This window comes from Lathamus discolor, chromosome Z (genome assembly GCF_037157495.1).
Source record: "Lathamus discolor isolate bLatDis1 chromosome Z, bLatDis1.hap1, whole genome shotgun sequence".
Classification (NCBI taxonomy): Eukaryota; Metazoa; Chordata; class Aves; order Psittaciformes; family Psittacidae; genus Lathamus; species Lathamus discolor.
Genome location: NC_088909.1, coordinates 31,891,126 through 32,035,304, shown reverse-complemented (window position 1 = coordinate 32,035,304; position 144,179 = coordinate 31,891,126). Strand labels below are relative to the sequence as shown.

At 41.0% G+C, this 144,179-nt stretch overlaps 3 protein-coding genes and 1 long non-coding RNA gene across 7 annotated transcripts; 2 read left to right on the top strand and 2 right to left on the bottom strand.

Annotated features, from left to right (window-relative positions):
- Window positions 1-35,132: 35,132 nt before the first annotated feature.
- Window positions 35,133-89,455, top strand: RASA1 (RAS p21 protein activator 1). Of its 2 annotated transcripts, XM_065661907.1 has the most exons (25): window positions 35,133-35,873; window positions 50,447-50,596; window positions 53,304-53,439; window positions 54,295-54,365; window positions 56,215-56,332; window positions 57,024-57,055; window positions 58,639-58,691; window positions 59,205-59,355; window positions 65,835-65,913; window positions 68,503-68,623; window positions 70,209-70,365; window positions 72,669-72,756; window positions 75,395-75,472; window positions 76,769-76,926; window positions 77,209-77,285; window positions 77,975-78,147; window positions 78,359-78,518; window positions 78,710-78,852; window positions 79,551-79,666; window positions 79,787-79,873; window positions 82,515-82,582; window positions 84,545-84,633; window positions 86,217-86,294; window positions 87,620-87,754; window positions 88,577-89,455. In XM_065661907.1, the coding sequence occupies exons 1-25, from the start codon at window positions 35,404-35,406 to the stop codon at window positions 88,658-88,660; spliced, it is 3,072 nt and encodes a 1,023-aa protein (XP_065517979.1). In that variant the 5' UTR covers window positions 35,133-35,403; the 3' UTR covers window positions 88,661-89,455. The 2 variants fall into 2 exon arrangements, with proteins under 2 accessions (XP_065517979.1, XP_065517981.1); XM_065661909.1 differs by lacking the exons at window positions 84,545-84,633; window positions 86,217-86,294; window positions 87,620-87,754; window positions 88,577-89,455 and adding an exon at window positions 84,224-84,273.
- Window positions 89,456-94,547: 5,092 nt separating this feature from the next.
- On the bottom strand, window positions 94,548-105,681 carry CCNH (cyclin H). 3 transcript variants are annotated; one of them, XM_065664085.1, is made up of 9 exons: window positions 105,015-105,176; window positions 104,742-104,864; window positions 102,393-102,466; window positions 101,916-102,126; window positions 101,450-101,613; window positions 100,601-100,671; window positions 98,632-98,743; window positions 97,993-98,053; window positions 94,548-94,726 (listed from the first exon to the last, which is right to left on the bottom strand). In XM_065664085.1, exons 1-9 carry the CDS (start codon window positions 105,129-105,131, stop codon window positions 94,688-94,690), a joined length of 972 nt encoding a protein of 323 aa, XP_065520157.1. In that variant the 5' UTR covers window positions 105,132-105,176; the 3' UTR covers window positions 94,548-94,687. The 3 variants fall into 3 exon arrangements, with proteins under 3 accessions (XP_065520157.1, XP_065520158.1, XP_065520159.1); XM_065664086.1 differs by lacking the exon at window positions 94,548-94,726 and adding an exon at window positions 94,733-96,173 and having other exon boundaries at window positions 105,015-105,180; XM_065664087.1 differs by lacking the exons at window positions 94,548-94,726; window positions 97,993-98,053; window positions 98,632-98,743 and adding exons at window positions 99,252-99,785; window positions 105,544-105,681 and having other exon boundaries at window positions 105,015-105,317.
- LOC136006080 (uncharacterized) lies at window positions 104,077-105,549 on the top strand. The gene is made up of 2 exons (XR_010608962.1): window positions 104,077-104,871; window positions 104,994-105,549. It is a non-coding gene; the product is annotated as an uncharacterized LOC136006080 (long non-coding RNA).
- Window positions 105,682-114,213: 8,532 nt separating the features above from the next.
- LOC136006079 (uncharacterized) lies at window positions 114,214-117,322 on the bottom strand. The gene is made up of 2 exons (XM_065664088.1): window positions 116,665-117,322; window positions 114,214-115,069 (listed from the first exon to the last, which is right to left on the bottom strand). Exons 1-2 carry the CDS (start codon window positions 117,162-117,164, stop codon window positions 114,979-114,981), a joined length of 591 nt encoding a protein of 196 aa, XP_065520160.1. The 5' UTR covers window positions 117,165-117,322; the 3' UTR covers window positions 114,214-114,978.
- Between the last annotated feature and the right edge of the window lie 26,857 nt (window positions 117,323-144,179).

Genomic DNA, 144,179 nt, shown 5'->3' with positions numbered 1-144,179 from the left:
CATCCATCCATCCATCCATCCATCCATCCATCCATCCATCCATCCATCCATCCATCCAGACTTCTCCTGGATAAATCTGTTAGGCTAATAGACCTTCCAAACACTAGTCCTAATCCTACCCTTCAAACTGCCAACCCATTTCTTGGAGTCTGACGGGCTGGATCTGCTGTAAAGCCACATGGACAACATTTTTACAGTTGGGTGACTGTCCTGCTCATTCATTGGATTTTACTACTCCCACAGCCGCAACAGTGAAGCAAAAGCCGCTGCACATTGTGTTTCTGAACTACAGGTATCCTACTTTATAGCCTGATTTTTTTAAAAATCAAATAAGTTTTAATGGACTGGGCTAAACAGAAGTGAGGACACACCTCATTTTGTCCCTTCAGTTATGAGAGTGATAGCACCCAGAAGAATCTTCCATTATCTAACACTGGTCTCAGCACTGGACTTTGTACAAACTGATTTGCTCACAGGATGGGGTCTTCCAGAAGACTGGAAGAACCAGACCATTGGAATAAGCCCCAGCCTGTGGGAACAGGATGCTGCAAGACTTTTGCCAACTGACAGTCCCTTAACTGTTCTGTTGTTGTGAGTTGTTATACACTTAAGGTATTTATTGTATTTCCCTGCTACTAAAAGTATCTTTAAATAATTGGATTGCTCATTTATTACCTATTAAAAAGCATATGTCTCTTCCAGGGCAGTCCCAGCTCAGAGACATTTTTCACAGTAAGTGTGGGCTTTAAAAAAAGAGAACCATCTTGTCATAAAAGGAAGCAGCACTTCTAACCTACTCAAGTGATACTAGTTGATTTCAATATTTTTTTGTCTCAGAGCTGCTCATCCAACTTATGACTATTGAGTCATTCTGCGGTTTGAGGTTTGGGGGAATTTTTAACAATGGAAATGTGCAGCGACCCAAGCTATTCGATCCAAATTTATTAATATTTTCCATCAACCTGAACCAGCAAACTACACTGAGCACTGAAAGAGTAGTAGTGACAAGTAAAAAATTACTAGCACGTTTAGTTAGTCAAGCAACAGCCCTTCTGAACTAAGACAAGCATCCTGTGATCATACATGACAGTATTATTTTTCCAACATATCAGGCTGAGTGACTCAGGTCTGAGAATAGGTTCCTCTCTCAAGTTAAATTAGAAGTCCAGTAATGAAAACCCTTGGAGATTATACACTAGGAAAGGTCATGACAGAATATAACACACACTTCCATAGTGCAGTAACATAGAACCTTTCACCTAGAAATTCACTCCAACAGGAAACACAGAGGGTATTTTACTTGGTTTTGTATAGCAATATCACATCAGTAACTTGAGGCATATCAAATAATAGTATATGTTACTTCTTTTTTAAAGGAAATTCTATCAAACCTAATGCACATTTTGGATACTTGCAAGATTGATAATATTTTGTCGCTTTAATTTTTTTTTTCCTCTTGAAAAAAAGGCATAATATTAGCTGTAGCTGCTGAAGCAACCACAGCAAGCTTGTATAAGAGTATTCTTATAACCAAATATAAAGTCTTCCGTGGGGGTGGTTCACCACTTCCTTTGGCTACCATGCAGGAACTCATTCAGCAGAGAAGATAAAAACAAGAGCTGAGTGCAGAATAATTTGACACTACAGATGACTCTGTATTTCTTGACATTGTGTACTGAAAAATGACATTGTTAGAGGTTTGTTGTGTGTATGTAAAATGTACCACATTTGTTGTTGTTAATTGTGGATTATTTCTTCACAGTACAATTTTGGTTTTATGATGTAAGATTTCTATTTAGTTTCCACTTAAGACTTGCATAAATTTTAGCAGAAAGAAAATATTTTAATAGAATATCCCCCACATAAGAATAAAACCCAGGAATCTTTGTATTATCTGCAAGAGACACATTTACATGATTATTTCTCCCAAACCCCCAGTGCATTTGCATCCCACTGAAACAAAACACCAAGTCCGAAAACACAAAGCATTGATGTCTTCAGTATCTTTTCCCTTCTTTTTGTGTTCAAGTGAATTTCCTCTTCATGCTAGAAGTATAATTGAGGACCACAGACGAAGAACCATTTAAACAGTATTCCTTTTTATCAAAACTCAAAACATAATGTTTATCTTGAAGGCAGCCTATGGTGGTTGTGTAGCTTTAAATTCAGTCACTCAACCAAAATAAATACTGGCTGGCTCTCTTAAAAAGTATACACTCAAATTCTACCAAGGGCTGTAAAAAAATGGTGGAATAAATACTCTTTGGAGAACTAAAGTTAATCCTGGACCTTCAGATAGGGAAGACTGGGGAAATAAGTGTGCTAATGTAAGGGTCTAAATCTATTTGAAGGACAAATCAAAACCTACCACTCAGCAAAAAGCTTGTGCTTCACTCTCGACTCCACTGGGCAGAAGGTGGAGCTAAGAAGAGATAAAATTTACATGAGAATATAGTTCTTTGCAGCTGAAGAAAGTTAATTACTAGCTGCTTCATTTAGGTCACAGTTCTGCTGTAAAATTAGAGGATGACAGTATCTGAATTAATCATTAATTTACTCCAATTTGGAATAATCTGCATGATCCACAAAGATGTGCCAGTACTAGGTACTGTCCATGCAAAATGTGAGTGCCTAGGAAAGAGGTCAGGGTGAATTAATGACTGTCCTTTATTTGACTTCACTTGATTTGTCAAGGAGCAGCTCAAACACAGAAAAAGATCTGTTGTTGCACCATTATACTACAGAAATGGCCCAGGCTACCGCATTAAATTCCATGGTGCTTCCACAGGGAAGCCACGGGGAAGAAATGGGAAGTTCTTTTTAAGCCAGTTTATCCTGAAGATGTATTGAAAGGTCACCTGTAATGTTAGAAGCCTTGGAGACAAAGCCCCAGGGAAGAAGGAGCAGCTTGTTGCACTTACTTCTACAGAAAATATTTAAAGTAAATGGAATTTGCATACCAGTAGGTGTGAAGCTGAGAGAACTTTTGCTTCTGGGAGAATTAGGGCAGAAACTAAGTGAGAACATTAGCTAGTGTAATTCTCAGCATATACTCTGAGGAGAAGGCTTCAAAGGCTTGCAAAAAAAATTCCCATTCAAGAATTTTAAGAAAGGTTTTTTTCTAAAATGAGCTATATAACCCAAGGGGCAGATATAAAGCTTTGGTTGGTAATATACGTAACCCTTCAACTCCATGCAGTATTGATGTTAAATTGCTGCCCATTCAAACTTATTAACTAATTTTAATTCAAATATTACAATTTCTCATTCTGTGTCTGTTTCCTTCATGTATGCCCAAATCAGGATTAGATACACATTCTTTGGTGGGGAGGGGAGGACAGAAAAAATAAAGAGGTTATTATTAAGGCACATTTAAAATGACCACAGTCTGCAGATAAACATTTAAGGGCACCCCAAGCCTCCATCACAGTCATCCTAACAAATGAATTGCCCACATCAGAATGGCTAGCTATGAACCACAACCACACTAAATTTAACATCTTTGGAATCATAATGCAAAGGCAGTTGTGCTAACTCCTTAAGGCCAAGACCATCTGCCTCCTGAAATGGACTTATGTGAAGTGTTAATGCCATCCGATATCCACATATTAGATGTCCTTCTTGAATCTGCACAGCAGGTGCATTACAGTCAGTGGCGGAATGTGCCATACCAGGCATAACAGGTTTGTATTCTTCTAAATCTGAACCCTGTGGATACAGAAATTCCCAAAGCAACCTCCCAACAATCTGTTCTGAAACATAAGCAACCAAGCGACAAGTATTGCCAAATCCCACTAGAGATTATGTGTTTGTCCTGCATTCATCTGTAACAGTTATTTTTCTCCTTCCTAGCAGCTGGTGCAGTGCTGTGGTTTGGCTTTAATCTGAGAACAACACTGACAACACACCAATGTCTTAGTTGTTGCTCAGTAATGTTTACCCTGATCAAGGATTTTTCAGTCTCTCATGCTCTGCCAGTGAGAAGAGGCACAAGAAGCCAGAGGAAGCAGAGAGAGGACACCTGACCCCCGCTAGCCAAAGAGGTATTCCATACCACAGCACATCATACCCAGTATATAAACTGGGGGGAGTTATCTGGAAGGCCCAGATCGCTGCTCGGGTCAGGCTGAGTATAGGTTCGCGGATGGTGAGCAACTGCATTGTACTGTATTGTGTTTATTACTTTCTTTTCCTTTCTCTTTTTAGTTTTGTATTCTCTCCCCTTGTTGCTTCCTTTATCACTAGTAGTAGTAGTAGTAGTAGTAGTTTTGTATTATACTTTAGTTACTAGACTGTTCTTATTTCAACCCATGGGGTTTACATTCTTTCGATTCTCCTACCCATACCATCCAGAGGAGAATAATAAGGGGGGAGTTAGCAAGTGGCTGTGTGGTTCTGAATTACCAGCTGGGATTAAGCCACAGCAGTGACATTTAGTCAAATTAAACAAACTTTTACCATCAAGGTCACATAAGAAGCTGCTCTGCAATAATTTCCATCTTTAAATAAGGTCAGAAGAAAGATGACTGCTCCACTCTAGATGTTACAAAGGATCACAGAGCAGCCCAGGTTGAAGGGAACCTCAGAGGAACTTAGTCCAAACTTTCATGGGAAAGGGAGCCTAGATGACCCGCTGTCTTTCACTGCCTGCAAAATTGCTGAGACAAGCTGTATGTACAACTTTGAAGTTTTCATTTTTCCCCTCAAAATATGTTCCCAGAATTGTTACAACATGGCTCTAGGGATTCTGTTCAGAGTACAGGTATTCACAGGCTTCAAATATTCAGTGCACATTTGTTGAGTCATAACTTCTAACAATGTAGGCACATCCTATCTGACAACTGGTAGAGGTTTAAGAACAGGACAAGGGAAATCGAAGGAATGAGTTTCAAAGCTGTGTGCAGAAATCAAAACATTCACATCCCATTTTTTAAAAAACTAAGCAGGTATTTGTATATTCCTTGCATATTTGCTCATCCACATGGATTAAGTCCACATGGGTGGACTTAATACTTACATTAGCAGGGCTTTGCTGTGTTCATGTAACTCTGAATTGTAACAGTCTAGAAGCAGAAACCACAGTATTTCTATACCTTACCTAAAGACCTGAACAAAACAAAGTCTTTTTTTTTTTTTTTTTTCGTATCCTGTGAGGGAATCTAAATTCAAATATTTCCAAAAAGATCAGAGTTCTTTATACTGAATTCACATTTCAATTCTTCATCCCTCATAAAGACAGCTTTGTAAACCGGAAAAAGTTAAGTTCTTTCCAAGCACATATTTAAAAGAAAATAAATTTATTTCTCAATAACTACAAGGTTATGAATATTTACATAGGCATGTGAACGTATATAACTTGAAAATTCAATTTTATTTGCAATTTAATAGTAGAGCAAATAGTCATGCTTTTATTGGGGTAACAAGCATAGATATACAATGCTGTAACAATATTTCATAGTTGATAGCTTTGTCAGTTCCCAGGGTAAATAAAAAGCAATTATAACTATAACTTTCCTTCTCTTAAAGGCCATATTGACTTCATCCTCAGTATCAGCAAAAAGTAGGATGGCAAAACCAGCAGGACAGAAAAATATCTCTTTTTTTTTTTCCCCCGAAGATTTTCACAGGGCTCCAGATATAAATAAAAAAAATTAAAAAAAAAAAAAAAAAAGATGAGAAGTACTACAGATTTAGAATATCAAACTTCTTCAAGCAAGGGAAACTGTAGGTTTAGCAGGCGCTGTTTGAGCAGCACTATTCTGCAGTACATTGTTCAGATTATTCCACATTAGTATTTTCTTCTCCTGATTTGAAAATATGTTTAATATCAACTCTTACATTCGCATGGATTTTTCCCATTAGTATCCTAGATGTTTGGTTTTCCTCCAACATTTCTGCCAAAGGGAAAAGCAAACCCATTTTAGTAAACAGATATTTTCAGAATTTTCATAAGAATGTATTAAACTAGTGCTGGTGCATTTGGTTCAAGGTGAATCAAATTCTTCAAATTACATTCAGCACTCAAACATGCTTTCCTTCCACTAAGCAGCCACAATATTGCTAGTTGGAATAAATGTTAAGTATATGTAACATTAGTAAAGCCAAATCAGAGGGGGTTTGACAAAAGCTTAAGATTTTAAGTTACAAATTGTCCCTTGGCCACTGATGAAGTTGGATGATGTTATTGTTCTAATATCCTCCAATTCTTGACTTCAGCCACGTGCTGACCTTGCACAAAATTTAAATTTGATTATATCATAAATCTATGATTTAACGTGACACTGAATAAATTGGCCCTTAACCCAAACTTTCCCTCTCTATGCTACTTGTATAGCACTTGGGATGCATTTTTGCTTAAAGCTATTCTCTGTAAAAGAATACATGGCTTCTAGCTCACCACAAATCTATCTAAGACAAGGGATTTTGCAAGTACTCTCTTGCAAAATTAGTGAACTTGCTTTGTAATTTATTTCCACTCAAACAGTATTAAGAAAATTTCTTCATATGTGAAGAAATAGATTTGATGAGACATCTTCCACAAAGGAATATTGTTGACTGTTGTACAACACAAGGCTGATAAAAACATTCTGGTTATTAAAAAAAAAAAATTAAATTTTTAAATTGCACATCACTAAGAAAGGCATTGTCTGGCTCTGCATAGGCTTTTCTCTTCTCCCTTCAACATAAGTGAAAGACTGCCCACACAGCAAGCAGGGTGAGACAGGAGACAGCCAGGACTGCTGATGCAAACTGACCAAAGGGATACCAAAGGGACAGTGACAGGACAAGGGGGAATGGCTTCAACCTGACAGAGGGGAGACTGAGATGAGCTCTTAGGCAGAAGTTCTTCCCTGTGAGGGTGGTGAGGCCCTGGCACAGGTTGCCCAGAGAAGCTGTGGCTGCCCCATCCCTGGCAGTGCTCAAGGCCAAGCTGGACAGGGATTGGAGCAACCTGGTCTAGTGAAAGGTGTCCATGACCATGGCAAGGGGTTGGAACTGGATGAGATTTAAGGTCCCTTCTAACCCAAACAAGTCTGGGATTCTGTGATTCTTCGACTCCTTTATATATATCTAGGAAAGGTAAGACTACAGATACTAATGCAGCCTAATTGGATGAGACGTAAGAAAAGACTGTTACAAAGTAGAAAAGGACCAATACAGATAATCAGAGTTTGATTGTGGTTGCCATATCCATGCCAAACAATGAAGGATGCTTGCATAGCAAACAATTCTCCACAAGGAGGTATCACCTTCAAAGGACAGAGAAAGAGGCATTACTTTCATCTTACATTGTGACAAACCAAGGTTGAGCCGCATTGTGTGAGGTACTGCAAAAGGATAGCAGAGAGGGGCAGCCCCACCCAGAAGACATTCAGTCCAAATAACCAAAAGATGGAAGAAGAATCAGTCTTGACTTCAAAGAGTTCCAGCAGATGAAGTGACTACAAAGCAGATAAGCAAGAACACACAAAGGTCCCTTTCCCATCTACAGAGTTAAAGCTTTTTTGTTGAGCACATGACTCATTTGACTTCAAATGATAGTGTTGTATGGCACTCCTTTTACATTAATTTATACTGAAAAGACAGAAAGAAGGGAAGTAAGACAGCAGAGAAGTACACCTTTAGGTACAATGCATTGCACATCCTATCATTGCTGTGAAAAGACAAGCAAACAAACAAAATACAGAGCAACAGCTCTGATATTCCAGGGTGGGCAGAAATCTTCTTGAGTCCTGTTGCTAGTGGAATCTCTTTAAATGAAACAGTACTTTCAAGTACAGGACTGACCTAATCGTTATCCTATTCCAGCCAATATTCTTAGTTATGAACATCCATTTCCCTCAGATCAACCTTGATCCTTACGCAGCAATTACGGTATCTAATGGTATGTGACAGGGTTAATTTGCTACCTTGATTGTTAAGTTTAGATAAGAAACTACACATTTTTTTTCCAAGTGGCTGCAGTTATTTATTTTTTTTTTCCCCTGTACTTTTCCTGAGTAGCTTTTTGAAGACCTAAAAATGAAATGGACAAGTAACATTGCTAAGAACTACGTTCTATGTCCTCAGTGCATTTTTAAGTATTAAGCTGTTCTACCAGCCTTTTAACATGTATCAGCCTTTCTGGAGCACTGCTGTATCTGAATACACGGCTTTTGCAAAATAGCATGTCTGTAAAAAGGAGAATAGTAAAAGGACCAATTGTACTTTTCTCCTAGGGACATATCTAATCACTTTACTGTTTTCAGCTATGGACTCAAAACACATGAACTATTGCCCAGGAGATGCTGATGACTACTGATATCATGAATTATAAAAGGTTTGAGTTAGTAAAATATTTTTGTTCTGTATGTCAAATCTGAACTGAAGATCCAAATGAGCTGAGGCGAGTTGGTAAAGAGCTGAAGGCTCTTTAGCTCTAGGTGGAAAAAGCTCTAGGTGGAAACTCAGGTGGCTGCCCAGCTCACTAGGACTTGAATGACAGCAGCAAAACTTCCTTTTATCTGGAACAAAGAGAGAGATATCATCACTGAAGTATATGAGAAAAAGGGGGGTGTCATGTTAAGCAATGCAATGCTAATACATTACATAATACATAATACATGGAGTAACTAAATCTGGAAAAGCACAGATTACTGAATGCAAAAGTAAAGAGTAAACAGTACCTTCATTTCAGCATAAGTGGCCAGAAGAACTTTTGTTTTCTTTGTTCTTTCTTTATCTTCTATTTGCTCAGTTTTATAAACACAAATTAAACTGGGATACAGATCTTCAGGCTTTAAACTCTAATCCATTAGCTCCATCAAAAAAATCTCAGATTAATGGATAATTAGAAAACAAAATAAATACAGCCAGGGACATGATACTGTTACAAACCTTGACCTGACAGTGGCAAGAAGGGGAACAATTAAACAAATGTAAATTGAAAACACTACACAAGTCATTTTTTTGTTTGTGTGGTATATTTGGTCCCATTAGTAAAGTAGCTTTATAGTGAAGGCTAAATATGCATGCTGTAACTTATATTGATACAAAATCTCAAACTTTGCATTGCACCAATCAAAAATCTTTTATTTACTGAAATTTAAAAATAATGGTCCTTTGGCTCAAAAACAAAAAACGCAAACCCGAAGTACCTTACTAATTTCAGGTAGTTACTGCAGAGATTAGTTTACCCAACTTAATTGAATTATATGGAAGCTTTTCTTGTCTCTGAATGGCATGCATAGAAATTCAAATGTGCTTCCATTGTGCAGTGGCTGTGTCAGCTCTTTGACTTGTGCTTCATTGGTTTTTTTTTTTGGTCTACTGTTTCTACATTTGGGGCTTGTAAGCAAAAGCATGGATGAAGAAGTAAACAGAGTGCAATGCTCATAAATCAGTCTCACTCCCAAAGAAAGGAGCTGCTCTGTTTAATTCTTCTGGATTGTTCCTGGAATCTGTTCTGGGGGGCATAAACCTCTGACAATTGCTTCCATGGCTTTTCAGCAGAGAGACCATGTCCTTGTTAAGTGGTTTAATGATCCTTTCTGTGATCCAAACAAAACAGCAGTGAGATTAACAGTGAAATAAATGGCATACTAAAAATAATTAAATAAACAAATAAAGGCTGCTAGGAAATATTCAGTCCTTTCCTTTCAGAATTCTGCACATTTTGAGACACGTAAAACCACACAGACCATAATCTTAACTCCTTGAGTTAAGAGGTACACTACTACCTGTGTTGAAAGTGAGATGAGAAGCAGTGAATGCACCTGCATTTATTGATAAGGTTTTCCCTGAATGGAGATCTAATACCTTGCTTGTTTCACAATGATGTTAATTTTGCTGTTTAACACAGTGTACCACAGGATCTGTTGCCTTCAGGAGCCTTTTAAAAGACAGTGACCTCAGAAACTGAATGCTGTCTCCACTTTCTTCCTCCTTATCTAGGAGCAGACGCATGGTGAGGTAGAATATTGGTTTAAATCTGCCCCCCCCCAAAAAAAAAGCTTTTTTATATGTAAAACAAAAGTTACAAGACCAATTATGCCTAAGTAAGAGCTATAGACCTGAAAACCCCAGAAATATAGGAAATTATTTTCACATCTGAAAGACAGTATCAATCCACCCTCCAGATCCTGACTCAAGTTTGTAAGTTTAGCTGCAGAATACCTGTCCCAGATCTGTAAGCTGAGTGAATGCTCATGGGATATGTTCCCCAATGACAGCTGAGTCTCTACTCATACTTCTTATACCTGTGGGCTACAGTATTTAAAATCATGCTATAATTACCTGCCTTTTTATCCTTTAAAAACCCTCATATTGTAATGTTATCTTGCATAGAAACTATGGCAGTATAATTACAGTTACATGAGCTCTGAAATAACCAAGGGAAAGGAAGCAACTTTAACACCTTTTAACTGCAAGATGGGCAAATGTTTAAGTAAAACACAAGATAAGGGTCAGATGCTAAGCAGTTGGGGTAGTTAAAAAAGCATTAAACACTTTCCTAGAAGAGGAAATTATATATCTAAATGGAAGGCTGGACGGGAAGTTGTAGAGAGGATTCAAAGATTGCACTACTTGTTTGTTTAATTGTATTGGGCCTTTGATATAAAAAGGCAGCTAACCCATGACAAAAGTGCAAAAGAAGGGACAAAAGGGACACTGAAGGAACTGAAAAAAAGTTTGGTACCACTATCACTCCCGCCATTTTTAGTTTGTATTAGTGGTTGCAGTAGTAGTAGTAGTAGTAGAAGCAGTAGTAGTAGTAGTATCAGCAACAGTATTAGTATTAAAGAATTTTAACTAGTAGGGCCAGTTAAATTTATTTAACCTGAAAATACTTTTTTGAAATTACATTTTCTGATGTTTTCAACCAATTTCTTGGCATATTTAAGATTACCTTTACTACTGTTATAGGCAACAGCGTCTCCCTGTCAAACCATTAGATAGGAAGTACCAATTCCATCACTGGCATAACTCCAGTAAGTCAGATAACAATACTAGGGAGAAAAAAAAAAAAGAAAAGAAAAAAAAGAGAGAGAACAAATATCTACAATAATTCATAAAATAACACATTTTAATTCAAAATTTTATCCTTTTTTCCCCCCCTTAGAAATAGCAAGTGTATGAATCTGAAACAGAAAAAAAGGCTGGTGTAGGTAACTCACATGGTAAGCAGACCACAAAAACAGAAATGTGATGGAAATCACATTCTGAGACAGACCCTGAATGACTCAGATATTCTGAATTACTTTTCAAAAGGAAGTGGCTATTTCTGTATGAAGAATATCAGCTGTCACATTGTGCTTCATTGTATTTGCACTCAAGGCTGTACTGAAGTCACCTATTATTGCAAAAACAAGTAAAAAGTGCACAAAGTAGTTTACACATTTCTCAAAATTGTCATCGCAGGTATGGGAGATCAGACCCTATGATTCTGCCCCCTGTCACGGGGGCAGAATCTGGTTTGCAGTGTTTTCTTCCTGAAGTGGGACTGACAGCGTATAGGTGGACAAAAGAGAGAGCTGCCCAAGCATGAAAATGGAAATGAAATGCACACTGCCAACAGACATGAATTGCTGCATTCAGCCTAAGTCAAGACATGCTGGTAACTAGTTTGGTTGTCCAGCATTTAGTGTCTTTGTTAACCTCACCAGTTACATCAATCAGGAACATGACAGAACTGAGGACTTCTTATTCCTACTCAAATCCTCCTAATCCTAAACTTAAACCCCTTCATCTTAGTTCTCCTGCAACAAAAAGTGGTATGTCTTCAAACTGAGAAAGGTCTGACTTAAAGAGGAAATGCCAGGCTCCTACAATGAGGGATGATTCTTCCCTGTAACTACTCATTTACTTAAATAGAAATAGGATCACTGGAAATAGCAATAGATAGGGTTACCTTCTTTAGCTGAACCTCCAGCCTTGAGGGTTTCAAGTGTTAGAGCTGATAGTTTTAATAGGGATGTAGGACTTGGTGCAGCCTGTCTTGCACAAAGATTTGGAGAAAGGAAGTAATCCCTCATTCTGCACCATTTAGAGATGCACAGGGCTCTGAAGAAAGACCATGGTAAACTAACATAGAATTCTGTATGATACAAATATCACACAAAGAGGATGGAGGATCTTCACTGATGTAGATGAAAACCCACAAAAACTGACTACTATTCATCTCTTCGTATCACATTTGAAATGTACAGTAAAAGGACAGTAAGGTTGTTAAAGTAAGCACTCAAGGGTCATAAAATGTCAGAATTAGGATTAATGGTCCAAACTTTTGTATGCATATGTATATGCATTATGAGGCCGGTTATAAAATAAATCCTACGGCTTCTTCCAGCTCCGTCTGGGACTTTATATATGAAAATTACATTGGAGTATATTGCTCCTGATTGTAAAACTTGAAACACGGAAATGTTTTCAATGAACAAGTATAAATACATTGCTCAGAACACTAGGAACTGTAGAACTGGGTCCTGTAAACAGAACACACATAAGCTCCTTAAATTCTATAGCTCTTTTTCATTTTTAATTACCTTGTCAGCTTTTTCCATTTCAGCTTCATCTCCCAAAACACCAGAGAAGAGGGATTCTGTGATTCTAATACAGTCTAAAAGCTACAGTGTTCAAAATTGCTACTCTTTTAGACTGCGAATAACAGCACACAAGCTGGAGAGCACAACTCCAGCACAAGCTGGAGAGAAAACTTCTGGCACAGCCTGAGTACAAAATCCAGTAACTCTCTCATCAGCCAGACACATTCTGGCATTATTAGAATCATAGCATAGTTAGGGTTGGAAAGGACCTCAAGATCATCTAGTTCCAACCCCCCTGCCATGGGCAGGGACACCTCACACTAAACCATGTTACCCAAGGCTCTGTCCAGCCTGGCCTTGAACACTGCCAGGGATGGAGCATTCACAGCTTCCTTGGGCAACCCGTTCCAGTGCCTCACCACCCTTACAGTAAAGAACTTCCTCCTTATATCCAGTCTAAACTTCCCCTGTTTAAGTTTTAACCCGTTACCCATTGTCCTATCGCTACAGTCCCTAGTGAAGAGTCCATCCTCAGCATCCTTGCAGGCCCTCTTCTGATACTGGAAGGCTGCTATGAGGTCTCCATGGACTTGTGTATGTTCAGGTTCTTAAGATGGTCTTGAACCAGATCCTCTCCTACAGTGGGCCTAAGGTCTTCATTCTCACAGTGCCTGCATCTGCCTTCTAGAAGATCATAACAAAATAATAAATTACTGAGGTTTTTGATGAAAAATAGCAGTTTTGTTTAATGGCATAATAGCCAATAAATGAAGGCTATGTATAACACCATAGAGGCTTTGAGTTTTTACTGAGAATTACAAAGCTGATTCAAGAACATTCCAAATAAAGGAATGAGCTAACACAGCAAATTCAGTGTCAGCTTCCTCTGAAACTACAGAAGACTGGTGTGGGATGAGGTTCTGTCAGACTAATGCCTGAAAATCAGCCGAAACAAAAACTCTTAAAACAAGTTTTAAACCTCTTAAAACATTGCTGAGGTGAGTAGCTCCAGAGAGGACGCCTTCAACACCGGAGCAGGGGGAAGCTCAGCGCTCAGGAGCCCCAAATCGGAGCAATGAGAGCCACCGAGGGAGCCTCAAGCCCTCGACAGGCCCTGCCCAGGAGCCGGCAGCTCCGCTGACCCGAGCAGGGACTCACAGGGGGCGGAGCCAGGAGCGGCGGCACCAGCCCTGGCTGGGTGAAAACCCGCCGCAGGGGGTGCGGCGTGGCAGTTTGCGCGGGCAGGCGAGTGGGGTGGAGAGCGCCCTAATTATGACCAGGGCCCGGCCTGGGCGCTCTGCTCTGGCTGCCCCGGCGGTGGCAGCGTCGGCACCCAGACAGAGCCGATGGGAGGGGAGGCTGCAGTGCAGAGCTCGGAGTGCAGAGGGTGCCTGCGCTGGGCTGGTGAGGGGAGGGTGCACAATGGGCAGGGCTGCGCTCGGTGCTCCCTGGTGGAGGCCCTCCTGCGGCAGGGGCTGAGCTGCGGAATGCTGCCAATGGGCTGCAAGGTGTCAGGGAAGCTGAGAGGAAGCAGGGCTGCTTGCACCAGGCCCAAACTGTGCAGGGGCCTCAGGCTTACCCTCTAGCTCATGGAGGAAAGGAGGCCATTAACCCGGGAAGCTAGGAAACAGCAACAACAGAAAACAACAAAAAAAAAAAAAAAAAAGAGGAAGAGGACAATTAAAAGCAAGGGGCTTCCTCCTAAATCTGTTGTCCCCACCCAGAACTGCTTTGCTGTCCTGCAGGGGGCTCATGGGGAAACGCATTCGCACCAGAAACAACCATCTGATGCACTGGTAAAGATCTCTACTGGTGCTGCCAGGAAAAAGTGGCAAGTTGTAGTAGTAGGGGACTCTACTTTGAAAGGAACACAGGCACCCATCTGTCGGCCTGACCCAGTCTCAAGGGAGGTGTGTTGCCTACCAGGGGCGTGGATCAGGGAACTTGCAGAGAGGCTGCCTGGTCTGGTAAGTTCCACAGACTATTACCCACTTCTAGTGATCCATGTGGGTGCTAGTCATACACACAGCAGTAGCCTGGAGAACATAAAGAAGGACTACAGAGCCCTGGGAGATGTGGTTAGGGGCTCTGAAGCTCAGATAGTCTTTTCCTCAATTCTCCAGGATACAGGGGAGTACCCTAAAAAGGCTAGGAGGATTGACCAGGTTAATAAATGGTTAGAAGGATGATGCCATCTTTAGGGGTTTGGGTATCTAGAACATAGGACTCAATTTAGCAGGCAAAGTCTGCTGGGGGCTGGTGGAGCTGCTCTGGTAAAGAAGGGGAAGAACAGTTTTGGTAGGAGGCTTGCCAGACTGGGCAAGGAGGCTTTAAACTAGATGTGTTGGGGGTGGGGAGCATCATTCCATCCCAACACACCCAGTCGGTTCCCAGCACCTATAATAAATGCTTGGAGCAATGTAGAGATAATCCAGCCACTCCAGCCAATGAGCCGGCTTCATTTGGAGCTCAGCTCAGATGCCTCTATACAAACGCCCATAGCATGGGGAACAAACAAGAGGAATTAGAGATGTGTGCACGTCTATGGCGGTATAATATAATAGGCATCACAGAAACATGGTGGGATGGCTCCTATGACTGGAGTGTTGGAATGGAAGGTTACAGGCTCTTTAGAAAGGACAGGCCTGGCAGACGGGGAGGGGGAGTTGCCCTTTATGTTAGGGATAGGCTGGAGAGTATGGAACTCTGGGGACAGGTGATCAGTCAACAGAGAGTTTGTGGGTCACGGTCAGCGATGTGAGACATTACTGTGGGGATCTGTTACAGACTGCCTGACCAAGAGGAATCTGTGGATGAAGCAATCTACAGAGAGATAGCAATAGCCTCACGCTCGCAGGCCCTTGCTCTCATGGGAGACTTCAATCACCCTGATATCTGCTGGAGTGACAGTACGGGCCGGCACAAGCAGTCCAGGAGGTTCCTCAATTGTGTGGAAGACAACTTCCTTCTGCAAGTAATAAAGGAGCCAAGAAGGAGAGGTGCCATGCTTTGACCTCGTGCTGACCAACAGGGAAGGGCTCGTTGGAAATGTGATGCTTCAGGGCAGGCTTGGATGCAGCGATCACGAGATGGTCGAGTTTGAGATCCTCAGGACAGTGAGAAGAGTGTGCAGCAAGCTCACTGCCCTGGACTTCAAGAGAGCAGGCTTTGGCCTCTTCAGGAACCTGCTTAGTAAGGTTCCATGGGATATAGCCCTAGAGGGCAGTTGGGCCCAGACTGCTGGTTGATATTCAAGGATCACCAGCTGCAAGCTCAGGAGTGCTGCATCCCAACTAGAAGGAAGTGCGGCAGAAGGGCCAGACCTCCTTGGATGGATAAGGAGCTGCTGAGAAAAATTCAAAGGAAAAAAGAGGCTTATAAAAGGTGGAAGCAAGGACAGGCAGCCTGGGAAGAATACAGGAATGTTGTCCAGGAAGCTAGGGACCAGGTTAAGAAAGCTGAGGCCCAGTTAGGATTAAACTTGGCTAGGGATGTGAAAGATAACAGGAAGGGAATCTATAGGTACGTAGCAAATAAAATACAGATGAGGGACAACATGGGCCCTCTCTGGAAGCTATCAGGAGAACTGGCTACCCTGGATTTGGAGAAGGCTGAGGTTCTTAATGACTTCTTTACCTCAGTCTTCACTGGCAAATGTTCTGACCACACCACCTAAGTCTTGAAAAGCAGATGCAAGGACTGTGAGAGTGAAGACAATAGGCCCACTGTAGGAGAGGATCTGGTTAAAGACCATCTTAAGAACCTGAAGGTACACAAGTCCATGAGACCCGATGAAGTCCATCCACGGGTCCTGAAGGAGCTGGCGAATGAAGTTCCTAAGACACCGTCCATCATATTTGAAAAATCATGGCCGTCAGGTGAAGTTCCCGATGACTGTAAAAAGGGAAATATAACCCCCATTTTCAAGAAAGGCAAAATGGATGACCCAGGGAATTACAGACCAGTCAGTCTCACCTCTGTGCCTGCCAAAATCTTGGAGCACATTCTCCTGGAAGGCATGCTAAGGCACAAGGTGCTTGGTGACAGCCAGCATGGCTTCACTGAGGGGAAATCCTGCCTGACCAACTTGGTGGCCTTCTATGATGGGGCTACAGAACTGATGGACAAGGGCAAAGCAGTTGATGTCATCTACCTGGACTTATACAAAGCATTCGACACTATCCCACACGACATCCTTGTCTCTAAATCGGAGAGGCATCTATTTGATGGATGGACCACTCTGTGGATAACGAACTGGCTGGATGGCCACATGCAAAGATTTGTGGTCAATGGCTCAATGTCTGGCTGGAGACCAGTAACGAGTGGTGTCCCTCAGGGATTGGTGTTGGGACGGGTCTTGTTCAACATCTTTGTCACTGACATGGACAGTGGGATTGAGTGCGCCCTCAGCAGCTTTGCAGATGACACCAAGCTGTGTGGTCCGGTTGATACGCTGGAGGGAAGGAATGCCATCCAGAGGGACCTTGACACGCTTGCGAGGTGGGCTGATGCCAGCCTTATGAAGTTTAACGATGCCAAGTGCAAGGTCCTACACCTGGGTCGGAGCAATTCCAGGCACAGCCACAGGTTGGGCAAAGAAGAGATTCAGAGCAGCCCTGCGGAGAAGGACTTGGGGGTGCTTGTCAATGAGAAAATGAACATGAGCTGACAGTGTGTGCTTGCAGCCCAGAAAGCCAACCGTATCCTGGGCTGCATCAAAAGGAGCGTGACCAGCAGGTCCAAGGAGGTGATCCTGCCCCTCTACCCTGCTCTTTGGAGTATTGTGTGCAGTTCTGGTGTCCTCAACATAAAAAGGACATGGAGTTGTTGGAACAAGTCCAAAGGAGGGCCACGAGGATGATCAGGGGACTGGAGCACCTCCCGTATGAAGATAGGCTGAGAAAGTTGTGGCTGTTCAGCCTAGAGAAGAGAAGGCTTCATGGAGACCTCATAGCAGCCTTCCAGTACCTGAAGGGGGCCTATAGGGATGCTGGGGAGGGACTCTTCGTTAGGGACTGTAGTGACAGGCCAAGAGGTAACGGGTTCAAACTTCGACAGGGGAAGTTTAGATTGGATATAAGGAGGAAATTCTTTCCTGTTAGGGTGGTGAGGCACTGGAATGGGTTGCCCAGGGAGGTTGTGAGTGCTCCATCCTGGCAGTGTTCAAGGCCAGCTTGGACAGAGCCTTGGATGACATGGTTTAGTGTGAGGTGTCCCTGCCCATGCCATGGCAGGGGGGTTGGAACTAGATGATCTTAAGGTCCTTTCCAACCCTACCTATTCTATGATTATTCTATGATTCTAAGTACCTTTACATGAGTCTCTGATACTTTTTTACTATCAGCCAGCTCACCTTCTAAACAAGAAAACTTCATGTTCCTTACCCATTTTATTTATCACACAGAATCACACAGAATCCCAAGGGTTGGAAGGGACCTCAAAAGATCATCTAGTCCGTTTCTCTGGGTAATTCTGCGTACTGGGACAGAGGTAGGATTGGGCTAACTAGGCACCAGGACTTGAGCTTCTGTTTTCAGACAGTGCTGAGCTGTCTGTCCCACATAAGCAGAAGCAGGTTGCTCAGGATAAACCCAGGTCTCTCAATGTGGCACCTTTGCTTTGCATGGCAGCTAGTTTCCTCAGCAGAGTTTCACTGCAGTAAACATAAAATATTCTGCAGCCAGTAGGGTGGCTGTATTGAAACCTATTCATAGTACAGCCAAGAGAAAGAGATTGTTCCTCTTCCTTTGGTATAGCATGATTTTCCCTAAGTAAGCATGCTTGGAATACATTTCAAGTGTCTTATAACACATATTAAATAATTTCAGCAATACTTTTTAATTAAATTATTCCCATTTTTCATGTTGACTAAGCACAAAATATTTCTTTTATAAAACCAAAATTAAGTTCTAATTGTCAAAACCTGAAATTTTTTTATATTAGCCAAGATATTATTATTATCAGATTTTAATTTTTTTTTTCCTGAGAGTAGCATATGGATTTAAAGCAGTTTAACCAGTCTTCTCTTTGTCCTCCTTTTATCTCCTTTTTATGTATCTTCTCATACCCTGTGCTCAAAATATACTCATCGTTTATTCTTTCCAAAGTTCCCTCAGCTAATCTGGAATCACAAAATACAGAATACTTTATTTTTGTAGGCAACTGTTGGAATTCCTGGCATCATTATAAGAAATACCTGATTAATGGATTCTTAATTCTTTTGTTCAGAACTGGATTAAAAAAGATCTGAATATTCTTCAAAGTAGCTTCTCCAAAACTTGAGGACACTTGGGTTTCTTTCCTATTCTGACAGATCTAAACCCATCATTATTCAAAGCCTTCTGACACTGATTTTTAGGAATCTAACCTGCTTTTAGATGCACATTTTGTGTTGTGTTTCATGGCTTTGAGTGTTTGCACATAAGTTGTTTTGCTCCTTTTTTGTAGTTCAGCTTTACCTCTATCCAATAAGGAGGTATAGGTCCTTGCATTTAAAGAATTCCGTTTTTTGAAGAAGAGATGGAGCATTTATAACCTTCTTCGTTCAGAGGGTATTTTGGGTTGTTTCAGTCCCTGCTTTCACAACCTTCCTTTGTTTTGTTTCTACGTAAATGTCAGCCAATTTGACGTGTGAAGAAATATTTGTGACATATTACCAAGCAGGTTGTATTCTTTGAATGAGAGAGACACTGATCTTCATTTCCAACAAAACCAAAACAACCCTCAGCTGCATATTTATATATTCAGAGGGCATGAGCAATTGTGTAACACAGATTCTTAATGATTATGAGCCAAGTTATGTGTGGTTTTCACTATGGCAGAGAGAAAAGCACATAGTGGATCAGATCCCATTGAACAAACAGTTCTGAAATCAGCTTGTGTAAGGGTGGAGCTATAATACCATTTTTATGTACACTTAGTGGAAGTCTGCAAGGGTTGCAAATGGTTCCTAAAATACAGAAAGGCTCTGACATTTTGCTTCACTCTTGAGTCAGAATGAAAACCTGGCTTTTGCAAATGATCTGAGAAAGAAAATTCAAGCGACTAATCAAAACCTTTTGTTCTGACAGCGTAGTACATTTGCTATGCAATATGAAAATCAAACCAGAACCAAGCTATTTCAAACGAATACAAACATTTCTTCCCAAAAGCAACAGAATTTCAAGCAGTCAAATTCAGTATCCGTCCCAAGTTACAGAGCATAAAGATGTGAAAGTGCTCCAAAACCCTTTTAAAATGGTTTAGTATTGACCATTGTGGGCAACTCTGATGTTCTGCTGAAATGACTCTTTTAAATCGAATGGCTCTGAACTGGAACACTATTAGCAGGCTTTGTTCCTTATCTTAATAGGTGTTAAAGAACAACATATATATCTCTTAGACATCTAGAAAGAGATTCTAAAAAAGATTGCCTATAATAGGAAAAGAAAATTTACATCTTAAAAATGCCAAGTGAGACAGCCTAGAAATTTGTTTAAATGGAAACATCTATTGTTTAATCCCGCATCAAATATATGATTGGGGTGAGTTGTTTTCTCATAGTTGATTTGGCATTATGCCACCCATGTTACCATGAATTTTATCTTTAACACTGAATGGCATATATACAAAATGTGGTGACATTTCAAAATGATAGAAATGAGTAAGGCAACACTGCATACTCTTTTCTGGTTTGTGTATGTGCAAATAAATTCTCAGTTGTATCAGCGAAAAAACAAACAGTATTTGAAAAAGTAAGGTTTGAAAACTGCAAGTAGCTTTTAAAAGATATTATTATACTTATATCACTTTGCATTAGTACATGTTTAAAATTAATCCAATTTGCTGGGTGTTAACATATGAGAAATATCTACAGTATTGTAAGAATTATAAGAAAGACAGAATTCATAGAATCATAGAACAGTTTGGGTTGGAAAGGACCTCAATGTTCATCCAGTTCCAACCCCTTGCCACAGGCAGGGACAATTTCCACTAGACCAAGTTGCTCCAAGCCCTGACCAGCCTGGCCTTGAACACTGACAGGTTAAAGCCATTCCTGTTGTCCTGTCCCTGCAAGCCCTTGTCCAAAGGCCCTCTCCAGCTTTCTTGTAGTCCCTTTAGGCACTGGCAGCTGCTCTAAAGTCTCCCCTTAAGGAGCCTCCTCTTTCCCAGGCTGAACAAGCTGAGCTCTCTCAGCCTGTCTCCAGATTATCCAGCCCTTGCAGCATCTCCATGGCCTCCTCTGGACTCTCTTCAACAGCTCCACGTCCCTCTTTTGTTGTTGCCCCAGAGCCGGACACAGGACTGCAATGGGGGTCTCCCCAGAGCACAGCAGCGGGGGGAGAATCCCCTCCCTCAAACTGCTGCTTATGCTCTGGGGATGCAGCCCAGCACATGGCGGGTTCTGGGCTCAAAAGCACACTGAAGCTGGGTCACGTTCAGTTTCTCATCAACCAATACCCTCAAGTGCTCTGCGGGGCTGCTCTGAATCACTTCCCTACACAACCTGTAGCTGTGCCTGGCACTGCCCCGACACGGGTGTAGGACCTTGCATCTGGCCTTGTTGAACTTCATGAGGAGTTATCTTTTGATCATAAAGTAATTCATACACTAAATTCTAAATTAGAGGAACCAAATTATTGTAAGAACTGCACTGTACTTCTCTGACAGGGTCTGCTTCTCCTGTTGTAGTAGGAGTTGTGTAGAATTACCTGGTAAGATAACTGAATATTGTTTCTTGTAGATGTTTTCTGTACTTCTGAGAACTTGGAGGAACAGTTGAGGCTGGTGGTCTGTGCATTATTTGAGCTGGTTCCTTTGCACACTGAAATAATAGAATCATAGACTCACAGAAATAGCTTTACTGAATGCATTGTGAGTAAACCTGAAGCACTGCACTGATTCTTAAGCAACTGAGTGAATTCTGCTTACATATTAAGCATTCTATCAGAGATCTTCATTCTGTATCCAACTGCATTACAGGCTGAGTGAATTTACACTGTTTTTCAGTCTCACAGCCGGAGAAAGATTACAAATGTGTATCAGATATGTGATTATATTCAATTGCACTATTAACTGAAGCAAAATGTTTACAGTATTTCTATGCAATAAAAATCTTTTTTATTCCTTTTCTTCCTTTTTTCTCTCCCATCTTTCTTCAACTGATGATTTTACTATACTTGGAGGAGTATTTAAAATGTGAGTATTAATGTCAGCATTTAATCCAAGCTGGCCCAGTCCAAGCAAACAGCTGAAAAGAGTCATTGCTTCCACATGCAGGGTTTTCCCCCTAAGTACACATAATTGTCATGGGTGGGTATAATTTCTTTTACTACACATGCGGGAATATCTAGCACAATGTAGTCAGCAGTATACTTATTCTATACAGCATGCCTAATTCTACAATCATTATTAAAAACATCTTTCTGAACACCTGCATAAATTTTAGGCCAGATCAGAAGCCACTGCAAATCATTTATTGATTCAAAACTATTAGTGCTCAGTCCCAGATCATTGCTGCAATCAACAGGCACTGATTTGATGCAGACAGTTCCACATCTGTCACTATTGTAGTGTGCAGCCACTAATGTGGCTGTTTTCTGTTATGTTTCCACAAACTCTAGTTGTCCCAAATAATATGCAAATACATAGTTCTCCAGTCATATTAATAGAATTAATAGAACCCTCACTCTGTTTGTAATCTATCCAAATCCTCAAATATACTAGGTTATATATATAGACACCCTAGTATGTACATGTGTGTGTATATATATATAGTATAAATAGTATACATCCATACATAGTACATACTATATATATACTAGGGTGTATTTAAATAGAGTATATATGGCCATCATATTTGAAAAATAATGGGTGTAAACTAGAGCATAGGAAGTTCCACGTTAACATCAGGAAGAACTTCTTTACTGTAAGAGTGACAGAGCACTGGAACAGGTTGCCCAGGGGGGTTGTGGAGTCTCCTACACTGGAGATATTCAAGGCCCGCCTGGACAAGTTCCTGCGTGATGTACTGTAGGTTACCCTGCTCTTGCAGGGGGGTTGGACTAGATGATCTTTTTAGGTCCCTTCCAACCCTTGGGATTCTGTGATTCTGTGAAGTTCCAGACAACTGGAAAAAGGGAAATATAACCCCCATTTTCAATAAGGGGAAAATGGATGACCCAGGGAATTACAGACCAGTCAGTCTCACCTCTGTGCCTGCCAAAATCTTGGAGCACATTCTCCCGGAAGGCATGCTAAGGCACATGAAAAACAACTAGGTGCTTGGTGACAGCCAGCATGGCTTCACTGAGGGGAAATCCTGCCTGACCAACTTGGTGGCCTTCTATGATGGGGCTACAGAACTGATGGACAAGGGTAAAGCAGTTGATGTCATCTACCTGGACTTGTGCAAAGTGTTTGACACTGTCCAACACAATATCCTTGTCTCTAAATTGGAGAGATATCAATTTGATAGATGGACCACTCAGTGGATAAGGAACTGGCTGGACGGCCACATGCAAAGATTTGTGGTCAATGGCTCAGTGTCCAGCTGGAGACCAGTAACAAGTGGTGTCCCTCAGGGATCGGTGTTGGGACGGGTCTTGTTCAACATCTTTCTCACTGACATGGACAGTGGGATTGAGTGCGCCCTCAGCAACTTTGCCGATGACACCAAACTGTGTGGTCCAGTTGATATGCTGGAGATAAGGGATGTCATCCAAAGGGACCCTGACACGCTTGTGAGGTGGGCTGATGCCAACCTTATGAAGTTTAACGATGCCAAGTGCAAGGTCCTACACCTGGGTCGGAGCAATCCCAGGCACAGCTACAGATTGGGCAAAGAAGTGATTCAGAGCAGCCCTGCGGAGAAGGACTTGGGGATGCTGGTCAATGAGAAAATGAACATGGGCCAGCAGTGTGTGCTTGCAGCACAGAAAGCCAACCGTATCCTGGGCTGCATCAAAAGGATCATGACCAGCAGGTCGAAGGAGGTGATCCTGCCCCTCTACTCTGCTCTCGTGAGACCTCACCTGGAGTATTGTGTGCAGTTCTGGTGTCCTCAACATAAAAAGGACATGGAGTTGTTGGAACAAGTCCAGAGGAGGGCCACGAGGATGATCAGGGGACTGGAGCACCTCCCGTATGAAGATAGGTTGAGGAAGTTGGGGCTGTTCATCCTGGAGAAGAGAAGGCTGCATGGAGACCTCATAGCAGCCTTCCAGTATCTGAAGGGGGCCTATAGGGATGCTGAGGAGGGACTCTTCATTAGGGACTGTAGTGACAGGCCAAGGGGTAACGGGTTAAAACTTAAACAGGGGAAGTTTAGATTGGATATAAGGAGGAAATTCTTTCCTGTTAGGGTGGTGAGGCACTGGAATGGGCTGCCCAGGGAGGTTGTGAGTGCTCCATCCGTGGCAGTGTTCAAGGTCAGGTTGGATGAAGCCTTGGGTGGGATGGTTTAGTGTGAGGTGTCCCTGCCCATGGCAGGGGGGTTGGAACTAGATGATCTTGAGGTCCTTTCCAACCCTAATTATTCTATGATTCTTTATATGTACTAGGAGTTCTTTTAGGAGTTCACATGGGAGCTTATTATGCACTAAGGTGCATTTCTTCAATGTGATCTAAGCCTCATCATGTCTATAAGTTCCATTAGCATTATTGCAGGCTAGTCTAAACCCCCTGTAATCTGAAATTCCCAGACATTCTCATCTGTTCATTGTAATATAGAAAGACTGGCTTGTTAGATGGAGTTGTGCTTTGGAAATGAATGGTGTTGGCACCCTCCACTATTCCAGAAGACTTTGTCTGTTCTCTAGCAGCTGATGAAACCTTTTATCTGATTAAGGAAGAATTAACTGCCACAAAAAGGGATGCAGGATGCAGGATGATGGAGGAGTATGCTCTTGGGAAGCAGACAGGTAAACAGTAAGTGTAATCAGCGAGTCTCGCAGCAGCAGGCAATACCTGCCTTGAATTACAAGCATGTGCATACTCAGTCCCACACATCTGGGGAGCAAAGGAGAAAGTTTGCAGAGCTGAGAAGATATGCTACATCACAGCTCTCTCCTGGCCTGCCAGGGGCATGTCTGTGTACCTGCTTTGAAAAATTAGCATGTTGTTTCATATGTTTTCAGAGTTACACTGTGATGGGCATTTATGGCATGTATTTTCTTTGAAGTTTTTCTGTAGAGTTAGTGTGCCTAACAGGATGCTGTGACAAGATTCCAGTGAGAAAAATCGTGGAACGTGATCATCTGGAACACAAGCACCACTACTGTCACCAGTATCTCTTGCTCCCAACCCCAGTAATGTGGTTAGCATAACTAATGCCATTCTATGGGGCAAGCAGCCATTCTCTGTGACCAAGCAAATTATATATGGGTTCCCTTTTCCTCATTATCAGGCCCTAACGGTCCTGTGCACCACAGAGACAAACCACTCACCCTCACTGGCCTTGAAGGTCACAGGCATTCAGCACAGGAGAGGGAAAAGTAACAGCACAAAGCAAAATTGGACAACAATGGACAACAGTACATGAAATCAAACTGTTACAAGTCCCAAAGGTGAACTTGGATCCAGACTGAGGCTAGACAGTGAGACCCACGACCCCCATGGCTAGGGACCCTCCCACTGTCCTCTGCAGCCTCTGGGGACTGAGGGAGCAGCTTGGCTGCTGTTACATGATTTTGAAGTTGAGATTGCAATTGCTTTACTGATACAGCAAACCATATATTAAGATGTGACCCAGCCTGCAAAGGGCCCTCATGACTGGAAATCATGAGGTAAGTTGTAATATAAATTCTGTATTCTACTGCGTACAAATCATACTACATTGATTCTGCTTGTAGAAGTCCTGTGCCATTCTAAGCACAAATTCTGTGCTAATCATAATTCCCTGCTAAGAAAAATAAAGCTTTAATTGTAACTACAATTTCTTCCTGGAGACAAAATGGCTTCTGATTTGCTGCCGTTCTGTTGAAAATAGGCTGGAGCTTCTCTTACAAGCCCTAAAGAAAAACCTCCTACCCTAACCTTTCATGTCAGAGGGACAGTGAGTGTTCACTGCAAGCTCTACTAACCACCACTAACAACCAGATGCAGAAGTACCTTTAGCTCGCAGCACTTTTAGTTGCAAGCTGCTTTTCTCAGAAAGCAAAACCTCTCAGGAAAACAACTACACTATATCGAGATCATCTGCTTCCTCTTCTTTTTGAAGTATTACTAAACTGCTACCTTTCTTGATGTTACTGACAGTGGAACCTTCCGTCACGTCGCCTCTGTGCTGCCCTGGTGCAGGGAGCAGATGTGCTTATTCTTTGTGTATGCCAAGGCAGATCTTTGTTTCATAAACTCCTTCTAACCATGTACACTGCAATTCCTCATCAGTTAAAAGGCTACCAGTGTTTAGCGTTCCTTAATTTTCTGTTCCCTGTGCTAGACCCTGCTCCTGATACAAACCCCATGCATATACTGCTGTTTACATCATGAAATTTTCAGAATACAGCCAAGGCTTTGTGTATTCTAACTATACTATTCTGTGGTTGACAGAATTCTCTACACAGTTGCACCTTTCATTCCTCTATATATAAATAGAAAAATCAATGTGTCATTGCTGATTATGAGGAAATGGATATCTTTGCAGACTGCACCGTACCAGTGAAGGTGGCAAAGACATTTATGGAAGCTGCAAAAGCAGCAAATGAACTAACTGCATACCAGCACATCTTGGAAAAAAATCAGATTAAATATGAACACTGTGTATAAGTTATCACTTAAGTGTCAAGTGTAATACTATTTATAACTGATAACTGCTACTACAGTAATTGTCCTCATGTAGCAAATGTCATAGAGCAGATGCAACATTTCCTCCCATCTTCCTCCTCCTCAAGAATGTCATGATGAAGCACATATATTAGGCTTTTAAGCCCTTTTAAAGTAGTTAGGTTCAGCAGTGATTTCACTATCACATCAGATCCAAGTTAAAATCAATTAGAACAGTGGGATACCAGATAGTAAATTCTTGTTTAATACCTCTAAGCATCTCATCCACAATGTTAAAATCGAGTAATCACTGTGTGATTATGTTCAGGTTACTCTAGAATAAGTTAAACCATACCTGAAATCTATAGATTACTTATGCTTCTATTGCTAGCGGTTTCCTTACCGTGGAACTGATTTTAAAGTCAAGAACAGAAATACAACTAGCTTAAAAAAATTCTTTTCATACAAGTAAATATTATCATAAGAAATAAACAGAATAATAATGGAAAGAGTAGTAAGTGGACTATTTTAAAGTATACATTTGGATTAATATAAGTTCAAAAAATTCAGGAGTCTGGGAAATTACAATACATACCACAAGACTTCACCTATTAATTTCTACATCAGGTTAATACACTGTGTCTCAATTAAGCCCTTATATTCTATAACAAAGATAGCTAAGAATTGGTTTTAGGATATTGGATTTGAACATTTTGTTTCTTATTTTTTAACTGAGAAACACTTAACTGAAAAATTCATCCTAGGATGGAGGATCTATAGGAACTAACCGTAAAGTAGAACAGGACACCTAAACTATCCCAATGTTAATACTTGAAGGAACTTGTTCCATGGGATTATGTACATAAGGAAATAGTAGTCTTCATATACAGAATGGATACTTTAGATGTGCAAATATGACCTCAGACACAGTTACCAATTTTGCAAATATATTTTTATGTCTCATATGCAAATACTGGTTTCTGTACAGACAGAAGTGTACACACAAATCTTGTGGGCACCATGTGAGCAGCCATTTGAAAAATTATTGGCTTTATGCAGATCTGATGTCCATGAAAGTAGATACATCTTAGCTAAACTCACATCTGCTACTCAGAACAGTATTTCCTTTCCTGATTTTTCAGTTTTCAATGACACTGTTCATTTAGATGTTAATTTAAAAATATAAGTCAGAAAGTTAATTATTTTCTGGTAACCAGAAACTTAAAAAGTTAAAAATTTCCACTGTTATTGTTTTATGAGCTCCACTATATATATTCCTTGAAAAGATCAATATATAGCTATTTGTTGCCTATATCCCAGCTACATCTAGCACTACTGTATTTAAATTTTACTCTTGTTCTAGTAAGCAAGGATATTGATTTCTACTATCAATGCAGAATAACAGCCTGCTGAGTAATATATGCAGTATAGTCTTCTACTGATTTTTATATGTTATGCATGTAATTTCATTTACAGGAACACCTGTTAGCTATGTCTGACATACATATCCTTTACTTAAATACAAAATATAGGTAGGCAGCTTATATAGAATCATAGAATCATAAAATAGGGTTGGAAAGGACCTTAAGATCATCTAGTTCCAACCCCCCTGACATGGGCAGGGACATCTCACACAAAACCACACATATCAAGTCACTGCAACCAATAACCACAAACTGAGAAATTATTTGATTGAAACTAATGCAAATGATATGTTCCTCAGTGGTTTGATTAACTATCTGCTTAAAAGAACCAGGGTAAACCTCATGAAAAACAACCCAAGCTTGAAATGAGAGACAGTGCCCCACGCAATAGCTGGGATCATCCTGCATAGCTTACATCATGGGTCTCAAAGGAAGTTCTGTAGGTATTAGGAGTGTAATCACATTTTCCTGTTTGTTCATTCTTATCAGACTTTTTTCCTTTCCCTAGCTCCTGTAAAAGCACCTATACAAACATCCAAAGGATACCTAAACAGCTGCAAAAATACAAAGATGTTTATCAAAGTGTGAAATTTTGTCCGTCAACAGATACACGCTGCACAAACCTAAGCTCAGTAATTACTGAGAACTCTTTTGGATCTTATTTGTAATTAACTAAGCAGGGAAAAATTATTTACATGCAAAATATTTCCAAATTAAAAATGGAAAAAATATTGTTTGTCTTTTGAAACTCAGTTTTTCTCCTCTTCATATGGAAAAAAACAACTAACAAATCAGGTTCCAAAAATGAGGATGCTTTTAACAATGCTTAAAAAATAACTGTTCAGATATCTGTAAGTGGAGACACTCAGAGGCTCAGGAGAGAATCCATGTGCATTTTATGTGAAGGTATTAATTACACATATAGATAAGCATAGACAGGTTTCTCTCACATTTAAATATAGGTAAGATGGAACTTAAATCAGAAGACTACAGTGTTTATGTAAGGCTGACAGAGCATTCACGTGGTACTCGTTCCTATGCTACTTTAGTTAAAGGGGTGTTCTGCCACAAGCCATTCAGGGACACAAACGAGCTCTCAGAAAAGTGGAAAAATGTTGGTGCTGCTTAATTAATTAAGATAGCCAATTTGTCAGAGAGGATACTGGTAAGGACAAAAACATATATGAAAAATCATGTATGAAAAAATCACAGGCAGTTTTTGAAAGCAAATAAAATAAATGTGCTAAAGTGTACTTCCCCCCCCCACCCCCCCAGTCTTTTCCTTTGGAAAAACACACCATTTGCATGGCTGGTCTGTTTTCTGGGCTCTGTGTCCACTTTGCCTTTGCAGTTGCTGTTCTATTTCAGATAGAACACACACACCATGGCAGCTACAGCTGCCACGCAGTATTCCATGAAAAGCACGCTCCCACTTGCCTCCTGTGTGCTAAGATAATACCACTTCTGTGACTGAAACTTACCTCTTTTTTCATCTACAGCACACTTGAGGTTTGTAGATGGCAATTATCTAACAACAGTCTTCCTCAGGAATGCCAGATATGTAACTTGTACTTTGGGTTCCACTTACTGATCAGTTTCATCCAGTATCTAGGCTGGTTCTTGTATTTTCAGGTTTGCCTGTTAATGAAAACGCCACACTGACAATTCCAAGTTAGTACCAACCCAGGGCTGTGTAAGATCTTGTTCTGAAAAAAGCTGGCACAGGTACACCTAGATTTGAATTTGCTTTGCCTGAAAAAGCCTATCTCTGAAACGTGCTGCTTTGTCATTATATTTTGCCAGATATAAGCTAATAGTAACTGAGAAGTAACAATTACAACTAGAAAATCTGCATCTAAGAAGCAGTAAAATTTTCATTATCTGTGCCTGGTTTTAAAACAACTGCTGCACGAGGTTTATGTGAAGTGCTAGGACATCACTCTAAACTCTACTGGTGAAATAGATCCAAAAGCCAAACCACAGTGGCTTTTCTAAAAAGCAAAATCCTGCAACATCATGAAAAGGGGCATCGATGAATATACATTTTCTCATACAGATATGAGAGAAAAGTATTTGTCTACAGGAAAATACAATAAGCAGAACAATTTGAGTATTCTGATGTACTACTCCATTGGTCTTCCTCTACGCAACTTCATTTTTTCACACTCTTACACTACGTGAATGCCATTACTGTTGCTTAAAATGGTTGTCTCTGAATAATTCACTTGCTGATACACTATATAACCCAAGGTGAGCATTCATTCAGGTCAATATAGTATGTTTCCATCATCATGCCACAAAACACCATGTTAAATTTCAGGAAGAGGGCAAAATGGTCTAAACTAAAAATGTATCAAATTGAAAAATGCAGTAAATACACAGGTTCTGAAAATTCACTGGTACTGTGGTAATAATGATACTAAAATCTGTACTTGCATCAGTGTCCTACACGCAAAACATAGAAACGGATTTTTTAAAAGTCAACAGAAAGACAATTACCCTTTGATTAAACTAGTAAGCTCTGCACAGCATTTAAATAGTATGGCATAGAAACTGTATGCTTTCCAATTCTCAAGAAAACTAATGCAACAGTTTCTGAGCAAATCTTTCAGGATGTACAAATAGTAAAGGTAGGAAAAGTATTTCCATCAAAGTTCACAACTAGAATGACTGGGTTGAAGTATGGCCAGAATGCTGTCAGCAAGGAACAAGATTTGCCAGGAAGAAAAGATTTTGATCCTTAATGTTCTAACTAACATAATGCTTCAGACTCAAAGACATGTTGTGGAGAGACTGAGTATCAAAGTGTCGCATCAATTTGTTTCTGAAAGTAAGATTTGCTGTGTGCACTGAGGGCTCACGAAAAGGGACTGAAATACCACGTCTACTTACACCCATTAAATACACAAAATTAGAGGGAAAGAACTAAAGACTTCTTTTCCAGATGCAGCCTGAAGTAAAGCAAGCAAAAAACCTATGCCTCTATGTAATGGTGCTGTTCTAAAATTGAAAAGAGGAAGCGAACATTTGTAGGCAACTATACAAAAGCTTTTTAGCCATTTTGGAAAGCACAAAAAAAAATGAACAGTATCGCTTACTATTAAAATTATTACCTCAAGGTAGTTGTTCACAAATATTTTTGCATCTGCTTAAGAGAAAAAAAAAAGGTATACTGATCCAATAGTAACTTCTTAATTAATTTTAAAGTCATATATATACTGACTCTTAAAGATGGGATACAAATTCTGTGCACATGGAGACTATAGTCTTTTATGGGGGCTTCATTCATCTCCAGCTTAAACATTTATTTGAAAGGATAGCAAACTACACAAAATGAGCAGGGACAAAAGGTTATGAAAGAATTTGGAATCTTAGATTGTTTCTTAGGTGACAAAGATGTTCTTGAAAATCAATAATAATCAGGAAGTCATTAAACTAAAATAACATTTGAAAACCATTATTCTAAAATGAAGGGAAACATTATAAAAATTGCTTATCATTAATGATCTACTCAGAGATTCAATACAAACAAAATATTCAGTGCAAACAAAGGCTTCTAATTTGTACCATGAACATGGGAGAATTGACAGCACAGACCCAAAATTAAATACAGACAGTGATGATGACTGCTCAATAATTACCTTATGATAATCAGCCTGGGAACACAGTCAGCTTTATCCAACAAAAATAAATGAGACGGAAAAAAAGAATTTAAGTTACAGGAAATAAAATTATTAGTATTCAAGTTCTTGCCCAGACTCTGCCCATATTTTCACCTTTCCAGCTATACCTGTGGCCTCTGTCAGGTTGAAACAGCTATGCAGGCAGGAAGAATTAGCACTGAGTCTGTACCTGTTCCTTATATAGCTGGGGAGTACAAGGGGAAGAACTGGATAGTTGGAGTGTTCCAGATTCTTCATTACAGGAGGGCTGCTCTCTTACCACTCCACCCTGAAACAGAAAGATTGACAATTTCCCTGCTGCCATTTATTTCTGAGATAGGAGAACACTTTGGGAAAGTGGAAATAAACTGCACAGAGAGGAGAGGAGGATAGGATGAGAGGAAGAGAGGAGGAAAGTAGAAAAGGAGGAGAGGAGGAGAAGAAGTTTTGTGCTGAAATAAGGAGTGAAAGTGAAGGATACAACTGTGTTTGTATCCATGGTCCAAGTAATGCTTTCTCTGTAAATGACTGAAATACTGTATCATTCACTTCACATGGCTTTTCATTCTAATAAGCATTATGTTTAACAGCTTCCAAATGTGGTAAAAAACCCAATTAATACTCTGACACATCTGTGAAACAGCTTCTTACTTTACTGATGGAGAAAGTGTAACCGTGTTCAAATGACTTGCCCAAGGCCATGCAAATCAGTGACAAACCCAGCTTGAAAACTCGAGTTCTTAATCACTGTCTGGAACATCTCACCACTGCCATCATTATGGTACATACAATTAGACCAGTCCCAACAGTGTTATGAGTGTTACGGCATATGTATCCTGTATAAAAAAGGGTCTCTGATATACGAGTGTTGTTCAAAGGCCTCAATGCCACTGATATTCACCTGCAGCTACACTGGAAGAGTTAGTTTTGGATCTCAAACTCTTAGATGTGTGAAAGACAGCTGTCACTATCAATAAAATAATGGCAATTATGGCTGCATGTACTCCACACTAGTGGATGAAGCTTCTCTGTGAGTATGCAGGGGGTCTCAAGCCAACTGGTACACTGACTGTCAGCCTGTGATATGCTCACAGGAAAAGCAGAAAAGGTTACTACACCCTGGACTCTGCAGACAACCGTTATTAAAGTGCCTGGGACCACTCAGTTTTACTTACATGAACAGCGTGGACCATAAGTCTTCCATGGCCAGAATCCTGAGATAAGGATTTTATTTACCATAAATCAACAAAAGAGCAGGTAGTTCTAATGTCAGGATTAACGTACATGCAACAATGTACTTCTACCTGTCAGACTCAGTTTTGGCCTTTCTACAGATCGGTCTTTAAATTAGGTCAGAAAAATAGTAATCTACCTGTGCTCTGACATTTCAATTCTAGTCCAAGCATAAGCGACATCACACCCAACAGCTGGCAGAGAAGAAATCATGTATAATCCCAGATTCACTATCCTGCAAACTGACCCTGTGCAACATGCATAGGCTTTCCAGAGAATCTAGCCTGATGCCATGCACACTGCTGGGATGAAAGACTAACTATCCTAGCATCATTTACACTGGGGATTTCAGAAAAACATAAGAAATATCAAGAAAAATATATTTGTTCCTTCACCCAAATATATTCATGTAAATAAAGTCCCATGAAGGCTTGGGTAACTGGAGTCAATTTAAGAAGGAGGAAATGCAGGGTGATTTGTGTTACCTGCAGCACAGAGCGACCCAGGCAATTTGCCTGCAAAGTGAACAGAAATGTGTCAGGCACAGAGATACAACAGGTCATCTGATCTCACTAGAAGCCCTCTTTCTACAGAATCCTTGCCAAATTTAAAAGTGCCTTCCAAAAATAAACCTCCTGAGGGACTGCCGCAGCCACACTGCCCCATTCAAGAGGCAACAGCCTCAAGCTGCACTAGGGGAGGTTTAGATTTGAGATTAGGAAAAGTTTCACAGCAAGGGTGGTCAGGCATTGGAACAGGCTCCCCAGGCCAGTGGTGGACTCACTGTCCCTAGAAGTGTTCACAAACTGTGTAGATGAGGCCCTCAGTGACATGGTTTAATGGTGGTCTTGACAATGCTGGGGGAAAGCCTGATGATCTTAAAGGTCTTTTCCGACCCAGTTGATTCTGTGATTCTATGAAATCCTTAGCATAGCTGTCCTTTTAGCCTTCATACACATTGTGCGTCCATACAGATGCTACTGCCCTGGAAGGCACTTAGAAAAGCCAGCCTCGTAAAGGGAATCTTATGCATATTTACACTACATTTCTATATTTAGGCACATCACTACCAAAACAGCTACAAGGCTGTGTTAAAATAATTTTGTTTAAACATCTGTGAGGGAAAGCAAACAGCAGCAAAGAGAAACCCGCAGAAGCAGCAGGATAGAGCATTGTTTGACATTACATTTATAACAATGGAAAGTGGTAATTCAAAATCAGTTGTAAGACATTGCTGTTGAAACTGCAAAGTCTTAAACAGACAAACAGCTGCAGATGAACACATTAAAGTGCTGCGAAAAAAGGGCTGGTGGAGCCAGCTTCTTCTTTCACTCACACTGGGCACAAACCCAGCATAATTCCACAGATCTTAGTGGTGTAACTGGAAGCAGATTTTGCCTTTAGAAGGCAAGATATGAAAACTTAATTTCAGCAGATAAAAAGAGGTTGGCTGAGGAGCTGTGAAAGTGGGAGCAGTAGTTTGTTTTAGTGGCCTCAGGAAAAATTCATTTAATACTTTTGGGTAAAGCAAAGCTTTGAAAACCTGAATGTTTAGATGCCTTCTGAGAACACTCGAGACATGCAAGTGTCAACGTGCCGCTATTTGTCAGCTCTTTTAACAGTGGGGGGTGGGAGGGGAATTAAATAAATAAATCCTAAGATACCCACATGTTCTATTGCCTGGTAATGCTATATGATGTTTTCTTGAACATAGAGGTAGTTATGGGTGAGGTGAAGCTGATGTGCCAAGTAACCCACTTAAGTTAGCACAATCATTAATGATGAAGATAGGCTTGGGAGTGCAAAGAATGCAGGTTTAAGCAGCAATGGAGTCCCAGCTCTTACAAGGTAAGAAGCATGGTGTAGATGCTAGGATACTTTTTTTAGTCTTACTGACAAAATACCAAGTCTTTGCACTAAAAAGCAAAGGGAAAGGTCCTCTTTAATCCCAGGCTGCTTTGGGTTGGAAGGGGCCTTTAAAGCTCACCCAGTTTCAACCCCCTGCCATGGGAAGGGACACCTTCCAATAAACCAGGATGCTCCAAAACCCTCCCACCCTGGCCTTGCGCACTGCCAGGGATGGGGCAGCCACAGCTTCTCTGGGCACCCTGTGCCAGGGCCTCACCACCCTCACATGGGAGAACTTCTGCCTAAGAGCTCATCTCAGTCTCCCCTCTGTCAGGTTAAAGCCATTCCCCCTTGTCCTGTCCCTACAGGCCCTTGTTCAAACCCCTCTCCAGGTTTCTTGTAGCCCCTTTAGGCACTGGGAGCTACTCTAAGGTAAGCTACCCAAAGCCTTCTCTTCCCCAGGCTGACCCAGCCCAGCTCTCTCAGCCTGTCTCCAGAGCAGAGCTGCTCCAGCCCCCGCAGCATCTCCGCGGCCTCCTCTGCAGTCATTCCGCCAGCTCCAAGTCCCTCGCTCCTGCTGTTGCAGCGCCGGGCGGAACCCCCACTTGAGCCGATTCCTGCGGGAGCAAAACCTCAACCCGCTCTACCGCGCAGGCGTGCCGGGCTTGGCGGTGCGCAGGCGCGGTGCGTCGGTGCTCGCTCGCTGGGTCCGCGGCCGGGCTGCGGGGAGGGAGCGCGGGGCCGCGGGAGGCGCTCCCCGGCAGCCGCGCCGGGGCCCTGCGGAGCTGCCGCGCCCCCACCCAGCCGGGTATTGTTCGTGGCCCGTCTCCTCCGGGGAAGTTTTGCCCTCGTCCCGGCTCCGCTCCCCGCCAGGGCGGGGCGGGGGGTGGGAGCCGGGGCCCCTTTGTCGCCACCTCTCCGGCGTGCGGCGGCCAGTGGAGGGGGGTCGGAGGGGGGGCGAGGCTCAACATGATGGCGGCCGAGGCCGGGAGTGAGGAGGGCGGCTCGGTTACCTCAGCCGGGACGGCGGGATCTGCCGCAGAGCCGGGACACTACCCCGTCGTGTGCCGGGGCAAGGGGCCGGGACCGCAGGGCCCCTTCCCTCCCGGCCCTGGTGGTGCTGGTTGTGGTGGTGGTGGTGGCGGAGGCGGCAGCAGCCCGGGAGCCGGCCCCCCGGGTGGCCCGGCTTTGTGCTCGGTGCTGGGGATCCTGGACCTGGGCACAGGGCCTGCCGCTCCGGCGGGCGGCCCGGGGCAGGTACTGGAGGCGGCCCGGGTGGCCGATCCCGGCGCCGCCACTTTCCCCCCGTTGCCGCCGCCGCCACCGCCGCCACCCGTAGCGGGGGGGCTGGGGACTGTGGACGAAGGCGATTCTCTTGACGGGCCGGAGTACGAAGAGGAGGAGGTGGCCATCCCGCTCAACGCGCCCCCCACCAACCAGTGAGTAGCTGCCCCCATCCCCTGAGCCTGTCCCGTTCCTGGCCCCCCACTCCCCTGAATCCCATCTCGGCCTCTGAGCAACGGGGCCTTCCAGGTGGGAGGCGTGTGTCCCGCTCCCTTAACTCCCGCAGAAGTTTGCCCCCCCCCCCCCCCCTTCCCCCTGTTCCTTTCCAGCAGGAAGGCTGCCCTCGCCGCTGGGATGCCCGGCGACGGGACCCTGTTGCACAGGGGAAGGGCGAGCGCGGCGGCGTGGGGCTCCCCTGCTCCCGGAGGTGAAGCGGCCGGGGTCAGCGCCGGGAGTAACAGGCTGCCGTGTAGCCGGGTTTGGGTTCTGCAATTTTTCATAGCAGGCTGCCAGGAAGAGTAAGCTATTCCGGTTGTGGTTTAACTACCTGTTGGGGAGACTTTTCCAGCCTCCGGTAGCGCCCTGGTCTTTCTCAGAAGAGCCATAAATCTCTCTCTCTTTGAAATAAAAGCGAACAAAAGTACTGTCCGAGGCATAAAATAACTCATATACCGTGTCATCATCTTGTATTACTTAAAAAAGAAAAAAAAAAAAGTAATACTTGGCATTTCCACTCCATATACAAACATGCACACGTGCTTGGTCTTTTTTTTCCTGAATTCAGGCAGTCTCGAATCATGGATTTAAAGTGAATTAAAACTAATTCTGTATTCCAAAGCATCAGCAGAAAGGCTATTTTTCATAAATAATGTCTTAACTGCTCTGCTGCTCAACCAATTTACAATAAAGTCGTTTTTTATGTAGGTTATGTTTGAAGAGGTGAGGCAGTTGGAAAAAACAACACCCAACACTGTAAACCTGCACTTAGGTGTTATTATACTTATCTATTAGGCTAATCGGATATTCCTGCAGTGCTGGTAATAGAAAGAATCCTGCAGAAGAGGCATGTCAGTTTTGTGTTTGTATTGAAATGTAGGGTCAGATAATGTTATGTAGGGTTAATGCAATTAGTAAATACCTAAACACCATCTTTGGATTTAACTAGAAGGTCTGTGGTTCAAGCAGAGTGCTTGCAAGGCTTCTGTTAGAACAGAAGGTAGCCCTCGAGCAGGTACCATGTTCTCCTCAAAGTGAAATTGCTTGAAAGGTTTTAATTGCTTTCATCGGTATCTAGACATATATTGTTCCTGAACTTACAGTGAGTATGGTTGATAATTTTGGGTTTTGAGGTTCAGGGTGGCAGAATGTATCCAAGATACTGGTCACAAAGTTAGTCTGAAAACCCATCTGAATTTGGGCTCTGTGTTTTTTTTAGTTTTTGCATACTCTCACTGACAGAGAGTATTACCTTCTGCACTGTTTCACATCCTTCCAGGATTTCAGGAGCCACTGCTGTAGTAAGGAGAGCATAGCATCTAACATTACAGTATTTCTTTTAGCTTAATCTCTCAAATTTTGACAGCCTTCCTAGTAATCCTTTATTCTTTTAATTTCTGGACTTGTGGAAGTTTGTAAACATTAAGGCCTTGTTTTGTGAAGACAGTGTTTGAATAGTCTTAAATTTGTAGAATCTCCTAATGAGATAGAAATAGGATTAGGCAGGTTTGACAAAGGATAAGAGGGAAAATAGCACATAAAAGCAAAGTTACTTCTTCATTAGGATGTGCCAAGGCAGCAACATACAGAATTCTGCTTGTCTGTTTTTTTCTCTGAAAGGGCAGACTGCTTCTTCTGTTAAACCCTGCTAAGTTCCTCAGAGGACTGAGGCAAAAGCCAAAAAGCAAGCTTTTTGAAATGCTTTTAGGAAGTGGGGTAATTATTTGTGAGCAGTCACCTGCTTGATATTAAAGTGATTGTTACCACATCTACAGTTCTGAGTGGATTTTGCAGTCAGAATATTGTCTTCTAAGTCATGTGCAAGCATGATAGTGAACTTTCATAAAATAGGATGTTGGATTTCTGAGAGTGAGTGCATGCTAGGGGAAGACTGCAGAAGCCCTGATTTTATTTTGGTTTACAAGGCTACTTGTCTTACTCAAAGGGGACATTGTCATTTTTGCAGGACCAAGGGCATAGCTCTATAGGTAAATGGTTTTCTCTGGAGGGTTCTTTAGTACGGAAACATCCAAGAAATCATAGAATCATAGAATAGTTAGGGTTGGAAAGGACCTTAAGATCATCTAGTTCCAACCCCCCTGCCATGGGCAGGGACACCTCACACTAAACCATGCAACCCAGGGCTTTGTCCAACCTGTCCTTGAGCACTGCCAGGGATGGAGCATTCACAACCTCCCTAGGCAACCGATTCCAGTGTCTCACCACCCTAACAGGAAAGAATTTCTTTCTTATATCCAATCTAAACTTCCGCTGTCGAAGTTTTAACCCATTACCCCTTGTCCTGTCACTACAGTCCCTAATGAAGAGTCCCTCCCCAGCATCCCTATAGGCCCCCTTCAGATACTGGAAGGCTGCTATGAGGTCTCCACGCAGCCTTCTCTTCTCCAGGCTGAACAGCTCCAACTTTCTCAGCCTATCATAATAAAAAAAAAAAAAATCAGAAGTTTATAACTCCATATACTTGACATTTTTCTTTGTAATTTTCTATGTAATTTTTATGTGGTGTTTCTATAACAAAATTGAAGTTGGCTGACTAAAATAATTAGAAGCCTTTTTCCCTTTCATTCATCCCTTAATTTATACAGCATCAGGTTTTACCATTCTCAGTGAAGTCATTTAAATTGGCCATATGTTGGTATAGTAAATTGTATTCTTTCAGTCCTGCTGTTTTATTTTGGAAGTGCCCTTTCTTTGTAGTCGTACCATCTGCTTCTACTGAGTTGAACTCATGATTTGATAACTGAAACAAAGATCAATATTATCTATCATCTTACATAAGGAAAAGCCCAGTGTAAGTCTTTAAAAGCAGTGGTTGATATTGTGATTTAAACTTGGATTCAATTTCTCCAGTTGAATGTGATTACAAAGCTGCTGTTCCATTTGTTTGAATACGACTGCCAGCTCCACCCTTTCCCACTTCCTCCTAATTCATTCAGTTTTTATAGGAAGCATGCAGGGTTGGCTTGATGGATAATTCCACGAATCTGTCAAATGGTTTTGTTTCTTTGTCTTAATTCCTGACAATATAATGTGTACATCAGAAAATTGAGAGTGCTTTTCAATTCCTGTCTTTGCTTTGTGATACAAAATTACTACTGTGTTGAAGAATGAAAAGGCATTATTTCTTTCATAACACTGACGACTCACTAGGCTTCTTTGCCTTCCCATGGATATGCATTCCAGGATTTACTGAGTGTTTGGTTACCGACTCTAGACAAGAATACCTGGTAGATGCTGCTGGTGTTCATACTCCAATATTCGATAAGTATAAAATACAGTGAAATTTTTGGCACAAACTTAGACACAACTTTTATCAGTTTTTCGTCTCCTGACTTGTTCTGTGAATTTAAAAAAGCAACAAGCGCAAACCAAACAAAATGTGAGTGAATTCGCAGTTTGCAAGTGTTAGGCCATGAAGGTGTTACAAACATTTTCTCTAAACATGAATAAGTTTTTAAATACTGTATAGTCAACCTTCTGGCTTTCACAGTAGCTAACCTGAAGAGATGGGAAGTGAAGCAGATGCAAGTTCTGCACTTCCCATCAGGATGCTGTAAATATAGTTTGTTCAGGGTAGTCAGGATGTGTTCGTCTTTGCTAGCAAGCACCTAATACTATTAGTTTCCTCTTCTCTTTTCCATGTACCTAAGGAAAATGGGAGTGTGCCTTCTCTTAATGTGTTTTGTTTAATTTTCTGGCAGTGGGAGGAGATGGTATGCAGCAGGTTCTCTTTGTTCACAAATGCAAAATCCCTAAGCAGGGTTGATACTTATCTTCTTTGATCCGGAGTGAAACTGACTCAAGGCTTGTCTGTTCAGTGCATGTGTGGGGTTTAATTTTTCTGGAGCACAGCAGCAGTGTGTTGATGCTCTAGCTTAATGCGAGGTGGGAGGCACAGGATGTTAGGGGATAAGTGGGCAACTCTGTGTTTGTTTTGGTCATTTTTTTTCCCCTGTGCTTTCTACCCCATTTGCAGAACTCACTGACAGTGGCTGAAATAGTGTGAATGCCTTTGGATTTATTAATGAATGCTGTTTAATTTGGTGGTAAACCAGTGGTATGTGGAATTATTGTTATTTATGTATTTGATGAAAAATCCTAGCTAACAAATTTATTTTAGATCTTAGTGTGCATTCATGTGGCAGAAGCAGATCCAGTATATTCCAGGAACATTAGCTTGTTCATATGGTGTTTTATGAACAGTGGTTATCAGTTTGAAATGGGTATCAGTTGAAATTGAAATCTGTCAACCATACAAAATTAAACAGGCTGTCTAGTTAAACTATCTGGTTAAAACAAATATTACCCAAAGGAGATGTGTTCGTGCGGCCCTTGGTGCCTGTTGAGGCAACACAGTGGTGAGAAAAAGAGCTGGAGATGGATAGAGAAACATTAAATCAGCATGGATTGCATTAAACTAGATCAACCTGTGAACGTAGTGTGAAGTTCTAGTTTTTTCACATAAGTGTCAAAGGTGGCAAGTCCAGAGTTTTGCCGTGTTTATTCCAGTAACTCATGAAAAGGAGGGGTTTTTTTCCTGAATAATGGCTAAAGGCACTTTTCCATACCAGTGAATAAATCTGTTGCACTGAAAGCTGAGGGGAGGTAATATTGGCATATTCAGTTAGGTAGTGTATAAACAAAATATGCAGTGTGATGTAACTTGATTTTAGTGTATGAAGTTTCTTTTCTCTTTTACAGTTAATGTGGTTGGCAGGTCAACTTTTCTTTTTTAGATAATTTCTTTATTAATTCCTGTTCTTCACAGAAGCGAAACACCTTACTTTTCTGAAGTTGGTGGTCAGCGTATTGATTTAGCCACTTACAAAATAGACCTGAATATAAATCTGGATTTAGGTCTGGCTGAATGTGTGATGTGAAGAGTGCTATCTTAAATGAATGGTTAAAAGCAGCAGAGCAGAATCATACCTAACATAATCATACCTAGGAAGTGAAGCAGTATGTAAACTGAGTATGTTAGATACATACATAAATGAACACTGCAGATGAAGAAAACCGGAAGTGGAACAGTATTTGATGCCAGAAAAAGTTTGAGGATGATTTGTGAGTAGTTTAGTCGGTATTTCACTCTAACATCAGATCTTGTCTTTTTGTCTAAACAGTGAATAGAGTCTCTTGACCTGCACTTCATATGGTTTTTTGCTTTGTATCATATATTGACTCACAGAACTTCACTGTAGGACTTGGGCACTTCATCTACTGGTCTGCCCTATTGAGAAGCATAATATTGTGCCGTGTTTCTTCACCTTTTATCATCTTAATGTTTTGTGGCTGCAGAGCAGGGAAGAACACAGATTTTTCTACGGGTCATCGGTCTCTTCAGTGAAGGACCCCATCTGTTGGTTCAGCTATAAATTCTTAGGACTTTTATGGTAGTTTTCCAGTTTCTCACACATCTTTCTTTCGTCTTTAGCAAAACAAACAACAGAAAACCCACCTTGGTATTTGTCTTACTGGTAGGCACAGTAGGGGAGAGGAAGGCATCTCCTATAACATTATCTTTGTGCTTCATAGAAGTGTTACAGTGAAATGATTGTGTGTCCCTCCAGAGTATGGTCAGTACTAATAAAATGTTAACCAGTGCTTGACAAGTTTTATATACTCATACTGTTTTATATGCTTCTAAATACAATATAAAGGCTGCAGGCAGTCTTTAGTATTTTTTTATTTTTATGTAAAATATCTGCTCTGTTGTGGTGGAGCAGAAAAACACTTCTGTTCTTACATGAGTCTGTTTTGTGTGGCAGGTGGTGATAAGTAGTCAGCATGGATTTATAAGGAGAAGGTCATGCTTAACCAATTTAACAGCCTTCTATAGTGAGGTCACTGGCTCAGGGAGAAAGAGGGAGAGTTTACCTCCACTTTAGTAAAGCTTTTGACACCATGTCCAATAGACTGCTCATAGACAAGCTGACAGTGTACAGGTTAGACAAATGGACAATGAGGTGGGTTGAAGATGGTCCTGGAGGGTGGTGATCAGCAGCACAAAGTCCAGGTGGACAGCCAGGGTGTACGCAGAGGGCAGCACTATTTAACAGTTTGTTGAATTACTTGGACTCTGGGATAGAATGCAGCCTTATCAAGTGCACAGACAATACAAACTGGAGAGAAGTGGCTGAAACACAACGTGTGATTTGCTTGAAATATCTACCTTTTCCTTCTAAGGTATGATTTTATTGCAAGAATTAATGTGTACAAATTACAGTATAAAAATCAATGTTTCTATGTTAACTTGAAAGCTCCAGTCATATTTCAGGAATGGATTATCAAGGTCTTCAGGATGCTCAGTTCTAGTACTGGTACAGAAAAGTTCTGGTAAGCTAGCAGACTGATTATTGTGGTGATCAGGCCCTGAAACAGTAATTTTAATCTTAAAATTTCAGTCTTTTTGCCTGCTTCTCAAGCCAGCGTCATACCAAATCAGTTCTTCTTGTTAGGATTTCCCTTTTTGTAAAATAATAGTAGTTGTTCATCCTCAAGCCTTAATTGTTTGGGGGGGGGGGGGGGTGTAGGGGTGTGTGTGTGTTTGTAAGTATATGCTTTTGTTGGGGTTGGAATATACTAGTCAGAGAACCATAAAACAACCCAGGTTTGGAGGGACCTCGAAGGATGGTTTGGCCCCGTCTTTGGTGGGAAAGGGAACATAATTGGTATTATCTAGCACCCTGTCCAGCTGCATCTTGAAAACCTCCAGTGAGGTTTTCCTTCTTCCCAGGGGAGGTTGTTGCAGTGAATGACTGTTCTCACTGTAAAACAAGAAGTACTATGATGAGGTCCCTCTGAGCCTTCTCTTTGCCGGGGAAAAGAGACCTAACTCCTTGTCCTTTCCTCATAGGGCAGGTTCTCCAGCCCTTTTATTATCTCCTGATTCTGCTTTGCACCCTCTCCAGTCTGTCTGCATCTTTCTCGTATCATGGGGACAAGAACCGAATGCAGCGCTTCATGTGCAGCATGGCAGCTGGATAGAGTGAGATGATCGCTTCTCTATCTCTGCTGGCAGTGCCCCTCTGGATGCAGCCCAGGATCCAATTTGCCTTCCTTGCTGCAGCAGCACGCTGCTGACCCGTGTTCATTTCATTATCCACTAGGATGCCCAGGTCCCTGTCAGCCAGGCTGCTCTGAGCCCCACAGATCCCAGTCTGGACTCGGCTCTTTGACTGTGCCATCCCAGGAGCAGGACCTTGCACTTGACTGTGTTAAACTCCATAGTGTTCTCACCAGCCTGCCCTTCCAGCTGCCCAGGTCTCTGCAAGAAGGCTCTGCCTTCTGAAGCGTCCACCTCACCACCCAGTTTGGTGTCATCAGCAAACTTGCTGATGATGTAGGGGGCTGGAACTGGATGAGCTTTAAGTCTCTTGCAGCCCAAACCAGTCTGTGATTCCATGATTTTGTGCTGTCTAAGCATTGGTGGAGATTTTTTTTTTTTCCTTTCCACTCTTTGGCAGTAAATATCAGAGAAATAGCCTTATTCTAAAAAGCAGAATTTTATCAAGTCTCTCTAATAATCTTGTTCTATATTCAAATCTAGAACAGGTTTTGGGTTTTTTTTTTTTTTCCTTTTCTTAGTTGTACACACAATTCTTATATGTCACGCTGTTGGATTCCTTGTATGGATTATACTGTCTAGGTTATATTCCCCTAATGTTGTTCATTGTGCATGTGGGAAGTGTTGGACATCTGTTAATTCAGGCACTGTCCCTGTCTTTGATATCTAGTGTATAACTGTCAGGGATTCCTCCTTATAGAAACAGTTGCCTATACATGGGCCTGATGTTCCTCTCTAAAGAGACATTCCAGGTTGCCAGAGGAGGTGAGAGGGGAACACAGCACAAAGACCTATGCTTGGTCAGAGGTGGTGAGTTGAAATGATGAGGAAGAAGGTGAAGGAGCCTCTGATACATTTCGTGAGGTGAATGGTAGACAAGATGATGATGGTCAGAAATTCATTGATTGTTGCCACAGAGTATCTGCTGGTTTGTGTAGCAGTATTAACATTGTTTCTGTAGTAGTTACTCTTAGTTCAAACAGAAAAAGGCGTGGTTTTGACCTAAGGGCACAAGTAGGAAGCATGTGAAAATGGGAAGTTTCTTGCTAAAAGCTTTAATGTGTTCCAGAATTCACTTCCTAAGCTGATCCTTCAGTAAGAAAATACAAGCTGTTTCAAGAGCTGTTTTTCCAGACAGGTTAGCTATATTTCACCTGCTTATTTGTGATTTTGCTGAAGTGAGATAGGCATTCTTCTTGTCAATAAATACGTGTCAGGTAGGATTGGAAGAAATCTTTTGGCTGTGTTGGATATTATGCTGTTGTCTCACCTCTGTTTATTAAAGCCTATAGCATTGTTACAGCAGTTGAAACGTAGAACCTTCCTTCATTAGTGAAGTTATTTAAGTGTATTGCTTTTTGGCTGTATGTTTATCTTGTTCTTTCATCTTTGCATAGTCTTTTTGCTAAGATGTACCTAGGTAGTTGGTTGATCCCCTTTGGTCTAGCCCAAAGTTGATGTAAACGCTGCTGAAAATGTTTTAGTGGCTTCTTTTGGAGGTGTTTGCAAATCTCACAGTTATCAGATTGGATACCAAGGTGTGTCTGTGGTAAATTGTCTAGTTCCTAGCCTTGAAGTATGGCATGGTTCAGTTTTTTACTTGCTGTTTCTAAGGGGTTTTGGAACAGCCGAACAAGAAAAGCACAGTTATTCTTCATTAGGTTTGCATGGGTACGTCCAACACTGATGAGGCTGCATCTCTAATCTTGCGTTCAGTTCTGGGCCTCTCACTACAGGAGAGACACTGGGTTGCTGGAGTGGGTACAGAGAAGGGCAATGGAGTTGGTGAAGGGCCTGGAGCACAAATGTGGTGAGGAATGGCTGAGAGGGAACTGGGGGTTTAGGCTGGAGAAGAGAAAGCTCAGGGGGACCTTATTGCTCTCTACATCTACCTGAAAGGAGGATGGAGTCAGGAGGTAGCTGGTCTTTTCTCCCAAGGAACAAGTGATAGGACAAGAGGAAACAGCCTCAAGCTGTGCCAGAGGAGGTTTAGGACACGTTCCTGGATATTAGGAACAATTTTGTCTGCAAAATGGTAGTCAGGCATTGGAACAGGGTGCCCAGGGCAGTGGTGGAATCACCGTCCCTGGAAGTGTTCACAAACTGTGTAGATGAGGGCCTCAATGACATGGTTTAATGGCGGCCTTGGCAGTGCAGTGCTCGGTAAACGTTGGACTTGATGATCTTAAAGGTCTTTTCCAGCCAAGCTGATATTATGATTCTGTGCTAACATGGCTTGTGCTGCCTCTTAGATGGAAAACTTGAGGGGGGGTTGGTTAGTGTCAACAGAATAAGAAGAAACAAACAAGAATATGGGGTATTTTGCCGTGGGTTTTTTCTTTGTTTTGGGGCTTTTTTGTGTTGGGTTTTTTTTTTTTTTAACCTTTGTCTTCAAGAAACCCTACGTGAGATTTCTGTGTGCCATTTGAAATTGAGGATTTTCCCAGTTCAAGGTAGTCATTCTTGCTGTCTTTTATAGAATCATAGAATGGTTTGGGTTAGAAAGGACCTTCAGATCATCCAGTTCTAACCCCCCTGCCATGGGCAGGTACGCCTCACCCTAGACCATGTCGGCCAAGGCTCTGTCCAGCACTGACAGGGGCAGACCGTTCATGACTTCCTTGGGCAACCCATTCCAGTGCCTCACCACCCTCACAGTAAAATGGGAACAGAGCTCATGTATTCTCAGGAGGTGGTAGCAAGAATTGGTACCATGTGCAGGGTACTGAGTCAGTGACTGAATTGGTAGGAGGGGAGTGCTGAGCATGACTCGTGGAAGTTTTCCATTTCTCCTGTGAGTTTTGTTGAAGCAGCAAGGTGTGGCTCAGCAGAGCTTTGAGTGAAGTGGATATGGCATTTGATGACTGTTTTTCCTGTGCACCGTAACCTTTTCTAGACGGAAATAGAGGTCTGCACTGCAGCTGTTATCAACACCTACATTTGTACTATGTCACAGAAAACCACTTTTACACCCCTTCAGCACTTTCTCCTGTGTTTCCTCCTCCCTTACCTGCTGCATTCCTAAGTAAAAATTTCAGTGTGCTGTGACAGCCGAATCTTTTAGTGGAACAACAAAGCTTCATAATATTTGCCTTTCCCATGTGTAAAAAAGAAATATGTAAATAAAAGGATTTGGTTGAACAGTGTGACATGCTTCTGCACATAATAGCAGCTCCCTCCTTTCAGATGATATATTCACCATCTGCTACCTTTTTGTGAAGAGCCTGTGCCTTGCATGGACCTTGTGGGGCATCCATGCTTGGGGACAGAAGTCCTGTTGCTGTACCACGACTTTGCTAAAGGGTTGCAGTGTAGTTGCATTCCTGCCCACAGTAGAAAGTGCTTGTTGGTGTGACTGGATGTCTGGTGGCCAGCACCTTCTATGCATTGGTGGAAAATTAAAGAGCTCTTGTTTGCAGGCTGGCGGTAACAGCTCTAACTGCAGTGCAGTTCATTTCATGATCTTAATGGCTTGTGGCTGTAGCTTGAGGGCCACTCTAGTGCAGCTTTGTGTGTTGCTTGTGTGGATATGTAAGCTGTTTCTGACACTATTGTGCCTGCTTCTGTCTGTTTTCTGTGATTAACATTGTGATACACTGGGTCGGAGTTCTGAACATGCTGCTTTTGATTTAAGTTGGCACATGGGAATGCATTCTTGCACAGCTTCTGACTGGTTTGTGAAGCATGGGAGCCTATTTTTGGTATTTTCTTAGAAGCAAAATACAGAACAATTTTGTAAGTTTGTTACAGCAGTTAAATGGGTGGTTACAGCAGTTAAATGAGTGGTCACAGAAGCAAGCGCCTAAATTGTGATATATAGTTGGTAATATGTTTTATGATTGAATCATTCCACAACATTATGTTGTAAGGCTACTTGGTTTTCTCTTTTAATGCGCCTCATAATAGCTCTTGTATTGTCAGGGCACTAGCTGTGATTCAGAATGTCATTTAATTATGTGTGCTGAAAACACTGTGAGGATAGTGGATTGTCAGCATCTAAAAAAAAAAAAATTAGTAAAGTTGACATTAGAAATACAAAAGTATTCCTAGGTAGGAATAAGGAAGCAAGCAGAGGTGACTAAGTAGAAATGATAGAGATTGTCTTTGGCAGTGGTGGAGGTTATACACGTAGGTGCTAGTGCACACATTATGGTTTTGAGTGAACACATTTGCTCACAGCCACAGGGGCAACTTCATGTTCACAAACAGCTAGGCAGTTTTTTACTGATACCTTCCTATCCAAACCTTCATTCCTTTGATGAGACTCAGTGTACTGTAGGTAGTACTTAAGACTCCCTTTGATGTCTGCTCAGAAACTATATTCAGCGTAAATCAAGAGATCTGGATCAGCATTGCTTCTGACTGTGAGCACATTAACTTGAAGCTGTCACGGTTACAAAATGGCAGAATCGTTGATCCTGACCTATAAAACTTGAAGAGGAAAGGGTAGTTTCTTGTGGTGTATTTTCATAGAAGCACTGAACTCGATCTTCATTGAGATATCTGACTGCGGAATAAAGCCAGAGGATCTGTATTTATTTTATTTCAGAATTTATGATAACCTGGTCCTATCCCTCTTAGTGTCCTGCTCTCTGTTGTCTGATGAAATTACAAGTAGGACAGGACCTGGAGTTTAGTTATTTCTGTTGTGCTTTCTTTAATGCTGATAACACAAGTGATATTAATTTTTTTCACTACTATGAGTTTGTGCTCAGTATATTAGTCAGTATTCACAGGAATATTGATCTATGGAAATATTTCAAAACAATAAAATCTCACAACCTTTGAAGAGAAGTATAAAAAAATAAATAAAAAAGCCAGTCCTTAACTGAGCACTTGATTTACTCTAATCAGATTGAGTACTGTAAAAAACTCTTTACTGTTTGCTATCAAATTAGTCAATGATATAAAGTTGCACAATGTTTCTTCATATAATGTGGAAAACAGGTGAGGATAGCTGGATGAAATATAAGACTTGTGCTTCTAAAAATGAAGTCTTTCAACACCCTTAGACTCTGTATTGCTTGAATAAAGTGGTTCTGTCTGGTAATGTAATTCTGCTCTCTGGGAAAGTGCAGTTTTTTTTCATCAACAAGCATTTTGCATACTGAAATGGTGTCTTAAAAGTTTGTACTTAAGGGTGTATCCAGTTTATTAAAGATGTATTCTACCTTAGAGGCTTCCTGAGGATATCACTTCCTCTGTTTCTTGCTGTCATTGCTCAACATTGATGTCCTCACTGCCATGTATATCTTTACATCAGTTGGCTGTTAAATTCAGCACTAAAACTTAGTTCTGTAGTGGTACAGAGTAATTTGGGCATTACATTAATGTGTGCAACCTGTAAAATACAGTTCATTTCCTGTCAGCTTTTTTTCAAATACGCTCAGTGACACTGAATTTAACTGCACTCAGCAGTTAACTACATATTTTTTATTTCAGACAACAAACCTTTTCTGAAGTGGAGGAGCAAATAATTTTTAACCGTGCTTTGGCTTTACCAGACAGTGTCTTCTATTAGACATGATGTAAAACTGTTGAGTGGGAGAGCATCCCATCTATCTATCTTATCTATCTACCTATCCACCTACCTACCTGTCTCCTGTTCACTATTAGAGCAAGTGATCTCCAATATGTGGGATATTCCAATATGTATTGTTGTCATTAGCAAGGAGGGTGTCCTTTTTTTTCAAAGCTTCCGGTCTTAAAATTGGAGCACCCAAGTTTGTGCTGTATATGTAAGAAATCCCTTACAGAAAATGTGAATGTTTTGTTGCAAGCAGTCTGGGCCTGTTCTCCTAGTATATTTTTTATTAGTAATTTGCATTCTTAATAACAGTCCCACCATCCCATTTTGAAAGCATGCCTTTGCCAGTGTAATGCAACACGTCTGTCGATAGAGTTAGGATTATTTCTCTCAAATGTGTGATAAATAGGAGCAGATAAGTGCTTAGTGAAACTACTGTTAGTTTAAAATAGGCTTCGTGGAATGTTGGCTTCAACGAATTTCATGATCAGGAAAGTTCCTGGAATGTTATGAGGCAGGATCTCACCAATGTAACTGGGCCTGCAGCAGCCTTGAGTTGTATGTTGTACAGACACAGCAGCGCTTTTTCTGGTTTAACTTGTTTTGATCAGGATGAGGAAGAGAAGCAAAGGAGAGCCATACTAGCAAGCACAGAGCTTTGCCAGGGTAAACAGTATCTGTGTTGGTGCTGCCTTTGCTGGTATGAATAGTACTTAATGGTTTGGTCTACCTGATTTTCATTCTGACAAAAGCTCTCAAAGCTTTTGTTTCCATTTTGTAAATAAATAAATGCTTCTGGTTAGATTTTATCAACAGCCCAGCTATTCAATTTTTTGGAACTGTAATCTTGTGCAGTTTTTGGTATTATCGTGTATATTTGTTCAAAAGGCCATTTGCATCTCTCTTCCAAAATGCATTTTTTGTGACTCTTGCAAGACATATGTGAACTGTCAGAACTAAAAAGCAAATGGTGTGGAGTGGTAATGGATTTAAATTGTCTAAAACAGTGGCTCTATGGAAGCTGATGTTTTCTTGAGTGTAGACATTAAAGATTGAATTAAGCATAGCTAGTTGATAGATGCAGAGCCAGTAAGTTACTACAGTATATAGTTCTGGAACATGCTGTGGCTATGAGGGTGATGAGAGCAATGCTTGATATTTGAATCGTGCTCACATTGCTGTTGTTTTGGTCTTTTTCCTTTTTTAATAAACCTGATACTTCATCATTTGGGGTAGAATGAGTGTCCTGATAAAAGCTGTGTATATAAGCTGAGGTAAGGCAAATGAGTGCTTAAATGGTAACAGCCTAACCTTTACTTCAGACTGAAGTGTTTGTCATGTTTTGCAGTCTGTGATTTGCCACACCTGAACTTGCATTTAATTGACATTGTGATTAGGAAAGACTGTTTTGGGCCTGGATGGTGGTCTGGTGACTGCTGTCACTCCAGTTCAGTGCAGGTTTTGCTACAGCAGCATCTGTGCCAGCCTGGAAACAGGTTGTTGTAATTAATTTCTCAGTTTATGCTTTTATAAAGTCCAGCATGTGTAGGCTTAAAATCAAGTCTTCCAAGTCAGTTCACTCACTTCTGGTTCTCTTTATTTAAAATAAGCAGATTAGGGAGGAGAGAGAAGCTCATGGTGTGTGGATTGAGAATCCACCCTTGGGGTGGTTCACAGGGAGAAGCAATGTTGGAAAAACTATGCTGCCTTAAAAATACTGTTTATTCAAAATAAGTAAACTAAGAGGCTGAACATGTAAAGATGCGATGACTTTGAATCAAAGCTTTAGAGTTACATCAGTTCTGACTGAAAGCTTTTGGTAGTTTCATAGGTCTATTCTGTCAGAATATACTAAACCCTGGAGTTCTAAGGACATGCGTTGTTACTGTCTTTTTCAGGTGGTATCATGGAAAACTTGACAGAACAATTGCAGAAGAACGTCTTCGGCAAGCTGGGAAACCTGGAAGTTACCTTATTCGAGAGAGTGATCGGAGACCAGGTTCATTTGTGCTTTCATTCCTTAGTAAAACAAATGTCAATCATTTTAGGTGAGAATTAAATGTTTTCTTTTAAAATACTGTTATCTACTGTTGGGTTTAGAGCGTGATAGAGTACAAACAGAAAATAATTGTATTATAACTGAATATGTTTAACTTTCTCTTGCATGGCACAGCTTTTTACTACTGTTTAGTTGTTTCAAGATATGCTGTTTAAAAATTATTTTATAGGCTAAAGAATAAAAATGTGATGAAACCCCAACATCTGGCTGTTGAAGTGTATTAACAGAGATTGTGAATACACTTGTAACAACTTACAGGTTTCATTAGTTAGTCAAGGTGATTGAGTCTGTTCCATAGTAGCCATTGTATCTCACAAGACTTACTTAAGTGCTGGCACATGTGATTGCTTCCTTAATTTTGAGGGAAAACCCTGCCAGAAACCAAAGCCGTCAAAACCTGGGAAGAAATAAGGAGAATTATGTATTTATTCATCTGAAGGTTTGCTGGAAACAACCTCAGTGTGTGCTAGAATTAGTTGTTATAAATACAAGTAACTCTTTATCCAGTGTTCTAACTAGGATTATTGTATCATTTCCAAACTGTGTACATTAGTAAGTTCATTTATTCTTAGTGTAGATGAGGTGTATTCTGAGAAGAGCTTGAAAGTTAGTCAGCAAATGGAATATGTTCATCTTTACAAAACAGAAAACAAATCAGAAAGCAAATGTTTTTTGAAAGCAGATGTTGCCTTGATAGCAACAAACAAATTCAAAGCGATTTCTTCAACTTCTGAATGTTGGGATTATACAGAATGCCAACATATGAGCCACTATGTTCATGATTTGCAAACGCAGGGAGGTTTTGGTTGCATCTGCTGGGTGAAGAAAGGTAGTTAGAGGTTCTGATGTACCATTGATATGAAAGGCATTATCCTCTTTAAGTGCGAACAATATAGCACACAATATCTTGTTTGCATCTTGCGAGCTGAGATACAGTTTCAGCTTCTCAGCCTTGTGTAACTGGTTACTATGTAGCAGTAGCAGAAAAGTAAACTGTGCTAATACTTGCTTCCTAGTACTGTTTTAGGGTCCTGGATTAATTTTAATAACTTCCATTGCTAAAAAATGTCCCTTATATTTTGTTCCCTAAAATTCTTATTTTTCACATGAAACTTTTATTAGATTTCTGTGCAACTGAAATCCCAACATTTTAGATGAAAGTGTCTTAAACTATTTTAACAGTTTTGGTGCCTCTTGAAAGTTGCCTACAGACATATATGCTCATGCAGCATATGGTTGATTTACAGCATATGAACCTTCAAAACTAAAGTTTTTAATTCACTGAAGTGTTACCTTTTCAGTGAGTCAGTGGTAGAAAGGATTTTGAAGGAAAATAATTATCTTTTAATCTTTTCCCTTCAGAATTTTCTGTGATTATGGAAGTCTCTCTGTATTTGCTAGCTCAGTGTTCTGAAGAAGCGTTTCACCTAAGATTGACGAGAAAATAATCTGAAGCACTACATTTAATTTAGAACCTAATGTACTGAATAATTTAGCAGGAAATCTCATAGAAAATGTCAAAAGATCTAGCCTATGCCCTTAAAGTTACGTTGTTTTCTGACTCCCCTTGCAGTGCTATATGCCTAAAAGCTTTAGATTTCATCTCTGAAGATCCATCTTTGTAAACATCTTACATCAGTGTTTGGAAAAAAATAATTAAGTTCAAAGAATTGAGAAGGAAGATTTAAATAGTGTAGTCATTTGGGATGAAGAATAAGTTTCTTAGTAGTTTAATGTTTGGAATTTCCTCTCCCCCTTTTGTTTTCGAGTTGTTCAGAAGCATTGTGAAAAGGTCAAATATTAAGAAGATTCAAATATGGGTTTTTTTGGTAATGTATTTTGAAATATCCTTAAGATAATTAGCATCTCTTCTAGAAACTGGAGGGACAATAAACATCAGCTTTTAGTTTTTGGTGTTTGTTTTTGTTTTTGTTTGGGTTTTTTTGCTATTTCCTAACACCAAAATTGGCTTAGCTTGGTAGTAATTTATTTCTTAATTCCTTATATTTCTGTAAGGATGGACTCCTGCCTGATCTGTGTGTTCTGGAAAAAATTTAGGTCTGCTTGATGCTATCAATTTACACAATGTGATTATTTCTTTGGACTGTCTGGTCAAAGATATTAAAATTGTTTCAGATTAAGTACTTTTTCACTTTTACGAATGACTCTTCAGTTTATCAGGAATGTTTTAAATACTGTTAACTCTTTTACCTAAATAAATAATTCCTAACTGCTTTCAGAATTTGTATTGACTAGCAATGTGAACAGACTTGGTACTTCATGTTTTTGGTATGTCAGTGCATTAACAAGTCTCTGTATTTTTAAGAAAAACACAACCCTTTAAGAATAAAATGTATGGTTTTGTAAGAATTCAGTGTTGTGTTAAACTACTGAAATGGTTTTGTAAGTTTATTGGTTTGTGGTTTGTTTTTTTTTCCACTAGCAGTTGGGTCTAGGGGATACTTTGATTATTCCAGTGTAATTTCGTGACTTTTAATATGGGTGCTAAACTAAATGTAAGAAAGTGACTGATTTTTGAAGGTGATTGTTTCCTGCATTGTATAATCGTGTGCCATTACTTGCTGTTAGAATATTTTAATACTTTGATGAATGTATATAGGCTTGTTAAGAAAGGTATATGCCCTGCAATGTAGTGAAATATTATCTTATGTCAAGCTGTTTTTTCTCATTAACAGGATTATTGCCATGTGTGGAGACTATTACATTGGTGGACGTCGTTTTGCTTCACTTTCGGACCTAATTGGTTATTACAGTCATGTGTCCTGTTTGCTGAAAGGGGAAAAGCTCTTATTTCCAGTAGCACCTCCAGAGGCAAGTTCCAAAACTTCTATAATAAAATTTCTAAATGTCATTTTCTTCATTGTTAGTAACTTTAATCACCATTCACATTTTCCTTTGGAAAAATCATGATAGAAAGTTTACTGTAGTTCTGCATAGGTTCAGCGTATGTTGAAGTATAAGGAATATAAGAATGCATTCTTGCTGATACAAAGTAATGATTAAACCCCCCCAAACTGCTGTTTAATGGAAATGTGTAATGAGAGAGTAGGTATCAGGTGTTGTGTTTATCTCCAAATGTATTAATAGTTTTGGGAGTAAAGAGAGGTAAACAAGAAAATGTGCAGTTCTTGGTTAGTAAAGAGCACCATGTAATGTAACCTCTACTGTTTTGTGGTATTTTGTCTACCTAACAGGATTTCAAAGTACATATCCTGAAAGTAACTAAAGTTTCTGAAAATGGGGCTTCTTCCACGTGCCCATCTGAAACAATAGAAGTAATTAAAATAAATCCTACCTGCCAAACAGAACCTAAACAAACATGTTTCTGAATGTTAAACTTGCAGAAATGTCTATTCTTTAAGTGGAAGAAAGTTTGAAAGTATACTTTTATGGGAGTTATCATACTGGTAGTTTATTTTGAAGATGATAAGCATGCATTATCTATCATGCTAGAAATCGAAATGAGAACTCTTGTAGCTAGCTGTATGAATTACACTTTTCTAGCTCTCAGGGGTTTTGAGCTTTGAATATCTAAAATGGGCAAGGGGGATTATAAGTGACTGTTCTCCCAGTCTTTTGACTCAGAATAGTGTAACACTGGGGAGAAGGGTTTTACACTAGAAAGAGGGAAAAGTACTACCTTTCCTGTCTTCTCTTAAATTGTAGCCTGTTGAGGACAGAAGGAGAGTTCGAGCAATTTTACCTTACACCAAAGTGCCAGAAACTGATGAAATAAGGTATGTTTTAATGATAGTAGCAGTTGTGAAATTCTTAAGAGTATTTATAAATACGAATGATTTAAGTATATGTTCATATACAAATACTGTCCAATTGCATCTTAACACAGGTTTAAGGATGATAGCTTTTTCCTGCTGGAAATAGCAATAACACTTTCAGGGCATTTATTTGTATTAATTGTCAGGAAATTACGTTAGGTTTATTGAAGTAAAATTAGTAATGTTCTCATTTTGAAGTATGCTTCATAAAGCCTTACATTTTTTTCCAAGAGAGTATTTATGTATGAAAAAATCATGTGCAGAAATGCCATGTGTGACAGTGTGAAATAAATGCGCAAGGCTTCTGTTCAGACTGCCGCAGAACTAATAGCAGAAAAATAGTTCAAGCCAAACAAGTTCTGACCACTAGGTATAGTGGTCAGAGAATGTGCGTATTGACTGCTTGTAAATGGAAGAATAGAGTAATTAATGCCTTCTTTGAAAAAAGAAGACTGGAGCAATGGTAAAGAAGCTTTGCCTTGTTCTATGTTCTAGTATTCATTCTCTTGCCTGTGCTTAGAACCTTGATGACTGTTCTTTCTAAGTTCTGTCTCCATAAAATGGAGCAAGAATGATTCTCCCTTCCGTTGCCTTCGCATCCTTCCCTCCTTTTGAGAAAACTCTGTGTTGAATAAAATGATAATTATAAGTGTGTAATCTCCCATAATTTGAATATATTAAATTACAGAATTACAGGTTTATCTCTCATATTCTTACACTTTCTGTTAATTGTTACATTGTAGTGATTTCTAATCTCTCTAATGAGACAGACTCAGTTTGATTAAACACACCAACTGAATTGGGAATGGGCTTGGTTTTGGCAATATTAGCCTAAGATAACAGAAAAAGGTATACGAGAGCTTTATATCCTTACTGGGATGGAAATTATTTCAAAGCTCACTGTCCAATCCTGTTTAACCTCTTTAAAGGATGCTGTGAGGATATTTGTCTTTGAGATTGTTTTCCAGATTAGAAGGTGGTAAGACAGAGAAAGGATTCTCAATTGCATGTTGCAAGTAAGGCTTCCTGCTATTTGTAAGAACAAAAAGATAGATTGAGACCATTAAGTGCCTACCAACCTGAGAGGAAAAAACATTTTATTACAGTGGTATCATAACAGAAATTGTAGAAAATTATACCTTCTCTCTCCTCTCTTGTTTAGGATGAAACTAAAATGCAAAGTTCTGTGCCTGAGTTTTGAGATCCACATGGCTAAAACAGTTACAGTTCTGTTCATGGCATAGCTGAGACATGTTAATGCTTCTTATTTCTGCTTTTCTTGCAGCTAATTGCTTGGCTTCTCTGAAAGCTGTTCTGTTCTCCATTTGTAGCACTATTCTTCATGTGTGAGAACATAAAGAATATTATGTTCTAAGATATTTCACAAACTTTTATTATATGATACAAATTTTCATGAAAGGAGTATTATTTTCTTATAGACTATTAAGGGTATCTCTGGTTATTTTGCTTGTGTTTATTAATTGATCCCTCCTGATAAAAGAAGAGCATTACTCTCTTTTAATATTGTTGCATTATTTTTGTTTTATGCATCCTCAGCACACTTTGAACTTGGTGGAATTGAAGTATATGTTAGGTACTAAATATAAATCAAAAGTATAAGCTCCTATATAGTAACAGCTTAACTGTGAGGAAAAATACACATTAAAAAAATGCACATTAATTCATGCCTTTTCACAAACAGATTTTCTCATATACTTTGAGTAAATTGCAATCAAGAATTCATTACGTTAATTAAACTTTTTACTATGATTGTATCCCTGATTTAAAATCTTGCTGTAACCCTCTTCAGTTTCCTTAAAGGGGATATGTTTATTGTCCATAACGAACTGGAAGATGGCTGGATGTGGGTTACAAACCTACGGACAGATGAGCAAGGTCTTATTGTGGAAGATCTGGTAGAAGAAGTGGTAAGTAATACTTATGTTCGAATTTCTTAGGTGAATGATTTGCCAGAATGTAATTTTGCATTATGGTAAGTTTTCTTTTTTTTTCTTGAAGAGTAATTGTGGGTTAAAAATGTATTTGGGCTTGTGTGGACTTACGAAGCTAACCAGGTGACCTGCAGATAATTCAGTTGCTGTAGGGGAACAAGTGGTTTAATATACTTCAGAAGGAGAAAGCAGCATTGCTTTAGAGTCAGATAGTTTTGATAATATTTTCCTACATAGTACCTGTGTTTTGCAGTGTTAAAGCAGTGTTACCTGCAGCTAATCAGATCTGTGTCAAGCTGTGAAAGGCTAAATCGATGTGGCAATTCTAGACTATTGAACTGTAGACAGATATATCAGTAGGTAAGTTAATCTTAAGAAAGCTGAGATTCTAAAAAGTTACTACCTCTAAAGAAGGACTTGAAGCATGACAAAAGGAATCTTCTGAAGTAACATATTTTGGCTGATTCTCCACTTAGTGAATGAAGAGGAAATAATCTTTTCATAGAACTGCAATAAGCCCTTTAGTTCAAAAATGTCTCAGGCTTCTGATGTTTTTTTCTGCATAAGGTCTTAACCTATGAAGTTTGTTGTTTTTTGGTTTTGTTTTTTTGTCTCTTAACTGAGCTGTACTGTTGTCATGCACTTAATATGTTAATTTTCTCATTAGGGGAGAGAAGAAGATCCACATGAAGGCAAAATGTAAGGATTTTGGTTTTGTTATTAAAAGCAATCATAACTATTTGTAAACTTCAGCTATGAAATTTCCCAGCTTTTGGGAAGGTGAACCAAAGACATTTGTTTTTTCATCTCAGGACTCTTTTTCTATACTAGCTGCTGAAGGTGCATAGATAATTAACATTAAAATGTCCTGTAATAGGTATGCCTATTGCTAGTGTGTTTTTTAGTCTTGAGATTCTAGATGAGTCCCTGTATGATCACTTTCAGCCAAGATATGCTCAATGGAGTATTTGTTGAATATAGTTTTTGCCTTAGAGGTAACCTTTACTGAGATCTGCACAACTCTAAATGCTGGAGAGAGAGCAGAGTTCCAGTGAAAAAAGTCATAGTGGATATTTACAGCTATTTTTTTTAATACTGAATACAATTTTTAAAAATTGACTAAAAGAAACAAATATAAATTTTTTTGTATTGAATACAATTTATGAATCAACAGTTTATTGGTATGTCAAGCTGTTGATAGATTATTTTCAGTAGTAATTGTGAGTGGCAAAAGAAGGTTCAAAAAACTTCCAGTGGCTTTATTATTTCATCTGTCCTCCTATTTGCTTGCAGTATTTTCACCTGCTGCTTTTTCTCTGTTGCCCAATTTGCGGTATCCAAGAGGCTGATGGCTTAAAAAGGCATTTCTCACTATCTTAATAGGAGAAAGAAGATCACTGGTGTATTTGTTGTTTGTTTACTGTTTGCTAGTGATCTGCTAGTCGGTTTGGCAGTGGGGATGCTTTCAAATTTAGGTGGTTTTATTTATTTGCAAACAAGTTTGGTAACAGATGCTAGAAGCTTTGATATTGTCTGTTCACAGTTATCTGTGCCACTCAGAGAAATCTCAGGGAGACCATGATTCTTTCAAGCATTCCAGTAGCTAGAAGTTATCCTCTAATGGTAGTATAGAAAGTGAAGTTAGTTCTAAAGCTGTTTTCTGATACGCAAAAAGGCCATATTTTGGCTTTCCTTTAAAGGACAGAACAAGCTACTAAGTTATTATGTATAGTTGTCTCAGGCTGAAACTGGGCAGAGGCTGCTGAACCTTTCTAGGACGCTGCTCTGATACAGGACTCTGGGAAGGTATAAGGTGTGAGATCAGAGAAATCTGTATTCAGCTGTCTAACAAAGCTAGGTTCTACTTCCACAGCTTCTGGCAAAATTCACTTAGATTTTTTTCTATATGGTCTTTAACCTTGTTTATGTTATGGTTCAAGTAAGTTCCTGTATGTGACTGACTTCAAATAATGCCTGTTAAATTACCTGCTGGTTAGTTCATTTTAATCTCTAAACACAGTTGGATTTGAATCTCAACTCCAAGTGTTAGCCATTTTGATTGAAATTAATTTATTTACATACCTGTTAGTTTTTTTCATGCTATTGGTAGAACAGAATCATAAGTAGCATAATCATTATCTCATCTATACATATTAGGTCTTTTTAAATAAAGATTAATTCATAGGTTCCAGAATCTTGGATGTCACCAGAGCCAAAAAAAAAAAAAGAAAAAAGAGAGCTGATAGTCTTGCTTTCTAATTTTTCTCTTCATCTTTGTTAAGATGGTACCATGGGAAGATCTCCAAACAAGAGGCTTACAATTTGCTGATGACAGGTACTTGTATTTTTGATTGAAATACTGTGGTAGTAATGGATTATTTCACTTATTGGTGTCTTCATCAAAATGCTGTGGAGAATATATGCTTTTATATACTTAAAGGAAATATATTACAAACCTTTTTTAGCCCTTTCATAGAGGAACAATTTCTTCAAATGAACAATTTCTTCAAATGAAAACACCAAGATTTCTAACCCACATTGTTAAATAACATACTTTAAATATTAGAACATGAGTTACTAAGTTTTGAAAACTTGTTGTAAAACTTTTTTTGTATGCTTTTGTAAAGAGATGGCAAAGATGTGGGTAGGCCACCACAGATAAACCAGTTTGCATTAATTTCACCAGTTTAGTGCTAGTTCACTGAGTTTGAGATTACTGTTGTGACTTAACTTACAGACTTTGCATTTCTTCAAGTGTGCGATTCTTGTTAATTTATGTGGAAATAGGTTTGATAAGGGCTCATCTGTAACTTCACTAAGGAAAGTAACACTTACGACATCTTTTCAGTTGGTCAGGTGTGCAGTTTTCTTGTGAGGCCTTCAGATAATACACCTGGGGATTATTCGCTTTATTTTCGGACCAGTGAAAATATTCAGCGTTTTAAAATATGTCCAACATCAAACAATCAGTTTATGATGGGAGGCAGATACTACAATAGGTAAGTTTTAGTAGTAAAATGAATTGTGTGTATTTTATACTTGTGTACAGAACTTGTCTAATTTGCGCCTGATAATTATTTTCTGCTATGATCTTAAGACTGTAGTTTTCTTAATAGTATACTAATCATTTTCTCCAACTTGCTTCTTAGTTACTTGTAACAGCAATTTCTTGAAGCTTGCAGAAGCCTGATTGTAGTTTGTTTATTTTGAAGTATTTTTTTTTCTTCTGCAAACCACTTTCTTCACGCTATAGATCGTGGATTGTATGCATCATAGAATCATAGAATAGTTAGGGTTGGAAAGGACCTTAAGATCATCTAGTTCCAACCCCCCTGCCATGGGCAGGGACACCTCACACTAAACCATACCACCCAGGGCTTTATCCAACCTGTCCTTGAACACTGCCAGGGATGGAGCACTCACAACCTCCCTGGGCAACCCATCCCAGTGCCTCACCACCCTAACAGTAAAGAATTTCTTCCTTATATCCAGTCTAAACTTCCACTGTTGAAGTTTTAACCTGTTACCCCTTGTCCTGTCACTACAGTCCCTGATGAAGGGTCCCTCCCCAGCATCCCTATAGGCCACCTTCAGATACTGTGAATCCATTAATTGTGGATCTGTAAGAGAGTGCTGTGTTGTCTTGGAAACTACTGTTTGTACAGATTATTTGAAAAGGGAAAATAAAATTAACATCTTTATCTGAGACATTCAGTAAGATTTTCGAATAATAAAAATGGGTATTTACAAGAAAAGGTAAAAAATACCATAATTGTTTGGAAAAATCATCAAATTGCATTGTAATATATGTGTTGTACTTGGTCAGAAGTACAAATCACTTTGTTTATAGTGAGCAAACTTGGGATACATTTGTTTTGCCACTGGTACAAAAATACAGAAATTTGTACAAAAAGAAAAAGAAGTAACAAGAGATACGTTTCCCCTTTTGTGGGAGAAGCTGTCAGTACAGATCAATCCTTGATCTTGCTTTTAGAGGAGTTGCAGATGCAAGACTTCTCAGTGGTGAAAACTTGCCTTCCTCTTTTAAAAGAGGCCATTGCCTTGCCTCACAAAATCGGCACTTTTCCAGACTTGCTCACCTAGAACCAGGGCATTCGTCATCCCAATAGAGAATTTCTCTCACTTCCAGCTTGGCTTCTGAGTGGGTAGAGATCCAGCAGCTGGTGTGTCTGAGGAAATGTCAAGGTCTCCTAACTAAGAAGTTCAGTGGACTTTTTCATATGACTTCAAATGGACGATGGTGTGAGGCTAAACAATTGGACCCTTATGAGCCTTTGCATACCCCACACCTATGCTGCTTGAGTACCTTCTACATTAATCAGTCTGGTCTCCAGACATCCTCACTGAAAACCAAGCTAGCTGCAGTGTCATTCTTACGTAAAGGTAAATGCTCTTTTGCCCATTCTCTAGCTAAGTGGCTTTTCAGGAGTCTGATAGGGTAGGAGACCCCACCTTAGGTGATGTCAAACTAATTAGCAAATCAGTGGAACTCTATTAGTTTCAAATGGTTTTGCAGCATTGAATAGTATACCTTCACAGAGTTATTGCATTAAGTAAGTTATTACTTTAGATTACGGTGCTTTATTCACTAGAGGCATGTATATAAATTAGATTTGTCTAAAGAAGGTTCTTTGTATGGTATGGAAAACAAAGATTGTAAAGTAGCAGTTATTACAAAGTCTTTTATATTTTATGTTTTGTTTATATTTTGGTACCTAGTTTGCAGAGATCTTCCTCAGTGTGAAGGAGAAGCTGCATAGCTTTAAAAGGCTTCATTTTTGCTGTGTGTTCTGGAAAATTACTACTATACTCATAGGCTCAAATTCTTTCCAACTTAGTATATGCTGAAGCTTGGTAAACTTCCTAGAAGCTCAAACTCGTAAGAAGATAATGAATTGCAAGATAATAAAGGCTCAAAATGAAGATACTAACTGGCCAAATTCTGTAATGTGAGATCTCCTGTAGATGGCAATAAATTAGAAGCAGAAAAAGAGCAAATAACTTTGTGGACTTTTCAGTTGTATTAGTTCATGTAAGAGGGACACTGTAAGAACGAAGTCTTTAAATATGTGATGACCAATGTGGTTTTGTTGTGTGGAATAAACAGAAGTGGTGGCTGAAGAACAACAAACAGGGCATCGAATCCAGAACAGAGACATACAAAGCATGAATTTATGCAAGCTAATGAAACTATAAGCATTTCTTGGTGCTTTTAAGAGATTGGGTTTTGTTGCTTACCTGAAAATGCAGTGTTTGCCTTCAAGGTGAAAAATTCAGATTTAAGAAGTACTGCTGCTTGTTTAAATGCATATGTTTAACAGTTTCCATTGACTATAAGCTTTTTTTATGTTAAGCTGCTTCCATAAATGCTCTCAAAGTATCTCCTTTGAAATCTGATACTATTAGACTAAATCATCCCTGGTAATAGAGTATTTTCAATATTCTTTTACAGTTTTTGTGATTGTAGTTGAAGCAAAAGGTAAAATGACAGCAGTCTGCTCTTTATTTTGCAGGGTATTGGTCTCAATAAATTGTAGACCAAGATTTTCCATACAAAAGTAGGAAGCTGAAGACTAGGAAGGAAGCACAAAATGAAAGAAGTTTGTTTTATTTTTTGGGTATTTGGAATATCCGGAGGTGGGACTGGAATCATGATAACCTGTATAAGCAATGGTGTATCTGCTTGTATTCCAGAATTATTCTTGATGAGCATGGGGAAAGAGGTCCTGGATATATCTCAGGGTTTCATATTCTGTGCTGAAAGTTTATTTTTTCCACCAACCTGTGTGTTTTGCATGTGCTCCCACCACTGTCCATATAAATCTATGTAAAAATTTCTGTGTGACCATCGGTCTGTGTTTGCAGTCTGTCATGCAGAGGTCTGCTTTTATTGTTTTGTTCTCTCGTATCAGCTCTGCAAGGCAGCCCACCTGAAAGTCTGAATGTACAGCACCCATGTCACATATGTACTGGGGGAATTATCTTGACTATGTAACAAAGAAGTATTTTCCCATGGAATTTAGTAAAACATTTAGCTTCCGTGATCTTTCTGTATTTATTTCACAGTTAACAAATTAGTCCATTGATCATCTCCTACAATTTTAGCCATTTCTTGTTGCTTGTGCTGATTCTGGATGGGATGGAGTTAATCTTCTTTCTATCAGCTAGCACGTGCCATGATTCAGATTTGTGGCTAAAACTGTCAGTAACACACCAGTGTTTTGGTTCTTGGTGAGCAGAGCTTGCACAGTGTTGAGGCTTTCTCTGTTTTCCAGAGAACCTAAGTCACCAAGAGATAGTGCTCAGCAATAAAAAATGGAGGGGATGTTTCGTCTTCCAAGGTGGGTGTTTCTCAGACTGTTTGGGCATCTGTCTGCTTGCGAGGGGTGGTGAGTGATTGCTTTTCAATCACTGATGTCCTTCCCCACCTTTCCCTTACTAAACTCTTTATCTTGACACACAGGTTTTGTCACATTTGCTTTTCCTGTTTTCTTCCCTGTCTTGAGGGCAAAGAATGAGCAAGCACTGCAGGATGTTCAGCTGGTGGCAGGGGCCACCCCTCCACAGGCTTCTTCGCCTTCTCCTCCTCCTTTTCTTGAGCTTAAATTGCAGAGTTTGACATTCTGTGGAGGGGAATATCCTTTTGGCTGGTTTAGGCCAGCTGTCCTGCTGTGTCCACTCCCAGCTCCTTGCTCACCCCATCCACTGTGTGGCTCAGCAATAGTCAAAACACTGGTGTGCTATCCACAAGGTGTTTCAGTCACACATCTAAAATACAGCACTTCGTTTGCCGCTATGAAGAAAATTAACTCCATCCCAGGCACATCTTGTACAGCTGTATTTTAGTGCCTGTGTCATGAGATGTCAGTCCAAAGATGGGCAATTGCTAGTGTATGGCTTTTACTGTGAGGATGATGGAGCACTGGAAAAAATTATCTGAAAGGTATGGGAGACTCCATCCTTGGAGATGCTCAGGATGTAACTGAGCAAGGGCTGCAGCAACCTGCCATTGTTGACCCTGCTTTGAACTGAGGGCTTGGGCCTGAGCTGTCATGACAGTAACTACCATATGTGTTTCACAGTAGATTTCATTTAAGATAGCATTTATTAATGTTTCAATCACAATTTTAGAACATATGGTAGGAAAAACATACCAGGTCATTTCTCTGTCATTTTCTTTTCTCTGCCTGTCATGCCAAATTCAACAGGTAGCATTCACACAAAGCTAAAATTAGGGCTGGTTCTTTATTTCTAGTGATTCTGTCAAAGATGATGATTAACATTGGCCCAATAGTTTATACAGTGAACAAGCTTTCATGTTATCTTAGATTTAAGAGACAGCTCAATTTGAAAGTTTAGTAGACGATTGGTATGTGTTGCTTAGTTCTGCTTCCTGGATTCTTTATTATTTGAAATGTGAGCTGTTGGAATAATTCTCAATTCATTCTAAGTGTTGAAAAAACCTGATACTGCTCATGATGGTGAGATACTTTAAAATTATTCAAGTAGCCAAGAACCAGGGAACCTAATAAGTCAAACCTAACAGTGTGCTGAGCATTCTAAAGTTATTAAAGTAACTATAATGTGGTATTGTGATCCATCTTTATTTCTGTTGAGATCCGTCTTTATTTCTGTATATTAAACCAAGTTTAACATATTTAATTTTTTTTAATACATGCTTGTTTATCCTTCCCTTTGTTGCATTTTTGTGCATTTTTGGTGTTGTCAGATGTTGAGGAAGACTGTGATTCATTCCTGTCCCCTAGATAAGATTTTGTTCAGCCTTATTTCATGCTTGATGTTTTACATGTTGGGTATCTCTGAATCACTTGCAGATTCACATTCTGCCTGCCTCCAGGTACACTACAGAATGTGAGTCTGCAAGTGAGATACCTGGAATCTTTGTGTTTGCAGCGTTGAGTTGGTTCAGGCATTTGATCTGTCGTAGTGTAAGGCAGTATATAAGTGACCCTCTGAATCAAGTTCACTTGTGGGAGAGGGGGCCAGCAGAGCCAAGACCTTAGTCACTACATCAAGGCATAAAGTCCTTGTATATATAATACTCTTACCTACAAAAGAGTTTTCAAATACATTCCTCAGCCTATTTTACAAAATTGGAAGAAATTAGGCACCTGCTCCTTATATTAAGGAACTCCTGATGGCATTTTCAACCAAGGAGGGAGAGGAGGTGTTGATTTGATGAGTGAGAAAAACTAATAAAATGCTGGTTTATTTATTACAAGATGCTGGCAGTAGCTATGCAACATGCAAAATACAGTGACTGAGTCAATATTTTCTGTAGTGTGGTAAAGTTTAAATTTTTTATGCAGAAAATGGCATGTGCAAATTGCATCTCAGGAAAAGTTGAAATTAATTACTTGATTTCAGTAATACTGAAAAAGAAATATATGTCATTCTGCATACTTAAAACCAAAGCTGTTTGTAGGAAAATGCAGTATTTTGTCAGGCATATGTTAGTTTATAGCTCCATAATGAGAGAGAAAAGTGAGCATGGATGTCTTGCTAAAGCTTTATTTAAAATTTGAGATTATTTTTACAGTATCAGATATTGTTCCTGTGCTAGATACAACTGCATCCAGTTGTAACATGCATAACATTGATGCATGCCTTATTATCTGCACACACAGCTATGAAAAGATGCATGAAATGAGAAGACACACTCAGCATGTTTTTTCTACTTTTTTTTTTTTGTAGCTGTTTTGCATACGAATGATTAATTTCTGTAGATATTCATGCTGCTGTTCTTTATTACAGTATAAATTCCTGTAAATGTGAAAATAAGTTAGAGCAACTCAGATGCCTTGAATTTCAGCTTGTACCTGACACTTCTCTCCTGAACCTTCCAAAGGCAATTGTGGTCTGAATCTAGTGTTTAGAATGAATGCTTCCTGGTAGCAGAGTGCTACTGATTGAGTGTTTAATTAAAAACAGGGTAGCTCAATGATTTCTGAGTATAATCTGTATTTTCTTTTTCTGCTACAAACCTTTTCTGTTTTTATATTTCCGTCCTCCTAGAAAGAATTGCGCTGCACATGTGGTATCTCACATTCCCCTTCCCTATTACTCTAGGAGTTCAGAAATTATTGCCAATGAAATAACAATAACAAATAACTGGTTTTTCAGCTGAAGAGGCAGTAATGCACATGTGCTACTTGAATGTGGAAAAAGCAGTGTCCTCATTTGGCATTTTAAACAACTAATTGAAATGTTCTGCAGAGTTTAGAGTTAATACATTCCGAATAGAGTTTTGTGAACTTTCTTGACTTCAATATATTAGTAAATTCTTATTACTACAAATGAGATTACAATGTTTAACACTTAATTTTGTTAAAACTTCGTGGAAAAGTTTTTGGTGATTGTATGGAAAATCGAATTCTCAAATAGAAGGAAAACTAACCTATTTAACATTTGAATCCTCTTTTTCATATTGAAACAGTATTGGTGACATCATTGAGCACTATAGAAAAGAACAGATTGTTGAAGGATATTACCTTAAAGATCCTGTTCCAATGCAGGTAAGATTTCATCTCTGGGCATTTGTTGTTGAAGACACAGACCTAATCATCTCCAAGGCAGTTTATGAAATGAATTACAGTAATTGTAGTTAAATAGCATCATCTCCAGGTTTAATGTTTTCAGCTTGTGTATTTCTTCTGATTTGTCCTCAGCTGTATTCACTTACCAAAGATTGTCTTGTCAACAGGAGATGGTAGGCTTTGCCTGTCCTCTGAGATGCTCATCCTCTGCAGTGTGCCCCTAACTCTGGTCCCTGGCTCAGCCATGCAGTGCCTTAGTCCTGTGTTAGGGGGAAGCAGGCTGCCTCCTGTCTTCTGTGTCTGGGATTTTTCTTCTGCCAGAGGAAACTTGTGTGCACACGAAAGCTTCAGGGATGATGGCGAGGCTTGTTCTGGAGTTCTCTTACACCAGAGTAGAAGTTCATCATAGGAGAGGCCACCAGTGATAAGCACACCACATCATCTAGTTTTTAATAAGCTTTAGCTGTAAAGCTATGTATATGTATACACATGTATACATACAAAGTATACCTGTGTATTTTGTTCTCTTCCCAAACTTTCCGGTTTCAGTGGTTCGAAACAGGAAAGGTTAGAATGGCCTTTAATTTCCTCCCTAAATAGAGTTACAGTCAGTTCATAGTCCTTTGTGAGATCTGTCATATTAATACAATAATATTTCTTGTATTTTCTCTTAGTCAGCTCACTAAGCTAAGCATATCAAAGCTGATTCTGTCTTTGTAATGCTCTTGTAGTTGTCCTGCTGCCATGAGTTCTGGTGCTAGTTTTTGCCTTTCTTGAATGTAGTGGGCAAGAACAGTTTAGAGTACCATTACCACAAGTAATTCCGTTTTCCTCTGGAACGTGCTTAACAGAAATATCCTAGAATAGCTGTCACTTCTGTGGTGGGTTGACCCTGGAAAGTAGCTAAGGATCCACACCTTTACCTGTGCCCCCCCTTTTCCTGCAGGCAAAAGCAAAAAACTCCTGGGTTGAAATTAATACAGTTTAATAAGCGAAGGAAGGAAGAGGTGGGTGGGGGTGATGCAAAGGTGATCATTCACCACTTCCCACAGTCAGGCTGATGCTCAGCCAGTCTCTGAGGAAGACACCACACAGAGTTTTATTGCTTATTATGAAGTTTTATGACAGGGAATATCCCTTGGAGATCAGTTGGCATCAGCTGTCCTGGCTCTGTCCACTCCCAGCATCTTATTTTAATCTTTCCTGAACTGCTAATTGTGTTGTGTCTTCAGTACTTCCCACTTTTTTACTGCTGTTAACTTGCACTTGGTAATGTGGTTGGGCAAACGTGAATCCTGAGACTGCTCCTTGAAAATCTTCACTACTAACTTTTCCTATGCTCCATCATTCCTCTTGAATCATGGCAGTGATTTGTTTCATTTTAGCTTTTTGCATATGCACTTACAATTCCTGTATTACTAGTATCTGCATTAGCTAGTTTTCCGTGTGAAACTACTTCAGATTCTTTTAACCTATTCAGATATATTTGTGACCTTTTTTTATTAAAGAAAAAAAAAAATAGTGGTAGGCAGTGCAATTTATGTTCAGCTTTGTGTTATCTCACTTCCACATACTACCATGATCTATGCTTTTGAGGGGAAAAAAAAACATGCAAAAGCATTGCTATACCTTTAGGGTCAGTCTGGTTGACTTCTGTCTAATATGGCATTTACTTATAAATATTTGCCTCTAGATCTGTTGTTCTGTGCACTGTTCCTTGTGTAGTTAATTTATGGAGATGATCTTGAGCTCAGACATCTGGATGTTGCTTCTATTGTAGGTCCTGTAATTCGTGGTAGCATTACCAAAGTATTTTTTTTGTCTTACTTTTGTCATGTTGTCCAAAATCATAATTCCTGTAGGTGCAAAGACAGGCAGAAAAGTAGAATATTTAGTATGAGCCTGTTCATCTTGATGCTGTTCTCACTGCTTGACAGTCTTGCTTTTCATGTTTTTTTATGGCTAAAGAACTTTTGCTGATCAGCTTACTCAGTGAAGTGAAACTTGGCTTTTGGCCATTCTTATCAACTACTTGAGTTTTCAGATCCTGTAGTTTTCAGTGTGAGTTTATCCTTTTTCAGTTTCCTGTTTCTGTTTTCTTTTGTCTTGGTTTCTACTGAATTAGGACATTAGAAGTTCTAATGAGATTAATGAGGGACTGTGCAATGTTGAGTCACTTTTAATTGTGATCTACACCATTCTTCTCGCTTCAGAGTTTATCCATGATTACTCAATCCCAAAATCTTTGGTAAAAGACAGAGAGCCTTAAAGACTGGCATAAATGTGAGAGAAATGGCAGTGAAAGATGCTGCTTTTTATTTAATACGAAAAAGTCACATTGTTTCTTTGTAGAAGTTGATCTTTATTCAAAACTTTGTTCTTCTATAATAATTGTGGAAATATGGAAATAGTTACATTTCTAGCATGAAAAATTATATTGCTTTATTAAAATGCATGAGAGAACAATAGTAGTGAGTTAGTAGCATTCAAGAAGATGATCCTGTTTGCAGCTACGTAGTATGCAATTTTTTCTGAGCTTAAAATACGTTTTTCTTACATGTTTACCAGCACCAAGAACAAGTGCTTAATGATACAGTGGATGGAAAAGAAATCTATAATACAATTCGTCGGAAAACAAAGGACGCCTTTTATAAAAATATTGTCAAAAAAGGTTATCTTCTGAAAAAAAGTGAGTTATATTTACTTTTACAGATCTTTTTATTCTTTTCTAAAATGCAGATATGAGTCATAGAATATCTCAAGTTGAAAGGGACCCATAAGGATCATTAGCTAAAAGATTATAAATCCGTACATTTATTGGCAAGTGCAGCTGGTTAAATTTTGTTATTCCAAGTTACATGTTTTAAATCTTAAATTTAAAATGTATATTCTGCTGTACAAGATTCATAGTGACTTTTTTAGGATTCTAGTGTTGACACAGTCAACATAACATCTAATATATAAGTGAAAAGCTGACTGCTTGACTCATCTCAATATAACCCTGAAGAACTGCCATTGAGCAAGTCTTTGATGTTCTTAGGAGGCTAATCCCTTACTAAGTGCTATGTTTCTACCTTTTTAAAAATTAACATTAATGGAAGCACAAAAACTATCAGTAATAAGATTTCTGCAAACGACAGAGACCATAACTAGAAGGATAAGTTACAGACAGTAATCTAGATCATGACCAAGAGTGAGAAAGAAGGTATGATTGTACATACAGAATCCTAGAATCAAATAGCCAAATATAAAGTAAATAAAATGTAAACTAAAATATAGCCATATATAAATGAGATATCAAAAAAACCAAACCACTCCAAACTGTAAACCCTCTGAACAGGACAAGGAGAGCATCTCTTCTATCGCGAAGGCTGATTCTGAGAGAAGGTGTAGAGGGATGCCAGTAGAGTAAGGAATCAAATAAGAATTAGTTGAAAACCTTTAGCTAGAAATGATAATGAGATACTTTAAATGTGCAAACTGGATTGCAGAGTAGGTGTAGGTAGATGCACATAGAACTGCATACAGAACAAATTCAGTAAAATCACTCTGGCCTCTGGGAGACAGGGTAATAAGTAGATGTCAGATTTGTCTTTCCAAAACAGTGCCCAGTACCTGTTTCTTGAGGCACAAGGTGGATTTATGATGACCAAAGTATAAAATTAAGGCTAAAAGTTTTTTTCTAAATGGGACTGTGACTTAGTAAGTTAGCTTCTGAAGGTACCTAATCCATTGCAGTTCAGAAACCATTTTCTCTGAAACTAGTGGAACCACACAAATTATGTGTGGTTTTGTCTGGGCAATGGTTCTGATTTAAATTTGTATATAACGTATTCCCATTTATGTTCTTCAGACGTGCTGTTTTAAGGTACTGTGATGCATCTGTTAAACACTGGTCAGAGTTTAGGAGTAACTTTTGTCAGGAGTCTGTATCTTAGTTAAAATCGTAACTGTGTAGATGCAGTCTTAACACTCAGTAACTCACTGTTCATAGTAGCTCATATGTGCTTGCTTAATCCTGTTGAAATCAGTGAAAATGTTTAGAGAACCTTTTGCAACTCTACCTGCATCTATGAAGAGGGTCTAGTTTTAGCCATGTGTTGCATAAAATTGTGTATGTATAATGATACTGTAACTTAAGTGTGATTACTTGTACATTGTTCTTCTATTAACAGTTTGACAAAAGCTTTACTGCCCTCTTCTTTCATTTATGAAATACACTTTTTCTTCGAAACAATATCATGACTTATTTTGTTTGACTCTGTCTTCTACAGGTAAAGGAAAGAGATGGAAAAATTTGTACTTTATATTAGAGGGAAATGATGCCCAGCTTATTTATTTTGAAAGTGAAAAACGAGCCACAAAACCCAAAGGACTAATAGACCTTAGCGTGTGTTCCGTCTATGGAGTACATGACAGTTTGTTTGGCAGGTAGGACACTTTTAATTCTCCTATGTGCAGCGGGACAGTTGGCTGATAGTTTGGTCATGTCTTGCACATGCTTCAATATGTTGCTAGCAGGCCAATAGCCCCGGCTAGCATTGTGGCTCTTGGTTCACACCAACAGTCTGTAGTTGATGTGGGTTGCCAGAACATATATAGGAAGAACAGTAACTTGTTCAGCCTGGCAACTCGATTGCTAGCCACTATATATAAACACAACTACATACTACATATAGTTATAAATTTTAGAATTTAGTCTGAAAGTTTTATTGTGAAATAAAATGTGATGGTGATTTGAGCTTTTTGCATTGTAATTTTTGAATATTGAGCGCATTAATTGTTCCATGTTTCATTTTACAGACATTAGAGGTTGTGAACTGAGAGTTTTAGTCCTTTTGAACCAGGAATTGACAAGATAAAGAGTTTTGTCAATTCAGAAAAAAATACATTCTTTTGATAGGTATTTGAAAGCTAACTTGCTTGGATGGAGTCTGTACAGGCTTTTCTATTTAAGAACAAGTACTTTTGTTAGATTAGACCAGTTCAATAGTAAACTAGTTCTTATAAGTCAACATCCTTAGAAGTTGTTTTTGCACAATTACTATATTCGGAGATAATTTTCACATCGAGGCTTATTGACTGTAATATTTTTATGTTCAAAATATGCCAACTACAAGGGATGTGATTGTCAGCAAAGAAGTTGAGAATCAAAAGTCTTTTGGATATAATTTTTAATTAGAATATACATATGTGTTCATTGGTAGTTATAAAAAGCCCTCTACCATCCTGTATTAAATTGTCTTACTGAAAAAATAAGTATACTTACTCCTACAAGTATTAGATGGTAAGTCTGATTATCTCGCAGATATCAACATTTTTTTTTAAATGGTACATAATCAACTTCTAGTTATTTTTGTGAGCAAACTTCAAGGCAAATGCTTCAAGTCAGTGGCATTTCTTAAGCTGCAAAGGCTGGTGCTTTTGTTTGATCTCGTCTGGTGTTATTCTAATAACTATGAAAAAATCTGTTGAACTAATGGAATGAGGAGCATAGATAAAAGAGTACCAGAACAATAAGGAAAAAAATACTAATACTTTCCTTGTGTAAGGTGACAGTTATGCAGGAGGCTTTGGCGTATATTGTATACAAGGAACACTGACTCTAAACAGCTTTTAAGAACACTGTGCTGTGGGGTAAAGTGTAGTTGGATAGTAAGTGACACTAAATATGAGTCGGAGGGGGTGCATGGATGCAGTAGCTTAGGAAGCTGTTAGTGGGGAAATGTAGCTGAGACAAAATTCCCCCTGCATTTTAAGTAGCTGGTAGAAACTACCTTTGCTCTTTTCTCCAAAGTACAGTGGAGTCTGCAGCTCTGCGTGGTTCTTTGGTGGCAGTGATTTAAGTAGCCTCATATCTGCTTTCTGACATGGCCGCAGAGTGCTGTGTCAGCATTTTGCCAGGCAGTGAAATGGAGGGGGCAACCGAAGACTTGAAACTCCCTTGCAGATGAAGTAGGATCCTCCATGTAACACTGGTTTTCGGAGAACTAAATTTTCTTGAGAGCAGTGTAAAAGTTGACGAGCGAAGTACACACTTTAAATACCTCGTAGTTTAACAAAGCAAAATATTTATTAACTTTTTGGCAAATCGGTGGAGGTATACAAAATGGCAAAGGCACTAATGTAGCATTTGAGGTTGTAGAGGTTTGTCACTTACACTTGGTGATTGGTATGTGATCCTGAGAGCTGAGAGACACATTCAGGTAGAGGTTTCCTTATGTTAGTGTATTTCCTGAACTCCTGAAAGAACACATCCTTAATTTATGATTAATTGGTTGGGAACTAATGCTGAACATCTGCTTTTAAAGCCTCTAGGAATAGTCCTTGTCAGCAAGTCTTTTCCATTACCAGACAGCTGTTTTTTGCCTTAACTGAAAGTCAGCACACATCTATTCAGTACAGACCATTCTGAAAGTTTCTCAATGTTCTGAAACAAACTAGCTGCACTGAAATGTGGTATTCTTAAAATGACATAATACATTCAAACCAAAATGCAGTTTCAAAGGACTTAAGATTTATTTTTAGCTGGAGTTCTTCCTCTTTCCACGTGTGGTGATGCTGCATTTATATAAACAGAGATTAATGTGATGTTCAGTGCTTCTTACAGCCAGACATCAGAAATGTATTAGTTCTGTGTAAACTTTGTTATCGCATAGATCAACAAGTCAAGGTGTCAGTTAATATTACGAAGATTAATAAAACTTACATTTTTTGTTTTGTTTATTTTTAAGGCCAAACTGTTTTCAGATAGTAGTTCAGCACTTTAGTGAAGAGCATTACATCTTTTACTTTGCAGGCGAAACTCCAGAACAAGCACAGGTGAGAGCTTTTGTTGGTAAATATTATTTAAGAAGTAATTTTTCTTTTGTCTTCTGATGTTTAATGATATTGCACATTGAAAACAGGAAGCAAGTGTAAAAAAAGTACTGAGTATGTCTGTGTTAGCAGGTCTTATAATGGAGTAGTAGTGGATCTGTAAGGGCAAGGATTGATGCTGAGAATCCAGCACTTAGATTACATGCACTTGTGGGTTTTACTTTGGAGAAGTTCCAGTTGGGTCTTACGGACTAAACTGCCATTATTTTCCATTAATGGAAATTAAATGTTTCTGGAGGACACATTTTTTTGACATAGCTCAGATAGAATAATTTGCTGTCCAGGATTTTTGCCTGTTACAAGCCGGAGCACGGTAAGTGGGAGTTTTTCTTCAAAGTGCATGTTCATGATATGCACCAAGATGCTAATGCACTTATGTTGTACCCAATGACCAAAGAATGTTGATCAGCTGCCTTTTCCAGTTATTTGCTCTGTCCAAAAATTAGTGGTTCTTCATAATCCTGCGCCCTGATGATGCACAAAAAGTAAGGTTTTCTGGTTTAATTCAGTGACTAACCCTAGCAGTTATGTTTACTTACTCAGGATTGTAGCATAGAAGCCTAATTCTCTGAAATTCACTCACCAGCAGGAGAGCATACCTCAGATGAGACAATATCCTTATTTATCAAGTGTACACCTCTGAAAGTCCACAGAAGTTAAGCTTTGCATTTGATTTTATTAGAATGGATTTAAAAGCTGTTTAGAGCACTCATAATAGCTTGCTATCCACCAGATCATAGAGGTTATATAAATTTAGTTTTCATCCTGTGCTTTATGTGAAAGTACAAATTTTCCTGTTAAATGAATACAAATTTATGAAACTTGCTGAGATGACATCAGAATGATGTGGTGGCATTTGTTGCACAACTCTTAATGTACTGTCTTTAAGAAGCAGGGCACTGTATAGAAATTGAGTGTATATCAATTACCACACACATCTCTGTACACTCATTTTTTTGTCACATCTGCAATGTCTTTGGTGTTCTAGAAATCCAGAGAATTAAGAATGCGTACAAAACAGACCGTCGTGTCTTGTTCCATGACTATTTGGCATAATCTGCTTTTGGTTTTGATCTGCTTAACAGGCTGTTCACTGCATTTATACAAAATACTGTTGTTTTGGGTTTTTTTTTTTTTGTTTTTTTTTTTTTTTTTTTTTTTTTTTTACAATATGGCTTTGACCCAGGAAAGTTTATAGATATTTCTCTCTTGAGAAAGTTCATCTTTCTTTACTCTGTAACATTTCATAGAACAGTTTTATTTGTGTGTTAAGGCTCTTACAGTGCAGTAAATAAATATCAGAGCAGTGCCATTCTGACAACTGCATCTTTATGGCTTGTATGAAGTAAAAGGGAATGTAAAATGCAGCCTTACATGCGAGTGTCACTGTGCTTACACTGTGGCACATTGTTCATTCTCACTGCTGTAAGCTCTGGCATTAAAGGGGAAAGGTTTTCCTGCTATGAGTGACTAGAGAGGTTTACTGTGCATCCAGGAAATATTGATGTTAGAGTATTTAGGAGGCATTTGTTTCTTCAGTTCCTGCTCCTGAGAATAAGGAAACAAGTTGGAAGCTTTTCCTTCTGTGGAAGGATTTGGAAGCTGAAACCTGACTCACAAAGCGGCCTAGTTGAAAATAGCTGCAGCACATCTTCCTGTGTCTTTAAAATGTGATGGGTAAAATTGAAAAAGCATTGTGGGTTTTTTTTAATAACATTGTTAATTTTTACTTGAAAATACATGGTGGATCTCTTGAGACACAGACATAAGGCTATTGGTCAATACCTAAATTATGTGCAAGAGCTATACAAAATTCAGGAGACAAAAAATAGAGAACGAGGCTATAACATCTCTTCATATCTTCCCCTTTCCAAAAGCCCCTTGCAAAGTTCCTCTGTTAGTAATTGTCTCATGCTGCAGTGACTTTTTCATTGGTGGCCTGGCGAGTTGGCAGTGCCTCTTAGCAGCTTATTTGTTTAAAAAAAAACCACACACAAAGGTTCTACAATCACTTTGGTGTTAATCAACGTGTTTACTTCCTTGATCCAAATGGAATCCATCCATCCACTCTGCTGTACACATTTGTGAGCAGACAAAGTGGGGAATGTTGGATATATGCTCTGTGTTTCTGTTAGTGTTGTATGGGTTTTTTTGATGTATGCACAGTATTATTAGCCTTATAGAAGTACTGTAGAGAATAATCAGAAGAGTTTGCCTTGCTAACCTTAATTTTCTCAGGAGCAAATAAGTTTTGCTTCATTTTTTTATACCATTTGTAATTTTGTGTAATGTTACTAGAGTGGAAAATTGGTAAAGGTCACACTGTATATCTATTAGTAACGCTTGATGTTTCTGAAAGAGAAAATGGTTCAGACTTGCAAATCCCTTATTAGGTTTTGCTAAGTAAAGATAAGAATTTTGCTTTAATATTCACACTTCCAAAATTTGGAATAGCAGAGAACTTAAGTTTTGCCAAGCTAAAGGGAAAATTTAAGGTATTCTTTTTAGGTATGTCTCTTCCATAGAAAGAAGCTATGTCTGACTTTGTTTTGTTACACTATTCTGTATTCTTCTCTCTTAGGACTGGATGAAAGCTCTGCAGATGTTTTGCAGTTTAAGAAAAACCAGTCCAGGAACATCAAATAAACGTCTTCGTCAGGTGAAGCTGATATGGGGCTGGCCATCCATGTGAAGGAGTGTTCTGTCTCCTTGTTGCAAATTATATTAACAGATCTCTGAATTTTCCTTTCAGCAGTAGTAAATCCTGCATGTACTTAGTTTCCTTTCTGGACCTATGCAATGCCCGTGTGAAACCAGATAGAATGACTTACACTTTGTTATAGTCAGTACATATGTACAGCTGAGAATGGTGTTAGCCAGTCTGATGTGCTTTGCTAGGTATTATTTTCTAACTAAATTGGAATAAAAGTGTAAAGAAGTCAGCATTTGTATCACCTAAACTTTTAAAATATTTTCTTATTTTAAAATATTGAAAATTATTTCCAATTATGGAAAACTTCAAAAAAAAAGACAAAATTATGTGACATGTAATTAATACTATTAATTTTGAGTAACAAATACATAGTGAACCATGCATATGGCTTAATTTTTCTTGTATTCTTGAAAGGGCTGTGTTTGGCAGAAGTTCCTCAGAGGCAGAGGTCAGTCAGTCATAAATGGTGAAATCTGTGATGACAGGAGAATAACAGGAAAATAACTCAAGAATTCCTGATATTTTTGAATGTTAGGAACATTGAATGTAGTTGTTTTAACAGACACCAGAGAAAGGAATAGGATATTTTTCAGAACACACAACTATTCTGTAGTTAGTATTAGATATTTGGATATTTCTGTCTAAATGAACTAAATTAGGTCAATTCACAGATAAAGTGGAAGGTGAAATTGGGGGGTTCAAGCTGCAAAAGCAAAGCAGAAAGAATGAAAATCTGAAATAATCCTTTCATTAAAAAAGTGAAGAAAATGGTCAGCTACGTAAAAGAATAGAATATAATTTGTTGCACAAGGTAATTCTATGTAATCTGTTAGGAAAGCAGCAAATAAGCCATTGTGTTTGGAATCACCCTTGGCTTTTATTCAAGGTACCTGTCTTTGATTTCAGTAAAGTTTTCTGTGCAAAGAAGGTGCAAGTCCTAATGCCTCAAAGATAATTAAAAAAAAAAAAAAAGAAAACAAGATGCTTAAAAACATGGGACTGGAGATTTGTCTTTACTAATTATTTGAGTTATTCTTATTTTGTTACTGGTGACTCTTAAATGTTGTTCCATTGCTTATGTTACTTGCTGCTCTTAGTAGGAAATTTCAGTTTATATTCAGTATTCATATTAATGTTAATCCTCTGCGTAGAGGATAGAGAGTCATTCATTCATGTGTTTCATATTTCTGGTTTAGCCACAAAAGTAGATTTTGTGTATTTCCCTTTTATTTTTTTTTTTAGGTCAGCAGTCTTATTCTGCATGTAGAAGAAGCTCATACGCTCCCAGTAAAGCATTTTACTAATCCATACTGTAACATCTACCTGAACAGTGTCCAAGTAGCAAAAACACACATCAGGGAAGGGCAGAACCCTGTGTGGTCAGAAGAATTTGTCTTTGAGTAAGTTTTAACTGCCTTAATTACTGAATTTCACCTGTTAGTTGCATTGCATTCAAGATTTTTAACAGTGTTTACGGGTTTTACGTATGCTTTTAAAAAATACTGTATGTGTGTTTGTACTGCAGCAATGTTTCAGCCAAATTCTGCATGGGCAGAATTTTCTGTAGGCACCTAAATATTTTGTTAATACAAGTGTCTTTGGCAGGATTGAAATGAGTCTAGAGTAAGCTTAAATGCCAGCCAAGTATAATATTAATTGAGGCTTTCTGTCTTTTCTCCTAGTGATCTTTCAGCTGATATTAATAGATTTGAGATAAGTCTTAGTAACAAAACAAAGAAAAGTAAAGATCCGGATATATGTAAGTATTTTTTTTCTGTAAAAGATGCATATGTATTGCAGCAGTGGATGCTTTGTGTGGTTTTCATTATTCTGGTCAAACACTGTCATGCTGTCACAAACACTGTCATTTTCATGCTCACCATACTGCTGCATTTGTATGTTTTGTCTGTCTGGTACTGGCATTCCATTAATGTTTTTTACAATGAGAACCTGCTTGGTTTTTAGTAACAAACTGAGGTTTACAATCTTGAGTTGTCTTTCATCATTATAATAAATATAGTAAGGAGTAACAAAGTGCTCAAGGAGCAGACCTGATGGTGGTATCAGCCTGAGGCTGGAAAGAGAACAGAGAATTATGAACACATTATCTGGTTTTAGTTTCTCACTGCTACCTGAATTTGCAGGGTAGCACTTTTCAGTCACCGCTTGGGTGTTACAAAGAAATCTCTGTCAGTACCTGTGTGGCATTTTTGAATGTATATGTGTACATTCTTTACAGAATAGTTTGCATTTCTGCAGTTTACAGGAGGCTGTTAAATGACTGAAGAGAATCTGTCAATATATTGATGGAAAAAATTTTGGTTACTCTTATTAACAGTCTTTTGCTGAAACAAGATGATATGTGCTGAAAATAAGCTGGTTCTTTATTCAATAGTAGGACTCTTTTGTTGGAGATAACGTACTTGAACAATGCTTTCTTCCCTTAAGTGTTTATGCGTTGCCAATTAAGCCGATTACAAAAAGGACATGCAACAGATGAGTGGTTTCAACTCAGTTCCCATGTACCATTAAAGGGTATTGAGCCAGGATCTTTGCGTGTTCGAGCACGATACTCTATGGAGAAGATCATGCCAGAAGAGGAGTACAGTGAGTTTAAAGAGGTATGAAGTTGTTCAACTTCCCTTGTTTTATCTGTCAAAGCTCAGTTTGTTGGTTGTTTGAGACACCTATCAATGAGACTGGTTGACATCACTAAATGATATTTATAGTGACATCTATACATCACTTACAGATGTATGGTACTAGTCTTTCCAAAGCTGTTACATGTTAGGAGAAGCTTCTGAATATTTTGAAATTCTGTTTTTCTTTCAGCTGATACTCCAGAAAGAACTTCATGTAGTCTATGCCTTATCACACGTTTGTGGACAGGATAGAACACTGTTGGCTGGCATTTTATTGAAGATTTTTCTTCATGAAAAGCTTGAGTCCTTGTTGTTACGGACACTGAATGACAGGGAGATAAGCATGGAAGGTACTGTACTAAATTACACTGCTGTTTAGTGGAACTCTGGGCAGGTGGGGAGGGCAGGGCTCCAGCACCCACCTTTTTTTTTCTTCCTCCTTTAGTTACAACATATATCAAAGTGTAAACGTAGCTCATTTTTCCTCTGCTTTTTATCGTCTGCTCCTCTCAACTTTTCCCTTTGCCATCTTTTCATCCAGATGAAGCTACTACCTTGTTTCGTGCCACCACTTTAGCAAGTACACTTATGGAGCAGTACATGAAAGCCACAGCAACAAGTTTTGTTCACCATGCACTGAAAGACTCTATATTAAAGATAATGGAGAGCAAGCAGTCCTGTGAGGTGATACCCTGAGCTAAGTTTTAAAACTTTTTTTGTTTGTTGACACACAATTAAATTGCATTAAATTTTAGCTTCAGAGACATTTATTATTGTTTCAGAACTGAAATTTATTTACATGAGAAATACAGGAAATGAGTTCATTAAGAGATATGTGTTTTCCTAGATTTTGGCTTTAAACAATATTTACAGTAAAACTTTTGAAGTTTTTTAATTAAAATTACTTTTAATCACTTATTTATCTTTAGCAATTTTAGGCTGTTCTGTAGCAGTTACTGAATGTCCTGACCTAAGTAATTTCTAGTAAACTAAAGATATCATAGAAGTCAATTTCTGAACTTTAGTTTTAATTTAAAACTTCTTGATATTAAATGACTGATGTTGGGTCTGAAGCTGTTTTTAAAATAACCCTGCTAATTTCTATGTTTCACTTGAACTTACTTGTGGAAATGATGGGTGGTCATGCCGATTGTTAGCAGTGAATATATGAGCTGTTAAAAACGTAGTGCATTAGAACTTAAAACAATTGCCTCTTCATATTTCCTGACTAGACATTGAAAGAGATTTGTGAGTTCTGTAAGAGACTTGTACAGCAGCAGAATAATTAACTTACTTGGAAGTAGCATTCAGTGTGTATATTGAAAACCTATATAAGTAGTTCTAGTTAGAGAAACATCATCTTTTTCTCTTCTTTGTTGTAGTTAAATCCATCAAAGTTAGAAAAAAATGAAGATGTAAACACTAATTTGGCACATCTACTCAGTATACTTTCAGAATTGGTGGAGAAAATATTCATGGCTGCAGAGATACTGCCTCCGTAAGTATTTGAAAACTCCTGTTGGTATGAATTATGCTGCATCCTAAAATTACATCTTACTGGTTTACCTTCTGCTCCTGTGAGTTTAATGGAATGAGTAAGTAGCTTTTGTTTTTGCAGGACATTGAGGTATATTTACGGGTGCCTACAGAAGTCTGTTCAAAACAAGTGGCCAGCTAACACCACCATGAGAACCAGAGTTGTTAGGTAAGTTATTTGTCACTTTACCCTGAAAATAATATTTTCAAGTCTCGTTAAAGACATACTTCAGCGTGCTCATCTATGTTTCTTTTCAGTGACAAAACTGTACCTTACTTACTTAGGTTACAGCAGTCTTTAAGATACTTATGCTGCTGAGGCATGATATTGCAGTTAAGGATTATGAGCTTGCTAGATTGTTAATTATGTACTTACAGCCTTGCCGCAGTAAGACCACGTAGAATAGAGGTCAGTGCAGCTCTACTTAATGGTTTCAATTTTGAATTTACTTGTGTTTTGTCAAGTTTTACAAATTAATCTGAAATAGTGATTGCTGGGAAAAACAAACTTCTCTCAAAGCAGTATTTGACCTTTTTGATACCAGTAAAGAGCAGTGATCTCTGAAGATCACATTCCTGCCATATGCCATCTGGGAGGACTGTGCCCTTCCCAGGGACTCCTATGTAGTGTGTGTTAATTGCTGGAGAAATATGGCATGTTTTAAGATCCGTGCACTTGAAAATGCAGACCCAACACAGTAAGGAGTCAGATACATTCTCACAAAGACAATTGGACTGTTAGATTTCACCAAGGTACTGTTAGCATTGGCATATGTAGTTTTCTGCATCAGAGAAGGCTCCTGGTCACTGATGGTGGGCTGCCAGTTCTGATCCCTCTGCATCAACACTCTGCTCACTTCCAAAACCATTAATTTTATGCTGTCATGGTTTAGTTTCATTTATCTGCTCCTGCCAATTATGCTGAAACATTCCAGAGCTTCCCCAAAAATGTTGCAGGAGGTTACTGAACCTGATTTCTCTGAACTCATACCAGCCACAAAAACTCCAGTGCAGATCCATAAGCCAGTGTAATACAGAAGTTCTTTCTCTAACACTGTCCATTGCCAGTGCAGGTCAAACAAACACCTTTGACAAAGATGTGGTTTTGACACTTCCTAAATGCTACAAGGTTTTTTTAAGGGTGTCAGAGCCACATCTTTCATGGGTTGTGGTGTCTGGCAGTCATATGATTTGCCATGGTTAATTTCCCATGGAGGAAGTCTTTCAGAGAACTTTGGCTTGCATTTATCATTTTGACACTGGAAGCCCCTATGCCATCCAGGATACGATGCAGGGGCGTTATGGAGGCTGCTCCTGCTGTGAGAGCCCCTCTCTGAGAGGCTGTAGGGCTCAGCCATGAGTACCGTGTCTCTGTATGCTCCTCCCCAGCTCCAGAGAGAACCATGTGGCTTTCCCTTAGTGGACACAGCTCGCATGCAGGGTTTTCCAGAGGTCTCCCCTGGATGCTGTAAATATGAGATCCCTTGCTCTTGTGAGGATAGTCTTCACAAGTGATTCACAAGAAATCACTTCACTAGTGACTTCTGTCTGGTAATAAACCCCCTTACAGATATTGACTTAATTTAGGTATGTTGACCAGGGCAAGAAGCATCAGATCTTCTGTATCAGCAGGGTCCATACTAGGTTCATACCTCACTGGCATTCAAATTTGGGCACTTTAAAAGAGAAATTGCTGTATATGCCATGACTTCAAAATTAATTACTTCCTCATAGCTTTAAATTTACACCATAGAAGATATTATAGCTTTAGATATGGCCAAAACCTGCTGTCTTGGGAACTTGTAGCCCATAATTCATGGTTCTTGAAGGAAGAAGTACCTAAACAGTATATATTGGATGTCTTGTACATATGGAAGGTAATTTAACCTTATTACTATGTGTGTCATTTTCAAGTAATATGAAATACATTAATAAGTAATACATTACCGTCACTGTGTACTTATCAGCAGGCAAGGTCCCCTTCCTGCTTTTGTAAGTGGTCTGGCTTTGGTATTGCTGTAGTGAGAACCAGTCTGCTGGCAGTGTCCAAGCACTCCAAACCAAATTACAGATGATTTAAATTGCTTTAGTTGGTCCATATGTTGCTTCAGTGTATAGCAGTTATTGAATTGAAGTTAACCAGAGACAGATGGTTTTTATTTCTGGTATTAACAAAAAGTTGTCTTCTTCTCATGCAACTAGAGGCTGTTGTGGGTTTCTGTTAATGAGTTGCTAGTTCTGCCATCAAAACAGAGTGCTTTTTTCGCAGCTTTCTAGATGGCAGCAATTACTTAATGGAGGAAAGTAGTAGATCCCTTGCTATTTCTCTACTGTAGCATACTGTCATCAGGATATGGGTCAACTTAAGCTGACTTAAGGCTGTGTTGCTGCCAAACAAAAGGTTCCCTTTGCCCACCGGCTCCCACAGTCCTCCCTGCAGTTGCACAGTTGCACAGCGGTTGCTGTGGGATGGATGCCTTGTGGTAGCAAACAATGGAAAACCTTTGGGACCTCCTGTTTTTGAAGCTGGTGTGGTCTCATTTTGGCTTTACAATTAGGATCTTCCCATATGGTTTCAACAGTTTACCTTAACTGGGAAATCAGCATGCCTATTTGTTCAGCTGTAACCGTAGTTGAAGTCGTAGCATGATAATTTAGCTTTCATTTTAACGTATTCACAGAGCACAGGCTGGTTGGTTGGCGTCTGTCTCAAAAAGATTCTGTGCTAATTTGAATCCTTAAAGAATACACAATTTTTACATTAATTCTCTAATTTTGCTGAACAGAATATAATTTTCTTCTCATTTCAGTGGCTTTGTTTTTCTTCGCCTGATTTGTCCAGCTATCCTGAACCCAAGGATGTTTAATATCATCTCAGGTGACTATATGCTTCATATTTTAATTCATACTTTATATAGTAGGCATGAAATATGGGTCTTTCCCGTCATGAAGCTTTAAGCGCAAAAGCATGGATTATCCCATGGGCCTTGCCTTAAGCACCTGGAAATGTTTGTGGGTATTTCCAACTTATTCTGTGAGAGAAAACAAAGAAAAGCCATTAACTACTGAAAACTCTGTTACTAGAGGTAAAGTATTAGGATGTCTGAGTTGCCTAGTTTAAAGTTTGCCTATGTTACGCTTCATCTTTGTTCCTGTTTTATTTCTTGGCAAAAATCACCCCAAGCTAAAGGGCACTTAGTTTGCACGAGCCATTGCTCTTCCTCCCTCTCCCTAGATGAGTTTTGATTTCTACTGGTAAAATTTCTACCAGTAAAATGGAAATAAGAGGAAATCAGAAATCTGATTTAGAAAAGCCTTTCTTCTTTATTCATAGACAATTTTTAAGATGATGTAGCATGTTTTCTATCATCTCTCTTTAATCTATACTAAATTATAGTATATAATTTCTATACAGAGAAGGGCTGTATGGAACAGAGTTCCTTTCTGCCACCCCGTAATCATTTCCATACATGCTTTGGAGGAAGCACTGAGAGATACGGCCTGACACAGTGCTCCTTTCTTTAGGATTTTATTTATTCAGGTAATTCTTAAGTACCTTCTAAATTGAGTTGCACCATGTCTACAGGTGTAAAAAGTTGCTTCTAAATTTAAGTAATCCCTTTTAAACCTGTCTGTTAAAGTCCTGCTGATGTACATCCAGCTAATATTCGAGCCTTACTGCTAAGGTGAACATACAGACTCCATGCAGGGCTTTTTAGGGCTGTTCAAGAAAAGGAGGAGAGCTTCCAACGTACCTTCTTCTGTAATAAGAAAAAATGTATTCTGAAAGCTGGGTGTATAGGCTTAGCCCAGTACCGCCTTGACAGCTGTGACTGAAAAAATAATCTTTGTTTCAAAAATTAAACCTTTTATTTCAAGCATCTTTTGAGGTTTCTTAAAGTCATTCACTTCCTTAGATCACTTATTCTAACCTGAAGTTCCAGATTCCAAGGCCAGCAATGCTTTCCAGCATTGCTGCTTCTAAGGCTTGTATTATACCAACCACTAGATGGATGAATAACTGACATAAGCTGCATTGCTGCAGCTATGCCAGAAAAATTAGAACTTACTTTTTAATGAATTTTGTAGGGGGAAGGGAAGAAAAAACAACAAAAGATGCAGGTAGACAATGAAGAATTATAATATTTATAGCTTATATAATAACAACACCCATTTTGGAGCACTTCAAACCTGGCTTTAAACACAGACACTTAACTGGAGGAAAAAATAATAGTGTCAGACAACACTGGGTAATGTCACTTCTTGGAAAAGGAAGTTCTAACTGACTTAAATGTGAAGTGTTAAGTGTGATGTTTAGTACAGCAAGGACTATAATCTCATGGAAATACAACCCATGATTGCATGTCGTGTTTATTTTGGTTTCCTGATGCAGTAACTTACAGTATAATTTGTGTAACTTGTCAGAGCCCACTTGTGTGGAAACTACACAAATAAGGGAAAAGGTAAACTTGCTTTTTGATCTTAATTCTAAAGGCATTTTTTTTTTAAGAACAAATTAATTCTCCTTCCAACAGAACTGTTTCCTCTTTGTGAAAATGGTTCTTATTTCACCTCTTACCAGCACCACTTTATGTATATTTGTTCTTTTTGCAACTACTGCAGAAGATCAGCTCTTCATCTTAGTGTATTTTTGTGCACATTACTAAAGCAGCATAAGTTGTATTTCACCAAGTGACATCTTCCACATGCAGTTCTGTTGTAATACTAAAAATACATTGTTCCCTGAAAAGGTGTGAATTGGGAAGAGCTTTACTCTCACGTGCCTGCTGTCAGTTTTAAATAGAATGGCCAGTAACTTTCTGCTCTGTATTTCTGCCAGATTCTCCTTCCCCCACTGCTGCAAGAACGCTGACGCTGGTCGCCAAGTCTGTGCAGAATTTAGCAAATCTGGTTGAATTTGGAGCCAAGGTAAGTATTATTTTACACACATAGCACAGCCGAGAACTGTTCCCAATACATTTCAATGATCCTGTGTAACACATGCAAAAATCTGTTGCTGTTATCTCCTGTAAAGCCTGACACATAGTCTGTTTGTCCTCATCAGCAAGGAGGCTTTGTTACTGCAATTTTGTTTGTCTTCTTCATTTAGAGCTAGAAGGGGTGTTGATCTGAACCAGAGCAGTAGCATCAAGTCTGGTCAGATTGGGAAGAGGAGTCATAATCATTTGAGAAGAGGTCATCTGTAAACTCATGTTAATGTCTTGGTAGATTCCATCAAGAATTTGAATCTCTGGTAGGAACACCAGCAATGGTCTGTTAAAATAATTGATGAATGAATGACCGTTAACAGTAGGTATTACAGAGTGTGATGCAACCATATGTTGATGCCATGAGAACACAGATAGACTCAGCGGTACTTGTTCCAAAGACAACCTTGGGAGTCTGTGGAGCATTCTTTTTTCCATGTGCAACAGAAAATACTTGAGTATTTCCTGTGTTAGAGGGGATCAGAGGGAGAGGAAGGGCAGTCAGCCGTCCCACCACAAGCATCCATGATGGTAAAACAGGCACATTTTCTTTTGGAATATCCATATATCAAAAGGGCATTATAAGAACTGCTAGAGCATAGAGAATCAGAAGGATAAATACTCTGCCTTAAATAAATGATGGGAAATTGTTTTGTGTTTTGATTGATTATTTGACATCAAAGGGGAGTCATCTTCCAGTAATACTGGTGTGTTTCCATACACAACCTTGAAATGCATTCCACACCTGTGCTCTGTCTTTATATAGTTATTAATTTTCAGATTGAGACTAATCAGGCCTAAATTCCCAGCTTAGTTTAGGTGATCCAATCCTGAAACAAGTGAAGAGATGAATTTTCTTCCTCACCCACTTTCACCCTGCATTTAATTCTTCCTTATATTGGTGTGTTCTGTTGTACAGCACTTCAAAGCACCTCTTTTGCTTGCACTCGCTTTCACTTTTCTATTGCTAGACATAATTAATGTTGTAAATCAAGTATATATATTGCACCAAAAAGACACAGCTTTCAATAAAGTTTCTGTAATAACACTAAGAATGACAGCAACAACTGGTCTGTCTTTGTTACCATGCCAAAACATGGTTGAAAAATAAATCTGCTGATTTAGGTATAATGAAAGTGACTTCAGGTAGGTGTTACAAAGTTACTTCTCTAACACACATAACTTGGAATGTAAGTATTAATGGAAGAACAAGGATCATATCTTTGAAAGTAGAGCTTTCACTGCAGCTAGGTACCAGGAGACATTCGCCTCAGTGCAAATACACATCAGTAGGCATGTACAAGAAGGTATTTGAGTTGGAGATCTGATTCTTCTAAGAAAATACTGAATTCTGTAGTTTTTTGAGTGACTGCACACCTGCATTTGAGAAGATAAAATCACTTCAGATTACACACATTCTGTGCACTGTTATTTGTCTGACTGCACCGTTTACGGCAGGTGTGACAATTATCTTAGCATTGATTGGGGTTTTTTTTTCTAATAAATACCTTTAAAATTTACTAGGAGCCATATATGGAAGGGGTGAATCCATTCATCAAGAGCAACAAACATCGTATGATCATGTTCTTGGATGAACTGGGGGTAAGTGGTTAAAACGATCTTTAGTGGAAGTTACACAGCAGCACTGTAAATGAACATAGGGGTTCATCCCACCTCTAATCAACTAGCTCACAAATGCATTGCCGCCCCCACAGTTTTGAGTGCTTGTAACTGAATACACTTTTCTTATGCAAATACTAATATTTTAAAATAGGTTTTAAACCAAAAATTCTGCTAAATAGCTTTTCCTATGTTTTTTTACCAGAGATGGAAATTATTATTCTGCTTTAAAAAATACAGGTTGAATTTCAGTTGTGCGTTACCAGATGTGTCACTGCATCCATTGTAGATACTGTAGTTTGAAAGGAAACTGCAGTTACAGCCTTCTTTTAAACTGTTGCTGTTTTGTACATGACAGCTGTAGCAGGAGTTAGGTCCTCATGTTATACATGTCTGGTTTTAAACCAAAAACTTGTTTTGAAAACCAAGATGAAAAAAATTAGTTGATCTTACTGAATTGATCCCTTAAAAGTCACCTGCAAGACATCTTGGATATACATTTTATATACATACATATTTTGATAAGATATAAAATACTCAAATACAAAAAACTCAGTAAAAATGAGTGTGGCATTTGGGTAGGTTGCCATATATATGTCACCTTCTTCTGGTTAAATTACAGCTTCTGCATAGTATGATAGGTCAGTTTCCTTTAAATTACAGGTTTTGCACAAGGGCTCTGAAAATAGTTGATTTTCAGAAAAACGTGTGAAAACACGTGTTGGATTAATCTGCAGGTTTAATTACAACATTATTGGTTTATGACCAGTTTACTGAGTTGCAGATTTTGCTGGGGTTTTTTGTTGCTGCTGTTCTCTCAATTTAGACTGGGGGAAAAGCAGCTAATGGATGGAGAAGTGGAGACCTCATAGCAGCCGTCCAGTATATGAAGGGGGCCTACAAGGGTGCTGGAGAGAGACTCTTCTTCAGGGACTGTACAGATAGGACAAGGGGTAATGGGTTTAAACCCATTCCTCATATCAGATTAGATATAAGGAAGAAGCTCTTTACTGTGAGGGTGTACTGTATGAGTCTATGATCCCCTGTCATTTAGGGGAAGGCTGTGAGTCGCTGTATGTGGTCATCTCTGTGGTGGTGTAGCGCTACCAGATCTTCTAGTAAGAGCCCTTCTAGAAGGAGTAGAAATTGTAGTACACATCATTCATAGTAGAAAGATGGAGATATAGCTGGAGGGTTTAACATCACAGTAGGTGTTTGTGGTGTGCAACAACATTGGTAGCAGAGCTGTGGAGCTGTAACTTACCCGTGTCCACCCTAAACCCGTTCTTTGCCTTTTTCTGTTGAAGAACGTTCCTGAGCTTCCAGACACTACCGAGCACTCGAGGACTGACCTGTCTCGTGACCTGGCGGCCTTGCACGAGATCTGCGTGGCACACTCAGATGAGCTCCGGACACTCAGTAACGAGAGAGGTGTGATGCAGGTAAGCAGCAATGGCTAACAAATGAGTCTCCGTGGGTACTGACAGCGTGTCTGGAGCTAAACCATAGTGGCAGTTTGACTTGATAAAGTGTTTTTAAGCTTGTGCCATTCACTAGGAGGTTGTTAGTTGTGAAGGTAGGTGCTTAGTCCATGGTTTTGTTTCTTCATGGAACAAAACCAAAGAGGGTTTGGTTTTAGTTTCCAGAGGAAGTTTTAGTTTCTAGAGGAAGCCTAAACCCACAAACCTACTGTCTCCTGATGGATCCTGATGGATCATTTGTTTTCAGATCTTTTTTTTTTCCCACTTGAGAACTAAACTTACTTTGGCTAGCTTTCTGTTGATGCCTCATTTCTGCCTCCTGCCTTGCCAGTACGCTTATGAACAAACCTGGCAAGTGTTTCTTACAAGTATTAGCAGGACACTTTCTTAGCCACAAAGCACCAAATAGGTCTGTGAATGGAAAGACAGGAGTTGGCAACACTGGTTTTTTGAAGGTAATGTCGTACTATCAAATTATCTGTTTCCTTTTTTTGATTGTTTTCGCTTGCCCAGAGAAGCTGTGGCTGCCCCATCCCTGGCACTGTTCAAGGCCAGGCTGGATGGGGCTTGGAGCAACCTGGTCTAGTGGAAGGTGTTCCTGCCTGTAGCAGAGGGTTGGAACTGGATGAGCTTTAAAGTCCCTTCCAACCCGAACCAGTCTATGGTATTTTAAACTTCCTAGCAGCAGGTTTGATAGGCTAATGCTGAAATGCTTCTCAAGCACATGACTCTTCTTGTCTCCAGTAGTTAACGTACAGTTTTACTGACTCTTTCCACATGCAGCACGTGCTGAAGAAGCTTTTGGCTATTACTGAACTGCTTCAACAAAAACAGAATCAGTATTCCGTGTCTAACAACATCAGGTAGCAGCCCTCTACCTGAATTCTGCATGGATCCAGCATGCCCAACACGGCTACTCACACCAGTATCACTTTCTTCTGCTCTTGCCAAATACAGCACACCCTGTCACATTCCCAGTGATGTGTGAACTATGCAAAATGAAAAACAAAGATTCTGTTGGTGAATGACAGTACCAGCAGCTTTTTTTAAGCTATCTGTGCAGGACATTTGCACTTTTTGGGGGTATTTTTCTTATTTTTTCCATTTGGAAACAGTTTTCACAACCTCTGAGCCTTGGTGTACAGTTCACCTTCCGCACAGAAAATGCTGTGACTGTGTCTTGAACTTTGAAAATCACTTTCAGCACCTCCGATTGCCAAAGTTTCGTCTTGTTGGAAGAGGATCGTCAACTGACATGAAGTGCGTTGCTTTGACAGCCACATATAACTGGATAACATTTCTTACTGTAATTTCTGACTGGTTACAATAATTGCGACTTTTGACTGTTTCAAACCACTTTAACTTGTATTTACAACAATTTGATGTTATCATAGAAACAATCTTTACTGTACACTTTTTGTACCATGCTGTTTCTCTGGCTGGAATCATGTCGAAAGAGAATATGCAGAATGGGTCTTGTCAGCTTTATTTTTCTGATGTGCCACTGATTCAGTCTGAATAGTTCTTCCATCAGGAACTGTGTATCCAGATAAATCACAATGCTTTTGTAAAATGTTTACAACAGTAAATAATTTGAATTCTTTAAATTTATTGATCATTGTATCAGACATGCATGCATTCATTAAACCATTTTATAAAATATGTACTGGTCAGTCTTCTGTGTGCTGTAAGTCTAGCATCAATATTATTTTTATAAGTGAAAAGACAAGTTTTTAAAAATAAATCAATCTACAGATCAGCTTTTGATGGAAACTGGCTCTAACTTTGGCTGCTGTGGAAATTTGTTATCGTGTCTTCACACAATGCACTTTGAAATGCTCACAAGGTGTATCTTTTTTAGCGTGAATCCTCCAAAAGTGTCACCTTGTCCATGTGCCTTAACGTGCATTCCTTTCACAGGGCAAGAGAGACAATTTTAGATCTGTGTCGTGGGTGGAGTCATGCACTTCACTTGTAGGAGAGTCATATAAAGGAGTGAGTTCAAATTCAGTAGTAAATGTGACAGTGGTTTAACAAGCTTCTGTGGCAAGGTGCACTTGAGTATTGACTGAATTAGAGGACTGGGAACTGTCAGAGATATCCTCCTGTTGAGTCATGAGGTGCAGAAGGACCCCCCTCCATTCCAGACTCCTCCTTGGAGAGGAGTCAAGGTGTGGCTCCACCCAGACTTAGTCCCAGAGTTGGTCAGCGGCTTAGGTTTAAATTGCCCAGGGGGGTTGTGGAGTCTCCTACACTGGAGATATTCAAGGCCCGCCTGGACAAGTTCCTGTGTGATGTACTGTAGGTTACCCTGCTCTTGCAGGGGGGTTGGACTAGATGATCTTTTTAGGTCCCTTCCAACCCTTGGGATTCTGTGATTCTGTGATTCTGTGATACATGCACATTCAATCCCTCCTATCCTTTACCTGAGGTTTTATAGTTTCAGTGTGCTTATTCCCTTGCTGAGCATCTCATACAGCAAGGACCCTCTCTACCTTGAGCAATGACCCCAAAAAGTGTCTCTGCTCAAGGGGAGATCCTGGCATGCTTAACAGGCCCTGGGCTGTCCATTAGGTTATGGACATTTATGTTATAGAGTCTGTTATAGGCTCCATAACAAATGTAGTGAGATAACTGACTGATACTCACGTTTTCATACCAGACATATTCCAGCTGGTGTGTGCTCAACTTGCTCCAGAGCCAGGGGTACAGCCCTGAGCTGTGGTGGTGTTTCCTGTCTCTGGCTGGGTACAGTCATCATGACCAGTGCTGCTGGTTGTTGCTTAAGCAGAAGAACCAGTGCAGCAGGAGGGCCAGGAGACCTCATTGGATGGACGAGGTGCTGCTAAGAAAAATTCGAAGGAAAAAAGAGGCTTATAAAAGGTGGACGCAAGGACAGGCAGCCTGGGTAAAGTACAGGGATGTTGTCCGGGAAGCTAGGGACCAGGTTAGGAAGGCTAAGGCCCAGTTAGGATTAAACTTGGCTAGGGATGTTCAAGATAACAGGAAGGGATTCTGTAGGAACATAGTGAATAAAAAACAGATTAGGGACAACGTAGACCCCCTCCAGAAGCTATCAGGAGAGCTGGCTACACAGGATTTGGAGAAGGCTGAGGTTCTGAATGACTTCTTTGCCTCCGTCTTCACTGGCAAAGGCTCTGACCACACCACCCAAGTCTTGGAAGGCAGAAGCAGGGACTGGGACAATGAAGACAGTAGGCCCACTGTAGGAGAGGATCTGGTTCAAGACCATCTTAAGAACCTGAACATACACAAGTCCATGGGACCTGATGAAATCCATCCACGGGTCCTGAAGGAGCTGGCAAATGAAGTTGCTAAGCCACTGGCCATCATATTTGAAAAATCATAGCGGTCAGGTGAAGTTCCCGACGACTGGAAAAAGGGAAATATAACCCCCATTTTTAAGAAGGGGAAAATGGAAGACCCGGGGAATTACAGACCAGTCAGTCTCACCTCTGTGCCTGGCAAAATCTTGGAGCACATTCTCCTGGAAGGCATGCTAAGGCACATGAAAAACAACAAGGTGCTTGGTGACAGCCAGCATGGCTTCACTAAGGGGAAATCCTGCCTGACCAATTTGGGGGCCTTCTATGATGGCGCTACAGAACTGATGGACAGGGGCAGAGAAGTTGATGTCATCTACCTGGACTTGTGCAAAGCGTTTGACACTGTCCCACACAACACCCTTGTCTCTAAATTGGAGAGACATCAATTTGATGGATGGACCACTTGGTGGATAAAGAACTGGCTGGATGGCTGCACACAAAGAGTTGTGGTCAATGGCTCGATGTCCAGTTGGAGACCGGCAATGAGTGGTGTCCCTCAGGGATCGGTGTTGGGACTGGTCTTGTTTAACATCTTCATCGCTGATATGGACAGTAGGATTGAGTGCGCCCTCAGCAAGTTTGCTGATGACACCAAGCTGTGTGGTCCGGTTGATATGCTGGAGGGAAGGGATGCCATCCAGAGGGACCTTGACACGCTTGTAAGGTGGGCTGATGCCAACCTCATGAAATTCAACCATGCCAAGTGCAAGGTCCTACATCTGTGTTAGAGCAATCCCAGGCACAGCTACAGGTTGGGCAAAGAAGAGATTCAGAGCAGCCCTGCAGACAAGGACTTGGGGGTGTTGGTCAATGAGAAAATGAACAAGAGCTGGCTTCAGTGTGCGCTCGCAGCCCAGAAAGCCAACCGTATCCTGGGCTGCATCAAAAGCAGCGTGACCAGCAGGTCGAAGGAGGTGATGCTGCCCCTCTACTCTGCTCTTGTGAGACCTCACCTGGAGTATTGTGTGCAGTTCTGGTGTCCTCAACATAAGAAGGACATGGAGCTGTTGGAGCAAGTCCAGATGAGGCCACGAGGATGATCAGGGGACTGGAGCACCTCCCGTATGAAGACAGGCTGAGAAAGTGGGGGCTGTTCAGCCTGGAGAAGGCTGCGTGGGGACCTAATAGCAGCCTTCCAGTATCTGAAGGGGGCCTATAGGGATGCTGGGGAAGGACTCTTCATTATGGACTGTAGTGACACAACAAGGGGTAATGGGTTAAAACTTAAACAGGGGAAGTTTAGATAGGATATAAGGAGGAAGTTCTTTCCTGTTAGGGTGGTGAGGCACTGGAATGGGTTGCTCAGGGAGGTCGTGAGTGCTCCATCCGTGGCAGTGTTCAAGGCCAGGTTGGATAAAGCCTTGGGTGACATGGTTTAGTGTAAGGTGTCCCTGCCCATGGCAGGGGGATTGGAACTAGATGATCTTAAGGTCCTTTCCATCTCTAACTATTCTATGATTCTATGAAGAAAGGAGCAAGCTGCCACAAACTGTTAAAACTGTAAAATGCAGAGTTGATTCTGGGGGTATTTCAGCATCAACATTTGTAACTTCTCTAGGCAATGATACGGTCCGGAATAAAAGGATGCTGAGATTGACGGAGAAGGCAGTTATGTAACATGAATACAGTTGTTACACCTTTAGAACCACCACACTATCTCCTGTCTATAAGAACTGCTTTTTCCACTCACAACTCATGTAGGCTTTCTCTTTGGGTCTCTGCTGCAAGGTCACTGCCCATCCTCAGCCTGCAGCGGGCCCTTGTGGGGCTGCCCAGGTTCCTGCAGTGCTGTAGCTGAGGGTTCCCGCTCATCGCACTTGGCAGAGAGGTAATGCAAGATCTTGGTGCTACTGAATTGTTTTTCAGATCATCCCATAAAGCTGCTGTTTAACCTATGGCTGTCATGCCTGTAATAAACTGTACCTCAGAGGAAAAGGCTTGTTCTTCCTCTGTACACCTCCCAGTTTGCAGTTTATTCTTTGTGATGAAGTAGTGCACGCTCTGCTTCCAGCTTCCAGCCCATTCAGAACCTCAGCACATGACTTCAGCTGTGCTCAGTCACACTTTCTCTCCTGGATGACATGAGTGTTGTGTGAATGGTGCCAGGCGTGGAGTGAAGCTGTGATAGCTGCATTCTTTCCCTCACCAGTCAGCCAATGGCCCAGGTACAGATGGATGTGTCAAAACCACAGTGGCTAAATGCAGCTGGTGAGGTGTAGGCAGTGTAAAAATACTGTGAGAACAGATTTGGCTGGCTATATGCCCATTACATATGGACTGACAAGTATGAAACTGAGAAATTCCTGATGCTACACTTACGTGTGTGCTTTATGGAACTGTATCATGTTCTAAAACTGAAAGGAAATGGACTTTTCTCTAGATGTGGAAGACATCTAACTGCCTAGGAGGACTTCAGAAATACTGTTACCCTGAGGTAAATTAAGCCACAGCAATCCCACCTGAGATCACAACTGTAAAGTCAGAGGTGTGATTATGACTTTCCATACTGTAAAGTATGTTTCTGCAGCCTCTCAGTGCATGTAACAGCTTCAAAGGTACCAAGTGTTACAGCCACAGCTGTATTCATTCAGCTGTTCCAACAAGCTTGGGAAGAGGGGAGCACACCCTGCTCTGAAGCACAGATGGGCCTGTTGCCCCTGGCTTGTGTTTATTCACCTCAATGCCCAGTCAAAATCAGCTACCACCACTCTGCAGTCACACCTCAAAACTGGTCCTGAACCAAAACTCTTCCAAAGTGTCAGATCTCTTAAAACAAACAGGTCTTAAAGCAAAAAGGTCAAAGGAGGTAATCCTGCCCCTCTACTTTGCTGTAGTGAGACGCCACTTGGAGTACTGTGTGCTGTTCTGGTGTCCTCAGCACAAGGACATGGAGCTGTTGGAAAAAGTCCAGAGGAGGGCCATGAGGATGATCAGGGGACTGGAGCACCTCCTGTAGAAAGACAGGCTGAGAAAGTTGGGGCTGTTCACCCTGGAGAAGGCAAGGCAGCGTGGAGACCTCATAGCAGCCTTCCAGTATCTGAAGGGGGGCTATAAGGATGCTGGAGAGGGGCCGTTCATCAGCAACTGTAACAACAGGACAAGAGGTGATGGGTTCAAACTTTATCAGGAAAAGTTCTGGTTAGATAAAAGAGAAGTTTTTTACTGTGAGGGCAGTGAGGTCCTGGCACGGGCTTCCCAGAGAAGCTGTGGCTGCCCCATCCCTGGCAGTGCTCAAGTCCAGGTTGGACAGGGCTTGGAGCAACCTGGTCTAGTGGGAAGTGTCCCTGCCCATCACAGGGGGTTGGAACTGGATGAGCTTTAAGGACTCTTCCAAACCAAACCAGGCTGATTCTATGATTCTTACTGATGAGTACCTTGAACAGATGAAGGTTTAATGGAATTAATAATTTTAGTGAATTAAAATGCTTTATTGCAGTTAAAAACCAACAGAATAAATACCTCTTGACAGAGAGTAAGGAACCTGTGGCAGGCAGGTTCACAAGACACTTCAGTTTCTGTAGTGGTCAGATTCCATCTTTCTTCAAGGTTACACTGAATCCACAAAATCGTCATCAGTCCACTCTTCCTAATGGAAGGGAAAACAGCAACATCTTCAGCAATGTGTGAATTTAGTGTGTTTTATACTACAGTGCACCAGGCAGCATGTAAATGTAGGTGCATGGCATATGCTGCCACAAAAACCTCTAGTAGAAGTCAAACACAATTCAAGCAGCACAGGTGATTTCACAACTCTGAGTGCCTGCCATCAGTAACAGACTCAAACAGCAATGTCAGACTGATGTGAAGCACAGCTCCTCTCCGCATGACTTGGCAGACCTGCTAAGTTCTGTCAGGATGCTCCTGTCAGGACGCTGGCCCTTCTTGTCTTCCATGCTCCATTCTGCTGCCACCTGAGTAGCAGCTGCCAGGCCTGGTTAACTGACAGGGCTAGCTCAAACTGGAAATGAGGAGCCTACACAGAAGTCACCTGATGAAACACGTTTGTGAAGATCCCCTTCAGATTCTCATGACATGCCTCAGCTAAGGTCGTGGCCAAGAACTGCTGAACGACACTAAAGGTACTTCCTTCCCTGAGACTCCCACAGTCTGAACTCCTGCTCAGACTTTCTCCCACTGCTAAATGTGAGTGCAGTTAAAGGCACTGCTCTAGGTAGGCCCTAGTCTGGCATGAGACTCCAATTAAGTTCTGATTCATGGGTTAATTTAAAATGTTTCCTGCATGCCTCTCCCGAAGAGTTCTATCCAGCATGCTCCAGAGACTTGTGCAGGGACTAAAACAGAAATAACAGCCAAGTAAATATATCACACAGAAGATTATACACACACACACACACACATATATATATGTTTATTTTAGCTGTTAACAGCTAATTCCAGAACACAGGACTGAAAGCCTCCTGGAAATAAGGCCTATTTCTTGCTTTCTGCTATGCACTTTATGCCCGGGATTTAATGCCTAATAGAAGTATTCCATAAACAGAAAAAGGACTAAAATATTTCAACTAGTGGTGATGAAGCCCTTTAAATTTAAAGCTAGTTATCACAGACTGGTCTGGGGTAGAAAGGACCTTAAAGCTCACCCAGTTCCAACCCACTGGCACAGGCAGGGACACCTCTCACTAGACCAGGTTGCTTCAAGCCCCGTCCAGCCTGGCCTTGAACACTGCCAGGGATGGGGCAGCCACAGCTTCTCTGGGCAACCTGTGCCAGGGCCTCACCACCCTCACAAAGAAAAATCCATGCCTACTCTTCAAGTAATAGGGACAGAATCACTTTAGCAGCTGTACGTTTCAGCACCTGTATGAAGTTTAGCTCATGCTTACTCATGAACAACGTAGAGATTTCGCCAAGAGCTCATATTTCAGCTTTTTCCTCGTATCTCGTGGGTTTTATAGCTTCACCACTTTTACGGCACCTGAGTCAGCCATGCTTAACCACTATCTGTATGTTTCTTCTATCATTTCCTATCATTTCCATACCAGTTACAGCCTTGACATTGACATCAACTTCAGCTGTAAACAATTAAATCAAGAAACAAAAATCTTACAGATTAGAACTGATTGTGCCATTGCATACCACAGCCTAATTATTTAAACAAATACATACATCGTTACTATCAGCTAACTACAGCATTAGTGAAGTCTCAAGGCTTAAGCAGTACGCAGGCACTACAAGCTTTCAAAAAGTTACACTTTCTCCTTTATGTCCTAGGCAGCTCAGATCTCCTCTTGTATGTCCCTGGCAGAGCATGAGACTCAGAAAGTCCTTGGTCAGCCTAAATGTTTGAGCAGTAACTAAAAACATCAGTGTTATCTGCTCTGTTCCCAGGCCAAAAGTCAAAACCACAGCACTGCACCAGCTACTAAGAAGGAGAAAAACGACTGCTACTGCTAAACCCAGGGCAGACAGTTACTCAGAAATGAAATTATACAAGATCAAACCCTTCACAATTCAGGTACACCAGTATTTAAAAATCCTAAGTTTCAGGATCTGTTAACACAGCGCAAGTGCTTATCATGAAATGCTGTAGATGGATTTACCAAACCAGTTTATTTCTTTAAAAAAAGGATTCTGAATATATGTTTATTAGAAAAACAACACAACAATATCAAAATAACACCAGCAACCACAGAATCATAGAATACTTAGGGTTGGAAAGGACCTTAAGATCATCTAGTTCCAACCCCCCTGCCATGGGCAGGGACACCTCACACTAAACAAACAAAAACATACAAAGTGCCTCAAGCCATAGCAGCATAACTAAAATAAGAGCACCTTTAAATTAAACCAGGGCAGGGAAGGAGCAAGTCTCCAGAGCTCAGTAGAATCTGTTCTCTCAGTCATTTTGCAAGAAAGTGGAAAGTTACAGAAGTGAAAACAAACATCCTATATTTTATGTTAACAGATGGCCCTCTTCAGCTGTTAGCAAATTTTTCTAAATGCCATACTTAAGGTGCCTTAGATCATGTAGATGGACAACATCTTCAGTATCAAGAGAAGTCCAGCAAAAAATAGTTCTTCACAAAGCTCCACCAGAATGCATTCTCTACAGTTTCCAGCCAATATCATAAATAAAAGCTCTGAAAAGCTTTCAGGTTAGCTCTGAAGGATCACCTTAATTCTGCTTTCATCTGTTCAGCAGCACCCGTCAGTCCATCTCCACCTTATTTCTATTTGTTCTATAACCCGGAGGACTAGCTACCCAGCGGTAAGTTTATGCAAGCGCTGCTAGTAAATTGGCTGACGTAGAAATTCAGTCCAGCAGCTGACTTCTGCATTGAGCAAGCCACCAAAAAAAGGCATTGAAAACAGTTTTAGAAACACTGGCAAGCAAAAAAAAAAATACAATCAATACATAAAAACTTCCTTCAAAAAGCCTACTCTGACTTTATTCCAGCATACACTCATTTATTTCATCCATAATTCTAAGTAAGTTTCCACCTGTAAAGCTGGAATTTCCCCACAGGTGTTTAGCTCCTGGCTTTTCAAAAACTCCCTTCATCACAGCACTCCAAACCTCAGCCTCACAGCTATTCCCCTCACTGGCATCATGGGAGTTTCCCCTGCTGAAGTACAAATCTTGATGCTGTTCTTTGGTTTGTTAAAATACTTTCAGTGTTCAGGGAACAGCAGGAAGTATGGCCTGCATGTTCCTTCCCCTCCCCACAGAAGACTGGGGTATTTAAGAACCCTCCTAAGTACAGGATATATGTATTCTGCCTGAACAACACATAAAAGAATGGGTACAGAAGTTTGTCTCAGTAGCTGTGTTGCTTTTGTCATGGCAGTCAAGAGTGGGAAAAAAAGTTCTTGTACAACAGGTTTACTGACCTCATCCATTTTAGGTTTCTTTGCAACATATTCATCATCTTCATAACCTTTCCTCTTCTTCCTAACCCCCAAGCAGAAAAAAAATTTTTTATAAGTCAGTCTCCTTATTTGGCCACAAAATTAACATTATGGACCTATCTGTAACATAAAAACCTCCAGCGCTTAAACTAGCAGCTTGCTAGAAGTCCACAGTGGGCAGTAATGTGAAAAGGGCAGAAAAGAAAATCACAAAGTTCTATGCCATCAACATAAGTCTTAAGAAAACATTAACCCTTTACACAATTCTTATTTTAATATGATTTTGAAGCCCTTGATTCTCACTATGTATGACATCAAGTGGGTAGACCTTAGAAGCCACCAGGGTTTCAAATGCTCTGTTACAAAATAATCAGTACTGGAGCTTGCAAATTATTTTATGCAAATCAGCACAAAAGATATTTATGTATTACTGGAAGCATTGCTTTTGAATCTTGGTTCTCAGATTCCAGCAGACACTCTCGCACACTAAGCATGTGAACAAACATCCTGGTGTATGTATTTAGATGCTTTCACTCTCCATCACTCACACGGAGAAAACTAATGTTTCCATAGCAATAAAAAGGGCAGAAGTTCAACATCAAAGAGTAAGTATTTACTTACGAGTTTGTATTAAATAAAAGATCCAAGCTGTGACACTTCTCCAGTTTCTGTTTTAGAGCAACAACCTCCTCAGACTTTGGCAGCTCATATTTCCTTATGAGATTGTTCATGCCTACAGTGGCAACAACACAGCCCTAAGCACATTAAATAATTTCTGCTCTTTTTGTACAGGGTTTGCATGGAATGTTTTTGGCAGTGGGGGACTACAGGAGTGCCTTCTGTGTGAAGTTACTTGAAGCTTCCCATGTCTGATGTAGCCAATCCAGCCAGCTACAAGACAGGCCATGGCTGAGCACATCAAGAACAGTGGCAGCACCGCTGGGAGAACATACACAGGGGAAAAAAACCTGCACAACTGCAGCCAGAAAAGAGCCATGAGAATATGTGAGAGCAGCAGCCCTGCAGACCCCTGGGTCAGTGCAGACAGAGGGAGGAAGTGCTCCAGGTGCTGCAGCAGAGGTTCCCCTGCAGCCCGTGGTGCACACCATGGTGAGGCAGGATAGCCTCCTGCAACCCATGGAGGACCCCACTTTTGAAAGCATCGTACGTAGCTTTTCAAGCGGAGTTAGAAGACACTATAAGCAACATGCAACATATTACAAACAGCTGACACAGAAAGCTCACAACGTAAAAACTTTATATTTGTCAAAGCAAGCATCAGACATTCAAAGTATTAACTCCCCCTAACTGCTTGCTTACAGAACTTCCCATCCTACCAGCACTGAAACTTTACAGGATAAAAAAAACTATCATTTTATTCCAAGTATTAGTTTTAAATAACCTCAAGGTACAGCAGAAGCCGAGCACAAGAACTACACTGAAACAAGTCATTAGCATTGTCGATCTCAGATTTCCTCAAGGTAAGTTATAACAATGTAGAGTTCATGTTTGTACCTCCTTCTTAAGAAAAGACTGCTTGCAGTCTTGTTAAGAATTAAACTTAAAATTTACAGCTACCCTTCAAGATTTTTTTTAATCCTAGCAGCATTTTTTCTGTTAAACTAATCATACACAGACGTTACAAAATTTCCTTCCAGCAATCGTTTGTTCACAGAAGAGCTGCCTTTGGGGTGAAGCTACTTTCCAGAATAATGCAAGTGAAGAGTAAGTGATCCCAGCATTTCCTTTGCATCGCAGCAATGGAAACCTGAAGACTGAATTTGTTAACAGGAAGAGAAGGGGAAGAGCATCTTAAGTTTTATAAATTCAATTTAAATTTATTTCCAGATCCTAGTGATTTGTATAATGCATTCTCTACTACAGTCAGTTTAATCAAAAGACTACATTTTTAATGCTATCACCCTCCCATTTTAAATGAGTGCATTAAATAATTATTTGCTTACTGGAAATGTTGTATCCCAGCTTTTTTATTTAATTTAGAAATGGTAATAATCAGTATACTCCATTCCCCATTATCTTAGCTAAACCATGCTGGCATTCGTATTATTTTTATGTATATATTTCTCACACTAGCAAACCTAAACATCTTCTGAAACATCTTTACTGCCGCAAAACAGAAGCGAAATACAAATCCTGGCGTATCACTTAACTCTAACCATTTAGCTTAGAAAAGATACCCTCTGGTGGTAGAAGTAGTTATGCGCAGGCTTTTTAAAGACACAGTGACTGAAAAAGTCATTCCATTCTGATCTACAAAACCCATAACCTAGCTCCCAAAACAAAGTTCTCATTTTGTAGCCAGCTGATAGCACTTAACTGTCTGTATTCTCAGAAGCATCAGGCCCTTTGCCTTTCAGTTTCATTTGTTCGTATCACTGGAAAGCCTCACTGTCTCCCCTTGCATCCACAAGCTAGGTAGTCCATTCTACTACCTGTGTTTAAACATGCAACCAGGTAAAGAAAACCTCTTGAAGCACAACCTTCTGCTTAAAGTTTCTGTTGTTTGTTAAAAGCTGTTTTCCCTCCTTTAGAAATACTGTTTTATCATATTTTCCCAATGTTTACTTACATTTCATGCTATCTAGTAGCTTGGCTAGGGTTGTTCTGTCTTCTTTCAGCTTAAGACTTTCTGATAAATAACTGCAAAAAGACATGGAAGAGTAAGTACTTACATTAAAGTGTTATAATTATTTGTAGCAGCTAAAATTAGTTAATAAAATATGTATTATTCATTACTTACATCTGCTAGAGCTTCATGATTACACCTAGCAAGCACACTTTGGTTATACAAGTGCTATAAAATGATAAAAAAGCAAATCTGTAATTTGCAACATTCTTCTTCTGTAAGAACATGAAGAAAGTATTCCCCTGCCATGTATGGAATTGGGTTTGAGCCTCACTGTGTTAAGTCAACTTACATTTAAGACTCTGTCAAGTGTCATGTTAACATCACACTATTACACAGTACGACTGTTGGAAAAGCAAACAGTACAGAAGTGTTCAGTCAGACCAAGAGACAGCAAAGTTTGCAAGATGAAATAACTTCTTTTGGCAGCTGAAAGCAAAGGCTCAAAGCTGCCTTGTAAGAGCCTGTGCATCCCTTCCTCTTCCCTCAGAGATTCCAAAACAAAAAATATACACAAAAAAACCTAACCAAAAAAACAAAACAACAAAACCCAATCCACGCAAACCAAAAAATCCCCCAAACAACAACAGAAAAAAAAAAAATCAGAAACAAAAACCCACCAACCAACCAACCAAAACCAGCACTGCTTCAATTTTGGAATATATTTAAAGAACACATCAGAGTCAGTAAATACACACTTGTACTACTTAAGAATGTCTACAATCCAACTATTTTATACAGGAAGCAAATAAGATGTTTAAATCATACCCATAATGAAAAAGAAAAGACTACCTTTCCATATTAATTCCTGCTCTTGAACCACTGGATAATATGGCAGCGAGAGCTATCTGTGAAGGACTGAAGAGCAGGTATGCATCTGTCAGAGCCACTCGACTGAGGAAGTCATCAGCTGTTTTCCTCAGAACTTCTGGATTCTCCAGCACTGGATAGCGAGTCTGAAAAGGAAGTATTCAGAAAGTAAGTAGGTGTTCCTTGCCTTCTTCTTCATGAGCTCAGACCACATAATTCAATAGTACCTGCTAATGCTAAAATGTAGCAGACCATCTTCTTACTCCAAAATAATCTAAAGTGCTTACAGCCACAACTAAACTAATTTCCTCCCAGATATCTGCCTATTACTTTAGAAACTAAATCTTTTACAATCACAGGCACAAAAGCAAATAAAGTTTTTTAATACAACCCATGAGATTTATACTACCTCAGCATATGCGGTATGTAGCACATTAAACAATAGTACCTTTAGATCGATTAGAAATCCCTCAAACGGCCTGTATGGATTATGGACAATAAGATGGAAGTTCAGTTGCTGAATAAGCAGTAGCTCATATTCCAGTATTTGTTCAAGAGCTTTTTCCTGTCCAGCATGGCTTTCTCGAAGGTTACCAACAAACTGTGCACTGGACACATTAAATTCATCCACTTTACAAGCCAAAAATGCACATGTCAGCCTTGAGGAGGGAAAAAAGGAAAAAAATTGACATATGTAGTACGCAGCTTCTTATCAAGAGTCCTGTTCAGAAAACTTATCTTCAAAACACCATATTCTGAACACAAAAAAACTTCCAAATGGAAACTGGAAGTGACCATACTTTGCCTTTACTTGTATTCAAGCTCTCAGATGTCCTTTCTCATTTTTTCAGGTCTTTACAGATACAAAGATTAAACCTCCAATATTTTGCTTGACAGAATAACACAAGATGCATTGATAACTCACATTATTATCCGAGGATGATACTCCATCACTGAGTTATTGAGGTAAAACCGTTTGAAATACATGGAAGCTGTTCCCTAGATTAAAAAAAAAAAACAACAAAAACAAAAACAAGGGAGGGAAAAGTAAGTGTAGAAGCAAAAACAGATTAAGAAAAAAAGAAAAATAAACTAAAAAAAATTAATCATGAAACAGAAGAGGCATGTTTGAATATATACTACACACAGGATACATTAAGGCCATTTGAAAGTCTAATACATGTATGCCTGCAATATTTATGCTCAAAAAGCCTGTAACAGCTTCATAAGAAAAATGTGAAGCTTACATGAAGTTTAAAAATCAAAGACTGAAAAGGATTCTGAAAGCTGTGAGTAGTCCCAGGCAAAACATCTGACTTTTTATATCAGTAAGTTTCCCAGTGTGTTTAACAATTATGCTTCTCTGTGTGTTGAGAAGTGCTGCAGCGAATGCCAGATTTCCATGCTGGTCTGAATGCCATCGGCATGAAAGCAGATGTTTTCTGTAACCATTACTTGGCAGGTCTGATCCAGCACACGTACTCTAACAAGGGTGTCTTGATTTCAGCTGCAATAGCTGTTTTTTCCTCCTTCCTAAGGGCAGTGCTGTGGCTTGGCTTTAATCTGAGAACAACACTGATAACATACCGCTGTGTTTAACGTTGCTCAGCAATGCTTACCCAGATCAAGGACTTTTCAGTCTCACGCTCTACCAGGGAGGAGGGGAAGCTGGGACGAAGCAGAGACAGGACACCAGACCCAAACTAGCCAAAGCGGTATTCCATACCACAGCACGTCATGCCCTGGGGGGAGCTACCCAGAAGGTCAGATCGCTGCTCTGGTCGGTCGCTGCTCTGGTCGCACCGAGTATCGGTCTGCAGCTGGTAAGCCATCACTTGTGCTTACTGTTTTTTCTTTCTCTTTTAGCTTTATATTCTCTCATCTTGTTATTTTCCTTATTAACAGTAGTAGTAGTTTTGTATTGTACCTTAGTAACAGGACTGCTCTTACCTCAACCCATGGGACTTACATTCTTTCAATTCCCCTCTCCAGCCCTCTGGGAGAAGGGGGGGGGAAAAAGGGAGGGAGGGAGAGAACAGCTGTGTGGTTCTGAGTTACCAGCTGCGCTTAAACCACAGCAGTCCTCTGTGGCACCCAACGTGGGGCTCAAAGGGTTGAGATAATGATAGATCTGATCAGTGTGTCTAACTGTATTTGTGATAAGCATTTATTCTTTCGGATGAATAGTCACTTGCCACAATGCCGATTTATTGGCTCTCCGAGTTGTGCTTGGTCTCAGAGTTTCAGTATGCCACACCTTACTTGCAACCTGTACTTGCTGTTACAGTGTTTATCAGCTCTAGGGCTGGGGCTAAAGTTCTCATTTTGTTGTACTTTATGACAATGGCTTGTGATACAACAGAATTATTGATCAGATTATTGATGAAACCAGTGTGGCATGCACTCTCAGCATGGCCACCACCTCTGTACTTTGGGAGGCATGTAATGGGAAATGCTAACAATTACACCTCTTTTTTTCCCTGCCTCAGAGGGCCAACCTGTGAAGGAGACATCCTCCCACACCTTCTGCCCCACCCCCACCCCCCCGGCCATTTACAGCAGCATTTGAGAATTTTAAGGATTTTTAATGTGTTTTGAGTACCCTTGAAAGTAGCCTGCTCCTTTTGCTGGGAACCAGCATGTTGCTGCATGTGGTTTAGGTCTTGTTTAAGGTTAAATGATGCTCTGACAATACCACTAAGAGATCTTCCCCATGGCTGGACAGTCATGAGTTGCAGTATGTGTGGGACAGTATGTACAAGTACCCAGATCAGTGGCATCTTCGGAACTGAGAGGAGACAATACAGATTGTAATGGCTGGGTGACAAAGGCAGCACAACTTTATTTCCTGTTACAGCTGTGAGTCCCCACTCTCTTCCTTCTGAAATGTGCTCAAGGTAAGTCATTAAAAGCATTTTTCCTTTTACTCTTTAACCTCTATAGGTTAGTTTACTGCCAGTAAAGCTCGTTTTGTGGTCAGACAGGCACCAGTGCTTGAGAAAAAGCTGGGGGACAGCTCAAGGTTGGGACTGCCTCCTTTAGCTACAGCTAAAGTTCTCAGGCAAAGGGTGGACTTGATGATCTCACAGTTGATTTCCTACCCCATGGATTCTATGATTCTATAGATAACACTCTGGCTTTGGAACGCAAAAAAAAAAAAAAAAGTCTGAAAACAGAGCAAAAAAAAAAGGGTCTGAAACACAGACTGCAGCACTGTTAGACAAAAAAGCTGGAGGATATCCAAAGAACAGAACACGCATGCTCCGCCACTTACCACCACGGATCTCGGCATGGCGGGCTTGAAGATGGAGCAGAAGTCCAGCAGCCTCTTTTCGTAGTGCTTGCATATCGCCAGCTCCTCATGAGGCTTCAGCAGCCGAAGGTCATTCTGATGGACCTTCAGGGTAAGCAAAGATAAGCCTGCCTCACGGGCTCCACCTCTCCCCACCCCCAGCTCCTCCCCTCAGAGGAGGCCGCGAGGCTGACGCACCCCTCCCTGCCGCCCTCTTCCTCTCCTCCCTCGTAGCTCCTACTCCCACTCCCACACCTTCCCAGTCGCCGCTGCCTTGCTGTGGAAGTTGCGGTTGGCCTCCTCCCGGCACCGCGCCAGCTCCTGCCGGCTGCAGAAGGTCCAGTGCTTGCGCTGGGTGCTGCTATGGTACATGATGACGACGATAAAGACAGCGGCCCCCCACGCTTTCCGGTATTACGCTTTCCGGTGTGGGCGTGGAACAGCTGGGAGGTGTCCTTCGGCAGCGGGGAGGTGGGGGGAGGTCTAGGGATCGCTGAGGGGAAGCAGGGTCCGGAACGGGAAGTGGGAATGTCAGGGTGGAAGCATGAAAGAAGATGTCTGGGTCAGAAAAAGAGTAACAGCTAACTTGAGAAAGATTAAGAAGAAACCCAAGGTCAAAACAACATAGGCTGTTTTGAAAAGATCAGCAAAACAGAGGTACGTACCCGTGTCCCCAAAGCAGCTTGGTTCATTGTAATGCTAAAACTCACACCCCCTGAGGTAAGAGAACCTTGCCCCCGGAGACCCTACATCACAGAACATGTGCAGTGAAATAAACACTTACAGCATTGTCCTGGGTTCAGCAGTAGCAGTCATTTTTCTCCTCCTTAATAGCTGGTGCAGTGCTGTGTTTTGACTTTCAGCATGGGAACAATGCTGATAACAGTGGTATTTTTTGTTGTTGCTCAGTCATGTTCACTCTGACCAAGGACTTTCTGAGTCTCATGCTCTGCCAGGGAGGAGGGGAAGCTGAGAGGAAACAGAGATAGAACACCTGACCCAAACTAGCTATGAAACCATGTAATTTATTGACATCAAATAATAATACTGTTAAGAATATGGCCTGGGTTCAGCAGTAGCAGGCATTTTTCTCCTTCTTAGTAGCAGTTGCAGTGCTGTGGTTTTGTCTTTCAGCCTGAGAACAATGCTGATTAACACACCAATGTTTTAGTTGTTGCTCAGTAATGTTTACCCCGATCAAGGACTTTGTGAGCCTCATGCTCTGCCAGTGAGGAGGAGAAGCCGGGAGAAAGCAGAGACAGGACACCTGACCCAAACTAGCGAAAGGGGTATTCCATACCACAGCACGTCATGCCCAGTATATACACTGGGGGCAGTTACTTGGAAGGCTAGATCACTGCTCAGGTAGGGCTCAGTGTCTGTCAGCAGGTGGTGAGCAGTTGTATTCTCTTCCCTTGTAATTTCCCTTATCATTATTGGTTGTAGCAGTAGTGATTTGTGTTATACCTTAAGTTACTGGACTGTTCTTATCACAACCCATGGGAGTTACATTCTTTCGATTCTCCTCCCCATCCCTCTGGGAGCGGGAAGAAATGGGAGTGAGCAAGTGACTACATGGTTCTGAGTTACTGGCTGGGTTTAAACCACGACAGGAAAGAAACAAAGCAAGAAATTCTTTATGTTCTAGCAAATGAAATCCATCTTGGTGAGTTTAAAAAGAAGTATTTGAGAAGAAACAGTTCTCTAGCCCCCTCACGTCAGGGTTGATATGGAGTGAGGTTGTAATGGCGTGGGAGTTGGCCTCTTCTCCCAAGTAACAAGTGATAGGACAGGAGGAAATGGCCTCAAGCTGCACCAGAAGAGGTTCAGACTGAATATTAGGAACAATTTCTTCACAGAAAGTGTTGTCAGGCATTGGAACAGGCTGCCCAGGGAAGTGGTGGAGTCACCATATGAATATTTAAGGACTGTTTCGACACTGTTCCGCATGGCATCCTTGTCTCTAAACAAGGGACATAAATTTGATGGCTGGACAGACAGTGGATAATGAATTGGCTGGTTGGTCACATACAGAGGGTTGTGGTCAACAGTTTAATGTCCAATTGGAGACCAGTAACAAGTGGTATCCCTCAGGGATCGGTGTTGGGAGACTGATCCTGTTCAACATCTTTGTGGGCAACATGGACAGTGGGATTGATGTACCCTCAGCAAGTCTGCTGATGACACCAAACTGTGTGGTTCAGTTGATACGCTGGAGGGAAGGGATGTGATCCAGAAGGACACTGACACACTTGAGAGGTGGCCAGTGCCAACCCCATAGAGTTCAACCAAGCCAAGTGCAAGGTCCTACATCTGTGTCAGGGCAATCCCAGACACAACTACAGGTTGGGAGGAGAAGAGACTCAGAGCAGCCCTGCAGAGAAGGACTTGGGGGTGTTGGGTGGCAAAAAACTGAACATGAGCCTGTGGGAATCGCCGGGAGACGAGCTCATCAGATGATGACCAACAAGTCTCATTTATTGCTAAGCAGATGGATACTTATATACCTTGCTTGCATGTTTATAGTTTGGTTACAGAGAGATCATTGGCTTACAGCTTTTGCATGTTACAAGATCATTGGTTTGTAGCTTCTACATTTTTGCAGCTACACCGTACACCCCCCCACCATCCTCCTTCTCATGCACTTATCACTTAGTGGCCTTGGCTGTGATTGGTCATAGTATGTTGCTGTTTGCCGGTGTCCTTCATTTCCTCATTATCTGGCGTGAGAGGTTTGCATCATGTTCCACACAGATGTCTTGTTTCAGCTCGTTGATGGGAGCGTGACCTTTGACCTTTTTTCGACAAGCTAATCCTCCACAATTCCCCCTTTTTCTTTATAGAGGAATAAGGACTGAGTCAGGAGTCATTGTAAACAAGCAGAACAACATTGCAAAGCATAACAAAGTAACAGACCCCCTATAATTATGAGACCTATAACAGCGAAGCAGCTTGTAAAGCAAATGTATATGCAGCTCTATGAAGTGAAACTTCTAAAATCAGCTAAATATTTCTGAAGCGCTATAAGCGGGTTACATAAAAGATAATTTGACAACTATACAAAAAGTCTTTGTTTCAGCTAACTCTGGCGAAGATGCCTTATAGACTGACAACCACCACAATATAATTCTACTGTAGGGTCACACTGATGACAAAAACTACAGAGTTATCGAAGCACTTGTTGTATCACCAATCTCAGTTGTACCACTATATGCCTGTGGCCATGGACCGGATCTAGGAGGGCGACCGTGCTCAACGAAAGCTCTGTGTTGACTAAGGAGTTAAGTTCTTCTATTAGTGGCTGTAGCGCTCGGCGCAAGCAACGCTCCTCCCGGGCCTGCGAGTCAGGGTCCATACACTAGCTCGGAGACACCGTCACTGGAGCTTCTGCAACAGCCGGTCTTAGTCACTTGGATGGTACCCACAAGGGTCCTGCAGGAGCACAAACACAGGCGTAACCACGGCCCAGATATATTACTTCTGCCGGTCCCTGCCACAAATCTGTATTAGGATCTCGATAGTACGCCTTAAAAGAAGGCTTTATCTTCTGTTTGTACAAAGTGCTTAATAACTGCTGGAGTTTGTTCATCACCAAAGATGCATAAATAATTTAACGTAATTTCACCCATATAATCAGCATCGATGGCACCTGGAACAATGAATAGTCCTTTCAACGCAGATGATGATCTCCCCAGTAGCAAGGCTAGTCTCATAGATTCTTTTAACAATTCTGGACCTAGCTGGACTTGAGCCTCCTTAGTGGAGAACTGTCCAGTTCCCATAAGGTGTTGTAATTGCACCCCAATCAGGGGATCTCCCTGGCCTCGCTGAACTGCAACTGCCTCTTGACAGGTTTTCTGCCAATACATGTTCCATAACAACAACTGTGAAGGGGTGAGGATTAATTTCACAATACTTTTAATATAACAGCAAATCTGTTCCCCAAATATATGACAACATCTGCCTAGTGGGTTCAAACTGAATGCCTGTAGAAATAACAGTTTGCCTTAACTGAGATAGCAATTTCCAATTTAAGGGAGACATTTCAGCATTTACTGCCTGACCTTGAGCGTTAATCTGGTACTTAACAGGAAAGGCGAGAATCTTTTCCTGCAACAATCAAAATCATTGTTTGACAGAGCCTCTCTCTGAATAGATTTCCAATCTATCACCTGGATTCGCATTTGTCTACCTGTGCTCTGCAACTTTACCTTCCTTTCTTCTCTCCCCCCCCCCTTTTTTTTTTTTTTTTTTTTCAAAAGTTGTTCACCCTGCTTTGCACGGCTACAAACAGCAGCCTGCTCGGCAGCAGCTACAGCTGCCTGCCTGCTTCAGCAGCAGCCATAAATACCTGTCAGCAACCGCACTTTTGCATTAACCCTTTCTTGCCTGAAATGTTAAACCACTACCTGTTAAAAACTTTTACATGAACACGATAAAAAAAAAAATACATGGAACACCATCTGCTCTCATCACACACACACATACGTATGCATATGGGATCCCACAAGCACATTTCACACAACCACAATGTTTGAAACACAAAATCCAGACAATCATTACTCGCACTACACAGTTCCACGTACAGAACGTGGCATAAGGACTCTGTGAAGACTATCAGGAAACCAGCTCCAACAAGCATCATCCCAGTGTGAGGTGGCAGGCTCAGCCCTAGCGAGCGTCCCCGCAGAGGCTCTGCCTCCCTCACATCGCATGAGGCTTGGGCTTTTATACTGATCAAAATGCACACTCATTCTGACACAGGTGGCCAGTCTATGTCAGAAGAAGTGGCCAGCAATATCTATAAAGGTTTCCAAGCATCAATAGAATCATAGACATATTTGCTAACTTCTAGTACATGAGTATCACAGAGAGACTGTATCAAATGAGTTGTATATGGGACCTCAAGTCCACGGTCTGCCACAGTCCACCACAGTCTTCTCGATACCCCTGATAAGGGCATACGAGAGACCTTTCCACCGCAGGTCTTGATCCAGCACATACATCACAGGGAAAGCACACAATACATCTGCATCCCACACCCATCTCGCTTCTCCCTTTACAGCTGTCCATTTATCATGAGGATCTGGGGGATATAAATTAGGCTTCTTTTCTGGCTCCATGTCAAAAGGATCATCCAGGTCAGCATCAGAATTAACAGGCGTCAGAACTTTAGGAGCAGCAACAGCAGCCTGATGAGCACGCACAGGCTCTTTCTTGGGGTCAATAGGGTCTGGGTCAAAAAGAGTGTCTTCATCTCTGTTTTCAGACTTTGCAGCCGCGGCGGCAACTGGCAGAGGCTCAAGGGTGGCCGGGGGGGGACGGGACACTGGGTTCCATTTGCTTAATTTCTGTAGGGATCTTTTGAGGTTGTGAAGTTACAAGTGTTATTTCTACAGAGGTTGCCAGGTCCAAGCTGAAGCTTCTGCTGGTTGCGGGTTGCAAGGGGGTGGAATCATCTGAGCTGCAGTGGCAACTTGTTTCTGCACGTGGCCGTTGGTGTACGCGCTCCTGTTGCAGTTTCCCGAACCTCGCCGACACATAGAGGTGTTATGTGAGTTGTTTCGGCATTTCTGACACCACACTCCTGAGACAGTGCATTCTCGGCGGAGATGTCCCATTCCTCCACATCGATAGCAGCGTAGAGGGCCGCGGTTACGCTGGCCAAGTGCGGCCGACGCTTGAAGGGGTGCAAGAGCGGCTAACACCTGAGTCTGTGAAGCCTTAGCTTGTTCCTGAATTCCCTCAGCTAGCTGTTTTATGGCATCTACTACCATAGCTTGCGGCCCTGTTGGTTGTGAGGCCATTCTTTCTAATGCTTCCTCTATAGTCCAATTAGCTCCCAAAGTAAGAATAACATTTCGGGTAATGGGGTTGCAGTTTTGTAAAGCACATTGTTTTAACAAGGCTCCCTTCATGTAGTCTGGGACGCCTGCTTTTTCAATAGCTGCAGCAGCTCTGTCTATAAAGGACCCAAATGATTCGTCTCGTCCTTGCTTGATAGCCATATATGAAGGCACACCTCCTGGGTCCTTAACTTGGTTAATAGCTTGCCATACCAAATTCATAGCTGCTCTACACTTATCAGGTCCTAATAAAGCTTGTGCCTCGGTTCTAAAAAACGGTCCTGTACCCATTAACTCATCCAGGGTTACCCCGTAAAGGGGATCCCCAGGTTGTCTTTGTATAGCTACGAATCCATGAGCCAGATTTTGCCAATGAGCGTTAAAAAGCAACTGCTGATGTTGTGAGAATATAAGCTTAGCAATACTCTTGCAATCGGATGGTAGCAAGATATGAGCAGTCCAGATATAATCTAACATCTGCTTTACCGGCTCACTGGTGACTCCAAATTGACTGGCCGTCGCTCGTAATTGTGATAACAGTTTCCAATCTAAAGGGGTAACAGTTGCCATCAAACCACCCTGGTGTTGCTGAAAAGTCACCGGGCATGCCAACGAGGTCGCCACCTCATTGTCCCCCTTTTCAAGGCTGTCCTTAGCCACCGCTGCCCAAGCCTCCCTTCTTTCTTTAGCTATGGCCTCCACTAGGTCAGTTTCTGCCCCAGGGATAGGCTCATTGCTTGAAAGAGGGTTAACAGAGGGCTTTTCTGGTTTTAGAGTCGTAGTGGTGGGGGGAGCTATTGGTTCCGAAACTGAGGGGCTTGCTCCGGTGTCATCTGCATTTTGTGGAGATGGCAACATTACTTGTGAAAAAGCAGATGGCATTGGAATGGAGGAAGGCCAGTCAATTTCATAACTCCTGTTTTTTGCCTGAGCCGTGAGTGCCTGCTCGGCAGCTTTCTTTTCTGGCTGATATTGTAAAAGTTCATTATGTACCACCCGCCATAATTTACCTAACTTTGACTTTAACATCTCTAAAATAGTTCTCCAAATGACCAACAAATGTTTCACAGTGTCACTGCCTTCTGTGGCTGCGTTCTTCGGAGCTTTCCCAATCCCTGCTGTCTTCCCAGCCTTTTGTTTTAACAGGGTATTATATATAGCTTGCCAAATCTTATCTCCAAATTTTCGCCTTTCTGCTAATTTATGGACAGTGTGAGGGTTAACAAAACATCCCTTAGACTGTCCATAAGCTAACAGTCCCTGCAGCTCTTTCTGCAGGTCGATCCCTTTAACCTGCCGCTTTTGTAAGAAGGCAGTAAATAAATCATATGCCGCTTGCCTTTCCATACCTTAGCGCGCTTGTTGCAGCCCCTTCAGGTTTCGGCGGCGCGTATCGGCCGGGCTCGTCTATACGGTCACCCAGGGTCCGGTGCTTAAAATCCTGAGATCTTGGCGCTTTGACCGTCCTGTGGCTGCGATCAGGACCCGAGCAGAACTTACGTCGTCCCACCGTGGTGTTCGAGGGATCACGTCGGGGTCACCATTTGTGGGAATCGCCGGGAGACGAGCTCATCAGATGATGACCAACAAGTCTCATTTATTGCTAAGCAGATGGATACTTATATACCTTGCTTGCATGTTTATAGTTTGGTTACAGAGAGATCATTGGCTTACAGCTTTTGCATGTTACAAGATTTGTAACTTGTAACAAGTAATTTGTAATTTGTAACAAGGTTTGTAGCTTCTACATTTTTGCAGCTACACCGTACACCCCCCCACCATCCTCCTTCTCATGCACTTATCACTTAGTGGCCTTGGCTGTGATTGGTCATAGTATGTTGCTGTTTGCCGGTGTCCTTCATTTCCTCATTATCTGGCGTGAGAGGTTTGCATCATGTTCCACACAGATGTCTTGTTTCAGCTCGTTGATGGGAGCGTGACCTTTGACCTTTTTTCGACAAGCTAATCCTCCACATGAGCCAGCTTCAGTGTGGGCTTGCAGTCCAGAAACCACCCATGTGCTGGTCTGCATCAAAAGGAGTGTGACCAGCAGGTCAAAGGAGGAGATCCTGCCCCCATGAGACCCCACTTGGAGTATTGTGTGCAGTTCTGGTATCCTCAACACAAGAAGGACATGGAGCTGTTGGAGCAAGTCCAGATGAGGCCACAAGGATGATCAGGGGACTGGAGCACCTCCTGTAGAAAGACAGGCTGAAAAAATTGGGGTTGTTCAGCCTGGACAACAGAAGCTGCATGGAGACCTTATAGCAGCATTCCAGTATCTGAAGGAGGCCTGCCAGGATGTTGGAGACAAACTCTTCATCAGGGACTGTAGTGATATGATAGGACAAGAGGTGACGGTTTCAAACTTAATCAGGGAAAGTTCGGACTAGATTTTAGGCAGAAGTTCTTCCCTGTGAGGGTGGTGAGGCCCTGGCACAGGTTGCCCAGAGAAGCTCTGGCTGCCCCATCCCTGGCAGTGCTCAAGCCCAGGTTGGACAGGGCTTGGAGAAACCTGGTCTAGCGGAAGGTGTCCCTGCCCATGGCAGGCGGTTGGAACTGGCTGAGCTTGAAGGTCCCTATCAGTTTCCTAATGCTAGTTAACTAGTTAAAATTTATGTTGCTCATGCTAAGTAGTACTTTATTTTTCATTTAGTGTCACTGGTATCAGTGAGATCCTTTTGTCAAAGGAGCACTACTCTGTGTTGGCAAAATATACTGGTCATTCAAACCAGTACAAAAAACGTATTTGTATATAGCTATAATCCACTTAAGCATAAATATGCAATACAGGGACATACAAGTTAGGATACTCAGCAAAAACACAGACTTTAAATAAGTGAAAAAGGACCAGAAAGAACATCTTTACATCTTTAATTATAAAAGAAAGCCATCTGCATTTAATAAGGTAGAACTTCAGAAGCATATTAAGTGTATGATCTTAAAGAAATCACAGATCATGGGAGCAGAACTTAAGTATGCTGAGGCAGAGCTGTTTGTTTATTCTTAAATTAAGGGCATCACATTCATCCAGTGATGAGGGCTGAATTCCTTCTCAGCAATCAGATTTGTATGTTCCTTTTGCTACTGTGCAGGTCATCTGTTGAAGTCAGTGGAAGATGTTCCTGAAGACCAAAAGCCAAGGCTGGCTTTTACAGAGGAAAGTGGTTATTTTTGCCATTCTTCACTGACGTGTCCTGAATCATTCATTGGGAAAGTTCTGTTTGTTCCATCCCTTGTTTCTTGCTTTTCCTTCTTTACTTCTTACTTCCCCTTAGTGACTTTGCCCTGATGTTCTTTTCAGTTTTTTCACTGCTCCATTCTTCCCACTCACTCCACTCCCAGTGTCATCTCATATGAATATAATTGAGGTACTGATACTGGTGCTGAAAAGTCATCACTGGATTTCTGTGTGGAGGATTGGCTTGTCGAAAAAGGTCAAAAGGTCACGTTCCCATCAATGAGCTGAAACAAGACATCTGTGTAGAACACGGTGCAAACCTCTCACGCCAGATAGTGAGGAAATGAAGGACACTGGCAAACAGCAACAAACTATGACCAATCACAGCCAAGGCCACTAAGTGATAAGTGCATGAGAAGGAGGATGGTGGGGGGGTGCACGGTGTAGCTGCAAAAATGTAGAAGCTATAAACCAATGATCTTGTAACATGTAAAAGCTATGAGCCAATGATCTCTGTATGCAAGGTATATGAGTGTCCATCTGCTTAGCAATAAACGAGACTAGTCGGTCATCATCTGATGAGCTCATCTCCCGGCGACTCCCACATTTCTGGACTGATAGTACCCATAGTTAAGAAGAAACTGAGGATGTGGGCTTCTAAGTCACCAACTGCAGCCATCTTCATACTTAGAAAATGCTGTTGTGGCATGTTTGCAAAGATTTCTTTGGAACCAAGTGTGCTTGAAATGTACTTTAAAAGTAAGAGCACTTAGATGCTGCAGAATAATCAGTATGTTGTAGGCCACAAACAAGCAAAACTCCTTTCTTAAATGCATACAGTTTATACAGTTTTAATTTTATAATTTGTGATATTTACTGTTTTTTACATTGTTCCTTATTACCTAAGACATCTGTATGTTGTGTCAGAATTACATGATTTCTAATCGCAGTTATTCATAGCTGTGTTCATGAATTAAAATAAACTTCTAACTTAAAATATTTTCCTGTATTTGTGTTTTTTTATCTCATCTTTTCCACAGTCCTTTACTGAGAGACAAAACCTGGCCTGTCCCGTGTAGTTACCTGAAAGACTGGATAGTAAGGATCCCCATTTTCTCTACTACTTTGGAAATGTGTTGTATAGCTTGCTTACTTGGCTTGCTTCCTCATTCCTCATCTTCTCACACTCTTATTAAGGGGCAGGTGTTTCTGGCAGGAAGACTTGAGATGACTTTCTACACCACCCTTTCATTGCAAATATGGACATCAGATGCCTGTCTCTTCTGAAGATGAAGATAGGGTAATAGAAAATAAAATTAGATTTCTAAAATTTGGGACAAGAAATTAAGTGATTTGCTCACACCCAGCAGCTCATCTGTGAAATACCAGGGATCAAGTAATTTCTTCTGTTCGCCATCTTTGTCGTAAGCACGTTTTCGGTGGGGTGTCCTCCCTGTTTGGCTGTCTTGCAGTGCCGGAAGACAGAATACTACCCTGAGCAATGGATCATCATGTCACCTGCAGTTTCAAGCCAAACATCTCCTATATACCTCAGCATTCTGAAAGTTGTTCTTTGCTGGACTTAATGGAAGCAGCTCTTCACAGAATTCAGAGTTGTGTAAGTGGGTTTAGCTGGGTTTTTCTCTTTCATTTAACTGCTTTATTGCGTTCAGTTTGGCAAGAAAACACGTACTTCTTTCGTGTTTGTAGGATATCCTGAAATGAAGGAACTGGATCCTTCTTAAACTATAGTGCCTGAAATAACTATTACATAAAGGAATCTGGTGAAGGCTGGCAAATGCTTTTACAGCTTCATTGTAAAGATATAAAGAAAAGAATGAGGAATTTGAGAAATAGAGGCACTGAAATTGGATGAGATGAAACCTCACATACCCCTCCTGACCGAGCACCAACCAGTACCTTGTCCAACCCCACAGTTCAAGCCCTTCCGGGTAACTCTCCGTTACCTCCTGGGCATGACGTGCTGTGGTATGGAACACCTCTTTTGCTAGTTTGGGTCAGGTGTCATGTCTGTGCTTCCTCACGACTTTCCCTCCTCCCTGGCAGAGCATTAGGCTCCGAAAGTCCTTGGCCAGACCAAACATTTGAGCAGCAACTAAAAACATCTGTGTTATCAGCGCTATTCCCAGGCCAAGAAATCAAAAACACAGCACTGCACCAGCTACTAAGAAGGAGAAAAATAACTGCTGCTGCTGAACCCAGGACAGTATCCACCCCTTATTCCGTACCATTCACGTCATGCTCAGATCCCACATTTTCAATATACCATCACTCTTATTTCAGTGCACTCTTATCTTAGTGCATGGACCAGTCCCTATGAAGCTGCTGAGTCCATCTGGTCCATGACGTTAGGCTCCATCTCTTGTAACAGTCTCTCAGAGCAGGAGAGTCTGTGTGCAGTTTTCACACTCGTGAATAACCTGGGCAATAGTGTCCATTGCTAAGTCCACCCCTCGATCATGAATCCATCTCTATGTTGCATCTCTGCCCTGATGGCCTGAAGTGTCATGGGACCACCAGACTAAAAATAGTTCACAGTCCCCTTCAGCACTTTCTGCAGCTTGTTGCTGGGGACTCCATAGAGCTGCCTTCCATCTCCGACACTTCCAAAGCACTGGAGGGGCCCAGTGGACTAGATACTGGCTCATACTGTCCCACACACCTTGCTACTCATGACTGTCCAGCCTTGGGGAAAATCTCCTGCTCCTCCTATATCATTGTCTAACCCTAGACAAGACCCAAACCCGACTCTGCTTAACTTCTGAGATCAGACAAAATGGCCGTGGGTAGAACACCCTCTGTGTGTGTGCCAGCATGCTGATCCCCATCGCAATCAGCAGGCAGGTCCCAAGGGTACCTCAAACGGTGCTGCTGTGCTTGTCCCTGGGGCTGGTGCAGCTGCCGTGCCTGCCGGCTCTCCCACCACCAGCTTCTCTTTTCCCCAGTGCAGCTCTTCCTCCCCTGCCGTGCTGGGAAATGCTGCCTGGGCTCCTGCGTCCTCCTGGGGCTCGGCGGGCGGCTGCCGGGGAAAGCTCTCGGCCGCGGCGGGGCGGGGCTCGGCTCCTCCGCGGGGCTCGGCTCCTCGGCCTCCTCCTCCCGCTGCTCAGCAGCCGCCTCCTTCCCGTCCTGCGGCCCCGCTCCCGCCGCCGCCTGGTCCCCGGGGCCGCTCTCCCGGGCCTCTTCGGCCGCCGCCGGCTCCCGGGGCCGCTCCCCCTCGGCTCCCCGCAGCCTCACAAAGACGGAGGCGAGGACACGGGCCAGGGCGGTGAAGAGCAGCGGGACGGCCAGGGACAAGGCCACGGCCACGTCCGTGCCTCTCTGCTGCCGGAGCCCGCCCGTATTACAAGTCTTTGCCATAAAGCACAGTGAAACAAGAACCTTAGCCCAGGCCCCACACTTGATAAACACTAACACAGCAAATACCGGCTGCGAGTGATGTACAGCATTCTGAAACTCTGAGAGCAAGAGGAACAACTTTGAGAGCCAATAAATCAGCACTGTGACGACTATTTATCTCAACCCTTCGTGCCCCAGCTTAAACCCAGTCAGCCACAAATCACACAGTGTCTTTCACTCCGACACCCCCCCCCCCCCCCCACCTTCTTGCCCTCCCCCTGCTCCCGGAGGGACGGAGAGGAGAATCAAAAAGAATGCAACTCCCACGGGCTGAGGTAAGAACAGTTTAGTAACTAAGGTATAACACAAACCACTACTGCTGCCACCAACAATAATAACGATAAAGGAAATAAACACCTCAGCACCAGCCGACAGATAACTCCCCTACGCCTCCTGACCGAGCACCGACCGATACCTCCTCCAGCCCTGCAGTCCAAGCCCTTCTGGGTCCCTCCCCGTTACATCCTGGGCATGACGTGCTGTGGTATGGAATACCTCTTTGGCTAGCTTGGGTCAGGTGCCCTGTCTCTGCTTCCTCCCGGCTTCCCCTCCTCCCTGGGGGAGCGTGAGGGTGAGAAAGTCCTTGGTCAGAGTAAACATTTGAGCAGCAACTGAAAACATCGGTGTTATCAGCACTGTTCCCAGGCCAAGAAATCAAAAACACAGTGCTACACCAGCTACTAAGAAGGAGAAAAATAACTGCCACTGCTGAACCCAGGACAAGAGCACAGTTCAAATGTTAGCAAAAACATAGTATTGCTGTAGAAACGTTCCCTTGTGACAAGTCTGTCAAAAATGCCACGAATAAGAGGTGATTTTGACTTGGTCAGTGGAAACCATGATGAACTCTCAAAATTTTCTTCAGTCTTGTAGTTCTGTGGTTCTACTGGTTGCGATGTAATTGAGATCACATGCTAGCAGCTTGTATGCGCACTAGAAAGGAAATTTTCTACGAAGTTTAAGAACTTTTTCACTTTGCATGACAGTGTGTGTTATTAGAATGCAATATTCTTGATCTTTCTATTATTTTTGAAAATCATCAAATGTAAAAATCTCACATGATTGGAATATATGATACATGTAGAATCATGGAATGGTTTGGGTTGGAAGAGATCTTAAAGGTCATCCAGCTCCAGCCCCCTATATTTCATTTATATATTTAGTTATATATTTCATTTATATATTTTTATACCTTTATTTCATTTATAGCTATGTCGTGGTTTAAGCCCGCCTGGCAACCCAGAACCACGCAGGCACTCGCTCACTCCCCACCTTCCTCTCCTCGATCCCAGAGGGATGGGGAGGAGAATCGAAAGAATGTAACTCCCATGGGTTGAGATAAGAACAGTCCAGTAACTAATGCTTAACACAAAACCACTACTGCTACCACCAATAATAATAATGATAAGGGAAATAGCAATGGAAGAGATTACAACCGCTCACCACCTGCCGACTGATACACAGCCTGACCCAAGCAGTGATCTAGCCATTCTGGGTAACTTCCCCTAGTTTATATACTGGGCATGACATGCTGTGGTATGGAATACCTCTTTGGCTAGTTTGGGTCAGGTGTCCTCTCTCTGTTTCCTCCCGGCTTCCCCTCCTCCCTGGCAGAGCATGAGGCTCAGAAAGTCCTTGGTCAGCGTAAACGTTATTGAGCAACAACTAAAAACATCAGTGTTATCAGCATTGTTCCCAGGCTGAAAGTCAAAAACACAGCACAACACCAGCTAGTAAGGAGAAAAATGACTGCTGCTGCTGAACCCAGGACAGTATCCACCACTTATTCCATACCATTCACGTCATGCTCAGATCCCACATTTTTCAATATACCATCACTCTTGTCTCATATGTATATATACATCTACGCATGCACAGAGAGAGTTCATTCCTTAGTGCATGGACCAACCCCTATAAAGCTGCTGAATTCATCTTGTCCATGATGTTAGGCTCCATCTCTTGTAACAGTCTTTCAGAGCAGGAGAGATGGTGTGCATGTCGGACTGTTGCCTGCTGATGACACCTCGGAACTCGTCTGGTCACTGCCAAGCTCGTCTGTTCATCAAAGTTCATTCTTTGTTGGAATGGTGTTAGAGGGAAGTCAGGGCCAGTCGCTGGTGATCTGAAGGCATCTAGTTGGTGGGCTATAAAAGTGCTACATAGCAGGCAGCAGCATACAGTTGAGTCCATTGGCTGTTTTCCCCTAAAATCAAATCCCCTTGAGGTACACATTGGATTTTCTCATCTTCCTGCACTACCAACCAAGTATGTCTGGGTCCCTGAGCAAAAGCAATCACACGAGTGGGTTTGCCTTTACCTGAAGCAGGAATAACCCAGACTGTCTTCCCCAGCAAATTCTTTATGTGCACCGCAGGAACTTTGTTCCCTTCTACAGTATGTAAAAGTTTTGACTGAGCTGGGCCAGCCTGTTGGCAGATCCTCTGGTGTTGACCAACCAGGTGGATTTTGGTGTGTATCCCAGTGTTTGAAAGTCCCACCACCCATTGCTCTCAGTGTAGTTTTTAACAGCCCATTGTACCATTGGATTTTCCCAGAGGCTGGTGCATGGTAGGGGATATGATATACCCCCTCAATGCCATGCTCTTTGGCCCAAGTGTCTATAAGGCTATTCTGGAAATGAGTCAAATTGTCTGACTCAGTTCTCTCTGGGGTGCCGTGTCACCACAAAATCTGTTTCTCAAGGGCCAGGACAGTGTTCTGGGCAGTGGCGTGGGGCAAGGCGTGTGTTTCCAACCATCTGGCTGTTGCTTTCACCATGGTAAGCACATGGCGCTTGCCTTGGCGGGTTGGTGGGAGTGTGATATAATCAATCTGTCAGGCTTCCCCATATTTGTTCTTCAGCCATCATCCTCCATACCAGAGAGGCTTTGACTGCTTGGCTTGCTTAATTGCAGTACATGTTTCATAGTCGTGAATAAGCTGGGCAATAGTGTTCATTGTTAAGCCCACCCCTTGATCATGAGCCCATCTCTATGTGGCATCTCTGCCCTGATGGCCTGAAGTGTCATGGGCCCACTGGCAGCAGCCCAGATGGGTTTACCTCTGCGTTGCCAGTTGCTCTGCTTCCATTGCAGCAACCACCCTCACAGGGCATTTGCCACCATCTGTGAGTCAGCATAGAGATAAAGTACTGGCCACTTTTCTCATTCAGCAATGTCCAAGGCCAACTGCATGGCTTTAAGCTCGGCAAACTGACTCGATTCACCCTCTCCTTCAGCAGTTTCTGCAACTTGTCATCAGGGACTGCATACAGCTGCCTTCCATCTCTGATGCTTCCAAAGCACTGGAGTGTCCCACTGGACTAGATACTTGCCCATACTGTCCCATATACCCTCCCACTCATGACTGTCCAGCCTTGGGGAAAATCTGTTGGTCCTCCTGTGTCATCGTCTAACCCTAGACAAGACCCAAACCTGACTCTGCTTAACTTTCAAGATAAGATGAAATGATCATGGGTAAAACACAGTCTGTATGTGTGCCAGCATGGTGATCCCCATCACAATCAGTGGGCAGGTCTCAAAGGTACCCAAAGGGCATTCAGAACCTTCAGAACTCTTAAGTGATGCTGTTAACAGTCTGGTGGTGGGGCTGGGATGGTAAGGGAATGTCTCCTTCATAGGTTGCCCACCTGAGGAGGGGAAAAAAGATGTGTAATTGCTAAACACTTCTATTATATACCTCCCAAAGTATAGAGGCAAGCTAGATCAGTTTCGTGATCAATGAGTCTATTGTATTTCAAATCATTACCCTAAAATACAGCAAAACAAGAACCTTAGCCCAAGCCTCCCCACTAATACAGCAAATACCGGCTGTAAGTAAGGTCTGACATGCTGAAACTCCAAGATCAAGAGCAACAACTTTGAGAGCCAATAGATCAGCACTGTGATGAGTGACTATTAATCCAAAACAATGAATTCTTATCACAAGTACAATTGGACACAGTCTGGTCAGATCTGTCGTTATCTCAACCCTTCGTGCCCGACATTGGGTGCCACAGAGAACTGTCGTGGTTTAAGCCCAGCCGGCAGCCCAGAACCACGTAGCTGCTCGCTTACTCCCCCACTTCCTGCCCCCGCCTCCCAGAGGGATGGAGAGGAGAATCGACAGAATGTAGACTACTTTTTTCTCAATGGTGACAGTCAGTCATTTAAATCAGTGCAATAAATTGGGCTTTGAGTTTTCTGTGATGCTTAATGAAGACCTGAAATACATATTCAGATGTAGCTAAAGCTTGGCTTCTGTCAGATTGTATGATCTGCTTATGATTTACTCCTGTGATCTCCCCCACATTCTGAACTAGTCTTGAAATGATGTGTCCGGGAACATCATCAACATACACCTTATGCACAAGTTTAAAGTGAAAGTAGGTAAAATTACAGTTGTTTTATGAGTATGACAAAGAGGAAGGATGTATCTAAGAAAACTTCTGCTATATTCTGGGCATGAGAGACTTCCTTTTTTTGAAGTTTACCTGTGGAAAATTTATAACGTTATCTTTTCCTGTAGATAAACAAGCTGAACTTGAATACAATATTCCTTTAAAATGCTAAGGGAGATGTTGGTAGTATTCACAGGCTCTCACATATTCCTGCTTTAAATATGTAAATTCAAGATGGTGACAAAAGTGGAACCAAGGCAATATATGGACTTTTCTGTTAGCTATATAAACTAGTCAAGCTAGAGTAGTTTAGTTACTTTGGTATTTTCTGAGTGACCATTTTCTAAGTGTACAAGGATTAGATGGATAAAGAGAAGCAGAGAGGCAGTCCACCCCAGTTCTTTGCAAGTGCTGCTCAGCCGTTGCACAGATCTAAAACAGCACTGGAAAGCAGAACAGGACCAGTGCTTGTTATCAAGGGTGACTATAAAATTATGCCACATAAATAAATACTTAGTATTATTATTAATTATTATTAAAATAATTAGTTTATTTTAAAAATTAATTTATTTAAAATAATTAATTATTATTAAAATTCCAAGGAAAAAAGAGGCTTATAAAAAATGGAAGCAAGGACAGGCAGCCTGGGTAAAGTACAGGGATGTTGTCCGGGAAGCTAGGGACCAGGTTAGGAAGGCTAAGGCCCAGTTAGGATTAAACTTGGCTAGGGATGTTAAGATAACAGGAAGGGATTCTATAGGTACATTGCAAATAAAATACAGACTAGGGACAACACAGGCCCTCTCCAGAAGCTATCAGGAGAACTGGCTACACAGGATGTGGAGAAGGCTGAGGTTCTGAATGACTTCTTTGCCTCCGTCTTCACTGGCAAAGGCTCTGAGCACACCACCCAAGTCTTGGAAGGCAGACGCAGGGACTGGGACAATGAAGACCTTGGGCCCACTGTAGGAGAGGATCTGGCTCAAGACCGTCTTAAGAACCTGAACGTACACAAGTCCATGAGACCTGATGAAATCCATCCACGGGTCCCGAAGGAGCTGGCAAATGAAGTTGCTAAGCCACTGGCCATCATATTTGAAAAATCGTGGCAGTCAGGTGAAGTTCCTGGCGACTGGAAAAAGGGAAATATAACCCCCATTTTGAAGAAGGGGAGAAGGGTGACCTACAATGGATGAACTACAGACCAGTCAATCTCACCTCTGTGCCTAGCAAAATCTTGGAGCAGATCCTCCTGGCCAGGTTGGACAGAGCCTTGGGTGACATGGTTTAGTGTGAGGTGTCCCTGCCCATGGCAGGGGGGTTGGAACTAGATGATCCTTTCCAACCCTAACTATTGTATGATTCGATGATTCTGTGATCTTGCAAAATATAGATTATTTGTTTATTTTCTGTTAGGAAGAGATTTGTTATGTGGGGTATGGATTATTGGTATATTGGCTTATGACCGAGTTTGTCCTTTACTGGAACTTAATAAACTGTGTACTGCTTTTACTGTCTTGGAAAAGCACTTTAGACTGGTTAATTTAGACTTAGTGATGGGCTTGGCAGTGTTAGGTTTATGATTGGACTCGATGATCTCTGGTGTCTTTTCCAACCTAAATGATTCTATGATTCTGTGGCCTTGAGTATTCCCTCTGTTTTCTGCCCTTGTTGCAACGCTTTGAGTGCATCTGCAAAGCAGTGAGATAAGATTTTCCCAAAGAGCCAATTTATATTCCCAAACAGACTTGCTGCAGAAATCTGAGCTGCTAGAGACCTGAGGAGTTTCCAGCCACTATGTGTTACTGAAAATCAGAGAAACAGGCTAGGAGGTGGTTATGTTACAAAATGGATTGGAGCCTATTCACATATACTCAGAAAATGTCATGTTTTCTCATTTGATTAAAATTCTGCTGTCTTCCACTCTTTATATGAACTTCTCAAAAGAAAAATGTGAAAGAGCTAGTCTGTTTCTTAGCATATAAGTATCTGTCATATGGAGGATTCTAAAAAGCTGTGTTTTGCAAGGGGTTTATTGTGGAATTTATATTTTACTGGTCCTGTGAGTAAAGCATAACTTCTTGGAATTTAAGTTCTGTATAACAAAAGTATAAACCTGTTACTAATCTACTTCATATGAAAGCTGTGATTTCTGCTGTCATACTATCATTCTGTATTTTTAAGTGATTGATATAACTGTTGATATTAATATTCCAGTAATTAAATGCACTACAAACACTTCTTTTCGAGACAATGATCTCAGTTTAGCTATGCCTGAAAGGAGCGTTTCTACAACATTACAGACTGCAGTAGTTAATCCCAGACTCCTCAAACTATATAGATTTCCTTACAGATTTGCTATAGAGCACCAGATTTTATCCCTGTCCCACCTTGAAGAGGAGACCTCAGGAACGCCTCTGTCCCATCCAGAGACAAGAAGGATGAAACAGGCTTCAGCAGCACCTACCACCAGTTCCTGTCTGCTGGGTCAGATCCTGAACTGACTGCAGCATTGGTCTCCAGCCACATTTGGAGTGTGGGGGTGGACAATGCATCTACACAAGACTAGCAGATGGGACACAGCACCTATGAAAGACTTGCACCGTTTCAGAGCATCAAACTGAAGCCAGACAGGATGACCTGAAGCTATCTTTAATGGCACTGGACTCCAATCTGCTGCAGAGCTTGAACAAATACCCTCTTTGTGGTAATTTTTTTTTTTTGCAGCTGCATAATTTAACATGCTCTGGCTTCCTTTCACCCCCACCAGCCCGTGCTGGTGCATCATTTGGGGTGGTTGGAGTCAGGAGTATTGGTATAGTTAATCAGTGTAACATCTATATTAAGGTGCTGTTTGAAAACAAACAAGGTACTCTTCAAAATCCATAAAGCAAGAAAAGGGAAAAGCTTAGCTCCCCTTGAACAGAAGCAACATTGTCTGGTTTGTGTTTATGGCATTTGAGGCTGCTTTTATTGCAGCTATTGTTTTACTGTTTACCCCCAGATTAGAACATACTATGTGGAATGAAAGCACAGACTTCCTTTTTACATGTTGAAAGGCAGGACTTAAGTGTAGTTGGTCACCTCTCCTCATGTAGAGTTACATGTGTGTTAATCAATTACTAATATTCAGAAGATACTGTAAGGAATAACATTCTTTGATAGACAGCTGTGTTAGGTGCTGCACATTTCCATCTCTGTGTTTAACATTAATCCCTGAAATGTGGAGCTGGGAAGATTTATTGCCAAAGCAGGTAGTATACCAGGTAATCTGGAAGTAAGATTTTAATCATCACAGTTATGTTGAATTTATCCTGGAGAAAAGGCATGTGCCCCTGAAGTGCTATTGGGATCCTCAAGCTTAAAATTACTGTGTTCCCTAATTTTTGCTGGGCTCCTACCTAAAGCCATTGCCTAAATATTACTTCTTTCATCATCAGCAGCAATGGTGGTGGCAGCCAGAAGGGTTTAGTCATTCTTGCTGTGTTTGCCCATTCTCCTTAAAGGACACTTTTCTTCCTCTGCCCTTACTTCTTTTGTGCCTCTTGATAAGTTATAAGACTGAGAATATTTATTGCTCAATTGGGAAATAAGATTTAGCACTGGCAATATCTAGAAGTAATTTATTAATTTATCTTGTAATATTCTAACACTAACAAGAAGTCATGATACCACCCATTTGCTATCAAATACAGAACAAGAAATATCATCTAGCATCCAGTGCCAAAATAACATATTACACATCCCTGACAGTGTTCAAGGCCAGGTTGGACAGGGCTTGGAGCAACCTGGTCTAGTGGAAGGTGTCCCTGCCCATGGCAGGGGTTTGAAAAAGGCTGACTTTAAGGTCCCTTCCCACGCAAATCGTTCTATATTCTATGGAATCATGATCCCATTTCATCTGTTTAGTTCATCTGCCTGGAGAATCATAGAGTAGTATCTGCATCTACCATGGGTTTATGCTGATATTTTAAGAAGTAAATTTTATGGCTTTTTTATTGTTGGTACAGCATCAGTGTTATGGCAAGTATCCAAGGATACTTCCCCACTTTACTAAAGCACGATTTGGAATAGCCAGCATTTTGTATAAAAATACTAGCAGGTTTCAAACAGGGCATTTCTCTATAAAGACATTGAAATTATTTCTTCACATTGTTTCAGTGCAGGCAGAGGATGTTATTGGGTTAATGTTGTTCAGATAATAACATAAGCTTCATGCATGCATTGTTTGCCCAGAGTATCAAGTCTCTGATGAGTTTTATCCTTCCACAGCACACTTTCTCATTCCATAAAATCCTGGCATTCTGATTGAAGATAAAGACTTTTCCCTGTAATAAACTTAAAAGGGTGTTCCTTTGGTTTATTTGAGAAACTATTGTGTGATCTTGAAGTTCCCAGTCCTAATCCCATTAAAGAATCATAGAATCATAGAATAGTTAGGGATGGAAAGGACCTTAAGATCATCTAGTTCCAACCCCCCTGCCATGGGCAGGGACATCTCACACTAAACCATCCCACACAAGGCTTCATCCAACCTGGCCTTGAACACTGCCACGGATGGAGCACTCACAACCTCCCTGGGCAACCCATTCCAGTGCCTCACCACCCCAACAGGAAAGAATTTCTTCCTTATATCCAATCTAAACTTCCCCTGTTTACGTTTGAACCCGTTACCCCTTGTCCTGTCACTACAGTCCCTGACGAAGAGACCCTCCCCAGCATCCCTATAGGCCCCCTTCAGATACTGGAAGGCTGCTATGAGGTCTCCACGCAGCCTTCTCTTCTCCAGGCTGAACAGCCCCCACTTTCTCAGCCTGTCTTCATACAGGAGGTGCTCCAGTCCCCTGATCATCCTCGTGGCCCTCCTCTGGACTTGTTCCAGCAGTTCCATGTCCTTTTTATGTTGAGGACACCAGAACTGCACACAATACTCCAGATGAGGTCTCACAAGAGCAGAGTAGAGGGGCAGGATCACCTCCTTCGGCCTGCTGGTCACGCTGCTTTTGATGCAGCCCAGGATACGGTTGGCTTTCTGGGCTGAAAGCGCACACTGCCGGCTCATGTTCATTTTCTCATCGACCAACACCCCCAAGTCCTTCTCCGCAGGGCTGCTCTGAATCTCTTCTTTGCCCAACCTGTAGCTGTGCCTGGGATTGCTCCGACCCAGGTGCAGGACCTTGCACTTATCATGGTTAAACTTCATAAGGTTGGCATCAGCCCACCTCACAAGTGTGTCGAGGTCCCTCTGGATGGCATCCCTTCCCTCCAGCGTATCAACCGAACCACACAGCTTGGTGTCATCAGCAAACTTGCTGGGGGCACACTCAATCCCACTGGCCGTGCCACCGAGAAAGATGTTAAACAAGACCGGTCCCAGGTAGGTTTAGAATACAGTGAACACCTAACAATTACAACACTGCCTTTGATCCATAAGTGGCAGTATTTATTTGTTGGAGCTGGTAGAATTTGCAGGAGGAATGAATGTCTGATGTTTCTGAAGTCCTGTGTGTCATATTGCTTCATTTCTTACTTTGTTGTATGTAAATCAACTGCAGCTTCATGCCACCGAGAAGCACAATCTGCAGAAAAATTGCTGGCATTTTGCACTGATTCCGTTTTTACAACTTATTATTCATTTTGAGAGAGAGGTTTTCACAAACAAAACCCCCACAATATTCTGTATATCACCCAGATGATTTTTAGTATTTTTGTGCTATTTCTGTCTTTCTCCATGTTTAGAAAGAAATGCCTTCCCATTGGTTTACTATTCATTTAGTCAATGGTTTTGCAGCAAGTGGAATACATTGCTGTAACACCATTGCACATGTGGTTTGACCTACCTCTGTCATCCAACTATGGCTAACCTACAGCATCTGGATATAACCCTCCCAAGTCTTATGGAAGGGCTTGGAATATGAGCCCCAGATCTTCAGCTGCTATCTCACCAAGTGTATACTGACCACAGCTCAAGGTATAATGCAAGGTTTGTTCTTAATTTGGATTATGTCTGTATACAGAAGATACCAGAGGTGGACGGGTTCTCCTGTCTTAGGTGACAGCTGCCAAGTGCTCTCCCATTATCTAGAACATGTACTTTTTAGTGTGTTTAGGGCTGAAACCAGGCCACAAACAAGCTAAAAAATACCCTATCTGGGCACCTGAATAAGCAGCATTGGAGACTCCATAGTCATTCTGCACTGAAGTTTAAAATAAGATCTCCAAGACTGGTACTTCTACAAACTCTCTGAAAATGAGGGGGTGAAATTGTGCATGTAGTACCTGCCCCAACGCTTTTAGATAGCATCACTCCCTAGTGAGTGTATAGGTCATTTTACTGGAGAATTGTTTTGCTCCACACACCCCTAGAGTCTGCCTTGTTCTGATAACCATTCTTTGGATGTCTGCCTCTGAAGTGTGTTCACTGTAATTTGCCATAAACTGAAAGAGGACCTTTGTGTGATATATGTTAAAGTATTTATGTACTAAAAGTCAATAATTTAAATGTCTCAGCTTTTTAGTCAGCTATTGCAGCCCTCCAGTTATGTGTCGGATGTCACTGGGACCTTTCTGAAAGAACAGAACTTCTCTTTCTAATTTGGCAGGTCATAGTACTTAACAGCTATGACATTCAGAGCTAGTACAGGTGCTGTGTTTGAAGACTGAGGGCTGCCCTTCTTGGACCACAATGAGTATGCTAAATTTTCTGTTCAAGAGATTATTTTCCGAAACTTCCAAGAAACATGGCTAGTAACTACATTGCCTGAGTAAGAAAAATACCACACTGAGAGACTCTAGGATATCAGTCTGGATTTCTTAAACCTCTTAAGGGTTACACTGACAATCTTTCTCAAAAAATCCATGCACACTCTAGTCAAAACAGACTCCTTACTGTATTTCTTTTCCTTAACTCAGCCTCAGCAGAAGATTAAATATCTATGTTGCTTCCTAAAACTGCATACGGTAGTTTTATCTCCTACTTGGACTGTATCTCACTTGGTCCTTTCACAGTCACAATATTGTCAGAAAGGTAAATATGTTGATCTTTCTGATAATGCACATTTATTTTGGTATAGATACATTTGATATGTGTGCATGTATATATATATATATATATATATATATATGGAGGAAATATCAAATAAAGTATGTAGCCAGTATATATAACCATTTCATTCCTCAGTATCAGAGATATTGAGTACTCTGTCATGGAAATATTGTAAGATGACTGTATCAAACACTTGATCAAACTGTATCAAACTGCTGTCCAAGATTGCCAAGTTTGTTTTGTACAACACATTACTCAAAGACACAAAGTCTTTTCAGAGACGTCTATGTGCAGAACATTCTTTTCTGGAAGAGTCTTTCAAGTGGATCCTGCTTGTCATTGGGTTAATAGCATAAACTAATTACAGTGCTCTATTCTCAGACTTTATGGCATTGAATGTTTCTTATTACAGCCCTGAGAGATGAGAGTTGACATAATAGTATAGGTCCTCAACTCCTTGCTCTGAGGGATTTTTGACATTCATGGCAACGTTGCTCGGATACAACAACCGAAACCCTTGTCTACGTGTTCCATTATGAGCATTCCCAAGTGATGCATGTACTACACATATAGGAAGATGGTGATGGAGAGGTACTTGACGTGTATGCGCATGTAGGAAAAATAAGGTACAGACCAGTGTTCAGGAGAGAAATGTTTGGAATCAGAGGTCAGTTACTCACTGAGTATTGCTTGCCCATGTAGTCCCTAGGTCCAGCTGCCTCTCACAGTGTTTTCTACACCCTAAAACCAGCTCAGCAGTGGAGTCTCTGGGACATTTTTATGTTATAATCCAGGTGCTAACTGATGAAAAATCAGTGCTGTGGCAGAATGGAAAAATTTGATTCAAAACTCTTCTTTCCTATCAGACACCTTGACCCTAAGTTTCTTCTGCTTCTGCCTCTCTTGTTCATGTGGGATAACTCAGGAATTACTTCAAATACCCATATGTTTAAAGGAACGTGGACTATTTGAGATGCAATTTGTAAATCTGCAGTAGTGAGACCTCACCTGGAGTATTGTGCGCAGTTCTGGTGTCCTCAACATAAAAAGGACATGGAACTGCTGGAACAAGTCCAGAGGAGGGCCACGAGGATGATCAGGGGACTGGAGCACCTCCCGTATGAAGATAGGTTGAGGAAGTTGGGGCTGTTCAGCCTGGAGAAGAGAAGGCTGCGTGGAGACCTCATAGCAGCCTTCCAGTACCTGGAGGGGGCCTATAGGGATGCTGGGGAGGGACTCTTCGTCAGGGACTGTAGTGACAGGACAAGGGGCAATGGGTTCAAACTTAAACAGGGGAAGTTTAGATTGGATATAAGGAGGAAATTCTTTCCTGTTAGGGTGGTGAGGCACTGGAATCGGTTGCCCAGGGAGGTTGTGAGTGCTCCATCCCTGGCGGTGTTCAAGGCCAGGCTGGACAGAGCCTTGGGTGGGATGGTTTAGTGTGAGGTGTCCCTGCCTATGGCAGGGGGGTTGGAACTAGATGATCCTGAGGTCCTTTCCAACCCTAACTGTTCTATGATTCTATGATTCTATGTTGGCTTTGTTATATTGCATTACAAGGAAATTGCAACACAGAACAGAAAAACAGTTTCCTGCTCACAATGAATATGTAATTATGCAGTCATTGTCACTCAATAAGTTATGCTTAAGCTTAGGTCAAGCAGCACTCTATTTAAAAGAATGAAAAGTGGAATGATTTCTCATAGTGTAACATCCATGTAATAGATTGTGTCATATTCATTAATATTGTTTAACATAATGCATAGAATATATTAGTATGAGATTTTCAAAATAATAAAATGCTGAATTTAAACACATTAGAAGGAAGTTGCTAAATCTTGTATGCAAATATATGAATCTGAGAACAGTCAATGTATTTGTGCTATGCATACTACTCAGCTGCAGAGGGCTGCAGAGTCGACCTCAAAGTAGAAAACTCTTTTACATAAATGTTCCTCCTCCTCTTGTCACTCATAATGCTAGAATGAAATTAGCATTTTAACCCTTGCCTGTGTGTTTGCAATGAATGAGATCTTCTCTAAAACTCTTCCTTTCAGCAGATGGTATATGTGCCTTGATATTAGCTAGTCTAAATGGGTGGAAAGAGAAGACTTGACCTAGAAATGTTATGGGTTTGTTTGAAAGAGTAAGATTTTTTCTGTTTTTGCAAGTTCTCCGGTGAGAACTGCTCCAGCAAATATCTCTTGTGTAGTTTTAAATGTATAACTTCCCTGAAGGTAGCACTACCAAATCTCCCCAGTGCCTTTCTGTCTGAAAAGCTCCCCTACTTAGTTTTGTGTTTATATACTTCCTCCAACATAAATGTAGAAAAATATGACTGTCCTAGAAGCCAGGAAGTATATTTGGTTTTGTCCTGGGTTTACCAGGAGCCGTTTTGCTCCTTCTTAGTAACTGGTGCAAGCTCTGTGTTTTGACTTCCAGCCTGGGCAGAGAGCTGATAACACCGAGTGTTTTTAATTGTTGCTAAGTAATGTTTATTCTGGCCAAGGACTCTGTGAGCCTCATGCTCTGCTGGGGACGAGGGGAGGCCGGGAGGAAGCAGAGACAGGACACATGGCCCAAACTAGCCAAAGAGGTATTCCATACCACAGCACGTCATGCCCGGAGAGGTAGCTGGGAGTTACCCAGAAGGGCACTTTCTCTCTTCGGGGGGGTCGAACTCATTCAGCAGTGGTATCGTATTCTCTTGTTATTTTCTCTTATCAATATTATCATTGGCGGTAGCAGCAGTGGTTTGTGTTATACCTTAGTTACTGGGCTGTTCTTATCTCAACCCGTGGGAGTTACATTCTCCTGATTCTCCTCCCCATCCCTCCAGGAGTGGGGAGGGTCGGGGGGGGGGGGGGGGGGGGCGGTGTGAGTGGACGACCTGTGTGGATCGGTTTAAACCACGACAGTTTTCCATACATGATACAGTACATGACTGCACTCGTTTTTAGGCATAGAAGGGACACATATATACATACATACATACATACATATATATATATATATATGTATATATATATATCTCCTGCTAAGGTGTAGTTTAAGTTGGGTATTTTTAACATCACTTGGTTTACTTCTTTTTCTGCTTTAATATACACTTCTGCCTTCAGTAATTTGCATAAACATACATTGTCTATGAATAATGCAGAAGACTTATTTTAAATTCAGGGCTTCTAGCTCCCACAGTGCAGTAGTGTATACAGCAGTTTGATTGGCTCTGCTCTGTTTTCATTACTGGCAATTTCTGGGAACACAAAAGAGGTTGAAAAGGCTGACAGGAATGGACAATATTTATTTTGTAAGAAATATTTGTAGCCTTTTCAAGGCAATTGTGTTGCAAAGTTTTGCCAGCGGTTGTTGCTCCTTGATTTTCTTTTTTTTCTCCCTGGGAGGAATGCATTAAATGATCTGTGATTGCTCTTTTGTAGATTCAGTCACGTATGTGATTATTTTTTTTTTTTTTTTTTTTTTAAGGATACTGCTGGATATTTTCCCTATTTGCATAAATGTGAGCAAAAGCTATAAATAAGTAAACAACCATCAGATTTCTTAAGGTTTCTCAAAATTCTACGGCAATGCTAAGGAACACTTGAGGAATTTGAAATATCATGACAAATACAAAAGTTAGAATCTAAAATCTTTTATGTTAGGGTTTTTTTCATGAGAATGAAGCGGCTTCTAAAATGTAAGTTCATCTTTTTAATCTGGGCTAGCTGATGCTGTTATAGCATATAGCTTATCCTTACCTTAAAGAGTCACATGTATTTTTGTTAGAGGACAAAGGCACAGTGTTAATTAACTGAGATACACAAAGGCTGTGCTTTTATTTTAGTAATATCTTAGTCATGTCATTATGTTTATGTGGAAAGAAAATCGACTTTTTCTCATCATCTCTCCCCAAAGAACCGTCGTTTATTAAAAAGGTTAGGGGTCCTGATGCCGCTGATGATTTGAACAGTAATTTTCCAAGTTCTTCAAGCATGTTCATGAAAGTAAATAGTATTTTTCCCGAAATACAATGAAGGTCAGTGTGCCAGCCTGACAGCGCATCTGTAATCATCCTCTGGTTTCATCCAGATACACAAAGGTTTGGTTTAGAAATTCTTGTATCTGCAAATTGTTTGAAAAACACTTTTCTGATTTCTTTCAATATTATGGGGTTATTAGCAACCTTATCCAGGGGTGCTATAGCAAAAAATTCACAAAGTGTTTAACTGGCACTGTAGATGATTAGGTCATGTACAAGTTCTCATAGTTAGCTTAGATGAATATTTTTAACAGCTGATGGTACTGTCATTTCACCATCTGCTGCTTATATGAATTATTCTGTAAATGAATTCTTTTTAGCTGCCAATAGCACATCACATCTAAGCAACCAAAACACAATGCTGAAATTGGGATATTTTTTTCTTTTCTCCTTTTGACAGCTGAACTTTGTGAAGGAGTTGGTATTTCAAGTCCATGACAGCTTGTTCCTGATGATTAGAGAGCAAAACTTTATTTTTCTTACTCCTGACCTGACCAAGACAAATAAATGAATGAATGAATGAATAAAGAAACACAATTTCCTGTGAGTAAGTAACCCGTATAAAGGCTGGTGGGGGTGGCCAGTTTCTGAGAACTCCCAGTCTGCAATACAAGTGGCTGTCTTAAACAAGTATGTTTTCTGTATGTGCTCCTGTTTTCTGCTGTTTTGAAAAGCATTTCTAAAATATTGCCAATAAACACATGAAAATATTTGAAAGGAAATGTTTTTCTCCATTTCTCTGCAAAAGCCTAGAGCAGGGTTTTGTTTTGATTCTGTGATGCCACACATGTTGTCATAAACACATACACAAAAGTCCATAAAAAGTATTTACGCAGCTGCTAAAATGTAAAGCACCTTCGATGTTGCTGATCACCACAGAAGAGAAGCTTTTTTCCAAGAGACGTACAAATGTCTGGATGGAAATCCCATGCCAGTGAAGCTGGCTTTGGTTTTTTACAAACCAAAAATTAAGATAACTTGCGTTTGTAAACTCAGTCCCTCTTTTTAGTGAACCTTGCACTAAATCAGCTTTTGAGGAGATTTTTTTGGTGGGTTTTTTTTGGGGTTTTTTTGGGTTTTTTTTTTTTTTTTTTTTTGTTTTGTTTTTTTTTGTAGTAACTCTTGGAGGAGAAATAGAAAGTTAAGTTGTGGGATTTGGGGGGGGGGGCTTGAGTGAATTTTGAGGTTGTTTTGGTGTCTTTTCTTAGCTGAGGAGCAAGGGAAGGCAATTCCTGTTCATTGAATAATTATGAGGAAAAAAAAAAAAAGAGAAAGAAGAAAACCTGGTTTATTTTGCTTGGCTCTGGCCTTCCCACAACTACTGTAAATTTAATACAGTGGCATCCTAATCAAGATGCCCTGGCAGATGGCTCTTTGTCTCCATTAAGAATACTACTTGATTAACTGAAGACGTTACTTGAATAATAATTTCTTTGGGAATATACAGTGCCCATCAAATGACTGAGAGGCTCTCAAGCCCGGGAGGGTGCAAGTCAGAAGAGCTCTGCTGGAGCCAGCAGACACATCTGAGCCTGTGGCCATGCTTCTCAAAGTTGGAAACCAGCATACCTGAGTACAAGCACAACTCCAATCCTGAAAGGTATTTGAGCACCTGGATCCTATTTATGCAATGAACTGCAAATGGCTGGCCAAATCACTTTCCAAATCAAGGTTATCAAGGGCCACCCAATCAGGTTATCCAGGGTGGCTGTGAGATACCTGCTGTGGTAGATAGTAATGTGCAGCTGAGCTGAAACAAACCGGTGAGATGCAGGAATGAATGTTGGACATACTGTGTACCAAAGAAGACTAGGCAGCAGATGAAAACGTTCCGCAAGAAAACAAAGAAACAAACTGGTGAAGTATGGAGACACCAAAAACTCAAAGAAGCCAATATGCCCTTAGGTCATGCCCTTAGTATAAAGAGCAGTTGTCTTTATTTTGCAGTGATTGCAGAAAATAAAAATTACACCTTTGTCCTAAAAAATGTATGATACAGTAGCAGCCAACAATCTTAGCCAACAATTCCTGCTTTAAAAACAGCTTTTCTTGTCTTGGCTAATATTCAGCAACTGTAGGGTGCAAAACACTTTCTAGTCCAAATGACTTAAGAAGTGCTCAGCATCCTAGTTCACTGCCATCAGAAGTGGGTCATAACATCATCCTCATCACTTTTACTCTTTCTGTACTTGATACTGATCTGTCATGACTCAGCTCCATCCTGTCAAGATACAATGTCTCATGAAACAAAAACGTTAAAATATCTCATTTTTATGAGGTTTTCTTTTCATTTTTTTTTTTAATTACAAGCATTCTGATTATTGTAGTCCTTTCCTTTCTGAGTAGACTATTCATTGGATGTCATTTCAGCAGCTGTTCAATTATTTCCATTGTTGGCATGTTGACCTGATGTCAAAGTGTTTTCACACCATTAAAATCAGTGCTAGGGCTGTTGAGTCTGGAACAGACCTGAATATAGCTCTGTGTTGTGTTGTGTTGTGTCGTGTTGGGATGCAGGACAGTGGACCAGGTGAAAGCAGTTTCTGTGCAGAAGATCAAGCTTCCAGAGGCTGGGCAAGCTCATGCTTTTGAAAACCTCCCACTCAGAAAGGCCTTTTGGTTTGGTGAGAACACCAGTCCAATCTCACTCTGTAAAACTCTGCTATCAACTATCACATAACAAAAGTCTAATCACAACAGTCCTGAATCTATTTTTACCATGAATGTACCAGAGATGTTAGAAGTGCTATGAAGTCCCAGTAAATTTTGCTAATGGTTCACTGCTGGCATGCAGCCATTTCTATCATGATAATTCTCCATAAGGGATAAGTGGTGTTCTTAATTTCTGAGTTATTCTCCTGTTTTTCTTGTAGATAGTTTGACTTCCTGTAGAATCATGAAATCACAGGGACCGGGTCAGAAGGGTTTGGGTCAGAAGGGACCTTAAAGCTCATTCAGTTCCAACCCCCTGCCATAGACAGGGACACTTTCCACTAGACCAGGTTGCTCAAACTCCATCCAGCCTTGCCTTAGACAATTCCACTGTCATTACTAAAATTTCAAGATCAGAAAAACTGTTGTGTGTGCACATGTGCATTCCTTTCATGCACCTTAAATAAATCCAAATAGCTGCCTGGATGAAATTTAGCAAAGCAAATATCCAAGAAATTCTGATCTGATGTCATGCTTCGGGCAGTGTTCATTACCATTTTTAACTGGAGCTGAGCTACTCAATTCTACATGACAGTTTTTGAGATGAAGAATTAAAGTTCAGTTTGAAAACACTGATGTCAGTATCAGCAGGATTTTGAAAAAGTGTTGGATTTTTTGTGCCTTGCTTGTTTCATGATGGGAAATGGGTAAAATCAAGGTACTGCTTGTTCAACTGTAAGCAGCGACACAGCAATCACATGAAAAACACTCTGCCTCAGAGCGGTTGAAGACAGCATGTCCGTTGGTCAGTCCTGTTCACACAAGGAAGACTCCATTACTTGCTGTGAGCACAAGAAAGGTTACCCGATCCAGACGGATAGCGCTCACTTCTTTCTTCTGCTGTCAAAAAATTGCTTTGCCACATAGGTCAGCATCATGATGTAAATCTTAATGAAAGATTCTGAGGTGTCAGAGCAGATCAAGATGTTTGGCCACCCCAATGCTCCGTTATCTATCTCTGCATTTTTTAACCTGTACTTTCTGATTTTGAGGTAAGTAGTAGGGGAAGAACACAATTTAGTTATAGAGCAGTAGCTACTGCTCCCTGAATTCTTTTCATCTCTTGCAGCTTAGGCAGAAGTGGTATCTTGATTATTATCTTTATCAGACTCCTTTCCTTACTGGTAATGAAGCACAACTTTATGATTCCTATGAGAATGATTCCTATAAATTCAAACTGTAGTCTTCTCCCGATCTGCAGCAATAGTCTCACAGCAATTTTCAGCACTGAGTCTGATATGTGTTCTCCTGTGCTTTAAGAAAATATGCGTTTCTTTCCTACTGGGGAAAAAAAAAAACACCCACCTTGATATATTACAGTGTGCTGTAAGAGCCATTGAACTTTTGTGGGCGTTTTTCAAAATGCTGGGAGACAGATTTTTAACTGCTATGAATTCGCTTCGTGAAGCTGATGTTAATGGAACTATATGGTTTTTATCTATTCTGAATATATGCACTTGGATTTACTGAAGAGGTACAAAAATTCTCTGCTGATTCACTGTTATATTCACCTGGAAAGACGAGACATCCTAGAACTTCCCCTCTTCCACTTTTTATAGCACCTCTTTGCTCTCCTTGTCTTGCTAAGCAAATCCTAAATGGATGAGTTATATCTGCATTCAAGAATCATAGAATCCCAGACTGGCTTGGGTTGGAAGGGGCCTTAAAGCTCATCCAGTTCCAACCCCCTGCCACAGGCAGGGACACCTTCCACTAGACCAGGTTGCTCCAAGCCCTGTCCAACCTGGCCTTGAACACTGCCAGGGATGGGGCAGCCACAGCTTCTCTGGGCAACCTGTGCCAGGGCCTCAGCACCCTCACAAGGAAGAACTTTTTCTTAATATCTAATCTTCAACATCCAATTAAAATTCCCAAGTTAATTCAATAAACACCCAGTTGCCTCAGCCTTCTGAGGTTCCAACTTTTCCTCTTCTTTCACAGAAGATTTTAATCTCAGAACATTTTAGTTAGTTGTCAAGGAGATTTTAGTGAGTGGAAAAAAGCTAGCATTCTGGGGATATCTCTCTGGATGTGCCTCTGTAAACAAGCTATGCTTTGAAGATTCCTTCATAACCCTTGTATAGGAGCCTGTGTTTCTGGTTGGTTCATCACTGCCATGTGTATTCCTAGTGAGAGATGATGTGTTTTCATTCAAATATCAATGATTTCCTGACACATGCTACAGGTGCTTTAGAAGGAAGTTTTGGATGGATTCTCAAATCCAAAACCCCCCATTTTTTTAGGCTGAACTTAACAGAGCAATCCAACAACTGGTACTTCCAGTAAAGTATAATTTGGATTTCCATTATTTCTCTTTTCTAGTTCTTTTTTTCTCAGTTAACATTTGTATGTGAAACATAAATCCATTCAGAGATCCAACAGAAGACTGGGTATGTACAACATGCAAACGTGGGTTGATTTGTGTGGAGAACTATCTATTTTCTTTAGACTCTCCAAATCTTAAATAACATCTGTACATCAGATTACGGCTATCATAATAATAGCAGTAAATTCAAAGAAATACAGGGGTTCAATTGTCCTAGTAGACAAACCAGAAGGATGACTGTGCATGAAGACTGCCTGCGCTCTGTTACACATTTCAAAGTGCTGCTCTGGATCTGGTTTTGCATGCTGCTGAAGTGGGCTTGTGACAGCCTTTGGGCTTCATGACAGGAGAAAGCTTGTATCTATTTTAGCTCCTGGTATGGATGAGCTAGATTTGTCCCGGCCACCCCCATAGTTTTCATCTGTCTTTGTGCCAATATGACAAAGTGACAAACACTTTCCCTGATGGAGCCTGACCTTATTGGTTTCAAATCTATGCAGTGCAGCAAAACAAAGCTGAAGCTGTAGTCAGTGCTAATTCAGTTATGCTAATTTAAGCTCGAAAATGGAAGCAAACATGCTAACAAAGGCACAACATAGTGGTATCCAGGAATATACTGATCCATAATTACCAAGATCTTATGTCCCAGCTACACTGGGTGAAGCCTACCTTGACCCATTTTCATGACTGAAACAGACAAGTTAAGTTAGCTTTCTGTCTGCTCCCTGTGTTTTGCTGCATAAACATGTTCTTGATCTGAATATAATTTCCCATAAAGAGATGATGATAAGCAAGTTCCTTTTGTTTTAAAAACCTATTCATCTACAGAAGACTATTTCCTCATAAACATGCACATTTCCCCTTTTTGCCCGGGAGCTATGGCAGTGAAACTTTGAGTAATCCGCACCATTCCCATGCTTGCTGTTGTTTTGACACATCTGATGCAATTATTCACATTCTGCCTTTGCAGAGCTTGTAGCACACTGACACAAAGCTCTATGTGAATGTGTATCCTTTATGTCCTCCTGCTAAGGCCCTGCCTACTGTGACCATTGTTGCTTCTATTCCTATGATAAACAGAAAGCTGCAGCCACTTCACATTATTATTTAGCCTATTAGTTTTCAGGTGGTGCCCTTGTTGGCTATGGTTGCTGTGAGGGAAAGAAGCCTTATTACACAAAAGCAGTTACAGATTTTACATTTAAAAAAAAACACCCCAAACAAATAAAAAAAACCCCCACAAACCAAAACAACAAACAAAGCAAACCCAACAAGAAACAAAACCAAACCCAAACAGATAAGGAGAGTTTGAAATGCAGTTTTACAGTTGCTCTGAGCCCTCAGCAGATAAATCTTACATTCCAGAGCTTCCAGCCAGAGATTAGCAATGAGTGTGAAGGAGGATGAAGGTGTGGGAGGTTTGATACCTCCTGTCTTCCTGCAGGTCATGTCCAGTATAAAACCAGGACTTTGGGTAATAAACAAACTATGTGTGATCCTGTTAAAAAATGCAAAGCTGAAGCTCTCATCATGAGCGCCAGGGTGATCCTGCCTTCTCAGGCAGATTGGTAGCACAACTTTGGATCCTCTGCTTAATAGTTCACTAGTTTTTTGCTGTTTGTACATTCTTAGGAAACTGCTGATGTGCTTAGGCTTCCTCTTTTCCTCAGCTGAAGTGAAATTCATTGTTTAAGAAGGACTCTCCTTGTACAACCAAATACTTCAAACATTTTGCTATCCACAGCCATTACTTCCCCTTAAATCTCAAAAGCCTTAAATCTAAATTTAGCCACAGATTTTGAAGGTGAAAAATGTTTCCTTGGCTGCCCTTATTATTAATGACTTTTTTTTACTTGCTTGCTTTTCTGCATCCTTTCCTCCAGTCCATTTCCATGTAAATGAAGTGGAAGAGGACTTGGTTGAAAAAGCATGCTTTTCTCCTGACACTCCATTTCTAGGCAGATTACCAGGACTCAGTGCTGGCAGCTTCTTGCCTTTTTCTTAAAAAATTAGTCTCAAAATGCAGCCATGAAGAGTTTTTGCATCACATGTAAAATGTCATAAAGGAATAATGGTACTTCCCAGGCACATTCCTGTGTGTGTGCAGGTCCGTTGGCTGGGAGCTGCATCTGCTTAGCCAAATAATTGCCCCATATTGACTGCCACCCCTCCTGTTCTAAAGGCATTTGCAGCCTGTTAGTGACTCTGTTATAAAATCACAGCATCACAGACTGGTTTGGGTTGGAAGGCACCTTAAACCTCATCCAGTTCCAACCTCCTGACACAGGCAGGGACACCTTCCACCAGACCAGGTTGCTCCAAGCCCTGTCCAACCTGGCCTTGACCACTGCCAGGGATGGGGCAGCCACAGCTTCTCTGGGCAACCTGTGACAGCTACTCATTACCCTCACAGGGAAGAGTTTTTTCTAATATATAGTCTTCAACATCCAATTGACTTCTTTTACGAAAATGCAATTTATACCTTCTATGGCTATGAGATGGTGTCCTGGGTTCAGCAGTAGCAATCATTTTTCCCTCTTAGTAGCTGGTGCAGCACTGTGTTTTGACTTTTGGCCTGGGAACAGAGCTGATAACACAAATGTTTCAGTCTGACCAAGGACTTTGTGAGCCTCATGCCCTGCCAGGGAGGAGGGGGAGCCAGAAGGAAGCAGGGACAGGACACCTGACCCAAACTGACCAAAGAGGTATTCCATACCACAGCACGTCATGGCCAGGATGTAACGGAGAGTTACCCAGAAGGGCTAGGGGGACTGCAGGGTTGGAGGAGGTATTGGTCGGTGCTCGGTCGGGTGGGGTTGGAAGAGTTATTGGTTGGCTGGTGTTGAGGTGTTGTATACTTTCCTCTTGTTATTTCCTTTATCATTATTATTATTGGTGGTAGCAGTGATGATTTGTGTTATACCTTAGTTACTAAACTGTTCTTATCTCAACCCGTGGGAGTTGCATTCTTTTTTGATTCTCCTTTCAATCCCTCTGGGAGTAGAGGGAAAGAAGGGACAGAGTGAGAGAACGAGCTGTGTGGCAGGGTTTAAACCACGAGAATTCCTTTTGGCACCCAACATGGAGCACAAAAAGTTGAGATAACAACAGATCTGATCGGATTAATAGTCACTCGTCACAGTGCTGATTTATTGGCTCTCAAAGTTGTTCCTCTTGCTCTCAGAGTTTCAGAATGCTGTACATCACTCGCAGCCGGTATTTGCTGTGTTAGTGTTTATCAAGTGTGGGGCCTGGGCTAAGGTTCTTGTTTCACTGTGCTTTATGGCAATGACTTGTAATACGGGCGGGCTCCGGCAGCAGAGAGGCACGGACGTGGCCGTGGCCTTGTCCCTGGCCGTCCCGCTGCTCTTCACCGCCCTGGCCCTTGTCCTCGCCTCCGTCTTTGTGAGGCTGCGGGGAGCCGAGGGGGAGCGGTCCCGGGAGCCGGCGGCGGCCGAAGCGGCCCTGGAGAGCGGCCCCGGGGTCCAGGCGGCGGCGGGAGCGGGGCCGCAGGACGGGAGGAAGGCGGCTGCTGAGCAGCGGGAGGAGGCGGCCGAGGAGCCGAGCCCCGCGGAGGAGCCGAGCCCCGCGGAGGAGCCGAGCCCCGCCCCGCCGCGGCCGAGAGCTTTCCCTGGCAGCCGCCCGCCGAGCCCCAGGAGGACGCAGGAGCCCAGGCAGCATTTCCCAGCACGGCAGAGGAGGAAGAGCTGCACCCAGGGAAAGAGAAGCTGGTGGTGGGAGAGCCGGCAGGCACAGCAGCTGCACCAGCCCCAGGGACAAGTACAGCAGCACCGTTTGAGAGTTCTGAAGGGTTTGAATGGCCTCTGGGTACCCTTGGGACCTGCCTGCTGATTGCGATGGGGATCAGCATGCTGGCACACACACAGAGGGTGTTCTACCCACGGCCATTTTGTCTGATCTCAGAAGTTAAGCAGAGTCGGGTTTGGGTCTTGTCTAGGGTTAGACAATGATATAGGAGGAGCAGGAGATTTTCCCCAAGGCTGGACAGTCATGAGTGGCAGTGTGTGTGGGACAGTATGAGCTAGTATCTAGTCCACTGGGCCCCTCCAGTGCTTTGGAAGTATCGGAGATGGAAGGCAGCTCTATGGAGTCCCCAGCAACAAGCTGCAGAAAGTGCTGAAGGGAGCTGTGAATTATTTTGAGCCTGGTGGGCCCATGACACTTCAGGCCATCAGGGCAGAGATGCAACACAGAGATGGACTCATGATCGAGGGGTGGACTTAGCAATGGACACTATTGCCCAGGTTATTCACGAGTGTGAACACTGCACACAGCCTCTCCTGCTCTGAGAGACTGTTACAAGAGATGGAGCCTAACGTCATGGACCAGATGGACTCAGCAGCTTCATAGGGACTGGTCTATGCACTAAGATAAGAGTGCACTGAGATAAGAGTGATGGTATATTGAAAATGTGGGATCTGAGCATGACGTGAATGGTACGGAATAAGGGATGGATACTGTCCTGGGTTCAGCAGTAGCAGTCATTGTTCTCCCTCTTAGTAGCTGGTGCAGCACTGTGTTTTGACTTTTGGCCTGGGAACAGAGCTGATAACACAAATCTTTTAGTCTGACCAAGGACTTTGTGAGCCTCATGCTCTGCCAGGGAGGAGGGGAAGCCGTGAGGAAGCAGAGACAGGACACCTGACCCAAACTAGCAAAAGAGGTATTCCATACCACAGCACGTCATGCCCAGGAGGTAACGGGGTGTTACCCGGGAGGGCTAGAGGGACTGCAGGGTTGGACAAGGTATTGGTCGGTGCTCGGCTGGGGGGAGTGGGGCGAGTTATCTCTTGGCTGGTGCTGAGGTGTTGTATTCTTTCCTCTTGTTATTTCCTTTATCATTATTATTATTGGTGGTAGCAGTAGTGATTTGTGTTATACCTCAGTTACTAAACTGTTCTTTTCTCAACCCGTGGGAGTTGCATTCTTTTTAATTCTCCTCTCCATCCCTCCGTGAGTAGAGGGAGTAACAGAACGAGCTGTGTGGCAGGGTTTAAACCATGATAGATGGGCAAGATTTCAAGAAGGTAACCACTAAATTGTTCATAATCTAGAATGAAATTGATTTATCTGAGCTAGTCCTCACCCAAAAACATGTTAGAAGCATAGCAGTGCATGTGAAAGTATCCTAACAAGAAATAAAGTTAGAATCATAGAATCATAGAATAGTTAGGGTTGGAAAGGACCTTAAGATCGTCTAGTTCCAACCCCCCTGCCATGGGTAGGGACACCTCACACTAAGTTGATTAACTAAGCCATAAAAATCTTCTTAGTTTGTGCCAAAAGAACTTGTCTTCATCTTATACTAGTTTCCCCATTAAAATATTAAAATCTGGCATATCTGACCTTTAAGATTATGGCAATGGTAGGGGTTTTGCTGATCACCGTGAATCTGTACAGTTACCAGCTTTTTCGGTGGAGTACTAAAATCAGGCTTGCTGAAGGACTGAAGAAGGAGAGTACTTCATGGAATCCAGTTCTGTGTTACAGGGAATTTGATACTATTGAGGTATAGATGACTTGCATATTGGTGTCTTGTTGACTTGCAGTTAAATAAATTAGCTATTGGAAGGGAGAAAAAGATAAGCTTTTCAAAGCAATACTTTTAGAATATTAACATACTTACTGTGTTTCTTTTGTGCATCAAGGTCATCTTTAGAATTTTTTCTTTCCTTTAGCTAAGCCATACATTGCCTCTAAGTGTTGGGCTAGGGTCACATAGCAGACATCAATTCTAACATCAGAAATCAAATGGTAGATATGCAAAAACTAAATTTTCTCCAAAAATTGCTTTGGGTTGAAAAAATATGCTTCTCAATATGCAAGTAAATTCCAAGTGCTTCACTGAAGATGATGGAGAACCTAAACCCAAATCTGCAAAGGTGCAGGTTTGTAGAAATATGCTGAGGCTTTAGCTAATAAGCTTTATTTTCACAGTTGGGACAGAGTGATTGTATGCACCCAGCTGGATTCTGTTGACTCATATGGCAGATGGTAATGTATGAAGTCACCAAAACTCATATTTTGTGCTGTATTTTATATTGAATTTGCACCTAATTGCAGTTGTACACACAGTATCATCCCAACTCTTAGGAAAATGATATATATCTGATCATACTACCTGTCTGCTAATTTTCACTGAATAATTCTTAAACTTCTGGCCGCTTCTGAAAGTACTGAAGAACTTAGCCATTCTCTTCTCAATGGCAGTAACCAGCAAATTGTGGGCAGGATGGAAAATGCAAGTCCAAATTAGTGCTCCCTGGTGAGGCAAAGGCAGTCATAATTCAGATCCTTGTACTTTATAAGAAGCAACAGCCAGCTGGTCAATCAGCATGCACACATTGGCTGTTCCATCAGCACACACATAATCATGGCATATGCTGTCAGGCATGGCAAGTAGGGGATAGGAGAGGGAGATGGATGAGCACAGGAAA

Bases quoted from the DNA above. Each gene is read 5' to 3' on its own strand.
- RASA1 (XM_065661907.1), top strand. From the start codon at position 35,404: ATGATGGCGGCCGAGGCCGGGAGTGAGGAGGGCGGCTCGGTTACCTCA. The intron at 72,757-75,394 runs GTGAGAGCTTTT...CTTCTCTCTTAG, and splicing joins AAACTCCAGAACAAGCACAG to GACTGGATGAAAGCTCTGCA. The intron at 79,667-79,786 runs GTAAGTATTTGA...TTGTTTTTGCAG, and splicing joins GCTGCAGAGATACTGCCTCC to GACATTGAGGTATATTTACG.
- LOC136006079 (XM_065664088.1), bottom strand. From the start codon at position 117,164: ATGGCAAAGACTTGTAATACGGGCGGGCTCCGGCAGCAGAGAGGCACG. The intron at 115,070-116,664 runs GTACCCTTGGGA...CTTCATCTTCAG, and splicing joins GCACAGCAGCACCGTTTGAG to AAGAGACAGGCATCTGATGT.
- CCNH (XM_065664085.1), bottom strand. From the start codon at position 105,131: ATGTACCATAGCAGCACCCAGCGCAAGCACTGGACCTTCTGCAGCCGG. The intron at 102,127-102,392 runs GTGAGTTATCAA...TCCCTCCTCAAG, and splicing joins TATCATCCTCGGATAATAAT to GCTGACATGTGCATTTTTGG. The intron at 98,744-100,600 runs GTAAGTAAACAT...TTGCCACTGTAG, and splicing joins GCTACTAGATAGCATGAAAT to GCATGAACAATCTCATAAGG.